Source organism: Salmo salar, chromosome 02 (assembly GCF_965601325.2).
Source record: "Salmo salar chromosome 02, fSalSal1, whole genome shotgun sequence".
Classification (NCBI taxonomy): domain Eukaryota; kingdom Metazoa; phylum Chordata; class Actinopteri; order Salmoniformes; family Salmonidae; genus Salmo; species Salmo salar.
The window spans coordinates 67441169-67585347 of NC_138292.1; the positions used below are offsets into that span (position 1 = coordinate 67441169).

At 45.8% G+C, this 144179-nt stretch overlaps 3 protein-coding genes across 7 annotated transcripts; all 3 read right to left on the reverse strand.

The window, feature by feature from the left end:
* Positions 1-4841: 4841 nt before the first annotated feature.
* On the reverse strand, positions 4842-13052 carry LOC106564525 (platelet-derived growth factor subunit A). 2 transcript variants are annotated; one of them, XM_045708160.2, is made up of 7 exons: positions 12270-13052; positions 11761-11857; positions 9953-10051; positions 9443-9630; positions 6195-6321; positions 5883-6035; positions 4842-5572 (listed from the first exon to the last, which is right to left on the reverse strand). In XM_045708160.2, exons 1-6 carry the CDS (start codon positions 12333-12335, stop codon positions 5893-5895), a joined length of 720 nt encoding a protein of 239 aa, XP_045564116.1. In that variant the 5' UTR covers positions 12336-13052; the 3' UTR covers positions 4842-5572; positions 5883-5892. The 2 variants fall into 2 exon arrangements, with proteins under 2 accessions (XP_045564116.1, XP_045564121.1); XM_045708165.2 differs by lacking the exon at positions 5883-6035 and having other exon boundaries at positions 12270-13048.
* A 13471-nt stretch (positions 13053-26523) lies between these two features.
* LOC106592053 (complement C3) lies at positions 26524-60258 on the reverse strand. Of its 4 annotated transcripts, none has more exons than XM_082966216.1 (45): positions 60104-60258; positions 59834-59863; positions 59602-59643; positions 59469-59507; positions 59031-59223; positions 58316-58490; positions 58090-58160; positions 57821-57912; positions 57480-57562; positions 57220-57307; positions 56627-56729; positions 56365-56479; positions 55984-56099; positions 55546-55689; positions 54893-55108; positions 53874-54074; positions 51143-51301; positions 47221-47350; positions 44547-44615; positions 44290-44419; positions 44029-44201; positions 41181-41388; positions 40292-40377; positions 39763-39902; positions 39156-39365; positions 38964-39030; positions 38771-38857; positions 38238-38517; positions 37624-37783; positions 37252-37368; positions 36866-37019; positions 36579-36742; positions 36136-36291; positions 35891-35950; positions 35664-35754; positions 35511-35562; positions 35235-35322; positions 34464-34553; positions 33961-34066; positions 32450-32539; positions 32151-32234; positions 27881-27961; positions 27484-27631; positions 27209-27356; positions 26524-27136 (listed from the first exon to the last, which is right to left on the reverse strand). In XM_082966216.1, the coding sequence occupies exons 1-44, from the start codon at positions 60190-60192 to the stop codon at positions 27209-27211; spliced, it is 5325 nt and encodes a 1774-aa protein (XP_082822342.1). In that variant the 5' UTR covers positions 60193-60258; the 3' UTR covers positions 26524-27136. The 4 variants fall into 4 exon arrangements, with proteins under 4 accessions (XP_082822342.1, XP_082822341.1, XP_082822336.1 ...); XM_082966215.1 differs by having other exon boundaries at positions 26524-27140; XM_082966210.1 differs by having other exon boundaries at positions 26524-27102; positions 27163-27356.
* Positions 60259-60601: 343 nt separating this feature from the next.
* LOC106590552 (putative splicing factor YJU2B) lies at positions 60602-66038 on the reverse strand. The gene is made up of 11 exons (XM_014181664.3): positions 65972-66038; positions 65641-65685; positions 65027-65080; positions 64757-64839; positions 64620-64675; positions 64444-64504; positions 64209-64351; positions 63674-63846; positions 62592-62730; positions 62190-62382; positions 60602-61836 (listed from the first exon to the last, which is right to left on the reverse strand). The coding sequence occupies exons 2-11, from the start codon at positions 65641-65643 to the stop codon at positions 61443-61445; spliced, it is 1299 nt and encodes a 432-aa protein (XP_014037139.1). The 5' UTR covers positions 65644-65685; positions 65972-66038; the 3' UTR covers positions 60602-61442.
* Between the last annotated feature and the right edge of the window lie 78141 nt (positions 66039-144179).

Below are 144179 nucleotides of genomic sequence, written 5' to 3' on the forward strand. Positions count from 1 at the left end.
ATCATGAGCCAGAACAGATTGTCTAGAACTCTATTGGAGGAATGTGACACCATTATTCCACAAGAAATTCCTTGATTTGGTGTTTTGTTGATGCCGGTGGAAAACACTGCACCAGAATCCCCCATAAGTGTTTAATTGGATGCATTTTCATGCTCATCAAACCATTCAGTGACCACTCACGCCCTGTGGATGGACTCATTGTCCTCCTATGGGGGCATAGGCATGGTAGCCAAAATAATGCCCAAAATAATGGCCTGCCCAGCATTTTTAAACCTGACCCTGAGCATAATGGTATGTTAATTGCGTCATTAACTCAGGATCCACATCTGTGTGGAAGCACCTGCTTTCAATATACTTTGTATAACTAATTTCCTCAAGTGTTTCCATTATTTAGGAAGTTACCTGTATATGTTCTGTGTTACACCTTCATTTCAGGTCATCACTGAAATAGAGCTGGGATTCAGGCTACAGAGTGTAGGATTACATGGGACAATCAAATCAAATCGGTAGCGTACACAGACTTGTTACAGCAGTTGACTAAGCAATCTAGCTTAGTCACTGATGAAACCCTAAAGTAAAGCCAGAACAGTAGCTACTCGGCTTATAATATGAGGTTGACGTTTTCTCCTAACCGTTGATCTGGAGTCAGATCTGTCCTCAGCCACTAATGGTTGCAGTTAGGATTGGGGCTAAGGGTAATCTGATCCTAGATCAGTTGTCTGGCAACAGAGACTTATAGCAGGTCATACATGGCCTGTAAAACACTGACCCTTTCAGATTTCAGCTAGAGACCCAGCGGAGAGTTAATCTGGCTTTGTCGAGCTACGGCTTTAGCTGGGGTTTCCCCGCTCTCCCTATTTTTCTCTCCATCCCTCTCTCCTCTTTTTCATTTCACCCCCTTCCTCTCACCTTTCAAACCTTCTTACACACAATCTTAAACCCCATCTGTCTCTCTCTCTTCTTTCTTTCTTTCTTTCTTCTTTCTTTCTTTCTTTCTTTCTTTCTTTCTTTCTTTCTTTCTTTCTTTCTTTCTTTCTTTCTTTCTTCTTTCTTTCTTTCTTTCTTTCTTTCTTTCAAGCCCTATCTCTCCCTCGCTCTCTCGCTGCGCCCTATGCGCTGACCAGCTGGTAAGTGTCTCCACTGACATTTCAACCTCTCCCTGACCCAGTCTGTAATACCTACGTGTTTCAAGCAGACCACCATAGTCCCTGTGCCCAAGAACGCCAAGGCAACTTGTCTCAAGGACCATCGCCCTGTAGCATTCACATCTGTAGGCTTGAAATGCTTTGAAAGGCTGGTCATGGCTCACATCAACACCATCATGCCAGACACCGTAGACCCACTCCAATTTGCATAACGCCCCACAGATCCACAGATGACGCAATCTCTATTGCACTCCACACTGCCCTTTTTCACTTGGACAAGAGGAACACATATGTGAGAATGCTGTTCATTGACTACAGCTTTAGCGTTCAACACCATAGTTCCCTCTAAGCTCATCACTAAGCTAAAGACCATGGGACTGAACACCTCCCTCTGCAACTGGATCCTGGACATCCTGACGGGCCGCCCCCAGGTGATAAGGGTAGGCAACAACACGTCCGCCATGCTGACCATCAACACTGGGGCCCCTCAGGGGTGCGTGCTCAGTCCCCTCCTTTACTCCCTGTTCACCCACGACCGCGTGGCCAAACACAACTCCAACACCATCATTAAGTTTGCTGACGACACAACAGTGGTAGGCCTGATCACCGACAACGATGAGACAGCCTATAGGGTGGTCAGAGACCTGGCAGTGTGGTACCAGGACAACAACCTCTCCCTCAATGTCAGCAAGACAGAGGAGCTGATGAGACAGCCTATAGGGAGGAGGTCAGAGACCTGGCAGTGTGGTACCAGGACAACAACCTCTCCCTCAATGTCAGCAAGACAGAGGAGCTGATGAGACAGCCTATAGGGAGGAGGTCAGAGACCTGGCAGTGTGGTACCAGGACAACAACCTCTCCCTCAATGTCAGCAAGACAGAGGAGCTGATGAGACAGCCTATAGGGAGGAGGTCAGAGACCTGGCAGTGTGGTACCAGGACAACAACCTCTCCCTCAATGTCAGCAAGACAGAGGAGCTGATGAGACAGCCTATAGGGAGGAGGTCAGAGACCTGGCAGTGTGGTACCAGGACAACAACCTCTCCCTCAATGTCAGCAAGACAGAGGACCTGATGGTGGACTATAGGATACAGAGATCCGAGCACGCCCCCATCCATATCGACGGGCCTGTAGTGGATCGGGTCGAGAGCTTCAAGTTCCTCGGTGTCTACATCACTAAGGACTTAACATGGTCCACACACACCAACACAGTCGTGAAGAGGGCACAACAACGCATCTGCCCCCTCAGGAGGCTAAAAAGATTTGCATCACCGCTTTCTATGGCAACTTCTTGGCATCCGACCGCAAGGCGCTTCAGAGGGAACATCACTGGGGCCGAGCTCCCTGTCATCCAGAACCTCTATACCAGGCGGTGTCAGAGGAAGGCCTTCAAAATTGTCAAAGACTCCAGCCACCCTAGTCATAGACTGTTCCCTCTCCTACCGCATGGAAAGCCATACGGATGCACCAAGTCTGGAACCAACAGATCCCTGAACAGCGTCTACCCCCAAGCCATAAGACTGCTAAATAGTTACTGTAATTAAATATACATTTTTTAAAGTTTTTTAATTTAACCTTTATTAACTAGGCAAGTCAGTTAAGAACAAATTCTTATTTACAATGATGGCCTACCCCAGCCAAACCCATATTTATCTGAATTACCTCGTAGCCCTGCACATGGACTCGGTACTGGTACCCTGTTAGCCAAGTTATCGTTACACAATGTGTCATGGTGTTATATTTCTGATATTCCTATATTTTTCACTCTGCGTTGTTGGGATGTGGCATTTCATTGTTAGTCTACACCTGTTGTTTACAAAGAATGTGACAAATACAATATGGAAGGAAAGAGAGAAGGACATTTTAAGGTTCGATTTGATCTCTCTGTCTGCCTATCCCTCTCCTCCCTATCCTACTCCATTGCTCTTTCTCGCTCTACCTCTGTCATTTTCTATCCATCTCTCTCCCTCTTTCTCTCCCTCTTTCTCTCTCTCTCATGGTAAAAGCTGGACAACCATAGCATGTGTACAGTATGTTAAAATCTCTCCCTCAGACTGACTGGTATAGAAGATTTGTAACATAATGTAGAATGAAAGCATAAGGGCTTTTCTCCTACACACCATACACACACCAGACACACACACACACACCAGACACAGTGTCCCCTTTGTCCTGCAGTACTGTATAACTCACTCAATTAGGAAGTGTATGTATTGCAGAGAGCGGGCACTCCAGTCCAAAAGCATGATGTGTGTGTGTGTGTGTGTGTGTGTGTGTGTGGTGTGTGTGTGTGTGTGTGTGTGTGTGTGTGTGTGTGTGTGTGTGTGTGTGTGTGTGCGTGCGTGCGTGCGTGCGTGCGTGCGTGCGTGCACGTCCAAAACCCAGTCAGTCTGTTTGGAATATTGGCAAACGTCTTCAGTAAGCGTTTATACCAACCGATCCAAGATAAGTACCCTGGCAACATCTGGTTATGTAACCCAACCTCAAACTAATATGAAGTCTGTCTGTGTTTGTGTCGCCTCCTTTTAAAACCACACCACAACCCGACAAACATTAGTTTTGTTCTTTGTTTGTTATGAATATAGTCCACTGTGACACTCAATAAATCGTAGCATTATTATGCTATGTCGTGATTATCTTTTGACATTAGGAAATGTGAAGGGGAGTTTGACTGGGAGTGAGTACCGTGTAACCGCCAACATAGACTGTAACGTCATAATAACACAGAGACAGAGCGAGAGAAAGGCTAGCTTCTGGCTCCGAGGGTTGCATTTTGGCCTGTAGTTTGGGTTTGGAAAAGGATTATGGTTTGGCAGAGAGGGTAAATATCATTTTGAGAAACCCCAAAGGCCACAATTCTTCCTCTATTTCACTGGTTTATTCACTAAATAAAAGTCTTGCTAAACCAATGGAGCCGGTACTGTCCGTCCATGGCGTCTTATAACACTGGTGGATTGTGGGAACTAAAGAGATGCCATATTACCATTTCAACTAAGGTATCACTGATTAAGATGTAAAACTGCACGTTTTACACGAATACTGTATTATCAAAGTAATTTCCTTTCTGTGAGAACTTTGAAGTGATTTATATGTTGAAACTAAGTCAGCTTCTGGGTTTCTTTGAAAGGTTACAGGATAATAATACCGGAATAGAATATCATTTTCAACAACATTGACTTTTTACTATTTTCCTGAACACAGTATCTTATCCCTTACTGAGACAGTACAATAATACCATTATCTTATTCATTTATTAAGTGTTCTTAGTAAAACCCTTACCTGGGCCTGTATTGACAAAGTGTCTCAGAAAAGATTGCTGATCTAGGATCAGTGTAGCCTGTTAGATCATAATGAATAAGATTACAATGGACAGGTGGAACCTGATCCTAGATCAGCACTCTTACTCTGAGAGGCTTTAGAATACAGGCCCTGCTCTATAACCTGAGAGTTGCTTTGGCATTAGCAGTGTGTCACATGTTCAAAGTGAATGAGTCATAAGAGGTGACCCGTTAAGGTGTACTAAGTTTTCTCCCTCTCTCTCAATAAAGTTCATGTTAATATCTGGGGTTATATACACACACACACACACTCTCTCTCTCTCTCTCTCTCTCTCTCTCTCTCTCTCTCTCTCTCTCTCTCTCTCTCTCTCTCTCTCTCTCTGGCAAAAACAGGCAAAAACTAAAGACATTGTAACATATTGACATTATAAATACTTTATTAGTAACTTGTAACTGATGTAGCAGTTGTTTTAAACCTTCCTTTATGTGAATAACATACCAGAAACGAATCAAGAAGTCAGTCAGTAATAGAAAACCAGGGTTATAAAAAATAAGAGGATATACATCATGTAGGTGACTTCCTTCCGTTCCAGAAGGAGAGTACAAAACATAATCCCAGTCACTGTCCTCGGAATCCGATGGAAAAATCCAGAAGCATCTGAAATGATTGGGAGGATTCCAAACCGCTTGTAATCCAAAATGATGGGAGTAGTCTTGTAGTCAGAAGTCCTTTATATAAAGACTATAACTCCCATAGTCCTCCAGTATCCAATCATCTACCTCTCTTCTTGTCCCAGTTGGCGTAGTCACATTATTTGACACCTGTCAATCATCAAATTGAAGCCACACCCACTCCTAATATCGAAGTTCTTATTTGCATCTTCCAGAAACATCATTCCCGATTCTGGCAATATTTTGACGTTATCAAAATTATTTATTTTTGAACGTTCGTCTTGTGGGAAGATATAGAATATAACATATATAGAATATGTTCTCTGTCCTCTGCCCACTTCTCTTGTTGCCATCACGCACAACATGGCTGTTCATATCTCAGTCTGAGAAACATGAAAGTTTCTGTTGAAAAGATGTTCTCGTCCCTCTTCCTCTCTTTCACTCTTCTCTCTTCCATCCATCTTTCTTCACCTTACACCTGATGGGAGAAGAGAAATAGGTACCAAACGTTAGCTTAGCCAATCAGACAATACAAGTCATCCCCCCAACAAAATAACGTAATGTCAAATGTTCACCACTTAAAACAATGAATCTTTAGCACCCCCATCTTTCACCACCAAATACAACCTCCATACCCAATGTAATCAGCCAAGGCACCAGTCACCAATTAAAACCACTTCCTAATTTCACCCCCTCTTCCTGTTCGATTGATACTGCTCTCTGATTGGCGATTCCCATGATTGGCGTTTAAACCCAGATCATTGATTGGCTGTAGTGCTAATGCCTACCGTAATGACACTAATAAACACTCATGTTTTTCCACATGCCCGACAAAAGTATGAGAAATTCTTTGAGGTTTTTGAGCTTTTTACGTTTCCTCCCTTTACCCTTGGTCCTACTGGGTCCTGTGAATGAAGGGGGAGGAGGGGGAAGAGGAGGATCTATAAAGAAAAAAGGGGAATGAAAAAAGGAGTGGAATACCCTGAGAGAGAACCATTTCAATTCCTCAACTGTTCTCAGTTTATATCCGTGTAGAGAGACACTCTCAGACAGGAGCTGAAGCACACGCTGTACGCAGTAGAGTATAGTAAGATATTTACCATTGTCTGTATCGTAGAGTTCCTTGATGTGTCGTTTGGAGGTGCATATACACTCAAGGTGCTCCTCCAGCCGCACCAGCACCTCCTTTAGTTTAGGACGCCTCCTCACATACTCCACCTTAGCCACCTGGAGAGGGATGGAGAAAGAGATCAGAATGAGTTCTGGAGAATCTCCTCTTTTCGAGGTAATGGAAGGATACAAAAACATGACACACACACACACCCCTCGTACACTAACACACACACACACACACACACACGTAAGCAAGCACACACACATTAGTGTTCTCTCAAAAAGTGAGCCAAGCCTGCTTGAGCTTCAGGACTGATTGTACAAGCCTCTCTTCTCTTTCAAGTCTGAACATACACAAAGACAACACACACGCACGCGCACACACACCCACACACCGAAAGGTGCTGCTATGTTACAACATGAACCAGAAGAGCACAGCCGAGACAGTAACACTGTTATTGGTACAGAGGTTCAGGTGAGGTAAGGCATCTCAATGGTATGGACTGGAGACGCTCCCTCTCCATGTTGTAATTAAGGCTTTTTCTCCTTGTGTAATTTCCTTCATCTGATTCTGCACTGATAGGAAACAACTGGACAGATGCCATGCTACTTACTTTCCCTTTTACAGGGCAGTGTACAGATGTAGGCTCTGAATTTGATCACTCTTTTGTTGCTGAGAATTTAAAAAGGCTTCTAAAGTTTGTAATTTCCACTTTAAAATGTCAGGCTTGATTTTTCCTTAGGAAAAATGTATCAACCCCTACATAAAATGTCCATGAACTATAATCCACATAATAATTCACATTTCCTGTTGCTGACTGATTATTTTCCTGCTGTAGCAAACTGGCTCAAATTAAGATGCTACATCTGTATGTGAAAGGGAGGAGACATGGAGAAGAACCCATTGTAGGCTATTGAGATGCAGCCTGAGGGAGTTTCTCAGTTTCCTTCCTGTCAAATGAAATACAGGGAATAAGACACGAGTCAACTCAAAGGTGTGTAACACGAGGTGTGTTTGGGCTCTCAGTAAACCACCAGGTCATATTAATATGATTATGACCTTCTAGCTGTTATTTCCCCAGAAAGTCATCATAAAGTCAGACATAACAATGGAACCTTTGTCTCTGTCCCACCAGTGGAAACTGGAATGGAGGGAAACAGACAGTGGACACAGAGAAACCATGGGAGATTAATACACAGAGTCAAGACCAGTATGAGCCATTGAAAAACAACGGTCCGCTGTTCTGGTACTGGTGAATGGTTTCTGGAAGAGCAGAGACGGGCAAGCTAGCATGCACGTGCACACACACATTCACACACCCTCGAAGGCGCGTGTACGTGTGTGCGCGTGCGTGTGTGTGTGTCTGTGCATACGCGTGTACGTGTGTGTGTTTCCTCTCCATAGTCCTGTCTCTGTAGTTGAATCTCAGGATATACGGGAGACTTATCTTTTGATTTCCTCTCTGTCAAAGACAAAGAGAAAGAAAGAAAGAATGAAAGAATGAAGAAAAGGAAAAAGAATGAAAGAGAGAGAGAGACCCTTTCATCTAATATTGAGTATCAAAAGGGGATCAAATCTGCACCCTCCCTTCGCTCCTCATCTGTCCATTCCTCTCATCCCTCTGCTCTATCTATCCCTCCCTTCTCTCCTCATCTGTCCATTCCTCTCATCCCTCTGCTCTCTCTATCCCTCCCTTCTCTCCTCATCTGTCCATTCCTCTCATCCCTCTGCTCTCTCTATCCCTCCCTTTTCTCCTCATCTGTCCATTCCTCTCATCCCTCTGCTCTATCTATCCCTCCCTTCTCTCCTCATCTGTCCATTCCTCTCATTCCTCTGCTCTCTCTATCAAACCATCCCTTACCCCTTCAAAAACACTGCTTCTCTCTTTCTCACTCTCTTTCTGTACATTTAAGCACAGTTAGATTTCCTCCAATAGTTATGGCTCTTATTTGCAGGGATGTCTCTATGACCTTTGACCCTCTATTTCTGCATATGATCTCTATCTGAGGTCTACAACAGATAGCGCTGCCTCAGCCAGATCAGTTCAGCTCAGATTGTATTCATTAGGAACTAAACATAATAGCATTTACCTAAACAAGGAGGGACTACCTCAGCACCCAGAAATCACAACTTCTTCCTCTGTGTGAACTGTCTGAGGAACAGCTAAGCCAGACAGACAGCATCTTTAGTCTTTTAATAGACAGAGGACTGAGAAGCCATTCACTCAGAGGAAAACAGGGAGTGGGGAAAACAAAATAACCCCCGTAGTGAATACACTGAAGCACTGAGATCATCAACACACCCACTATCCTCCTCGGCTCAGACCATGCTAAACTGGCTGGAAATCCTTAGCGCATGAACACACACACACACCGTCTCACTATTTTTCTTTCTCCATCCTCTCTCTCTCTCTCTCTCTCTCACACACACACACTGAGCAGAGCTTCCAGTTGGCAGTGTGTGTGGGTTTAAGATGGCAGGGTTTACTTGCTATTATGTGCCAGCCCTGGCAGAGTTTAAATACAAATGATTATGTTCCTGCGGTCGCGAGGGAGTCTCCTGGCCTGGCACACACACACGCATACACACACGCACACACACACACACACACACACACACACACACACACACACACACACACACACACACACACACACACACACACACACACACACACACACACACACACACACACACACACACACACACACACACACCACACACACACACACACAGTACCAGACAAAAGTTTGGACACACCTACTCATTCAAGTGTTTTTCTTTATTTTTATTATCTTCCAGGTGAAGCTGGTTGAGAGAATGCCAAGAGTGAGCAAAGCTGTCATCAAGGCAAAGGGTGGCAACTTGAAGAATCTCAAATATAAAATATATTTTGATTTGTTTAACACTTTGGTTACTACATGATTCCATATGTGTTATTTCACTATTATTCTACAATGACTGGTACTGTACACACACGCACACATGCACACAGGCACAGACCTAGCCAGGGAGACCTAGCTAAGGGGAGCTGGACTAGTAGAAAGGGGTTGAATGGTTGAGTTGCTGTGTTTGTGTGTGTGTGTGTGTGTGTGTGTGTGTGTGTGTGTGTGTGTGTGTGTGTGTGTGTGTGTGTGTGTGTGTGTGTGTGTGTGTGTGTGTGTGTGTGTGTGTGTGTGTGTGTGTGTGTGTGTGTGTGTGTGTGTGTTCAGAGAACGTGTAGCTCTCTCCTACCTTGACAGTGCGGTGGTGCTTGCGGGAGGGCAGGCAGTGCATGTTGCTGGTGTTGCAGCATCCGGTACATCTCTTCACCTCTACACAGGGAGGCCAGATGATGAAGTTAGCGGAGGTGGAATCCACCTGGCTCCGAGGGATCTCGTAGATCACCGTACGAGTCTTACACACCGCGGGTAACGCCTCCTCTGGGGTCAAAGGGGAGGGGGAGAGGTTAAAGGTGAAACATGACAGCATAGAGAGAAGGTAGTGTTGGTGTATACTTACACACACACAGAGACACACACACACACAGAGACATACACACGCAGAGACACAGAGACACACGCGCAGAGACACAGAGACACACACGTAGACGTAGATGGACAGTAGATGGGATATAGACAGAAAGAGGCAAATACTCAGACAGACACACACACTCTCTCTCTCTCTCTCTCTCTCTCACTCTCTCTCACACACACAAATTCCACAGGTATGCATGAACACAACTACAAAGACACACACACTTACCGATGCTCCTCTTGTGCCTGGAGTGTGTCTGAGAGCTCTCCAGCTGTGAGTAGGCCTTGTTGTGGTACCTCTGTTTGTTCTCCTCTATCACCTCATTCTCTGTTGACCACAACAACATCAATCTCATGTTATCCCTACACTAGCTGGGCCATTCAGAAGCAGAGCAACACTGAATGGAGAGAGAAGCTTGAACTCAGAAAAGCTCAAAATAACTGTGTCCCCTCTGTAAATGAACAATCCCTTATCGTCACCATGACAACCATACGCCTTCTGCTATCCAATCTAACAGCTCTGGTTGTTAGTCGGGTGTGTGTAAAGAACCTTTCACTTCAAAATGACCTTGTTTGATCTTTCAGCTCGATATTGACCTGTTTGGGGTCTCTCTCTTAAAGTATATATTTTTGCTACCCAAGTACTGACCCCACAGAGAGTGTAGACTGTAGAGGGTGTGTGTATGATTGTGTGTGTCTGTGTGTGTGTGTGTGTTCCTTGCAAGTGTGTGTGCGTGACTGCACTTACGTGCAGGAACTTAAGTGCTTGCTGTATGTCTTGACCAACACAAAGCCTCCTAGCTCCTTCCTCCTGACACTCAGGAATTTCACCATGAATTATACATACCAAAACAGCAGCCATTCAGCCCTCAGTGTGTGTGTGTGTGTGTGTGTGTGTGTGTGTGTGTGTGTGTGTGTGTGTGTGTGTGTGTGTGTGTGTGTGTGTGTGTGTGTGTGTGTGTGTGTGTGTGTGTGTGTGTGTGTGTGTGTGTGTGTGTGTGTTTCATTCAGCCTTACATTGCTGCTCCACAAATAATGGACAGTATGACAGCAGCATAAAGCCTACATCCACTTGACCCCCCAGCACCGAGGAGACAGCTGAGTAGCAGACAGGCCTATTTGCATCTCAATAATGCCAGAATGAATGGTGGGGTGTAGTCAAGACCAAATGAAAAATGATAAGAACTTGTAGGATGGAGAGCGGTTACTAAGTAGCCTAACAATGAATGGCTTGAAACGTTTCATTAGGGTATGTTTCAAGCCCTTGTCCACACCTTCCCCCTTATTCGACCAGACTCCAGTTACGTGTTCAGTTTTCCTAAAGTTCATTTCACGTGGAATAAAAAGTGTGAAACAGATCAAAAGTTTTGACACAAGCAGCAGTCACCAGGTTCATGGTGGCTGTCCGCCCTAGTGCCGCGGGCAGCGGGACAGAGACAACTCCCACTAACACCGAGCAGAAGCTGGTGAGACGCCTTTTAGTTCCCGCCCGAGAGGGGCGTGCTCATGGCCGGGGCAACATCCAATGGAGATTCATCCACTCTCTCCCTCTAAGCTGCAGGAAGTAATTTGTCTAATTCAACATCTCTTATGTGGCAGACAAACCTGTCCAAGTTGCCCACAGGCTAACAGCCTATCACAAACAAGACACAGCCATAGCACCTCTTTACACCTCTCTCCTCCTACCTTTAAAGGGTACACACTTAGAAAAAACGGTTCTGGATAGAACCAAAAAGTGTTCTATGCTTGCTTCATATATGGCACCCCTTAAGGTTCTATATAGAAAAAATGTTGGCTCAGTGAATAAGAACCCATGGGGTTCTGATCAACCAACCCTATAAGAGGGTTCTATATAGAACATTTAGGGGTGCCACATATAAAGCAAGCAATAGAACCCGTTTTGGTTCTATCCAAAACCTTGTAGGCTACTTCTGGCATGTTGTGTTGAGCTCAGTTCAGTGTCTTTACTGAAGCCTAGCCCTAGGCTGTGTAATAAAGCTATTGAATGAAGACTGATTTAAGAGGCTTTAGGCCTACCATCCAGGTCTAGCTCCAGGAGCCGCTGGAGGTCGCTGATGCTGCGGATCTCACTGCGGGACAGCCGCTCCAACAGCTCCCGGGGGAGTGGGGCCTCCTACAAGAAAAGGAAAACATTGAAATGAAAATAACAGCACTTCATTACCGACACAGACGTTATTGTACCGTAATGGATAGCGCGGCTATAGCAGTGGTATGAGCGTGACTATGTAGCGCTGAATAAGTGTTTTAAGCACAAATATGTGCACAATTAAGGAGATGGTATAATGCACACTTAGTTTGCGCTTGTTGCTGAGAAGCCATAGATTCCCCCTATTGTCATGACATTTTTGGACGGAGTTACTGCAACGCTACTCTGGAGTTTTGTGCATAATTATGCATAAGTGGAGCATGAACGAACGAACAATGCACCTGCCAACGAAGTAAGCGTTGCACTAAAAACGGCACAATTTGAACAGATTTGGCCCCTACAGAGCGTACAAACCAAAACTCGTATAAAAGTCCTTTACCTCAGCGGCGGTGCGTAACAGGCACAATAAGCAGGCGAGGAGGAAGCTCAGAAAAGCGGCTCTCATCTCCCTTCAGGTCCTTTGGGCTCCAGAACGAGAGAAAGTTCCAGTAGTTCCACCAACACCGTTCCAGAACCAGGAGCTGAGGCGTCGCTCCCAAACCACGGGAATCCAGTACCATCCCTCGGGTGGAACCGCTACCTCCACGACTCTACAGCCGGTAGTCCGAATTATTTAGCTATTATAGGCAACATGGCGAGGCTAACAGTGTGACTTTATTGGGTGTTCATTTAGGTTTACATTTATTAAGACTGACGTTTATTGAAGTCAGTTGGGTTTCCTACTCCGCTTTTGGCCACAGAAGCAACACAGGCGCAGGAGATGGGTCGGAGTTACGGCACCTGAGACAAGAGCTATCTATGCTTAGAAGAACTTCCAGAATTGAGAAATGTAATCATTTTATCGATTAGGCTATAATCCACTTGAAGTGAAGACGTCTCGTTGTGACACATTTTAGTGTTTTAATCCTTTATGCATGTTGATACAATTCTCTGAGAATATAATATTCCACTATCCATACATTTATGGGAGACTTCCAAAAATATAAACTTTATGTCCTGTTTATATCAGCAAATGGAGAATAGGTCAAAAATAATGTCAAGCCGTCCGCATGTCCTGGTTGTTGTTATCAAACGGTTTTTGTAGCCTATTAGATCCCTTCAAAGCGGGTCCGCTGTAGACTGTGATCTCCGTGGTGAATGAAGTCGGAACGCTTTGAGTCATATGATATAGTTACTGCGCTGCTGGGGGCTGGCGGGGCGCGGTCACGCTGCAACTCCGCTCCGCTCTCCGGGTGTGTGCTCTGTAACTACAGATGGATAGATCGGCCATAAAGAACACCATTGGCTTTTGACTGTCACATCAGTCCATTCAACGCACCAGACTTCTTTCATGCATCATTGGTCAAATTCAGGTGCGTTGCAGATCAATGCAATTATAGTGATGATGATGATGATGATGATGATGATGATGATGATGGTGGTGATGATGGTGGTGATGATGATGATGTTCTTGATGATGGTACCCCCAAGCCATAAGACTCCTGAACAGCTAATCAAATGGCTACCCAGACTATTTGCATCCCCCCTGTTATTATCTATGCATAGCCACTTTAATAACTCCACCTACATGTACATATTACCTCAATTACCTCGACACCGGTGACCCCGCACATTGGCACATTGACAGGTACCCTCTGTATAGAGCCCCACTATTGTAATTTACTGTTGCTCTTTAATTGTTTGTTATTCTTATCACTTACTTTTTGGGGGGATTTTCTTAAAACTGCATTGTTGGTTAGGGGCTTGTAAGTAAGCATTTCACTGTAAGGTCTACACCTGGTGTATTCGGCGCATGTGACAAACAACATTTGATTTGATTTTGATGGTGATAGTGGTGATGATGATAATGATGCTGATGATGACAGTGATGATGAAGGTGATGAGGATGTTGCTGTTCTCTATAAACATCATATCCTGTAACTGTCCCTAAATGCCCTGTTTTTTTTACCACACAATGGCAGGTTACTAGTTAACACATTGACATTTGATCCCTTCTAAAGCACTAGTCATTACATTTTAAGGGACTGAGCTAATTTATAACAAAGTACAAACCCATGGTTGAGTCGTTTAGGGTATTTATAACCTATAAAGTCCCTGGAGGCTTTCCACCTCTCTCTCTTCCCTCTCTTACACCCTTCCTTCAATTCCCTCCTTCTCCAGCCCCCTCGCACCTCCACCACCTCCAACCCTCCCTCCTTCCATCTGTTCACACCTCAAGTCCCTCACACCTCTTCCCCCCCCCCCCTCCATTCCTTCCTCCACCCCTCTCCCTCCCTTCCAGGTCAGCCACAGATGGCTGTCCGTTTTTAATTGGTGTTTAATTAACTTCATTAATAAGTGGCCAGACCGTAGACACAACTGACCTCCATGATAAAGGAGTGAGAGAGCGACAGGGATGGCAGGATCAGAGGTAGGGGGGACACGGTGTGCTGGAGCTAAAAACAACACTTCATACAAAACAGACGTGTTCACACGGACCTACACACACATTGACTATGTGCCTTGTGACCAGACACGGTGTCACAGCTGAGATAGTTAGGAACTTTGTGCCCACTGGACCCAGTCTCTCTCTCTCAACACTAGAGCAGCCACCATTCTAGCTACAAATGCAGACATTGACAGCCTATAGTAGTGGTGATGAGGAGGAGGGAGAGGTGAACATTGAGGAAAAGGAGGTGAAGGAGATGGGGAGAGGAGGAAGAAGAATGAAGGGGTAAAGGGGCCAAGGAGGAGGGACAAATTGAGGAGGGAAGGAGGAAGAGAAACAAGGTTTGTTGCCAATTAAGACCTATTTAGCCAGACACAGGCTCAGTGACTCTGTCTCTCCCTCCATCAACCCTGAAGGGCTTTGCTTTGGGCTGCTCTGGTCTGGTGTACTTAACTCCTGCAAGGCGCCAGACACACATGCAAGTGCACATGTGTACACACACACTGACTTACAGCACAGGGGTCCGAATTAGGGAAACAACTGGGTTAGAACCGAACCGATCCAGAACATTCCACTGTGACATCCTTGGACCCGGAGAGAGTGATGCCAAAAGGCAATAATCTGGACCCTTAACCTCTCTGTATCCCTCTCTCTCTCTCTCTTCTCTCTCACTTCCTCTGTGGGATAGAAGTGGGACATGCCTCCTGCTATGGTAGGGGCAGTAGCATGCATGTTGTCATGCCGACAGAGAGGCTAGAAGTTTCCCAAAAGTTTAGACCCAGACAACAGGATAGACACAGTAAAATAGAGAAACAGAGACAAATTGAGATATGGAGAGACACAGAGAGGGAATGTGCATGAGAGAGAAAAGAGAGGGAGAAATAGGTCTGGATTCAATCCGTATCGCAGAAGTATCGTGGAAAATCTGCGTTATAGCTCCATTTAAATTTACAGGCAATGTTCCAGTGTCTGCGGAGACTGCATTCACGGTAAACACTGCATATATCGGCTCAATTGTAAATTACTTTGAAAAATGTACGCAGATTTACAATGATACTTTCACGATACGGATTGAATCCAGTTGCTAGTTAAATTTTATCTGTGGAGGGATGAGAGTTTTACAAGCAGGGTGTGGATTAAAGTACCTAATACCTAATTCTATTCAAAACCCTATGCATAGTGCATAATGAAATAACCCTCCATATGTGTCAGACCTGGGATTGATTTCTATTTGAAATCTTTTCATATACTTTTAACATTTGCTCTACAGATATAGGATTTTAATTTGAGCCAGTTTGCTAAAATAATACTGCAGCAGCACGAAATGTGGATTATAATTAATGGACAGTTTTTGTAGGGTTTGATACTTTTTTGTTGGGGCAAACCCAAGTCTGACACTAAAGTGGAAATGACAAACTTTAGAAGCATTCTTAAACCTTGAATACACTACAAGTTTGCATTTCCTGCTGTGCAGGAAAATTCTCAGCAACACAAGAGTGATCAAATTAAGATCCTACATCTGTAGTTTGCCTGGAGTGCTGGATGGGCGACGATTGCATTTTTGTGACTATTCTATTAGTTTTGTAGTGACAGTCAAGCTCAATCAATCCCAGATAAAGTATTTTAAATTATTTTAGATAGTATTTTAATCCAGGTCTGATTTTAGTTTCCCCTCTACACATTCACATAACACATACCAAAAAAGTCAGTCAGAATGGATTTCACGATTTCAACCATTAAACCCGGGGTAATCCCATGGTTGGCCACCTCCCAAAAACTATTGTGTGACTGCATGAATGTTTGGGAAGCGGCCAACAGAAGACTTATCCTGGATAACATCTTGAATATGCTAGTGTTTGGTTTACCTGTATGGTTAGTTAATGCAGTGGCCCCATCTGTTTAAGCATAGGCTTGAGAGAGGTTTGGTGGATTCTCTTTGAATTTGGGAAACAGAGTCCCTCTGCTGCTACCAAAAAGTCACACACATGCATGGAAATATGCTCCCGCACCATACGCTTTTACCCACATCTAAAGCAGCATCCTAAGCAATAGGTCGGAACAAGATTATTGTCTTTTTCCTGTGGAGATGAGATTTCATGCATTACCTGTTTGAGTATCACATAAGCATCAAAACAGAAGAATGCACCAAAAGATGGAATGTCATATTCCTTATCAGTCCTGCTAAGACAAAACATTTCACATGTAAGTTAAACAGTAGAGCCACAGCTGTTGCTATATCATCTCATCATCATATCTGAGGAGAGCCTACTTCTCTTGTGTACGTGTTTCCTCTTCTTCTATAATCTGTTCTTTGTTTTCAGATGGTTAAGACAAAGATCCAATGTGCATCCAAAATGGAACCCCATTCCCTACTATAGTGAAATACTTTTGACCAGATCTCTCTGGGGCCTGGTCAAAACTAGTGCACTGTATTGGGAGCAGGGTGCCATTTGGGACATGACTAGAACACTCTACTTTATTTCTCTATGTGTAAACCTCCTCTGGCCACATCTAAGGGTCTATATACCAGCATGTCACTGAACCTGGTCGTGGTTGCTTCTGGATTCACAGATTATTCACAGATCTTTCTCAATCAACTGTTTCTCTCTGCCTTCATTTCACTCGGTCTCTCTTTCCCTGTCTCTATTGCTCTGTCTCTCTCTCTCTGCCTTCGTCTCACTCTCTCTTTCCCTGTCTCTATTGCTCTGTCTCTCTCTCTCTCTGCCTTCGTCTCACTCTCTCTTTCCCTGTCTCTATTGCTCTGTCTCTCTCTCTCTGCCTTCGTCTCACTCTTTCTCTTTCCCTGTCTCTATTGCTCTGTCTCTCTCTCTCTGCCTTCGTCTCACTCTCTCTTTCCCTGTCTCTATTGCTCTGTCTCTCTCTCTCGGCCTTCATCTCTCTCTCTCTTTCCCTGTCTCTATTGCTCTGTCTCTGTCTCTCTCTCTCGGCCTTCATCTCTCTCTCTCTTTCCCTGTCTCTATTGCTCTGTCTCTGTCTCTCTCTCTCGGCCTTCATCTCTCTCTCTCTTTCCCTGTCTCTATCGCTCTGTCTCTGTCTCTCTCTCTCGGCCTTCATCTCTCTCTCTCTTTCCCTGTCTCTATCGCTCTGTCTCTGTCTCTCTCTCTCTGCCTTTGTCTTACTCTGTCTCTCTTTCCCTGTCTATCTCTCTGTCTCTGTCTCGCTGTCCTTTTTTCACACCCTCACAATGCCTCTCAAATCAACCAGCTGCAGCACCAAGGCTGACATCCCTCTTTCAGTCCCTCTTCCTCTTCCTGTCCCCCTATTTTGATACTAACTAGTCACTCCCTTTTCCATTACTGACTTGTAGTCAGGTTGACGACTGACATTACTGTACACAGCTGGGGCTGAGGTTGAGTTTATGTAAAACACACACACACACACACACACACACACACACACACACACACACACACACACACACACACACACACACACACACACACACACACACACACACACACACACACACACACACACACACACACACGTTGTATGATGCAGTTGCTTACAGCTGGCAGCTGTTTTGGAATATGATTACAAAGTGTGAAAAACGTTGGAACATTTGGATTAAACAGTCATGTCGTCCTTTACATTGTTGGCTTCGATGAGAGTTGCTGTCTCTGTTTTTCCAGAGCCTTTCTTTTAGTCTAACTGAGAGGCTATGAGAGAGATCATTCTGTTTTGAATTGATTAATCGGTGTGTGTAAGTCAACCCCACCAACACACACAAATGCCTGCTTGCACTGATGCACACACACACACATCCACAAATCTATTGTCACCTAATTTGGCGATAATACGATGCTTCCTCCTTCAAGCCTCTGTATCTGGGCAGCAACTAGTGACAATGATGTCACCTCTCTACCAGTGTGTCCGGAACTTGACACAGGCTGCTTGCCAAATTGCACTCTATTCCCTATATAGTACACTACGTTTGATAGGGCCCTGACCAAAAGTACTGCACTATATAGGGAATAGGGTGCTATTTGAAACACAGACACAAAAGACCTTAGTCTGATACGCACGCACAGGCGCACACACTCACACACACAGGGAACAATACCTTCCACTTCCCCCCATTAACCAGACCCCCAAAATAAACTCCCTCTATACACTAGACCATTGTTACTAGGGCCAACATTAGCACATCAGATGAGACACTTAAAGCCTTCACTTCACAACTCAAGACCAGAGGAAATCCCTTCTTTTGGAAGAGGAGAGAGGGAGATTTCTGTCGTTCTTTCCCAGAGTGATACAAGTGGTTGTGAGTGGTTTGCTAATTGTCCTCTCTTAATCTTGTTAATGCAGCAGAAAGAGAGAGCAATAGAGAGAGAGAAAGGTGTGTGTGTGTGTGTGTGTGTGTGTGTGTGTGTGTGTGTGTGTGTGTGTGTGTGTGTGTGTGTGTGTGTGTGTGTCTGTGTGTGTGTGTGTGTGTGTATATGTGTGTGTGTTCCAGACAACAGGGTTACAAACAGAGGAGCTGGCTTTCACAGATTGTCATGACAATACAATGACCTTTCAACCAACCTTGCCAACGGTTTACCATACTACTCCAACACGCCTGTAGTGGAGTTACACAGCTGGTACTGTCCAATGGAAAGGTGAGGGATACCTATGGAACATGTGATGATTGGTCCATAAAGGAGAGGGGGCTGTCTGTCATAACCACACACACACACACACACACACACACACACACACACACACACACACACACACACACACACACACACACACACACACACACACACCACACACACACACACACACACACACACACACACACACCACACACTCTTACACCTTTAATGTAGGATCAAACAAGGCACTCGGGGTAGCAAACTTTGTCATGGCAGGTGTTTAAGGGTGTGCGTGTGTACATGCTTGTGTGTCTGTGTTACTGAAACAGTTATTATTGCTGTACACAGGCCAACTGTCTAGCAGGTGATGGTGGAAAACAGAGAACCAGAAACAGCCATGTGTTGGGACTTGAAACCTGGCAGCATCGTATTTCTCCAATGCCGCATTTATGCATAGTATCTCTTCTGAGAACTCATTCAAAGTTATAAGAGACACACACACACTGAATAACACACACACACACTACTGAGCCTACACAGACTGTACAAGTCTAAGCGAGACAGAAAGTGAACTTGAATGAGAGTGGATGATAATGATGACAGAAGAGAAAAGCACTAGATGCCAACAGAGTTCTCCTTCACTATGATGTTATGTTGAATCTGTTCATCTGCCTGGCACAGCTTGACCATCAAGTGTGTTTGTTTGGCATGATGTTACTTGGCTTTATCAAAGAAAAGGATAAATCAAGTGTGTTTAGAGGAAGTACACACTTAGACGGTGCAGTATGAGTGAAGTCAATTCATTTAAAATAACTTTATTTGTACCTTTAGGGCAATTACAAAATGATGTTGGCATGTGTTTTTCTCTAACTTGGATGCACGGGAGTTAGTTAGTCCTTTATGTGCAATATTAAAACATCTGATGTCGCTAACTAATGATTAAAGGTTTACCTTGAGATGTTGACTATAATTGATGAACTGCAGATAGGTAGTGTGTGTGGAATTAGTCATACAGAGAAGGCTGGTGGGATGAGCTTTAGGAGGACGGCTCATTGTAATGGTTGGAATGAAATTCATGGAACGGAGTCAAACATGTTGTGTTTGATGTGTTTGGTACCTTTCCAATTGATTTTATTCCAGCCACTACAATGAGCCCGTCCTCCTATAGTTCCTCCCACCAGCCTCCTATGAGTCAAAACACTCATACACTAAGATAAAACTCAAGACAAGTGTGTTATGGCCTTGACATTGGCAAAGTCAAGCTTATCTCGAGTCGAACACAAACAGCCACCTACCCAAATTGCACACACTGTATATAGACTTTCTTTTTTTTCTTCTATTGTGTTATTTACTGTACGCTTGTTTATTCCATGTGTAACTCTGTGTTGTTGTTTAAAAATCAGTAATATTTGCGTAATGTCTAAACAGTAGCAAGCTAAAAGGCTGTAGTAGTATAGTCTAAACGGTAGCAGGCTGAAAGTCTGCTGTAGGAGTGTAATATCTAAACAGTAGCAGGATGAAAGGCTGCAGTATTATAGTAATGCCTAAACAGTGCAGGATGAAAGGCTGCAGTATTATAGTAATGCCTAAACAGTGCAGGATGAAAGGCTTTAGTGGTATAGTCTAAATAGTAGCAGGATGAAAGGCTGCAGTAGCATAGTAATATCTAAACAGTAGCAGGATGAAAGGCAGTAATATTTGCGTAATGTCTAAACAGTAGCAGGCAGCAAGGCTGTGGTAGTATAGTCTAAACGGTAGCAGGCTGAAAGTCTGCTGTAGGAGTGTAATATCTAAACAGTAGCAGGATGAAAGGCAGTTTCAGTATACTATAGTCTAAACAGTAGCAGGATGAAAGGCAGTTTTAGTATAGTATAGTCTAAACAGTAGCAGGATGAAAGGCAGTAGTAGTATAGTATAGTCTAAACAGTAGCAGGATGAAAGGCTGTAGTAGTATAGTACTGTCTAAACAGTAGCAGGATGAAAGGCAGTAGTAGTATAGTATAGTCTAAACAGTAGCAGGATGAAAGGCTGTAGTAGTAGCGTAATGTCTAAACAGTAGCAGGATGAAAGGCTGTAGTAGTATAGTATAGTCTAAACAGTAGCAGGATGAAAGGCAGTAGTAGTAGCGTAATGTCTAAACAGTAGCAGGATGAAAGGCAGTAGTAGTAGTATAGTATAGTCTAAACAGTAGCAGGATGAAAGGCAGTTTTAGTATAGTATAGTCTAAACAGTAGCAGGATGAAAGGCAGTAGTAGTATAGTATAGTCTAAACAGTAGCAGGATGAAAGGCTGTAGTAGTAACGTAATGTCTAAACAGTAGCAGGATGAAAGGCAGTAGTAGTATAGTATAGTCTAAACAGTAGCAGGATGAAAGGCAGTAGTAGTATAGTATAGTCTAAACAGTAGCAGGATGAAAGGCAGTAGTAGTATAGTATAGTCTAAACAGTAGCAGGATGAAAGGCTGTAGTAATAGCGTAATGTCTAAACAGTAGCAGGCTTAACACAATAAAACATATACCATTCCAGCTGATATAACACTAATCTTCTTAAAAACTCTGCTCCAGTTCTATGCTTCCCATCTCTCTCTCACACACACATACTGTGGCCTTGGTTCTCCCTGTATGAGCTTGCATTACTGTTTCCTCACTGTGTTATTATGACTGGGGGCGTCACGCTCCCAGGGTTCTTTTCCCACAGTCCCCCTCCCTCAGTGTCAGCCCCAGTCGGTCCCAGACAACCCTCTCTCATACACACACACTGCACCTGCCATGGGCATCAGCGTTCATCTCACATCTTCTCTTTCAACATTAATCAACAGTCAGAAATGAAAACAAGAGGATCAAGTGGACTCTACGGTTGCTCCCCAAATGGCACTCTGTTCCCTATAGTGAACTACTTTTGCCCAGGGTCCACAGGGCTCTGGTCAAAAGTAGTGCACTATTTATGAAATAGGTATGCCATTTAATACGCAGCCTAGCTCTGACTAAGGCTCTTCCCTTGTCTTAATGTACAGTTGAAGTCGGAAGTTTACATACACACATTTTTCAACCACACAAGTAATTTTTCCAACAATTGTTTACAGACAGATTATTTCACATATAATTCACTGTATCACAATTCCAGAGGGTCAGAAGTTAACATACACTAAGTTGACTGTGCCTTTAAACAACTTGGAAAATTCCAGAAAATGATGTCATGGCATTACAAGCTTCTGATAGGCTAATGGACATCATTTGAGTCAATTGGAGGTGTACAATTGGATGCATTTCAAGGCCTACCTTCAAACTCAGTGCCTCTTTGCTTGACATCATGGGAAAATCCTAAGAAATCAGCCATGACCTCAGAAACAAATTGTAGACCTGCACAAGTCTGGTTCATCCTTGGGAGCAATTTCCAAATGCCTGAAGGTACCACGTTCATCTGTACAAACAATAGCACACAAGTATAAACACCATGGGACCACGCAGCGTCATACCTCTCAGGAAGGAGACGCGTTCTGTCTCCTAGAGATTAACGTACTTTGGGGTGAAATATGCAAATCATTCCCAGAACAACAGCAAAGGACCTTGTGAAGATACTGGAGGAAACAGGTACAAAAGTATCTATATTCACAGTAAAACTAGTCCTATATCGACATGACCTGAAAGGCCGCTCAGCAAGGAAGAAGCCACTGATCCAAAACCGCAGTAAAAAAGCCAGACTACGGGAAATGTCCTCTGGTCTGATGAAACAAAAATAGAACTGTTTGGCCATCATGACCATTGTTATGTTTGGAGGAAAAGGGAGAGGCTTGCAAGCCGAAGAACACCATCCCAATCGTGAAGCACGGGGGTGGCAGCATCATGTTGTGGGGGTGCTTTGCTGCAGGAGGGACTGGTGCACTTCACAAAATAGATCGCATCATGAGAAATGAAAATTGTGTATATATTGGAGCAACATCTCAAGACATCAGTCAGGAAGTTAACGCTTGGTCGCAAATGGGTCTTCCAAATGGACATTGACTGCAAGCATACTTCCAAAGTTGTGGCAAAATGGCTTAAGGACAACAAAGTCAAGGTATTGGAGTGGCCATCACAAAGCCCTGACCTCAATCCTATAGAAAATTTGTGGGTAGAACTGAAAAAGCGCGTGCAAGCAAGGAGGCCTACAAACCTGACTCAGTTACACCAGCTCTGTCAGGAGGAATGGGCCATAATTCACCCAACTTATTGTGGGAAGCTTGTGGAAGGCTACCCGAAACGTTTGACCCAAGTTAAATAATTTAAAGGCAATGCTACCAAATACTAATTGAGTGCATGTAAACTTCTGACCCACTGGGAATGTGATGAAAGAAATAAAAGCTGAAATAAATCACTCTCTACTATTATTCTGACATTTCACATTCTTAAAATAAAGTGGTGATCCTAACTGACCTAAGACAGGGAATTTTTATTAGGATTAAATGTCAGGAATTGTGAAAAACTGAGTTTAAATTTATTTGGCTAAGGTGTATGTAAACTTCTGACTTCAGCTGTAGTTTCCCACTGGAGACTGCGGACAGTGCTACCCAGATAACAGATCAAATCCTGTTTCTGGGCTCCATCATGCTTTCAACACACATACTGCGCCCCCTATAAGTGATGATATAGAAGCACGGACAGTATAGAGATTGGAAAAAAGGAGAGACTGTCTCAAGATTGTCATCTTGTGTATTTCATGTCACAACACAGGAAATTAAGTCAGGATGTTGTGTGTGACGTCTTGTGTGTGCGTCTTCAAGATTTACTAGAGAGAGTGAATGTTTGTGTGCGAATACCCATGATGCCGATCCTCTTCATTTCCTGGGCTACATCTGTTCCCCTGGGTGATGTCTCAAGGAGAAAGGAGCGCTGATTGGCTGGCTTATGTTCTAAGGCCTACATGGTCAGAATTCAGGCAGTGTTCCATGCTTTTTACTTTGGGCTTAAACGAGCAGCACACACACACACACACACACACACACACACACACACACACACACACACACACACACACACACACACACACACACACACACACACACACACACACACACACACACACACACACACACACACACACACACACACACACACACACACACACACACACACAGAGGCCAAAGCAGAGGTGAACTAGTTTGGCTCCAAAACAACTTGTTCCTTAACAATCCCTATCAGGATTCTGCTTAGTAAGGCTTTTCATTTGGAGGGTTTCGTCCTTCTCCTTTGTCATACACTTGAAGATCTCACTAACAGAATTTTAAATGTTATAAACACTGACATTTCAAACTCTTATCGAACATAAATGTTTCACTCTGAAATCATGTTGATTTACAAATATGTCTGTTTCACCACATGTATAATACTAAGATGAGGGTAATAACTCAAGACAAAGGAGAGAGTGTGACTTCTACCTCTTGTGTGTGAGAGAGATACGAAACAACTGCTGTCAGTAAGTCTCAAATTCCTCATGTTCCACTTTCCTCACATCAGTAGGAAAAATCAAGGATTGGAGAAGAAGGAACCTAGGGTATTGTCCTCCAACACTCTCCACGCTTTCCTGTGCCGTTTTGAGAAGGAGACGAGGAGAGAGGACACGAGGAATCTGCCATTGCACCCAGAAGCTGAGTTCTGATTCTCTACCCTTCACCCAGAGGTGTGCTTTCAATCCCTCCCCCTAATGCATTTAAAAGCATTGGAAAGGTGCAAGCATGACTAGTGTGAGTTTCCTTACACCAGTTAATTCTTTTTAAAATCATTACAGGGAGTATAAGCGCACACACTTCAGGAGAAGGGGCGAGGAAACCACTGTCCCACAGTAACCACTGTCCCACAGTAACCACTGTCCCACAGTAACCACTGTCCCACAGAAACCACTGTCCCACAGTAACCACTGTCCCACAGTAACCACTGTCCCACAGTAGCCACTGTCCCACAGTAACCACTGTCCCACAGTAACCACTGTCCCACAGTAGCCACTGTCCCACAGTAACCACTGTCCCACAGTAACCACTGTCCCACAGTAGCTGCTGTTCTGTGATCTCCAGTATCAGAGCAGATCAGGAAGTTAGCGTGCTAATGTAGCCTACAGTAACTAAGCAGTAACTAAACTCTGTTTGGCCCGAGGATTGAGACATATTTGCTTATCTTTATCTCATTGTATTTATCTCTCTCCATCTCTCTCTCCCTCATTAGTTTTCTCTCTCTCATTATCTATCTCATTGTATTTATCTCTCTCCATCTCTCTCTCATTGTATTTCTCTCTCCATCTCTCTCATTGTATTTATCTCTCATTATATTTATCTCTCTCATTGTATTTCTCTCCCATTATATTTATCTCTCTCATTGTATTTCTCTCCCATTATATTTCTCTCTCTCATTGTATTTATCTCTCACTGTATTTGTCTCATTATATTTATCTCTCTCATTGTATTTCTCTCTCTCTCATTGTATTTCTCTCTCCATCTCTCTCATTGTATTTCTCTCTCATTATATTTCTCTCTCTCATTGTGTTTATCTCTCACTGTATTTCTCTCATTATATTTATCTCTCTCATTGTATTTATCTCTCTCTCATTGTATTTCTCTCTCCATCTCTCTCATTGTATTTATCTCTCATTATATTTATCTCTCTCATTGTGTTTATCTCTCACTGTATTTCTCTCATTATATTTATCTCTCTCATTGTATTTATCTCTCTCTCATTGTATTTCTCTCTCCATCTCTCTCATTGTATTTATCTCTCATTATATTTATCTCTCTCATTGTATTTCTCTCATTATATTTATCTCTCATTGTATTTCTCTCTCCATCTCTCTCATTGTATTTCTCTCATTATATTTATCTCTCATTGTATTTATCTCTCCATCTCTCTCATTGTATTTCTCTCATTATATTTATCTCTCCCATTGTATTTCTCTCTCTCTTTGTATTTCTCTATCTCTTTGTATTTCTCTCCATCTCTCTCTCATTGTATGTATCTCTCTCTCATTGTATGTATCTCTCTCTCATTGTATGTATCTCTCTCTCATTGTATGTATCTCTCTCTCATTGTATGTATCTCTCTCTCATTGTATGTATCTCTCTCTCATTGTATGTATCTCTCTCTCATTGTATGTATCTCTCTCTCTTCAATTGTAGGCCTTTTTCTGTCCCTTTCTCAATGCAGGGCTACATCCCATTATCTGATACAGAAGCAGTGAAATATCCCCCTGAGCAAATGCTACTGTGTGTAAGTCACTCTGTGTGTACCCACTACGCACGCAAAGCCAGTGTGTGTGCGTATGTGTACACTACCCACACTATACCAACATTTGTGACCAGCTGTGTGACCAGCTGCCCATTACCAGGCCTTCCTATTTAGATTATGGAGGGCACACACACGTTAGGGGCAGCAGAAAATCCCATGGAAATCATGAGTCATTGCTATGGCGATAGCATTTCAAAAGTAGACTGATATTCTGTTAATTGAAGTTAGTTTACATACTGTTGGCCTACCTATGTGTGATTGATATCAGTACCTGACCTGTGTGGGTGAGAGTGCAAGAACTATAGCAGCATGATTTACAACATAATACCTCAAGAATACTTCAATCAACCCAACCACAACCATAAATCCATTTATTTTCTTAGAGCAGAATATGGGTTGATCATTATGTATGCAAATCTGTGTCAACGAGAGGAATAAAGTACTGCAATCTACAACATGGATAAGTAATCAAACTGCATGAGAAAGAGAAGGCTGTGAATAATTCAAAACTCAATACAGGGTTTGTACTGAGAATCTCCCTGGTGTTCTTTATTATGTTATTCCCTCTATGTGGAACATTCAGGAACACTAATGCATTCTACACAGTAGTGAGACAATATTCCACTGCACTGAGTGCCACCGGAGGGATTTCCCATCGTGTGAGTGTGTGTGTTGTGATTGTATGCCATCTCAAGTAGACCTGGCTGTGACGAATCGCTGAGCTCCCAGTAACACATTCCTAGACCCACCCAGGCTTAACACCAGTCTGTCATGTTTTTACGCTTTTTAGTTCTAATGTCTGTTTTCATCTAATGGTTACCATGGGGATTATACAACAGAGCAGGATATGTCAACTGCATGGCTCAAATGGTGACAGTTTCTGCTGAACCAGTGCATCCAGAGGTGTAAAGCTACATGGCAGCTGATAGACAAAGTGTGAGTGAGTGAGTGAGTGAGTGAGTGAGTGAGTGAGTGAGTGAGTGAGTGAGTGAGTGAGTGAGTGAGTGAGTGAGTGAGTGAGTGAGTGAGTGAGTGAGTGAGGCTATTTAAACCGACATCCCTTCTCTGAGAGGTCCTTGCTGAAGTTGTCCAGCTCTGTGCACCTGGCCTTGAGTTTGGCATCACTAGCACACTCTGTGGAGGTGGGCCAACGCTCTACCCAGGTATCCTTGCCCAGCATGTATGTGGCACTGAGAGAGAGAGAGAGGAGAGAAAATAACCCCTTTAGGCAGGTATTAACATGAACTTCATTGCTCTGACTTGCTTTGTCTTGCCAGTACTATAAGCCCATTATAACATGTCGCTGCCTCTCCTCACCTGTTGGTGGAGCTGTCCTTGTACCAGAGGTCAGTTTTTGGCCCCATGATGAGGTAGTCTGTACCCTCCTTCAGGTCCAGACCTCCTCTACAACCAGCATGGGACAGGAAGACCCTAGTATCACCCACACTGACCCCCTCCTCCACTCCTAGAGAGAGAGGGGAGGGAGGGAGGGAGGGAGGGAGGGAGGGAGGGAGGGAGGGAGGGAGGGAGGGAGGGAGGGAGGGAGGGAGGGAGGGAGGGAGGGAGGGAGGGAGGGAGGGAGAGAGAGAGAAACAGAGTTAACCATGTTTGAACTAACTCAGCATCACATTCTGAAACAACGAGGGTAAGGAGAGATGGGTAGAGGACAGAGAAGGACTAGATGACATAAGATAACATGACATGGGAGGCTTACCTATTTTTATAACCTGTGTGATCTTCATCTCATATCTGTCGTACTGACTCTGGCTGACACTCAGGACCTTGGCCTTGTACACTGGAGGACAGAAGCGTGAGAAGCGTCAGAGAACAGCAAAATACACTCTGCTCAATCAATGATATGATACATGACATGATAGTCAAATTGTTCCTTGGGGACAATTAAGTGTAAGACAATTAAAGAATGAAGAGCTAGATGATAATTTCACTGCTGACGGACAACATTCATTTATAGCTGTACCATATACTGTACATGGTATAGTATTGTCTCAGTGTGACAGATCTATAACATGTCACAATATAACAATACCTAACAATTGTCAAAGACTCCAACCAACCTAGTCATAATGTTCTCTCTGCTACCGCACGGCAAGCGGTACCGGAGCGCCAAGTCTAGGTCCAAGAGGCTTCTAAACAGCTTCTACCCCCAAGCCATAAGACTCCTGAACATCTAATCAAATGGCTATCCAGACTACTTGCAGTACCCCTCCCCCCTTTTACGCTGCTACTCTCTGTTATTATCTATGCATAAGTCACTTTAATAACTCTACCCACATGTATATATTACCTCAATTACCTTGACTAACCGGTGCGCCCACACATTGACTTTGCACCGGTACCCCCTGCATATACAGTTGAAGTCGGAAGTTTACATACACTTAGGTTGGAGTCATTAAAACTCGTTTTTCAACCACTCCACAAATTTCTTGTTAACAAACTACAGTTTTGGAAAGTCAGTTAGGACATCTACTTTGTGCATGACACAAGTCATTTTTCCAGCAATTGTTTACAGATTATTTCACTTACTCACAATTCCAGTGGGTCAGAAGTTTACATACACTAAGTTGACTGTGCCTTTAAACAGCTTGGAAAATTCCAGAAAATGATGTCATGGCTTTAGAAGCTTCTGATAGGCTAATTGACATCATTTGAGTCAATTGGAGGTGTACAATTGGATGCATTTCAAGGCCTACCTTGGGAGCAATTTCCAAACGCCTGAAGGTACCACGTTCATCTGTACAAACAATAGTACACAAGTATAAACACCATGGGACCACGCAGCCGTCATACCATCAGGAAGGAGACGCGTTCTGTCTCCTAGAGATTAACGTATTTTGGTGCGAAAAGTGCAAATCAATCCCAGAACAACAGCAGAGGACCTTGTGAAGATGCTGAAGGAAATAGGTACAAAAGTATCTATATCCACAGTAAAATGAGTCCTATATCGACATGACCTGAAAGGCCGCTCAGCAAGGAAGAAGCCACTGTTCCAAAACCGCCATAAAAAAAGCCAGATTATGGTTTGCAACTGCACATGGGGACAAAGATCGTACTTTTTGGAGAAATGTCCTCTGGTCTGATGAAACAAAAACAGAACTGTTTGGCCGTAACGACCATTGTTATGTTTGGAAGAAAAAGGGGGAGGCTTGCAAGCCGAAGAACACCATCCCAACCATGAAGCACGGGGGGCAGCATCATGTTGTGGGGGTGCTTTGCTGCAGGAGGGACTGGTGCACTTCACAAAATAGATGGCTGCATGATGAAGGAAAATTATATGGATATGTTGAAGCAACATCTCAAGACATCCGTCAGGAAGTTAAAGCTTGGTTGCAAATGGGTCTTCCAAATGGACAATGACCCCAAGCATACTTCCAAAGTTGTGGCAAAATGACTTAAGGACAACAAAGTCAAGGTATTGGAGTGGCCATCACAAAGCCCTGACCTCAATCCTATAGAACATTTGTGGGCAGAATTGAAAAAGCGTTTCCGAGCAAGGAGGCCTACAAACCTCACTCAGTTACACCAGCTCTGTCAGGAGGAATGGGCCAAAATTCACCCAATTTATTGTGGGAAGCTTGTGGAAGGCTACCTGAAACGTTTGACCCAAGTTAAACAATTTAAAGCCAATGCTACCAAATACTATTTGAGTGTATCTAAACTTCTGACCCAATGGGAATATGATGAAAGAAATAAATCTGAAATAAATCATTCTCTCTACTATTATTCTGACATTTCACATTCTTAAAATAAAGTGGTGATCCTAACTGACCTAAGACAGGGAATATATACTAGGATTAAATGTCAGGAATTGTGAAAAACTGAGTTTAAATGTATTTGGCTAAGGTGTATGTAAACTTCCAACTTCAACTGTAGCCTCGCTATTGTTATTTTACTGCTGCTCTTTAATTATTTGTTACATTATTAATTTTTTTAGGTATTTTTCTTAAAACTGCATTGTTGGTTAAGGGCTTGTAAGTAGGCATTTCAATGTTGTATTCGGCGCATGTGACAAATAACATTTTATTACATGTTTTTATGTCTATAATACCTATAACATGTCTATAACATGTCAATAACATGTTTATACTGTCTATAACATGTCTATAACATGCCTATAACATGTCTATAATGCCTATAGCATGTCTATAATGCCTATAACATGTCTATAACATGTCAATAACATGTTTATACTGTCTATAACATGTCTATAACATGCCTATAACATGTCTATAATGCCTATAACATGTCTATAACATGTCAATAACATGTTTATACTGTCTATAACATGTCTATAACATGCCTATAACATGTCTATAATGCCTATAGCATGTCTATAATGCCTATAACATGTAATTTGTAAGTCGCTCTGGATAAGAGCGTCTGCTAAATGACGTAAATGTAAATGTATAATGCCTATTACATGTCTACAACATACCTATAACGTGTCTATAATGTATATAACATGTATATAGCTTCTATAATATGTCTATGTCTATAACATGCCTATAACGTGTCTATAATGTATATAACATGTATATAGCTTCTATAATATGTCTATGTCTATAACATGCCTATAACGTGTCTATAATGTATATAACATGTATATAGCTTCTATAACATGTCTATAATGTATATAACATGTATGTAGCTTCTATAACATGTCTATAATGTATATAACATGTATATAGCTTCTATAACGTGTCTATAATGTATATAACATGTATGTAGCTTCTATAACATGTCTATAATGTATATAACATGTATATAGCTTCTATAACATGTCTATAATGTATATAACATGTATATAGCTTCTATAACGTGTCTATAATGTATATAACATGTATGTAGCTTCTATAACGTGTCTATAATGTATATAACATGTATATAGCTTCTATAACATGTCTATAATGTATATAACATGTATGTAGCTTCTATAACGTGTCTATAATGTATATAACATGTATGTAGCTTCTATAACGTGTCTATAATGTATATAACATGTATATAGCTTCTATAACATGTCTATAATGTATATAACATGTATATAGCTTCTATAACATGTCTATAATGTATATAACGTGTCTATGTATATAACATTATATAGTTTATATAACATGTCTATAATGTATATACCATGTCTATAATGTATATAACGTGTCTATAATGTATATAATATCTATATAGTTTCTATAACATGTCTACAATTTTCAGAACATATCTATAATGCCTATAACATGTCTATGTCTATAACATGTATATAATGCCTATAACATGTCTATAATGCCTATAACATGTCTATAATGTCTATAACATGTATATAATGCCTATAACATGTCTATAATGTCTATAAAATGTCTATGACGTCTATAACATGTCTAGTGTCTAACATGTCTATAACATGCCTATAACATGTCTATAACATGCCTATAACATGTCTAGTGTCTAACAAGTCTATAACATGCCTATAACATGTCTAGTGTCTAACATGTCTATAACATGCCTATAACATGTCTAGTGTCTAACATGTCTATAACATGCCTATAACATGTCTAGTGTCTAACATGTCTATAACATGCCTATAACATGTCTAGTGTCTAACATGTCTATAACATGCCTATAACATGTCTAGTGTCTAACATGTCTATAACATGCCTATAACATGTCTAGTGTCTAACATGTCTATAACATGCCTATAACATGTCTAGTGTCTAACATGTCTATAACATGCCTATAACATGTCTAGTGTCTAACATGTCTATAACATGCCTATAACATGTCTAGTGTCTAACATGTCTATAACATGCCTATAACATGCCTATGTCTATAACATGTATATAACATGCCTATAACATGTCTATGTCTATAACATGTCTATAACATGCCTATAATGCCTATGTCTATAACGTGTCTATAATATGTCTATAACATGTGTATGATATTCTACAGTGAAAACAGATTTAGCATACCGTGGTATAATCCTTTGCAGGCATGGTCCTCTCGTGCTCCATAGGGGACTGGATCGGTTAGGGACTTAGACACAGAGCAGTCACCTAGGAGAGAGACACATCATTATCATCATAGGGGACTGGATCGGTTAGGGACTTAGACACAGAGCAGTCACCTAATAGGAGAGAGACACATCATTATCACATACACATGTATGGCACGCACACACACACACACACACACACAAACACAGATACATACAAACACACACAGACACAGACACAGACACAGACACACACACACACACACACACACTCACCCTGTGTACAGCGACATATATTGTTCCTGCAGATCTGTGTGAGTTCCTCCTTGTCCTCTTTGGGGCTGTAGAAGCGACTGCAGCGGTGATCTGACAGAGAGACACGCTATGTTAACATTTCTCCACCAGACAGAGACGCTATGTTAACATTTCTCCACCAGACAGAGAGACGCTATGTTAACATTTCTCCACCAGACAGAGACGCTATGTTAACATTTCTCCACCAGACAGAGAGACGCTATGTTAACATTTCTCCACCAGACAGAGACACGCTATGTTAACATTTCTCCACCAGACAGAGACACGCTATGTTAACATTTCTCCACCAGACAGAGACACGCTATGTTAACATTTCTCCACCAGACAGAGAGACACGCTATGTTAACATTTCTCCACCAGACAGAGACACGCTATGTTAACATTTCTCCACCAGACAGAGACACGCTATGTTAACATTTCTCCACCAGAGAGACGCTATGTTAACATTTCTCCACCAGACAGAGAGACACTATGTTAACATTTATCCACCAGACAGAGACACACGCTATGTTAACATTTATCCACCAGACAGAGAGACACGCTATGTTAACATTTCTCCACCAGACAGAGAGACACGCTATGTTAACATTTCTCCACCAGACAGAGACACACGCTATGTTAACATTTCTCCACCAGACAGAGAGACACGCTATGTTAACATTTCTCCCCCCGACAGAGAGACACGCTATGTTAACATTTCTCCACCAGACAGAGACACGCTATGTTAACATTTCTCCACCAGACAGAGACACGCTATGTTAACATTTCTCCACCAGACAGAGAGAAATGATCAACTCCAATGTTTTAGATAGCTTCTCTTGTTCGAGGGCATATGTAATCTAGTCAAAACAAACCTTGTCTGAGTCCATAGTCCTACCTGGGTTGTAGTACTCATAGACAGTATCTACCTGGGTTGTAGTACTCATAGACAGTGACAGTATCTACCTGGTTGTAGTACTCATAGACAGGAACAGTATCTACCTGGGTTGTAGTACTCGTAGACAGTGACAGTATCTACCTGGCTGTAGTACTCATAGACAGGAACAGTATCTACCTGGGTTGTAGTACTCGTAGACAGTGACAGTATCTACCTGGCTGTAGTACTCATAGACAGGAACAGTATCTACCTGGGTTGTAGTACTCATAGACAGTATCTACCTGGGTTGTAGTACTCGTAGACAGTGACAGTATCTACCTGGCTGTAGTACTCATAGACAGTATCTACTTGGGTTGTAGTACTCGTAGACAGTGACAGTATCTACCTGGCTGTAGTACTCATAGACAGGAACAGTATCTACCTGGGTTGTAGTACTCATAGACAGTATCTACTGGGTTGTAGTACTCGTAGACAGTGACAGTATCTACCTGGCTGTAGTACTCAGACAGGAACAGTATCTACCTGGGTTGTAGTACTCATAGACAGTGACAGTATCTACCTGGTTGTAGTACTCATAGACAGGAACAGTATCTACCTGGGTTGTAGTACTCGTAGACAGTAACAGATGAAGGCTGGAGGAGTCCCACTTTAAATGTCTGCTGCAGTCGGAAGATGATGGTCTCAGTCTCCTTGTTGGACACCTGGTAGCACAGGTAGACCACAGGAGAGCACAATGAAGCTACCTCTGTACACTGATCTAAGGCCAGTTTTGAGTTAATAGTTTGCCTTTCACCTTTAAAATTTGGTGAGGGAAAGCTGATTCTAGATCTGTGCCTACAGGCCACAGACAACCTCTACCCAGACAGAGTGAAAAAATGCTGACCAGTCAACTACGGTTGACATGGCAACGCTTGTCTCTCTACGTTCAGGTCATATAAATAGAATGAGATTCTATTGAGATTCTATTTCTATGGTTCCAGTACCTTGAACAGGTGAATGATGAAAAGGAAGGAAGTTACCCCTTCACACTGACCTAAGATCCCACCTAAAAAGTTAGGATTTAGTGGAGGAAAGCTGATCCTAGATCTGTTCTGGTACCTTGAAGAGGTGGATGATGAGGGAGCCTCTGTCACTCAGGTTGTCCACTATCTGGAAGTTGTTGATGTAACGGTCCACTGAGTTGGTCAGCTGGAGGCAAACAAACAAACAAACATTTTCAATATGCACATGGTCACAATAAGCTACACTTAACACACACAGTTTAAATCAAGTTGGACATTGAGTCAAAGACCAGACATGCAGTTAGAGAGCCATCTAGCGGAGACACATGAGCATTACAAGTGGATTAAAGGGATAGTTCACCTAAATGACACAATTGGTTTCCTTACCCTGTAAGCAGTCTATGGACAAGGTATGACAGCAATCCATGCTTAGGTTTAGTTTCCCTGACACTGTTTCCAAATGCATATGTAGCACAAATCCCCTTTAACATTTAGCATTTGTGGCGCAAATCTCATTAAAGTAATGGGTCCGATATTAGCATTTTTGGGCATCATGTTCAAATCATCTGTAAGTGACCTTGTTGAGCTTCACAATAAATGTTAGATACTTTCCGATGATTTGGACACGATGTGCGAAAAAAATAAAAACATATCGGTCCCATGACTTGAATTGGATTTGTGCTACACATGCTAAAACGTTAACATTTGGAAACAGTGCCAGGGAAATAAAACCAAAGCATGGAGTGCTGTCATACCATGTCCATAGACGGCTTACAGGGTAAGGAAACCAAGGTGTAACTTAGTAATTGGGGTGAACTATCCCTTTAACTTGGGTTCCAGTATGACAGTAGTTGTACTGTAACAATACCATCTCCAGGTCTTCATTCTCTGGGACGAACCCAGTAGGGAGACTGATGTCCAGAACAACCATCCTGACCTCCCTTGGTCCCAGTGCCCTGGAGGTTGGAAAGAGAGAGAGAGAATAGTAGAATGAAGAGGAAGATAGAATCAAAAAGTAGAGACTCAAGTGTTATCCAATAACAGTAAGTCCCCTAGTGTGTTTCAGAGAGGGGACCAAAGGAGAGTATGAAAAGACAGACTGCCAGGTAGCCTAGATATTCAACATTGTACAGTATAATCTCACCTGATGTTAATAGTGATCCTGTAGGACTTCTCTGCATCTGGTGGAGGCTTTTCTGTCAGCGGGGTTACAAAAAAAATGTCAGAAAAACATTGAGTTTAATATTTGAGACTGGGATTAAGATAAAAATGGAGATTGAGAGCTGGATTAACCTACCACTAGATTCTGCGATGGTCACGTCCAAATCAAAGTTCTTGCAGCTGCTCTTCTCATGCACCTCAGGGAGCTCGTTGTAGTAGGTCACCACCTAGGTCAAAGGTCATTAGACCAGGAAGTGACAACACAAACAAATATGCATCATACATCAATATGACAAAATGATCATAGACAAGCTCTGCTATCATGCATTGACTAATGGCCATAGACATGTGTTGTGGTCATACCTCTAGTATACCTTGCCCCTTCCCTTTGGCCTCCACTCTGAATCCCTGGTCTATAGGAGCCTGGGTGAAAACCCCACAGAAGAGAAGAGATGATGAAAGAGGAACATGATACATCATGGTTACTAAACCTAGGCCACATATTTTACATAAGATACAGGTAGGTTGGGAGAGAAGAAATGGTGAAAGAGAGAGAGAATGAGAGAGAGAGAGAGAGAGAGGGAGAGAGAGAACAGCATCCCTCCTACCCTGGAGGAGCGTGCCACGTAGGCGGTCCTGGGGTCGAAGTGGAAGCGCTGGTCTCTGCGGCCCTGGATGCTCAGGTCCACCTGGAGACTCAGGTCATTGGGAGGAGGTTTCTTTATCAGGTACTCAGACAGACCTTGCAGAACAACCATGGTGGGCTGGGGGAGAGAGACAGAGAGCCAAAGAGGGGGGAGGGAGAGAGGAGAGGGGAAGGGCGAGAGGGGAGGAAGAGAGAGGGGAGAGAGAGACGGGGAGGAGAGGAGAGGGAAGAGAGAGAGGAAGCAGAGAGATTATTATAAAATATATACTGGATTGTGTGGAGATCCAAATGGCGGAGGGCAACTGGCTAGTGGACTGGCTAGTGACAACCTGCAATAACACTGTTGACATAAACTCAGCTCACTGACATCATGCAATACTTGTTTCCGGTGATGTCGCTCAGTACCTGTGTGGAGCCGTAGCCCCCGCCCCTGCGGCGCTGTTCGTTGAGCCACTCGAAAGGTGCAGCGGCTTCAGTCATGTGACTACTCTTCACCAGGGCTAGCAGGGCGTAGCCCGTCGCCTCCAGAGTGAAGAGGCGGTTCTCACTGTCTGGCCAATGGGTCCCGTCTGGAGGAGGGGAGAGAGGGAGGAAGGAGGGAGGGGAGGGGAGAGGGGGAGAGAATAACAGTGAAGCACAGCAGAGAATAGAGGGGGTGAGAGAGAGAGAAACAGAGACAGACATTTCCCTACCTGGAGATGCAGCTTTGAGTAGCAGGGTTTTTAAGAACAGTGAAGGTGCCTCGTCAACCAGAGACAGAGCGTAGGCAGAGATGGCCAGAGAGTAGGGCCTCTTCAGACTACTATACGCGCTCCTCAGATAGTTGGCAGCATTCTGGATCCCATTCTAATACAATAGAATACAACTTCACTGTCTATCCATTGGCTGCTTATTAATTCCATTCTTATATGAGCAGAGAGATAAAGAATGAACCTGAAATTTAATACAAAAGAGTCGGCACGACTCGAATTTGTTCTTAACTGACTTGCCTAGTTAAATAAAGGTTAAATAAAAATAAATAACTTACTTATCTCCCGTCCCAATATAACAGTTTCTGCCGGTTATGTGACCGGCTTACCTTGATGGTTTGGCCAGCTCCATTGCAGTTGAGTTCCTTATCCTTGGTGGCTTCAGTCATGGCTATCAGGACAAAGGCTGTCAGAGTGGACTGAGACTCTGCACCTTGCACCCCACCCTGGAGGAGAGAGAAGCTGTTATAAGAGTTCAGTCCCAGATCTCTCTCTGTCAGAGTGGACTGAGACTCTGCACCTTGCACCCCACCCTGGAGAAGAGAGAAGCTGTTATAAGAGTTCAGTCCCAGATCTCTCTCTGTCTGTTAGAGTGTGAATGTGTGCACACATCAGTCTATGTGTGTATTTGTGCGCGCGTGCTTCTGAATCCACTCGGGTGTGTGTGTGTGTGTGTGTGTGTGTGTGTGTCTCTTTCTTACTGTCATAGTAGTAGTGTAGACAGGGTTGTCCTCTCTGAAAGATCCAGTGATCTGCTGTTTGTTGTTGAGCAGGTAGAGGAGAGGACCACACACATCCTGTTCACTCACTCCTACCAGCGGACGAGCCATAGAGAACACCTTCACTACATACGCTGTGATCCTATGGGGGAGGGTGGGGGGATAGGGGAGAGAGGGGGAGAAAGAGAGGGTAGGGGAGAGGGGGAGAAAGAGATGGTGGGCAGGGAGAGGGAGAGAAAGAGGGTGGTGGGGAGGGGAGAGAGGTGGAGGGAGAGGGGGAGAAAGAGAGGGTGCAGGGGAAGGGAGAGAGGTGGAGGGAGAGGAGGAGACGGGAGAGAGGTGGAGGGGGAGGGAGGAGAGGGTGGAGGAAGGGGGAGAGGTTGAGGTCGAGGGGGGAAAGAGAAGGTGGAGGGGAAGGGAAGGGAGAGAGGTGGAGGGGGAGGGAGAGGGAGACAGAAAAAGAGAGAGAAAAGGGAGGAAGTAGAGAGAGAGGGTGTGAGGGTTACAAATACAATCCATTGTATTATTTAGATTACTCTGTGATTGAATACATGATATGATACACATTCTTCTTCTTCTATGTATTTGAACAATACCATGTGCTTGTGCCTTCATTCCTGTAGGGGGGGTAAGAGTCATCTTTCTTCTTATACACCAGCTGCTTCTGGTAGCCTTTCTGTATGTAGTTGATGGCCTCCAGCCTGCGTTGCACCCCTACAGTCTCCCAGTCGTTGGAACGGTCCAGGTAGACAGTGGCTATAAGAGGCAGGGTGATGCTGGCTAGGTTCTGTTCCACACAGCCACCAGGCATACGGATCAAAGAGGCCAGAGAGTCACTGCTGATACTGTTGTCTATGGTGTCAGCCAACAGGTTACCTGGTGGGAGGAGCAGAGCAGAGCAGAGCAGAGCAGAGCAGAGCAGAGTAGAGTAGAGCAGAGCAGAGCAGAGTAGAGTAGAGTAGAGTAGAGAGCGGAGAGAGCAGAATGGAAGGAATGGAATAGAATAGGTTATATGTCCACACAGTTGCTTTGGCTTCACAATGCCCATAACCAACCCAAAGGTTTAGAGGCACCAGCCAGCCACCACTTCTGTGTAATAACTTAAACCTTGTTTCTCAGTTAGGCCTACCCCTGATGTTGATAAATGTCTCTGGTTGAGAGTTTGGAACCAGGGAGCCCAGCACCACTTTGTCCACCTCCACTACCTGCCTCCCATCTGGGGGGAAACATAGTAAGAAGACTTAGTAAAGATTGTTTCTAAAGGGGACATGGTAATGGTAAGCATTAGGGTTAGAGATGATGAATGTCTTAGTTCTACTCACCGTTCCCTCCCTTGGCAGAAGGATTCAATACAAAACTCTGCACTTTAGTCTTCTGCACTCCTTCCACCTGTTAGAGGGTTTTGAAAACAGGTTAGAGATACTGGTCCTCATATCTTAGGTAAGGACACTGATTCACAGTCGCTATATATAGAGAGAGATGTTTTTTAACTAACATCTGAAATAGTCACTCACCACCACGCGTAGCTTCTTCTTGACCCCGTCGCTACCCATAAACCCTTTGGCCATGGCAAGGACCTCCAGTAGCATCTCTCCGGCCTTCAACGGTATGATGGTGTAGGGAACCACCAGGGATGAGCTGCCCTTCAATGTCACCTCCTGGGTGTGTTTCTCATTGAACGCCACACTGCACATGTCCTCCGTCTTCAGTAGCACCACCTTAACCTGGGTTGAGTAGAGGAGGAAATGGAGATGGTCAAGACACAAAATGGCTGAGAGGAAGTGAGCAGAACTGGGTGGATTTCTCATTGAATGCCAGACAGCACATGTCCTCCGTCTTCAGTAGCACCATTGTTTCTAGGTAAGCTGAAAAGAGGAGGAAACTGGAACGGTCAAGACACAAAATGGCTGACAGTAATGGGAGGGTTAGGAGGGTTGAGACAGAAAATGGCTGACAGGAAGGGATCAGAGGGGTGCTAGCGGGTGGGAGTAGTCGGAGTAGTAGGTAGATAGAGGTTGCCTCTTATCTACAGGCTCAGATATGAATTCATCAACCTGATGGTTAAGGTAAGGCTTGAGGATTAGATAGAAGTCATGGGTGAGAGGTCAGAGGTGAGCTTGCCTCCATGTCCTCATCGCCATAGTTATGGAGCACAGCTTTGATCTCCACGTGTTCATTCCTCGCCACTGAGTACGGCAGCTTCAGGTCCACGAAGAAACGCTTCCACGCACGCACGTTCCACGGCTCAGCTACACAGAAACCTGGAATAAAAACAAAATGATTGAACTAAACAAACAACAGCAGCCTTAGTTAGAATGCTAGAATTGTACAGCAATATTTTGTATTCCTTATATCGTACCAGTATCCCCACTAGCATACTACTTGGAATCCTCCTGGGAAATGACTGAATATGGGCACAGTGAGAGGAAGCCATTTTAGACCACTGAGAATTAGGTCCAATCCCAAATAGACCCCTTAAATCCTAAGCCCTATGCACATGTGGTGATCTGATTGGATTTGACAGGTGTCAGTGATATGGTAACAGTTCCACCTTGCCCTCTGATTGGTGTTTCACCTTGCCAACAAGTGCATAGAGCGTAGCACTTAGGGACTGGGACCATGGCTACCCCAGGGGAAGGGAAGGGTCTACCTGTGACAGGTGAGGAGCTGATGGCTAGTACCCCCCACTGGGTGATAGTGTCTGGGAAGATGGTCTCCACATGCAGCGTTGCCAACCTGTAAGGAACAGACCCAAACTAATGAAGCCCATTGAGTTGACCTCTTGTAAGCTCAGCTTGTGACATGAGCACAGTAAATCATTAGCTTGAAGATAAATATTGAGAGAGACTGGTGGATTGTGATCGATTGATGCCGTTGCCTAATACAATTCTAACAGTGTCACGCACGCGTGCGCAAAGACACAAACACACACACACAAATATCCCTGGGACAGTACACGATGGTGCAACAGTGTTTATTTGTTTGGGGGGGAATGAAAAAAGGCCAGGCTGTTTCTGATCTGTTAACTCAGCCAGTCTCAATGTGACCTCCAGTCCACTGTGGTGCAACTCTGGGGATTTACAGAGTAGGTAGTTTAATTTCAAAGGGATACTACGAGGGATACATCCAGAGTCAGATGAACTTGTGGATACCATTTTTGTGTCTCTACGTGAGGTATGAAGGAAGTTATAGGTAGTTTAGCAAGCTAATGCTAACTAGCGTTACCACAATGACTGTAAGTCTACAGGCACACTAGCTTAATTGCTAGTACCTTGCAGTATCCCCTTTTGACTGGGATCACAAAAATGATCAACCTCTCACAGAAAGAGTTTTCCATGGACAGGTCATGTGGTTAGGAAAAACTCCTGGCCCTACTCATAGGAAGTAGCCTGTAGTACGTACAGTTCAGCACTTTGACACAGTTTCAAACCAAGTCTTAGCCTATGAGCAGGGAAACTGCTGGCCCTTTCTATAAGGGGGTGAGAGGACCAGACCAGACCAGACCCAGCCCGCCCACACACCCACACAGAGGTACTCACCCATCTCTGCTGTCCTCAGGCACGCTGGGCAGCGTCAGGTCTCTCCACAGCCATGACTCATAGAACTTAGACCTTACTGTCACCTCACTCTCCTCCATAAAGTCATCCTCCTCTTCCTCCTCCTCTTCCTCAGCAAAAGACCCTCTCTGTCCTTCCATAGCTTGACCGTATGCCACTCTCGGTATAGACGCCATCATAATTCCTTCACCTGATGCCAAAAAATAAATAAGTTTCAACTTTTTTGATGGATTTGATGGATAAATGGATGGGTGGATAAATCGATTGATTGATGGATTAATTGAGCTATCAATAATTTTGAGCTCAGTTCTCTGCTGTAACATACACTTGGACGGAAATGATATCTGGTTAGAATTAAATTAGACTCAACAGTCTCAACTCAAATTAATTAACAAGACATCATACAGTGTTGTGTTCAAGACCACCTAAAGCAAGACCGATTCAAGACCAAGACCACCTAAAGCAAGACCGATTCAAGACCAAGACCACCTAAAGCAAGACCAAGACCACCTAAAGCAAGACCAAGACCACCTAAAGCAAGACCAATTCAAGACCAAGACCACCTAAAGCAAGACCAAGACCACCTAAAGCAAGACCAATTCAAGACCAAGTCCACCCAAAGCAAGACCGATTCAAGACCAAGACCACCTATAGCAAGACCGATTCAAGACCAAGTCCACCTAAAGCAAGACCAATTCAAGACCAAGACCACCTAAAGCAAGACCAATTCAAGACCAAGACCACCTAAAGCAAGACCAAGACCACCTAAAGCAAGACCGATTCAAGACCAAGACCACCTAAAGCAAGACCAATTCAAGACCAAGTCTACCTAAAGCAAGACCGATTCAGGACCAAGTCCACCTAAAGCAAGACCGATTCAAGACCAAGACTGGAGCAAATCCAGTCCGAGTCAAGACCAAGACCGGGAGGGGGACAAGGGGTCCAAGACCGAGTCAAGACCGAGACCAGAAAAATGAAAATCCACCATAATAATAGTTCAAAATGTCCAGTATTTCTATGTTCAGATTTCAGAAGAACATGTGGATTCTTAAGACATTCAGAATGGTGATAAATGCTGAGGTCAAAAGTTATCACTAACCCAAACAGGTCCATAAAAAGACAAGCTTCCCCCAGTCTTCCCTAACGAATAGTTAGCATACAATTTTCAAGCAATTTCCCACACTATTTCCTACCAGCGAATCAAGGAAATCCTGCTGAGCACTACAAAGTTAGAGGATATATTTCAATGAAAGTAATGGACAGTAATTTTACGAGTAAAGTAGGAACCCCAGGTTTCAATAGGGGATCAGATATTCATGTGTCATGAAAGGAGTGTGGATATTTGGCCTGGTGAAGCTGTTTTACGTGCTGACTAGTGATGTGCAGTTTGCGAACAATTCATTATTTTTGAACGACTCTTTTGACTGACTCGAGAGTCATGATTCGTTCATTTAAGTCGTTTGTTTGACCTGCTAATGCTGGCCGCAATGAACCCTACAGCAGGGATAATACACACTCTTCAGGCTCGGCGACGCCAGAGAAGTGCTTTGACCACCAACTGTCTGTCAAATGCTTGCAGGAAAATAGATCATGAGCATAGAGAAGAAAAATACATGAATAGAACTGATAATGAATCACATGGTGCAAGAATAACTGCAATTCATTGATTATTGAATGTTATGATGGACACAGCTTTGTAGAATCAAAACACACACAGCCTCTGCTCAACAAACTCACACTCGAGAACAAATCTTTTGGGTGCTGCAGTTTGCAAACGACTGCGCTTATCAACCTCATGGTAATCAAGCAATGCATTCCTCCAAGAGTCGTTCACAATCTAGTCCGGGACGGCCACAACTAGACCTCGTCTCAAATGTATCAAGAAATAATCTAATTTGTATGCCTAGCAATCAACAAATATACATTGCTTAAAGCACACGTTTACAAGTCTGTCACAAATGTCAGCTCCAATAAGCCCCCTTTGGTGAACGAAATGGGGCAGCAAGTAGCCTCGCAGTTAAGAACATTGGGCCAGTAACCAAAAGGTCACCTGTTTGAATCCCCAAGCCGACTAGGTGAAACTAACGTGGCTATCATAAAGAACTACAAATGCCATGATGATCTGGACAAGACTGACGAATCGAGGCAAAGGTAAGAATCTCTGGATTAGCTAAATGTAGTAATTAATAAATTGATAATGTTAGCAAAGGTATCAGCTAGAGATGACTTGCAGGGATTTGTAGTTTTGCATGATATGTCTACTTTGATGCTAATTACCTGTTTCGAATCTGAGAGTAAATAGAGACTAATATATTGATAAAAGCCACCTTGACCCAGAGAGATTTATATGGTTATCAAAACGTCATGCCAGGGTAAGCCTACACAAAACACAGCCCTTATTTTAAGTGTTTCTAAAATCCTTTAAGGGAAAAATGAATGGTGGAAAAACGATTGGAAGCATTTCCCTGTTTGACAGCTAGGTTTTACGGGTATTATGACACCTCCACTGTGAGGCTCTAACAGTGACGCAAATGAATGAAATTAGTAGAAAGACTGAATGAGTGGGAAAGATCAGAGTCAGTAAAAAGAGTCCAACTTCCCACCACTAGCGCTAACTGCTAACTATTATTTGTTTTTTACTCCGCTGGTTTCAGCTGGTCTCGGGAAGAAACGATGAGTCCTCATTGTTTCTGAGTAAAAATGTACCTGACACTGAGACAAGACTGACACACTCACTATGTATCTCGAGACCGGATTCCAGTACTACAACACTGCTGCCACAAACACCTAACAATTCATTTACCAGATAGTCCATCATCATCAATGTTACCTCTTGAAATCCCATAATCACCAAAGTAGTGTTTGCTATGTAGCATGTGTCTGTCCAGGGTCAGCCTGAGTTGAGCTGTGGTGGTAGGGGGTATGGTGGTGGTAGGGGGTATGGTGGTGGTAGGGGGTAGTCTGGTGTCGAACTCCTCTCCCCTGTACTTGGAGCAGCAGTACCTGAAAGTGCCAAACAGTTCAGTGCACTTCACTTCAGCTCAACAACTCAATTCAACTCAACTCAGCTCAATTGAACTCAACTCAGTACCTGAAGGCCTTGATGCATTCCCATCCCTCAGTGATGTAGAGGGAGCGTCGGGTGCAGGAGTAAGGCATGGGGATCTCTCTCAGGCCATCCTTACAACACTGACGCAGCAGCTTATCTCTGTAGTGGTTCTCTGTAGGGAGAGGGGAAGGGAGAGAGCTCAGAACCATCAATCTATCAATCAATCCATCCACCTATCTGTCAATAAATCATTCCATACATCAACTAAAAGTGAACATAGCACTTTTTCTGTCACTGACCCAGTTGAGTTCTGCGTTGCAACATCTCAGCAGAGCGCCTCCTTCTGGACCTCCCTGGGCACTGCATGCCTGCAGAAGAGATGGAAGGGAGGGGAGGGAAACACAGGAATGGCAAACAACGAAATTAAACTGTTCTACAAACCAAGAAACACAGATGTCTGTACAAGCCCACTGGTCTGTCTTACTCAAACTTATGATTGGGCCACTCTGGAATGTTTTACTTTTACTAATCTTCCCTGCAACAGTAAACAAACAGAACATTGCAAACATGGCCTTTGGATTTCTGCAAAGGCCACGTAACCTTAATTTAACTGGGCAAGTCAGTTAAGAACAAATTCTTATTTACAATGACAGCCTACCAAAAGGCTGTCATTGTCCTATAAAAATATAGGACAAAACACACATCACAACAAGAGAGACAACATAACACTACATAAAGAGAGACCTAAGACAACAACCATTAGGGGACTGATGTTACCCTCTTTCCTCATATTAACCATTAGAGGACTGATGTTACCCTCTTTCCTCATATTAACCATTAGGGGACTGATGTTACCCTCTTTCCTCATATTAACCATTAGAGGACTGATGTTACCCTCTTTCCTCATATTAACCATTAGGGGACTGATGTTACCCTCTTTCCTCATATTAACCATTAGAGGACTGATGTTACCCTCTTTCCTCATATTAAGCATTAGAGGACTGATGTTACCCTCTTTCCTCATATTAACCATTAGAGGACTGATGTTACCCTCTTTCCTCATATTAACCATTAGAGGACTGATGTTACCCTCTTTCCTCATATTAACCATTAGGGGACTGATGTTACCCTCTTTCCTCATATTAACCATTAGGGGACTGATGTTACCCTCTTTCCTCATATTAACCATTAGAGGACTGATGTTACCCTCTTTCCTCATATTAACCATTAGGGGACTGATGTTACCCTCTTTCCTCATATTAACCATTAGAGGACTGATGTTACCCTCTTTCCTCATATTAACCATTAGGGGACTGATGTTACCCTCTTTCCTCATATTAACCATTAGAGGACTGATGTTACCCTCTTTCCTCATATTAACCATTAGGGGACTGATGTTACCCTCTTTCCTCATATTAACCATTAGAGGACTGATGTTACCCTCTTTCCTCATATTAACCATTAGAGGACTGATGTTACCCTCTTTCCTCATATTAACCATTAGAGGACTGATGTTACCCTCTTTCCTCATATTAACCATTAGGGGACTGATGTTACCCTCTTTCCTCATATTAACCATTAGAGGACTGATGTTACCCTCTTTCCTCATATTAACCATTAGAGGACTGATGTTACCCTCTTTCCTCATATTAACCATTAGAGGACTGATGTTACCCTCTTTCCTCATATTAACCATTAGAGGACTGATGTTACCCTCTTTCCTCATATTAACCATTAGAGGACTGATGTTACCCTCTTTCCTCATATTAACCATTAGGGGACTGATGTTACCCTCTTTCCTCATATTAACCATTAGAGGACTGATGTTACCCTCTTTCCTCATATTAACCATTAGAGGACTGATGTTACCCTCTTTCCTCATATTAACCATTAGGGGACTGATGTTACCCTCTTTCCTCATATTAACCATTAGAGGACTGATGTTACCCTCTTTCCTCATATTAACCATTAGAGGACTGATGTTACCCTCTTTCCTCATATTAACCATTAGGGGACTGATGTTACCCTCTTTCCTCATATTAACCATTAGAGGACTGATGTCACCCTCTTTCCTCATATTAACCATTAGAGGACTGATGTTACCCTCTTTCCTCATATTAACCATTAGAGGGCTGATGTTACCCTCTTTCCTCATATTAACCATTAGGGGACTGATGTTACCCTCTTTCCTCATATTAACCATTAGAGGACTGATGTTACCCTCTTTCCTCATATTAACCATTAGGGGACTGATGTTACCCTCTTTCCTCATATTAACCATTAGAGGACTGATGTTACCCTCTTTCCTCATATTAACCATTAGAGGACTGATGTTACCCTCTTTCCTCATATTAACCATTAGAGGACTGATGTCACCCTCTTTCCTCATATTAACCATTAGAGGACTGATGTTACCCTCTTTCCTCATATTAACCATTAGAGGACTGATGTTACCCTCTTTCCTCATATTAACCATTAGAGGGCTGATGTTACCCTCTTTCCTCACATTAACCATTAGAGGACTGATGTTACCCTCTTTCCTCATATTAACCATTAGAGGACTGATGTCACCCTCTTTCCTCATATTAACCATTAGGGGACTGATGTTACCCTCTTTCCTCATATTAACCATTAGAGGACTGATGTTACCCTCTTTCCTCATATTAACCATTAGAGGACTGATGTTACCCTCTTTCCTCATATTAACCATTAGGGGACTGATGTTACCCTCTTTCCTCATATTAACCATTAGAGGACTGATGTCACCCTCTTTCCTCATATTAACCATTAGAGGACTGATGTTACCCTCTTTCCTCATATTAACCATTAGAGGGCTGATGTTACCCTCTTTCCTCATATTAACCATTAGAGGACTGATGTTACCCTCTTTCCTCATATTAACCAGAAGAAGGTGGCTCTTCCTGTGTATGTCTGTCTGTCTGTCTGTGTATGTGCGCCTGCGTTGTGTGCTACCTTGTCTAGAAGAGGTGGCTCCACCAGTGTTGGAGTAAAACAGTAGTCCAGCGTCAGTGAAGACACCCATGCTGTTGCTGCCCCCACCGTGGGTACAGCCTATGTCCCCCCCCTCCACCACCTGCCAGATCTGACGGGGGCACAGAGAAGTCGGAGGAGAGGAGTCAGAGGAGAGGGGTCAGAGGAGTCAGAGGAGAGGGGTCAGAGGAAAAGGGTCAGAGAAGAGGGGTCAGAGGAGTCAGAGGAGAGGGGTCAGAGGAGAGGGGTCAGAGGAGAGGGGTCAGAGGAGAGGGGTCAGAGGAGAGGAGTCAGAGGAGTCAGAGGAGAGGGGTCAGAGAGGAAGAGTCAGAGGAGAGGAGTCAGAGGAGAGGAGTCAGAGGAGTCAGAGGAGAGGGGTCAGAGGAGTGGAGTCAGAGGGGTCAGAGGAGAGGGGTCAGAGGAGAGGAGTCAGAGGAGAGGAGTCAGAGGAGAGGGGTCAGAGGAGAGGAGTCAGAGGAGTCAGAGGAGAGGAGTCAGAGGAGAGGAGTCAGAGGAGTCAGAGGAGAGGGGTCAGAGGAGAGGAGTCAGAGGAGAGGAGTCAGAGGAGAGGAGTCAGAGGAGTCAGAAGAGAGGAGTCAAAGGAGTCAGAGGAGAGGGGTCAGAGGAGTCAGAGGAGTCAGAGGAGAGGGGTCAGAGGAGTCAGAGGAGAGGAGTCAGAGGAGTCAGAGGAGAGGAGTCAGAGGAGAGGGGTCAGAGGAGAGGAGTCAGAGGAGAGGGGTCAGAGGAGTCAGAGGAGAGGCGTCAGAGGAGAGGAGTCAGAGGAGAGGAGTCAGAGGAGTCAGAGGAGAGGGGTCAGAGGAGAGGAGTCAGAGGAGAGGAGTCAGAGGAGTCAGAAGAGAGGAGTCAGAGGAGTCAGAGGAGAGGGGTCAGAGAAGTCAGAGGAGAAGGGTCAGAGGAGTCAGAGGAGAGGAGTCAGAGAAAAGGAGTCAGAGAAGAGGGGTCAGAGGAGAGGAGTCAGAGGAGAGGAGTCAGAGGAGAGGAGTCAGAGAAAAGGAGTCAGCGGCGAGGAGTCAGAGGAGAGGGGTCAGAGTATGGGGTCACAGGATAGGGGTCAGAGGAGTCAGAGGAGAGGGGTCAGAGGAGAAGGGTCAGAGAAGAGGGGTCAGAGGAGAGGGGTCAGGGGAGAAGAGTCAGAGGAGAGGGGTCAGAGGAGAGGAGTCAGAGAAGAGGAGTCAGAGGAGAGGAGTCAGAGGAGAGGGGTCAGAGGAGAGGGGTCAGAGGATGGGGTCACAGGATAGGAGTCAGAGGAGAAGGGTCAGAGAAGAGGGGTCAGAGAGTCAGAGGAGGGGGTCAGAGGAGAGGAGTCAGAGGAGTGGGGTCAGAGGAGAGGAGTCAGAGGAGTGGGGTCAGAGGAGAGGAGTCAGAGGAGGAGTCAGAGGACAGGAGTCAGAGGAGTCAGAGGAGAGAGTCGAGGAGAGGGGTCAGAGGAGAAGAGTCAGAGGAGAGGAGTCAGAGGAGAGGGGTCAGAGGATTCAGAGGAGTCAGAGGAGAGGGGTCAGAGGAGCAGAGGAGTCAGAGGGGTCAGAGGAGAGGGGTCAGAGGAGAGGAGTCAGAGGAGAGGAGTCAGAGGAGTCAGAGGAGAGGGGTCAGAGGAGAGGAGTCAGAGGAGAGGAGTCAGAGGAGAGGGGTTAGAGGAGAGGAGTCAGAGGAGTGGGGTCAGAGGAGAGGAGTCAGAGGAGGAGTCAGAGGACAGGAGTCAGAGGAGTCAGAGGAGAAGAGTCAGAGGAGAGGGGTCAGAGGAGAAGAGTCAGAGGAGAGGAGTCAGAGGAGAGGGGTCAGAGGATTCAGAGGAGTCAGAGGAGAGGGGTCAGAGGAGTCAGAGGAGTCAGAGGGGTCAGAGGAGAGGGGTCAGAGGAGAGGAGTCAGAGGAGAGGAGTCAGAGGAGAGGAGTCAGAGGAGAGGAGTCAGAGGAGTCAGAGGAGAGGGGTCAGAGGAGAGGGGTCAGAGGAGAGGGGTCAGAGGAGAGGAGTCAGAGGAGAGGAGTCAGAGGAGAGGAGTCAGAGGAGTCAGAAGAGAGGAGTCAGAGGAGTCAGAGGAGAGGGGTCAGAGGGAGGGGTCAGAGGAGAGGGGGTCAGAGGAGAGGGGTCAGAGGAGAGGGGTCAGAGGAGAGGGGTCAGAGAGGTCAGAGGAGAGGGGTCAGAGGAGAGGGGTCAGAGGAGTCAGAGGATGGGGTCACAGGATAGGGGTCAGAGGAGTCAGAGGAGAGGGGTCAGAGGAGAGGAGTCAGAGGAGAGGGGTCAGAAGAGTCAGAGGAGAGGGGTCAGAGGAGAGGGGTCAGAGGAGAGGGGACAGAGGAGAAGAGTCAGAGGAGAGGGGTCAGAGAAGAGGAGTCAGAGGATGGGGTCACAGGATAGGGGTCAGAGGAGTCAGAGGAGAGGGGTCAGAGAAGAGGAGTCAGAGGAGAGGAGTCAGAGAAGAGGGGTCAGAGGAGAGGGGTCAGAGGAGTCAGAGGAGAGGGGTCAGAGGAGAGGGGTCAGAAGAGTCAGAGGAGAGGGGTCAGAGGAGGAGTCAGAGGAGAAGAGTCAGAGGAGTCAGAGGAGAGGAGTCAGAGGAGTCAGAGGAGAGGAGTCAGAGGAGAGGAGTCAGAGGAGAGGAGTCAGAGGAGTCAGAAGAGAGGAGTCAGAGGAGTCAGAGGAGAGGGGTCAGAGGAGAGGGGTCAGAGGAGTGGGGTCAGAGGAGTCAGAGGAGAGGGGTCAGAGGAGAGGGGTCAGAGGAGTCAGAGGAGAGGGGTCAGAGGAGAGGAGTCAGAGGAGAGGAGTCAGAGGAGAGGGGTCAGAGGAGAGGAGTCAGAGGAGAGGGGTCAGAAGAGTCAGAGGAGAGGGGTCGAGGAGGGAGTCAGAGGAGAGGAGTCAGAGGAGTCAGGGAAAAGGAGTCAGAGGAGAGGGGTCAGAGGAGAGGGGTCAGAGGAGAAGAGTCAGAGGAGAGGGGTCAGAGAAGAGGAGTCAGAGGATGGGGTCACAGGATAGGGGTCAGAGGAGTCAGAGGAGAGGGGTCAGAGAAGAGGAGTCAGAGGAGAGGAGTCAGAGGAGTCAGAGAAGAGGGGTCAGAGGAGAGGGGTCAGAGGAGTCAGAGGAGAGGGGTCAGAGGAGAGGGGTCAGAAGAGTCAGAGGAGAGGGGTCAGAGGAGAGGAGTCAGAGGAGTCAGAGGAGAGGGGTCAGAGGAGTCAGAGGAGAGGGGTCAGAGGAGAGGAGTCAGAGGAGAGGGGTCAGAGGAGAGGGGTCAGAGGAGTCAGAGGAGAGGGGTCAGAGGAGAGGGGTCAGAGGAGTCAGAGGAGAGGGGGTCAGAGGAGAGGAGTCAGAGGAGACATGGTGTTTGCAACGCCAGGGTTGTGGGTTCGATTCCCACGGGGGGCCAGTACAGAAAAAAAAATGTATGAAATGTATGAACTTGTATGAAATGTATGCATTCACTACTGTAAGTCGTTCTCGATAAGAGCGTCTGCTAAATGACGTAAATGTTTAAAAAAAATGTTAAAAAAGAGTCAGAGGAGAGGGGTCAGAGAGGAGGAGTCAGAGGAGAGGAGTCAGAGGAGAGGAGTCAGAGAAGAGGGGTCAGAGGAGAAGAGTCTTCCCTGTAGCTCAGTTGGTAGAGCATGGTGTTTGCAACGCCAGGGTTGTGGGTTCGATTCCCACGGGGGGCCAGTACGAATTTTTCTTTTTTTTATGTATGAAATGAAAATGAAATGAAATGTATGCATTCACTACTGTAAGTCGCTCTGGATAAGAGCGTCTGCTAAATGACTAAAATGTAAATGTAAAAATTTGTCAGAGAAAAGGGGTCAGAGGTATTATCCAGATGGTAACTTCAGATGATCGACTGACCCCATTACTCTCCTCTCTGTGTCTGTCTATTGATTTCCACAGACCCACACAGTCTCCCTCACCTTCCTCTGTGTGAGCCTCTGTCTGTTGAGCAGGAACACAGCATTGTCCACCACGACCAGACTGACCATGGCTCCTGGGTCTCCTCTCACCTGGAAGTTGAACCCTCTCCCTGGGTGGTAGTACTCTAAGGGCCTGGAGCCAGCTGGACCAACACTCAACTGCGGGGGGTGAGTGAGTGAGTGAGTGAGTGAGTGAGTGAGTGAGTGAGTGAGTGAGTGAGTGAGTGAGTGAGTGAGTGAGAGAGAGAGAGAGAGAGAGAGAGAGAAACTCACTAGTGCAAAATTTCAATTGGCTATATTAAAACTGTTTAATTTGATCCTGAGTGTAGGTTACTTCCCTACCATCTGGAATCAAGGACTCATAACCCCAAAACATCGCACAACTGATCATATTTACACCCTACACACCCTGATAGATAAACATGTCCACCAAAATATACGCTTGCTTTATCGACTTCCAAAAAACATTTGATTATATTTGGCATACAAGACTGTTCTACAAAGTTATTGAAAGTGGTGTAGGGGGTAAAACATATGACATAATTAAATCAATGTATACTGGCAATACGTGCAGCATTAAAATTGGTAAGAAAAGAACTGAATTTTTCAACCAGGAGCGGGGCCTTCGCCAGGGTTGCAATCTGAGCCCTGCACTCTTCAATATTTACATTAACGAATTGGCCACTGTTCTAGAAAAATCCTCAACCACTGGTGTTAGTCTCCACAATTCAGAAGTTAAATGCCTACTCTTCACAGATGACCTATGCCTGCTGTCACCCACAGCACATGGCCTACAGCAGAGCCTGGACCTGCTAGAGCAGTACTGCCAGACCTGGGCCCTGGCAGTAAACCCCAAAAAGACTAAAATAATGATTTTCCAGAGAAGATCCAGATCTCAGGGAATTAGACCAAAGTTCTCAATTGGTACAAAATATATAGAGTACTGTACACAATACAATTACTGAGGTTTAAAAATAAGGTCAACTGGACACCTTAATAATGCAGTGAATGAACTGAGAGAGAAAGCACACAGGGCATTCTACGCCATTAAAAAGCAAATTCAAATTGAAATACCTATTAAAATTTAGCTAAAACTAATTGAATATGTCATTGAACCAATTGCACTCTATGGCAGCGAGGTGTGGGGTCCATTTGCAAAACAAGATTTCATCAAATGGGACAAACACCCCACTGAAACCCTGCATGCAGAGTTCTGTAAGATTCTCCTACATGTCCAGAGAAAAACTACAAACAATGCATGCAGGGCAGAATTAGGCCAATATCCACTAAAAATAAAAACTCAAAAAAGCTATTAAGTTTTGAAAACATCTAAAATACAGTGACCCCCTCTCATATCATTACCAAGCCCTGCAATGCCAAGATCTGAGCAAAGAAAAGAGTCCCCTCATCCAGGTGGTCCTGGGGCTGAGTTCAGTGTGTTAGTAGAACAGGTTTGTGAAGCCTCAGGACCAGAACATCCAATCAATCAAAATAAACCAAATTACAACACAGTCAAAACAAAACTACATTGCTTATTGGGAAACACAAGCACAAACACAAAGCAAAATGCAGTGCTATCTGGCCCTAAATCGACAGTACACCATGGCTAACTATTTGACCATGGTTACTGATCAAAACCTTAGAAAAACCTTGACAGGGTACAGGCTCAGTGAGCACAGCCTTGCCATTGAGAAGGGTCGACACAGGAAAACCTGTCTCCCTGTAGAGGAAAGGCTGTGCAACCACTGCACCACAGCAGAACCTGAGACGGAGCTGCATTTCCTGACAAAATGTCAAAAATATAAAACAATTAGAGAGTGTCATGTTCCCAAATTTGAAACCCTTATTAAAGGTTTCAAAGACCTCTCTGACGAGAGTAGGCTACCCGTCCTGTTGGGGGAGGTAAGCAGAGAGCTGTGGGTTGGCAGCGCACTACATTGCTGCCTGGCATAAGTTGAGGGACAGTGTCTGACAGACCAATCAACCTGCACATGTCCTCTACTGTATGCTTATTGTTATTGTTCAATGTATGGTTATTTTGACCCTTGGTTATTGTTGTTACTGTTGTCCTGTTGACAATTTTGATTCTCATTTGTATTTATATTGTAAATATCCAAAATAAGCTTTGGCAATATGTACATTGTTATGTCATGCCAATAAAGCGAATTGAAATTGAAGAGAGAGAGAGTGAGAGCGAGAATGATATTTGAAATGTCTTTTTTCCATTTGGATCTTCTGTGAGTGTAATGTTTACTGTTAATTTGTATTGTTAATTTCACTTTTGTTTGTTATCTACTTCACTTGCTTTGGCAATGTTAACATATGTTTCCCATGCCAATAAAGCCCTTAAATGGAATTGAAATGAGAGGAAAGATAGTGGAACATGAGAAGCTGGTAGTTGAACCCTTTCCCTGGGTGGTAGTACTGTACTCTGGGGGCCTGGAGCCAGCTGGGGGGAGAAGGGTGAGTTGTTTTGGATTAGTTCATCTAACACGCCATAGGTCTGTCATCACCATGACGTAACCAATCAGGTCCTTCCAAACCAACTGTACTGAAGGATATAGGAGAGAGGACAAAGAAAATATGACTTTGTCCAAACATGACAGTTTGCTTTCGTCTGTACAATCAACACTAATCAGTGATTATGTCAAAGCAGGAGGGAAGGTATCAAGGAAGAAATTAAGGTTGTATTTGAACATTAAACATATCCTGGGTTGTCCAGTCCACTCACCGACCCAACACAGGCATCCTCCACATCCACCCACACAGAATCAGCCACCACCTCTGAAATCCCCGCCCACGGCAGCATGTAGAATGCCACAACGCGAAATGAGGGCATCATCTCCGTGCTAACGGTCAACAGAACGTTGGTCACGTCCTGACCTCCGACCTCTAGTCTCTTGGCAACGATGATTTTGCCCTTGTTCAACACCTGTAGGAGTTTCAGACACACTTCATTTTTTTCACAAAATATTTATTTTGGTGACAGACAAAGGTACATTATGAAGACAGAGCTACAACTGTGTAAATGTGTAAGCTATATACTGTACCACCAAATGGTAGAAAATATAAATATAAATATACAGGGGTATCTCGAAAACACTTGATTTTGGATTGTAAAAAATCTGGACCATTTCAGTTTGCACTCATCAGCTGTTCAATTCAATTGTATGCTACTCCATTCTACTATATCCACTCATCAGCTGTTCAATTCAGTTGTATGCTACTCCATTCTACTATATCCACTCACCAGCTGTTCAATTCAGTTGTATGCTACTCCATTCTACTATATCCACTCACCAGCTGTTCAATTCAGTTGTATGCTACTCCATTCTACAATATCCACTCACCAGCTGTTCAATTCAGTTGTATGCTACTCCATTCTACTATATCCACTCACCAGCTGTTCAATTCAATTGTATGCTACTCCATTCTACTATATCCACTCACCAGCTGTTCAATTCAGTTGTATGCTACTCCATTCTACTATATCCACTCACCAGCTGTTCAATTCAGTTGTATGCTACTCCATTCTACTATATCCACTCACCAGCTGTTCAATTCAGTTGTATGCTACTCCATTCTACTTTATCCACTCACCAGCTGTTCAATTCTGTTGTATGCTACTCCATTCTACTATATCCACTCACCAGCTGTTCAATTCAGTTGTATGCTACTCCATTCTACTTTATCCACTCACCAGCTGTTCAATTCTGTTGTATGCTACTCCATTCTACTATATCCACTCACCAGGTATGTCAGGTGAGTGACAAGTTTTCTGTGGGCCTTGTCGGCAGTGTTGATGTGTAGACTGAGGCCAAGGCTCTGCCCCAGAGAGACTGTGGTGGTCCCAGTGGAGATATACAGGTAGTTCTGTCTCTGCCGGTCAAAGGGTGTGTAGGGGTGAAGGGTCATCTGCTGTTTGGCCTGCTGCTCTGGCTGTAGGCCCGTCTGTTTGGTCTCAGCCTGTGTGTTTAGGATTTACAGACACACACATGAAAACAAAGACACACACACATGCTCGCACAGCCATACACAGATACACACACGTACACACATATATGGCCACACACACAGGTACACAGAAACAGACACTAAGAACTGATAGTTGTTATAACTGCTTAGGGCATTACTGAGGGTGGATATAGCTGGTTATACTTGATTATAAGCACCATTAGCTCTACTGAGTGTGATTATAGAAGGTTATAGCGGGTTATAGCTGGTTATAAGCCCTGTTAGGGGTACTTACAGTGATGGTCTGCGGGTGTATCTCAGTAAGCATGTTATTATAACTGGTTATAAGCACTTATAGCTGGTTATAAGCACCATTAGCTCTAGTGAGGGTGGTTATAGCAGGTTATAACAGGTTATAGCTGGTTATAAGCCCTGTTAGCGGTACTCACAGTGATGATCTGAGGGCCTAGCTCAGCAGGCATGTTGATGGCGGCCCTGATGGTGCCACGGTGGCTGGTGATTGGGTTGGCCAGGAGGCTCACCTGGACCGGGACGTTATGAGCCGGGGAACCATCCTGGAAACCCACCTGGATCTGAAGAACAGCGTTAGAACCCGTTAGAAGGTAACCTGATCCACCATCCTGACCACTGCGCTCTCGTTTCTTTTAACAGAATGTAAGCTTGTGAGATGAGGATGGTAGAACGAGGCTAGTTAGAGGAACCTGTTAGAGATATAAACACTTTATCCCTGGATCTGAACCAGATTCTCTTATCTCAGAATGATATTATTATATTGCATCTCTATGGCTCTTATCTCCAACGACTTATAATTCATTCAAATAAGGTTGATCCTTTCTGTCTATCAGGCATTGATGTTGTGAGATTACCATGATGTCGAAGGGCAAACCAGGCTTGTAGTACTTTGGTGTGTCTATGAAGGAGAGGACGTAAGGGGACTCCACTATCTTAATACCAGACTTCTCTGCCTCCACCAGGTCACTGCCTGTAGAGGAGTAGAAAGATACAAGACTGTGTTAGCCCGCTGAGTCAAAGTTTAGGCATTAGCTTGGGGAGCTACCACAAGTCTTTACGTCTCAAGCAAGGTTTTAAATCAATCCTACCATAGTTTGATCGACTGGGTTCTAACCTAGGCATTAGCTTGGGAAGCTAACGTGAGTCATCAGGTTTTGGATAGCCTGCATCTGACCTTTTTCATTTGAAGGTCCATTGTAATTTAATTCAACTCAATAAAACTTTATTGACCTTACCTGATTTGGTCAGCACTGAGGCCTTGACGTAAATAGAGCTTCCAACTAGGGATCTGAGGTCGGGGTAGGCCTTCCTGATCTCCGCCATGGTCAATGTAGCGGTGCCTTGCTGCAGCTGAAATGAAGGAAGGAAAATGGCAGTTGTTGTTGTATGTTTACACTTTACGCTGAATTGATCTTCCTTTGATGTGTGAGGTGTGTATGACTTTAAGTTGTGGAAAGGGTCTAGCACTTCATAATGTAGTGCACTACCAGTACTCACATTGGTGACCTGCTTGACCGACGGTAACCTCCTCTTCTCCTTGTTCACCTCCACCCCAAACATCACGTAGGCCGTTCCCTGGACATCTTCACCATACAGGTATCTGTGACCACAGAAATACAATTACTAGAACGGCCTCACCACACAGGTAGCTGTGACCATGGAAATACAATTACTAGAACGGCCTTCACCATACAGGTAGGTGTGACCATAGAGCTAGAATTACTGGAACGGACATTTCCATTCAAGTCAACAGTCGTTCTATGATGGGTGAGCTATTTTTACAATTATCCATTATCACAACTATTATTACAGTGTTAATGCCGCTTTCACATCCTGTCGGGAAATTGACATTTCCGACTTGCTTACTCGTTGTAGAACGATGATACCCGAGTTTCCCACTCAGAATCAACCAATAGGAAGCTCTCCGCAAATAACTTAGGTTCATTTTAACTCTGAGGTGCCGAGTATCCGAAATGTCATGAACGCGGCATTAGTAACACTTTGTCTGAAGGGTACCTACATAAGGGTTTCATAAGCCATACATAACACATTAATAAGCAATACAGTAGGTTTACATTAGTGTTACTAACCTGGCTGTGATCTCCACCACCAGCTCAGTATCATCCAGACTGAGGAAGGGTTTCTTGGGAGTCAGTGTGACATTGAAAGCAGGCAGCACTGCAACAGAGCATCGTGTTAGCTCCCCAAGCTTCTGCCCAGGTTTTAGCTCAACGATTAATAATATGGATAATAATATGGAGAGGGAACCACGTTGAATGACATACAGGCACGTGCACACACACACACACACACACACACATATATATATTTACAAAGCTCTTCCACTTACCGTATTTCTTCACCTCAAACTCACTACTGAATTTGTTCTGTTGCCAGTTGTCAAATTTTGCAATGATCTTCCACGTTCCCTCACTATGACATACACACACAAACACACGTATTAGCATTAGTAAATGGCAGTAGGATAGTGGTAACACTTTGTATGAACATCCTCTTCATACAGTATTCCAAGCACATTTATAATGGCTTATGAGTTATAACTACTCATAATGACTACATTCATAGAGCATTATGACCAGGCGGCATAATGATTTATAAAGCAAAGTGTTACATATTTGAAAACCAGAATCCTCATACCAGTCTAGAAACTTCATGATGTTCTTGACTTACTTGACTATGTCAGGTAGAACGTGAGTATCAGCAATGATTCCATTATTGGCTCTGGTCCTGGAGATCTGTTGCACTACGACACCGTCTGAATTCTGACACACACACACACACACACACACACACACACACACACACACACACACACACACACACACACACACACACACCTTAAATCGTATGCAATACTTTATTTCTAAAACATAATGAAGTGTTACTTTATATAATTTAAGACATGTAGGCTAACGGGCATGTGATGAACTTTTAGCTACCTGGAATTCAATGATGATGGAGCCGTTGAAGGCCTGGAAAGTAGGTGTAGACACAAAGGCCCTGCATAGTACTGCAGAGAGAGAGAGAGAGAGAGAGAGAGCAGGGGAGAGATCAGACAGACAAATAAAGAGAGAGACGCCTGTCATCATTCACATGAACCTAACATGTCATTGAGAACACTTTATTTTTCTCTCTCCCTCCCTCTCTCTCCCTCATCCCCCTCACCAGTGTCTCCAGGTTTGTAGAGGGGCTTGTCTGTCTGGATGAAGATGTATCCAGAGTGGAAGGAGACCATGACCACCTGTTCAGCTACGTGGTAGCCCCCAAACTCTGCTTTCACATGCACATACTGGTTCCTGGAGGACTCCTCATTCCCCTTGTCCAGATGCTCTGAAGGGAGCTGGGAGGGGAAGGATTTTATAAGCAGATATTAGCCTTTATAATGTCTTGGAGGTTCAGTCAAAATGGCAGTTATTTATTCTGGATCATTAAGACAGTATAATAAGGCATTATAAGGGGGACATACATACTCATGACAAGTCTTAATCACCTGTATGGTCTACTCTTGAGGGTGTGGTGAATTGAACTGAATCTAATGGAATCACCTGTATGGTCTTGAGGGTGTGGTGAATTGAACTGAATCTAAAGGAATCACCTGTATGGTCTTGAGGGTGTGGTGAATTGAACTGAATCTAAAGGAATCACCTGTATGGTCTTGAGGGTGTGGTGAATTGAACTGAATCTAAAGGAATCACCTGTATGGTCTTGAGGGTGTGCTGAATTGAACTGAATCTAAAGGAATCACCTGTATGGTCTTGAGGGTGTAGTGAATTGAACTGAATCTAAAGGAATCACCTGTATGGTCTTGAGGGTGTAGTGAATTGAACTGAATCTAAAGGAATCACCTGTATGGTCTTGAGGGTGTGCTGAATTGAATCACCTTTATGCTCTTGAGGGTGTGGTAGCTGTTCGCCGGGCCGAGTGTGACAGTGTCCTGCAGGAGCTGGTACCTCTTCTCCGGGTAGTTATGGACTGTTATAGTGACGGTGACAGGGCTGTCGAGGCCATGGGACTCTAAATAGATAGACTCCTCACTCTCTATTCTCAGAATGTTAGGGGCTAGGAGGATGAACCTGGGGCGAGGGATGGGAGGGGGGGAAGAGAGGAGGCGAGGGAGGGGGGACAAGAGAGAGGAGAAGGGATGAGAGGGAGAACAGGGAGAGGATTAAGGAGGGAGAGGAAGAGAGTGAGAAGATAACTTTTTTATTTTTTAAATCTTACCCATTTGGCAAACTTTGACATGCATACAGTAGAGTAGTATTTTAGTAACCGAAAGGGGTGCCTTGTGTGTTTATCTGGATACATTTGGGAACACTACCTTGGTTCCAGACTGGTGTGGTGCTTTGGATTTCTTTCACTGTAAATAAATGAAGCATTGTTTTTTCCTTTAATGCCAACATTTGGTAGTGCGACATGGAGGTTCAACAAGGTAGAGAAGATTCTGTACTTACTCATGAAGACCAAAATACATGTCTTGGTCCATATATTGAAATCTGAGTGGGCACATTGAGTGTTGTATACATTTCAGAGAATTGCAATTGTTCTTACTGATATTACTAATAATACATTATTGATCATTATGATAACATATTGCAGTTACGTGTGAATTAGGAATATAGTGAATATTTAGATTTGGGCTGAATTAGAATGAATAATTCGAATTTTACAGATCATAGACCCTACCGGCGGTGACTCCATGAACCCAGTCGCGTCCTAAAAAGTTGAGAAATACATCTGTTAAAAATGTATAAGTCAGGGAGTAGTTTAAAACAGCCCAGAAGCAAGTAAAAAATAACTATATTTTAGTATTTTGATTAGCCCACTGTGTAATATAGAACCCCAAGAAATCGTGTCTGTCAGCAGTCAAGTTTAAGAAATAGCGCTTTTAGTAGAGAGCAAAAACTTAGTACGCTCTACGGCAGCAAAATGAAAAGATGAGAAAGGAAAACTTACCGGTCTCGGTGTGGGTTGTTGAATATTTGGGCGCAACAACTACAGAAAACGCAAAGCAACAAAACGTGGAGCAGTGTTCCCGCCGCCATTCTGAGAGTGTATGGAACTAAACTCTCATGACACTGGGGACATAACTCTTTCACACAGAGACAAACCCCCCCCCCCAGAGCCCAGCCCCCAAAGAGTGTACCATTTTGGCAGACTATATTCAAGCAATACCCATTAATTAAAAAAAAAAAAAAAAATTAATTGGTGAATACAGTTGCTAACCAAATGCAGCTAACCTTCACATATGCTAAGAGGTCAGTTGCTTTTGTAATCCTGTAACATAACCCAAAAAGTATGCCTCCTCTGTGTGTGTGTGTGTGTAGCAAAGACAGAGAACATTTGATATTTACAATATGAATCATACATTACTGGGATCCATGGCTGCACATTATTGTCTAAGTAATCTTGATCATGGCTTATAGTTTCTATAAAGAAAATACAAAAGCGACATTGATTTACAGCGAGACCCGCAAAGGACCGGATATTTATCAGATTAAATTAAATGTACATGTATTTCCAAGAGCAGTGTGGACATACACTGCATATCAGAGGACAACGGTATTCAATGACATTCGCATAATCACTCCAATCTGTATAATACACGACTTCTACACAAATCAATAAAACTGGAAAATAACTTCTCGTCCATGGTTATGTATGGTGAAAAAATTCCGTTGTCACACACTTTGTGTTGATAATACATACTGTACCTTCAGTCTCAGTCACACACACACACACATTTTGGCCATAGAGCAAACTGACTTGTAGCCTGTTTACACCAGACTGAATGCAGGGCTCACCATTGTTTAAATACACATAGAAAGTGGGTACACATGGATGCGCATCACAATGGGAAAATATAAGCCAAACTGGAGACAACCTAGTCATTTTGAATACATTCTATTGAAACAGAAGCGCTACTGTACCTAGCAGAATAGTGTAGCAGCGATTGCTAACTAAACAATTTTAGCAGGCTAGCTTATCATTTTAGCTGACTATGGGGCAAAACAATTCACAAATGTACTGTTAATTAGCCACCGCAAAATCTCTTTTGCTAGCAAACACTGCAAGGGGTTCTATGACATCTCCACTTTCCAAGCATATTGAGCTCAGCATTCAGTCTGTTTCAACCAGGCTAAAGGTCTTGTTTCTCTAACACAAAGTCAACAGTCCATCCTCATACTCCTAGGTCTGGCTTCAGGGTGATGTTTACCGTAGGTACAGATCTAGGATCAGATTCCCCTCCCCCAACCTTAACCATTAGTGGAGGAAAGTCAAAACTGAGTCAAGATCAGCGTCTAGGGGAAACTTCAACCAACACCCCGGGGTCTGAGTCGGAGTCACTGTAGTCTGCAACCAGTGACGTCCTCAACACCGCAGAGCGACTACTGTCATGGTCCTCCAGCACTGTCCCACAATCCTCTCCTTTCGATCGTCCTCTGTCTTCTGTGGTGGTGTTAAGAATCTGCATCTCCAGAGATCTCATGTGAGTTTCAACCATTTCCTGTCCCTGCTCAGGCTGTGCAACTCCCAAATCTGTCCCCCCAGTCCTTTGTGTTTGTGCAACGTGTAACTCCTTCCCCTCCGGCGAGAGACTGTTTCCTAGATCATTGGTTCCTGGGTCTGATTTCCTGCGTGTGACTGTAGCGCAGGCCTCTGGTTTGTTCCCAGAGCCCTCGGTCCTCCTGTGAATAACCACACACACACTATCAATCAACTGTGTAGCAAATATGGTGAACCCACTGCAACAGGTTAGCACAACAAAAAGGTGGCTTAGGTTACATAAACATTACTGGGCCTGTTTTCACAAAGCATTTCAGAGTAGTACTGATCTTGGGTCAGGTCCCTCCTGTCCATGTAATCTTATTCATTATGATCTAGAAGGGAAAACTGATTCATACTTTATGATGTTGATAGATCCACTAACATTCATGTAAACTGAAGTCTATTTAGTTGTCTGTTGGGCCCAAAGAAGATTATCTGTCGTCGTTGGCGTCAGCTAATGGGGAAATTCTAATTTACCCATTCCCTGACCTACCTCCTTATGAGACTGTGTGGGTTAGGGGAGGAGGCTTGGGGACCCAGGGCTTTGGCCACAGCAGCACCTTTCCCCTGTAGGCCCAGCTTGTGGAGTAGGCTGCCTGCAGCGCTACCTGGTGGCAGAGTGGGGGAACTGAACCAGGAGCGGCTAGAGATCTCCTTTCGCTTGTAGTTCTGCCTGTCATCGTAGGCTAGAGGAAGGGGATGAGGACAGGAGGAGGGATGGTGTTCTTTAATGAAAAAGTAGTGTGTGTGTGTGTGTGTGTAGTTTGTGTGTGTGCTTGCCTGTGTTATAGTGTGTATGAACAGTGTGTGATTGAGAGAGTCTGGTTTAGAGCGCATTATTATTCTCTCTGTGTGTGTGTGTGTGTGTGTGTGTGTGGTGTACATGCCCACTTACAGTCAGGAGCTGTGTAGGTGAGCAGTGCTGCTAGTTTCTTGTCCTCCTCTTTCTCAGGCAGCAGAGGGATGGACAGATTTGTTCTCTTTCTCACGGCGTTGTCTTTCTCCTCCTCCTCCTCCATCACTTTCTTCTCAGTCTGTGTATTAGATCAGTGGAGATGAACAGTTAGGCAGTAGCCCTAAAGACAGACCTACACCTATCCACACAACGTACATGCTATCCATTTACACCAGTCCCATTGAGCTACATCTCTTTTACAAGGGGCTTCTCACATCCTCGCCGCCTTTTAATCCATACTGGAGGAAAAACCTCCAAGGTCCCTCCACACTGACCTACTACTCCAATGCGTTTTAAGGAGGCAAGGACATAGGATACGAGGAATCAAGGAAAGACTATTTGACAAAGAGTCCGAGTAATTCCATGGGCGAATCCTAATCCTCTCCCTTTCCTCCTGAAGTGTGCACTCGTTCACTACTCCACACAAATGTGGCTCAGTTGGTAGAGCATGGTGTTTGCAACGCCAGCATGGTGTGTGCAACACCAGGGTTGTGGGTTCGATTCCCACTGGGGGCCAGTACAAAAAAATAATAATAATAATAAATAAATAAATAAATAAATATGCATGAAATGAAATGTATGCATTCACTACTGTAAGTCGCTCTGGATAAGAGCGTCTGCTAAATGACTAAAATGTAAATGTAAAAGCATTGGATTGGTGTAGGCATGGGGTGAACTAGAGGGAGGTGAACAAGTGTACACTTCAGGAGAAGGGTAGAGAATCAAAATGTGGCCTCTTGAGTGCATTGTAAATTGTAATTACTTCGCTACTATGGCCCATTTATTGCCTTACCTCCTCACGCCATTTGCACACACTGTATATAGACTTTCTTTTTTTTTCTATTGTGTTATTGACTGTACAGTTGTTTATTCCATGTGTAACTCTGTGTTGTTTATGTCGCACTGCTTTGCTTTATCTTGGCCAGGTCGCAGTTGTAAATGAGAACTTGTTCTCAACTAGCCTACCTGGTTAAATAAAATAAATAAACAGTTATGATCTGAATACAGTGCAGTGCATTTACCCTGAACTTCCTGCGGAGCTTGCTGTTGAGTATGAAGTCGTCCTTCCATCCAGCCTGGTGATCCTGTAGCTCAGACAGAGAGGGAAGAGCCTTCCTCAGTTTCTCCTTGTCCTTACCACCGTGGTCCAGCTTATACATGGGGTCTGTCTCTAACTTCTCCTTCTCACTACGCTCTGGGGAGACAACCAGAGGGAGCAGGGATGGGAAAGGGGGGGGGGAAATACGTGGGGTAGGTGAGAAAAGAAGAGAGCACATGAGAGAGATAAAGGGAAGACAATGAGGCCTAAGAAAGACAAGACACAGGAATGGAGGAATAAATGAACTGATATCAATAGTGCCATTGTTGGAAGAGAATTGGAGTCCATTCTGTTTTGGGGTTTGACGTATTAAAGAATAAGAGGTCACTAAAATGTCGCTGAGAGGTCAAATGTCATTAGTTGACAGGGATGAGGATGTTCGTTGACGGCCATATCCCATCCTTCCTCTCACACACACACCTAACAGAATGTAAGGTCAACGAGGAGAAATGAGTTACCTGTAGTGAGGATCTGTTCATTGTCAGCCATGTCCCATCTCTCCTCCTTCCGCTGCGCACCGCACACGATGACGTAATCACAGGTGGCCGGGTCTGTCTGCATCTCAATGTAGTTCACACACAGGTGACACTTCATCCGGAACCTGAAGAGGAGCACACAGGTAAACACACACAGATGTATGTATTGGCCTTCAGTGTGTGTGTGTGTGTGTGTGTGTGATGTGTCTGGTCTTACCTGTAGATTGGCGTGGTGTAGTAGTTCCCCACTTTCTTCTTCTCAGCGTTATAACGTACACCTGAGTGACACAAAGGTATGATAAGAAATGGTTGGAATTAATTATGTTTCTGAAAAAGGAAAACGTATAGCAACTTGTTGGAAAACTGAGAATGGAAGAGAGAGAGCGAGCTTACCCATGCCGATGTGATTCTTGCAGCCATCACACCAGATATTATAGGGCATCTCAAACCTGTGTAAATACATAGACAAGAGTCAGTTTCCTATAACCCATCAAACTATTGAATTTGATGTGTGCGTTTGTGTTACTGACCGGATGATGAGGATACCCTGGGACAGTTTCCTGGCCCTCTCTCGTAGAGCATGGGTTCCATGGTAACCATTGAGGGAGCCATGCTAGAGAGAGGGAGGGGGGAGAAATGGAAGTGGGGGAGAAATGGAAGTGGGGGAGGGGAAAGAAAGTGAGAAAAGAGTCAGAGTGAGAACAGGTTAAAAGAGGGTCACGTGTAGAATGATTTCTTAACTCCATTAACCTATCGCGCATCTATTATTATATGTGATGATAGTCAGTAGTCATATTTACCTTCTGTGGGTCGAAGTCCGGAGGGTAGTAATGGTTTTGTCCTTTCCTCTCACCCTGAGAAAGGAGACATGGAAAAAGAGGAAAGTGTGAACATTGTTATGTTATAGTAACATATTCGGTTTTCTTACATGGATAAGGGAAAGCCAGTATTCAACACACTAGTAGCTAACAGTGTCTTTGGAAAATGTGCTCTTTTGTCCACCACTGGTGGCACCAGCTTTTCTCTACATAGATAAGGGGAAGGGGGAATAACTAGTCATTGTACAACTCCCGCATTTAACCCAACCTTTCTGAATCAGATAGGTGCTGCCTTTAAATCGACATCCTGGTCACGGCGCCTGGTGAGCAGTTGTTGTTGGGGGTTAACTGCCTTACTCAAGGGCAGAACGGCAGATATTTCCACCTTGCCGGCTCGGGGATTTGAAACAGCGACCTTTCGGTTGCTGGCCCAACGCTCTTAACCGCAAGGCTACCTGCCGCTCCAGTGGGGCTTCCTCACTGAGGAAACCTGGTGCCACCAGTGGTGGACAAATACTAACAGAGCTAATTTTACAAGGACACTAATGTTAGCTACTAGTGTGTTGAACACATTTTGATGTAGCCTGGCGACTTACCATGTTGTTAGCTTGTACAGCGCACTAGAAGATAGCCTTTGTCACCTAGGGGAGAAAACACAGGGTCATATCTTCGTTTTTGGGTTTACAAATGTTTGCACACCTTGAAGTTAGCCATCTAACTTAGACGTTCGAAATAAGATAGCTTATTTGCAAGCACAACTGCTAGCATAGCTAACTAGCTCACGCTACCATCTTGAATAATAAGCCAAACAAACGTTTTAGGAATGTAACAGGACATGTGTGCCCATAATTAACACGAATTGTAACCGAAACATAACTGTTTTCGAACAAAAACAATTGAGATATCACAAAGTAGCGTGTTCCTTACTGTTTTCCAAAGCGTTAGCTAGCAGAACAAAATCGACAACAGTGCATACACAAAAACGTCACTTCCGTTTTGTGAGAAACGTCACACATTGGGGTCTGCTTTTTTATCGTCTCTGATTAATTGCGCTTGTACAAAGACCTCTACTTTTTGTGAAGAGATTTTCGTATACTTATTTTTGTACCCCAAGACCCATTGGAAAAGTCCACAACTATGACAATTCACCTTTTTACCTCCGTCCTCTGTTGTAAGTTGTTATGATCAAACCAGAGCGTCTATCAAAGTGAAGGGACATGGGCAGTCAGCAGACAGGCCAAAACTCCTGGATAATATCAACATAACTCAGTTAGCATAGGCCTACTCACACATGGCACTGGACTCTGGAGAAACCTCAGACTGTGTGTGTCTGCCAGGGGGGTTATAACTAGAGTTTCGACCTGATGGATGTGCCAGAGACGTGAGGGATACCCACTACAGGTGTCTCCTTTAACAGAGAGAAGAAACAGTCTGGCAGGTAATGACTGAGAGTGGGAAAATACATTCTCTCCATAATCATTCTATTCTGGATCTTGGTCTGACCTGGGTCAATACAGTATGTCAAATAGGCCTAGGCCCTACTTACATGACCATGATTGAACCAGACTGTCTCTCCAGCTTTGAAAGGATTTCTTTTGAGTTGCACATATCTCTGAATAATGAAATGTTTCCCCCACCAAAAAAGATTACAAAAGTAGCTTTTTAGGCTACTGACTTCTGTGTCAATTTGCATCTGCCCCTCACTCTCAGTGTTTTCCTTTTTAGTAAAAGCAATGACTACATTGGAAGAAAAGAGGCATGGCCAGAGAAGAGGTCTGGGAAAATGATGGGCTACTGTCTATTAAGGATCAGGTGATTAGGACTGGAGGGAGGGATGCAGGGTAAGGAATGGAAGGGAGAGATCAGGGATACAGCAAGAAGGATGGAGGGAGGGAGGGAGGGATGGATGGAGATGTTGTGGGTGGAAGGAGGGAGGGATCAGGGATAGAGCGAGACTCAAAAAGGATGGATGGAGAAATAGATGCTCAGGGTGGATGGAGGGGGGAATGGAGACAGATGGATGGATAGAGAGAAAGAGATTCTCGGGGCAGGTGTCTATCTGATCCAGATTTACGTTGTAAACAGCATTCCGAAGTTTGATATTCTGTGGCATTGAGTTTGACATTCCATGGATAAATCCCCTTAGAATGCTTCCCATTACAGGAACGCTGCTCCCATCTAACATTCCTGCCCGGCACAGACAGACAAGCCCTATATGGGCTGACCCAGAGAGACCAGCCCTCTCCGCGGTCCAACCACCGCCAGGAATACACAAGCCAGCAATGCTCAGGAAGAGACATCGATCTGACCTGTCTGTCTATCAGTCTGTTAGTACCATGGATCCATCCCTTCATCCCTTCATCAGTACATGTCTCTATCACTCTATCAGTCTGTCCAGTGGATCCCTCCGCAATCTAGGCCTAGATTACTCTATCATTCTATCAGTCTGATAGAAAGGATCCCTCCTCCTCTAGGCCTAGATTACTCTATCATTCTATCAGTCTGATAGAACGGATCGCTCCTCCTCTAGGCCTAGATTACTCTATCATTCTATCAGTCTGATAGAAAGGATCCCTCCTCCTCTAGGCCTAGATTACTCTATCATTCTATCAGTCTGATAGAAAGGATCCCTCCTCCTCTAGGCCTAGATTACTCTATCATTCTATCAGTCTGATAGAAAGGATCGCTCCTCCTCTAGGCCTAGATTACTCTATCATTCTATCAGTCTGATAGAAAGGATCCCTCCTCCTCTAGGCCTAGATTACTCTATCATTCTATCAGTCTGATAGAACGGATCGCTCCTCCTCTAGGCCTAGATTACTCTATCATTCTATCAGTCTGATAGAACGGATCCCTCCTCCTCTAGGCCTAGATTACTCTATCATTCTATCAGTCTGATAGAACGGATCCCTCCTCCTCTAGGCCTAAATGGGTCTATCAGCCTGTCAATGGGACATCTCAGAGAGTGATATGTCTATTGCCAGGAATTTACAGACAGCAACCTCAGGAATAGCTCTCTCCTAAACCAATAGAAGCCCTTACAGAGTAGGATAAGTTCCCTCTAGTCATGGTCAGTTTTGCATCTTTCTCCCTTAATGGTTCCAATCAGCAGGCCATGTTGGGGGGACTTTAGCTCAGTCGGTCCTAGAACTGTGCTTAGAGAGCCTGTGGCACCATCGAACAACACTGTAAGCCCATCAGACAGAGACAGGCAGACTCTGAACCCTTCCAAGAGAGTTTATCTTTATTTACTGCTCTACACCAAACGTTAGGAGAAGAGATTTGAAACAAATGTGTTTCCACTGATCCCTACAGGGCCTGATCCAGTTGTGTTTTGAACCTGGGCCAAGCAGTCTGGTAGAGTTGCAGGATGAAAGACTGCTCTAAGATCAGTTGATGTATGTTTCTCTGAGGTTAATGGTTAAGATTTGGCAGAGTGAGACTGATCCAGAGTGGCATTATCTGATATTGAAAGGTCTGTAGATCCCCTATAAACAAGTCACCTTCACAGTAGATAAGCTGCGTAAGGTAGAGGCTGGACACAAGGTAGCCAATGAGCAATGCTCAACATTGTTATCAGACATTACTACAGTGCACAATTAGTAACACCATCAACCATTGGCTAGGTGTAAGGAAGAAAGATATGACACTGCGGTGACTGGCCATCCTAGATGCTTTTGTGATGAAGGCATCATGTCCAATCAGGATGACCGCCGTTTAACTCAGAGCGTTCTCTCCAGGTGAGACATCAGCACTCCGGGTAAGAGACGGAATACAGAAAGAAGCTCGCAATACACATTCATCTTCGGGTTAATCCTCTCGGAAAACATGGCGCGTGAGAGGGCAAAGGGCCTGACACATTCCTTCCACCTCCCGCCCGGAGAAAAGGATGAAGATGGAGACAGAAAGAGGGAGGAGAAGGAGGAGGAGGGATACAGTGATAGAACAATCCCCTTGGTATTTCTCTTGAAGATAAGGTCTGGAATTTAAAGATGTCTCAGGTAGAGAGGAATGAGAAGAATCTGACAACAGTATCATGTATGGAAAAAATAACTCATATAGGGCTATACAGACAATGGTGTATCATGCATATAATATGAAACAAATGTATATTACACTTGGTCTTTCGCATAGGGTATTTGGAAATGATCACTTTTAGCCCAGCAAGGCCATAGCGTCAGCTCGGTTTGATTGACAAGTGTCTCAGCTGCTTGTTTGAATACCAGAAGGCAAAAAGACACCAGCCAGCTGACGACAATGTCTGTGAGTGTTGTCTGTGTCTGGGCTCCTTCTCAGTATAGAAAATTGGACACATGGTTTTCTGTAACCATGCTTACTCACATCATTTTCCCCTCTTGAGTTGTAGGCTAAGTCACTGCCTATACCATGTACCATTCAGTAGCTGAGGGCATCTACACATTCCTGCACAGTCAACATGTTCAATCACAAAGCCTCTCAAGTCTTCCTAATTCTGTCATCACTGATTCCAGACAGTAACATAAATACATCAGATTGTATCTGATCGTACTTCTGATTTTCTGCCTTACTTTAGTTGTTACTGAGGTATTCTCCCTCTCCTGGCCTAGTGCTTCACTACATACAGTAGACCAACCATCACACCTTAGTTGTTACTGAGGTATTCTCCCTCTCCTGGCCTAGTGCTACACTACATACAGTAGACCTACCATCACACCTTAGTTGTTACTGAGGTATTCTCCCTCCCCTGGCCTAGTGCTTCACTACATACAGTAGACCTACCATCACACCTTAGTTGTTACTGAGGTATTCTCCCTCTCCTGGCCTAGTGCTTCACTACATACAGTAGACCAACCATCACACTTTAGTTGTTACTGAGGTATTCTCCCTCCCCTGGCCTAGTGCTTCACTACATACAGTAGACCAACCATCACACTTTAGTTGTTACTGAGGTATTCTCCCTCTCCTGGCCTAGTGCTACACTACATACAGTAGACCTACCATCACACCTTAGTTGTTACTGAGGTATTCTCCCTCTCCTGGCCTAGTGCTTCACTACATACAGTAGACCTACCATCACACCTTAGTTGTTACTGAGGTATTCTCCCTCTCCTGGCCTAGTGCTACACTACATACAGTAGACCAACCATCACACCTTAGTTGTTACTGAGGTATTCTCCCTCTCCTGGCCTAGTGCTAAACTACATACAGTAGACCTACCATCACACCTTAGCTGTTACTGAGGTATTCTCCCTCTCCTGGCCTAGTGCTTCACTACATACAGTATACCTACCATCACACCTTAGTTGTTACTGAGGTATTCTCCCTCCCCTGGCCTAGTGCTACACTACATACAGTAGACCTACCATCACACCTTAGTTGTTACTGAGGTATTATCCCTCTCCTGGCCTAGTGCTTCACTACATACAGTAGACCTACCATCACACCATAGTTGTTACTGAGGTATTCTCCCTCTCCTGGCCTAGTGCTTCACTACATACAGTAGACCTACCATCACACCTTAGTGGTTGCTGAATATTCTCCCTCCCCTAACCTAGTGCTACACTACATACAGTAGACCTACCATCACACCTTAGTTGTTACTGAGGTATTCTCCCTCCCCTGGCATAGTGCTACACTGCATACAGTAGACCTACCATCACACCTTAGTTGTTACTGAGGTATTCTCCCTCTCCTGGCCTGGTGCTTCACTACATACAGTAGACCTACCATCACACCTTAGTTGTTACTGAGGTATTCACCCTCCCCTGGCCTAGTGCTACACTACATACAGTATACCTACCATCACACCTTAGTTGTTACTGAGGTATTCTCCCTCTCCTGTTCTAGTGCTACACTACATACAGTATACCTACCATCACACCTTAGTTGTTACTGAGGTATTCTCCCTCTCCTGTTCTAGTGCTACACTACATACAGTATACCTACCATCACACCTTAGTTGTTACTGAGGTATTCTCCCTCCCCTGGCCTAGTGCTTCACTACATAGACCTACCATCACACCTTAGCTGTTACTGAGGTATTCTCCCTGTCCTGGCCTAGTGCTACACTACATACAGTAGACCTACCATCACACCTTAGCTGTTACTGAGGTATTCTCCCTCCCCAGGCCTAGTGCTTCACTACATAGACCTACCATCACACCTTAGTTGTTACTGAGGTATTCTCCCTCCCATGGCCTAGTGCTTCACTAGATAGACCTACCATCACACCTTAGTTGTTACTGAGGTATTCTCCCTCCCCTGGCCTAGTGCTTCACTACATACAGTAGACCTACCATCACACCTTAGTTGTTACTGAGGTATTCTCCCTCCCCTGGCCTAGTGCTTCACTACATACAGTATACCTACCATCACACCTTAGTTGTTACTGAGGTATTCTCCCTCTCCTGGCCTAGTGCTACACTACATACAGTAGACCACCATCACACCTTAGTTGTTACTGAGGTATTCTCCCTCTCCTGGCCTAGTGCTTCACTACATACAGTAGACCTACCATCACACCTTAGCTGTTACTGAGGTATTCTCCCTCTCCTGGCCTAGTGCTTCACTACATACAGTAGACCTACCATCACACCTTAGCTGTTACTGAGGTATTCTCCCTCTCCTGGCCTAGTGCTCACTACATACAGTAGACCTACCATCACACCTTAGCTGTTACTGAGGTATTCTCCCTCCCCTGGCCTAGTGCTACACTACATACAGTAGACCTACCATCACACCTTAGTTGTTACTGAGGTATTCTCCCTCCCCTGGCCTAGTGCTTCACTACATACAGTAGACCTACCATCACACCTTAGTTGTTACTGAGGTATTCTCCCTCTCCTGGCCTAGTGCTTCACTACATACAGTAGACCTACCATCACACCTTAGTTGTTACTGAGGTATTCTCCCTCCCCTGGCCTAGTGCTACACTACATACAGTATACCCACCATCACACCTTAGTTGTTACTGAGGTATTCTCCCTCCCCTGGCCTAGTGCTACACTACATACAGTATACCCACCATCACACCTTAGTTGTTACTGAGGTATTCTCCCTCTCCTGGCCTAGTGCTTCACTAGATAGACCTACCATCACACCTTAGTTGTTACTGAGGTATTCTCCCTCTCCTGGCCTAGTGCTTCACTACATACAGTATACCTACCATCACACCTTAGCTGTTACTGAGGTATTATCCCTCTCCTGGCCTAGTGCTACACTACATAGACCTACCATCACACCTTAGTTGTTACTGAGGTATTCTCCCTCTCCTGGCCTAGTGCTTCACTACATAGACCTACCATCAGACCTTAGCTGTTACTGAGGTATTCTCCCTCTCCTGGCCAAGTGCTACACTACATAGACCTACCATCACACCTTAGTTGTTACTGAGGTATTCTCCCTCTCCTGGCCTAGTGCTTCACTACATACAGTATACCTACCATCACACCTTAGCTGTTACTGAGGTATTATCCCTCTCCTGGCCTAGTGCTACACTATATACAGTAGACCTACCATCACACCTTAGCTGTTACTGAGGTATTCTCCCTCTCCTGGCCTAGTGCTTCACTACATACAGTATACCTACCATCACACCTTAGTTGTTACTGAGGTATTCTCCCTCTCCTGGCCTAGTGCTACACTACATACAGTAGAGCTACCATCACACCTTAGCTGTTATGGAGGTATTCTCCCTCTCCTGGCCTAGTGCTTCACTACATACAGTAGACCTACCATCACACCTTAGCTGTTAGGGAGGTATTCTCCCTCTCCTGGCCTAGTGCTTCACTACATACAGTATACCTACCATCACACCTTAGCTGTTACTGAGGTATTCTCCCTCCCCTGGCCTAGTGCTTCACTAGATAGACCTACCATCACACCTTAGTTGTTACTGAGGTATTCTCCCTCCCCTGGCCTAGTGCTACACTACATACAGTAGACCTACCATCACACCTTAGCTGTTACTGAGGTATTCTCCCTCCCCTGGCCTAGTGCTTCACTATATACAGTATACCTACCATCACACCTTAGTTGTTACTGAGGTATTCTCCCTCCCCTGGCCTAGTGCTTCACTACATACAGTAGACCTACCATCACACCTTAGCTGTTACTGAGGTATTCTCCCTCTCCTGGCCTAGTGCTCCACTACATACAGTAGAGCTACCATCACACCTTAGCTGTTACTGAGGTATTCTCCCTCTCCTGGCCTAGTGCTACACTACATAGACCTACCATCACACCTTAGCTGTTACTGAGGTATTCTCCCTCCCCTAACCTAGTGCTACACTACATACAGTAGACCTACCATCACACCTTAGTTGTTACTGAGGTATTCTCCCTCCCCTAACCTAGTGCTTCACTACATACAGTAGACCTACCATCACACCTTAGTTGTTACTGAGGTATTCTCCCTCCCCTGGCCTAGTGCTTCACTACATACAGTATACCTACCATCACACCTTAGTTGTTACTGAGGTATTCTCCCTCTCCTGGCCTAGTGCTACACTACATACAGTAGACCACCATCACACCTTAGTTGTTACTGAGGTATTCTCCCTCTCCTGGCCTAGTGCTTCACTACATACAGTAGACCTACCATCACACCTTAGCTGTTACTGAGGTATTCTCCCTCTCCTGGCCTAGTGCTCCACTACATACAGTAGAGCTACCATCACACCTTAGCTGTTACTGAGGTATTCTCCCTCTCCTGGCCTAGTGCTACACTACATAGACCTACCATCACACCTTAGCTGTTACTGAGGTATTCTCCCTCCCCTAACCTAGTGCTACACTACATACAGTAGACCTACCATCACACCTTAGTTGTTACTGAGGTATTCTCCCTCCCCTAACCTAGTGCTTCGCTACATACAGTAGACCTACCATCACACCTTGGTTGTTACTGAGGTATTCTCCCTCCCCTGGCCTAGTGCTACACTACATACAGTAGACCTACCATCACACCTTAGTTGTTACTGAGGTATTCTCCCTCTCCTGGCCTGGTGCTTCACTACATACAGTAGACCTACCATCACACCTTAGTTGTTACTGAGGTATTCTGCCTCCCCTGGCCTAGTGCTACACTACATACAGTATACCCACCATCACACCTTAGTTGTTACTGAGGTATTCTCCCTCTCCTGGTGCTTCACTACATAGACCTACCATCACACCTTAGTTGTTACTGAGGTATTCTCCCTCTCCTGGCCTAGTGCTTCACTAGATAGACCTACCATCACACCTTAGTTGTTACTGAGGTATTCTCCCTCTCCTGGCCTAGTGCTTCACTACATACAGTATACCTACCATCACACCTTAGCTGTTACTGAGGTATTATCCCTCTCCTGGCCTAGTGCTACACTACATAGACCTACCATCACACCTTAGTTGTTACTGAGGTATTCTCCCTCTCCTGGCCTAGTGCTTCACTACATAGACCTACCATCAGACCTTAGCTGTTACTGAGGTATTCTCCCTCTCCTGGCCAAGTGCTACACTACATAGACCTACCATCACACCTTAGTTGTTACTGAGGTATTCTCCCTCTCCTGGCCTAGTGCTTCACTACATACAGTATACCTACCATCACACCTTAGCTGTTACTGAGGTATTATCCCTCTCCTGGCCTAGTGCTACACTATATACAGTAGACCTACCATCACACCTTAGCTGTTACTGAGGTATTCTCCCTCTCCTGGCCTAGTGCTTCACTACATACAGTATACCTACCATCACACCTTAGTTGTTACTGAGGTATTCTCCCTCTCCTGGCCTAGTGCTACACTACATACAGTAGAGCTACCATCACACCTTAGCTGTTATGAAGGTATTCTCCCTCTCCTGGCCTAGTGCTTCACTACATACAGTAGACCTACCATCACACCTTAGCTGTTAGGGAGGTATTCTCCCTCTCCTGGCCTAGTGCTTCACTACATACAGTATACCTACCATCACACCTTAGCTGTTACTGAGGTATTCTCCCTCCCCTGGCCTAGTGCTTCACTAGATAGACCTACCATCACACCTTAGTTGTTACTGAGGTATTCTCCCTCCCCTGGCCTAGTGCTACACTACATACAGTAGACCTACCATCACACCTTAGCTGTTACTGAGGTATTCTCCCTCCCCTGGCCTAGTGCTTCACTATATACAGTATACCTACCATCACACCTTAGTTGTTACTGAGGTATTCTCCCTCCCCTGGCCTAGTGCTTCACTACATACAGTAGACCTACCATCACACCTTAGCTGTTACTGAGGTATTCTCCCTCTCCTGGCCTAGTGCTCCACTACATACAGTAGAGCTACCATCACACCTTAGCTGTTACTGAGGTATTCTCCCTCTCCTGGCCTAGTGCTACACTACATAGACCTACCATCACACCTTAGCTGTTACTGAGGTATTCTCCCTCCCCTAACCTAGTGCTACACTACATACAGTAGACCTACCATCACACCTTAGTTGTTACTGAGGTATTCTCCCTCCCCTAACCTAGTGCTTCACTACATACAGTAGACCTACCATCACACCTTGGTTGTTACTGAGGTATTCTCCCTCCCCTGGCCTAGTGCTACACTACATACAGTAGACCTACCATCACACCTTAGTTGTTACTGAGGTATTCTCCCTCTCCTGGCCTGGTGCTTCACTACATACAGTAGACCTACCATCACACCTTAGTTGTTACTGAGGTATTCTGCCTCCCCTGGCCTAGTGCTACACTACATACAGTATACCCACCATCACACCTTAGTTGTTACTGAGGTATTCTCCCTCTCCTGGCCTAGTGCTTCACTAGATAGACCTACCATCACACCTTAGTTGTTACTGAGGTATTCTCCCTCTCCTGGCCTAGTGCTTCACTACATACAGTATACCTACCATCACACCTTAGCTGTTACTGAGGTATTATCCCTCTCCTGGCCTAGTGCTACACTACATAGACCTACCATCACACCTTAGTTGTTACTGAGGTATTCTCCCTCTCCTGGCCTAGTGCTTCACTACATAGACCTACCATCACACCTTAGCTGTTACTGAGGTATTCTCCCTCTCCTGGCCAAGTGCTCACTACATACAGTAGACCTACCATCACACCTTAGTTGTTACTGAGGTATTCTCCCTCTCCTGGCCTAGTGCTTCACTACATACAGTATACCTACCATCACACCTTAGCTGTTACTGAGGTATTCTCCCTCCCCTGGCCTAGTGCTACACTACATACAGTAGACCTACCATCACACCTTAGCTGTTACTGAGGTATTCTCCCTCTCCTGGCCTAGTGCTACACTACATACAGCAGACCTACCATCACACCTTAGTTGTTACTGAGGTATTCTCCCTCCCCTGGCCTAGTGCTACACTACATACAGTAGGCCTACCATCACACCTTAGCTGTTACTGAGGTATTCTCCCTCTCCTGGCCTAGTGCTACACTACATACAGTAGACCTACCATCACACCTTAGCTGTTACTGAGGTATTCTCCCTCCCCTGGCCTAGTGCTTCACTACATACAGTAGACCTACCATCACACCTTAGTTGTTACTGAGGTATTCTGCCTCCCCTGGCCTAGTGCTACACTACATACAGTAGACCAACCATCACACCTTAGTTGTTACTGAGGTATTCTCCCTCCCCTGGCCTAGTGCTTCACTACATACAGTAGACCTACCATCACACCTTAGTTGTTACTGAGGTATTCTCCCTCCCCTGGCCTAGTGCTACACTACATACAGTATACCTACCATCACACCTTAGTTGTTACTGAGGTATTCTCCCTCCCCTGGCCTAGTGCTTCACTACATACAGTAGACCTACCATCACACCTTAGCTGTTACTGAGGTATTCTCCCTCTCCTGGCCTAGTGCTACACTACATACATTAGACCTACCATCACACCTTAGCTGTTACTGAGGTATTCCCCCTCCCCTGGCATAGTGCTTCACTACATACAGTAGACCAACCATCACACCTTAGTTGTTACTGAGGTATTCTCCCTCTCCTGGCCTAGTGCTTCACTACATACAGTAGACCTACCATCACACCTTAGCTGTTACTGAGGTATTCTCCCTCTCCTGGCCTAGTGCTACACTACATACAGTAGACCTACCATCACACCTTAGCTCCTACTGAGGTATTCTCCCTCTCCTGGCCTAGTGCTTCACTACATACAGTAGACCTACCATCACACCTTAGCTGTTACTTAGTTATTCTCCCTCCCCTGGCCTAGTGCTTCACTAGATAGACCTACCATCACACCTTAGTTGTTACTGAGGTATTCTCCCTCCCCTGGCCTAGTGCTACACTACATACAGTAGACCTACCATCACACCTTAGTTGTTACTGAGGTATTCTCCCTCCCCTGGCCTAGTGCTTCACTACATACAGTATACCTACCATCACACCTTAGTTGTTACTGAGGTATTCTCCCTCCCCTGGCCTAGTGCTACACTACATACAGTAGACCTACCATCACACCTTAGTTGTTACTGAGGTATTCTCCCTCTCCTGGCCTAGTGCTACACTACATACAGTAGACCTACCATCACACCTTAGTTGTTACTGAGGTATTCTCCCTCCCCTGGCCTAGTGCTACACTACATACAGTAGGCCTACCATCACACCTTAGCTGTTACTGAGGTATTCTCCCTCTCCTGGCCTAGTGCTACACTACATACAGCAGACCTACCATCACACCTTAGCTGTTACTGAGGTATTCTCCCTCTCCTGGCCTAGTGCTTCACTACATACAGTATACCTACCATCACACCTTAGTTGTTACTGAGGTATTCTCCCTCTCCTGGCCTAGTGCTTCACTACATACAGTAGACCTACCATCACACCTTAGTTGTTACTGAGGTATTCTGCCTCCCCTGGCCTAGTGCTACACTACATACAGTAGACCAACCATCACACCTTAGTTGTTACTGAGGTATTCTCCCTCCCCTGGCCTAGTGCTTCACTACATACATTAGACCTACCATCACACCTTAGCTGTTACTGAGGTATTCTCCCTCTCCTGGCCTAGTGCTACACTACATACAGTAGACCTACCATCACACCTTAGTTGTTACTGAGGTATTCTGCCTCCCCTGGCCTAGTGCTACACTACATACAGTAGACCAACCATCACACCTTAGTTGTTACTGAGGTATTCTCCCTCTCCTGGCCTAGTGCTTCACTACATACAGTAGACCTACCATCACACCTTAGTTGTTACTGAGGTATTCTCCCTCTCCTGGCCAAGTGCTTCACTACCTACAGTATACCTACCATCACACCTTAGTTGTTACTGAGGTATTCTCCCTCTCCTGGCCTAGTGCTTCACTACATACAGTAGACCTACCATCACACCTTAGTTGTTACTGAGGTATTCTCCCTCTCCTGGCCTAGTGCTACACTACAAACAGTATACCTACCATCAGACCTTAGCTGTTACTGAGGTATTCTCCCTCCCCTGGCCTAGTGCTTCACTAGATAGATCTACCATCACACCTTAGTTGTTACTGAGATATTCTCCCTCTCCTGGCCTAGTGCTACACTACAAACAGTATACCTACCATCAGACCTTAGTTGTTACTGAGGTATTCTCCCTCTCCTGGCCTAGTGCTTCACTACATACAGTAGACCTACCATCACACCTTAGTTGTTACTGAGGTATTCTCCCTCCCCTGGCCTAGTGCTTCACTACATACAGTATACCTACCATCACACCTTAGTTGTTACTGAGGTATTCTCCCTCCCCTGGCCTAGTGCTTCACTACATACAGTAGACCTACCATCACACCTTAGTTGTTACTGAGGTATTCTCCCTCTCCTGGCCTAGTGCTACACTACATACAGTAGACCTACCATCACACCTTAGCTGTTACTGAGGTATTCTCCCTCCCCTGGCCTAGTGCTTCACTACATACAGTAGACCTACCATCACACCTTAGTTGTTACTGAGGTATTCTCCCTCTCCTGGCCTAGTGCTTCACTACATACAGTAGACCTACCATCACACCTTAGCTGTTACTGAGGTATTCTCCCTCTCCTGGCCTAGTGCTACACTACATACAGTAGACCTACCATCACACCTTAGCTGCTACTGAGGTATTCTCCCTCTCCTGGCCTAGTGCTACACTACATACAGTAGACCTACCATCACACCTTAGCTGTTACTGAGGTATTCTCCCTCCCCTGGCCTAGTGCTTCACTAGATAGACCTACCATCACACCTTAGTTGTTACTGAGGTATTCTCCCTCCCCTGGCCTAGTGCTACACTACATACAGTAGACCAACCATCACACCTTAGTTGTTACTGAGGTATTCTCCCTCCCCTGGCCTAGTGCTTCACTACATACAGTATACCTACCATCACACCTTAGTTGTTACTGAGGTATTCTCCCTCCCCTGGCCTAGTGCTACACTACATACAGTAGGCCTACCATCACACCTTAGTTGTTACTGAGATATTCTCCCTCTCCTGGCCTAGTGCTACACTACATACAGCAGACCTACCATCACACCTTAGTTGTTACTGAGATATTCTCCCTCCCCTGGCCTAGTGCTACACTACATACAGTAGGCCTACCATCACACCTTAGCTGTTACTGAGGTATTCTCCCTCTCCTGGCCTAGTGCTACACTACATACAGCAGACCTACCATCACACCTTAGCTGTTACTGAGGTATTCTCCCTCTCCTGGCCTAGTGCTTCACTACATACAGTATACCTACCATCACACCTTAGTTGTTACTGAGGTATTCTCCCTCTCCTGGCCTAGTGCTTCACTACATACAGTAGACCTACCATCACACCTTAGTTGTTACTGAGGTATTCTGCCTCCCCTGGCCTAGTGCTACACTACATACAGTAGACCAACCATCACACCTTAATTGTTACTGAGGTATTCTCCCTCCCCTGGCTTAGTGCTTCACTACATACATTAGACCTACCATCACACCTTAGCTGTTACTGAGGTATTCTCCCTCTCCTGGCCTAGTGCTACACTACATACAGTAGACCTACCATCACACCTTAGTTGTTACTGAGGTATTCTGCCGCCCCTGGCCTAGTGCTACACTACATACAGTAGACCAACCATCACACCTTAATTGTTACTGAGGTATTCTCCCTCTCCTGGCCTAGTGCTTCACTACATACAGTAGACCTACCATCACACCTTAGTTGTTACTGAGGTATTCTCCCTCTCCTGGCCAAGTGCTTCACTACCTACAGTATACCTACCATCACACCTTAGTTGTTACTGAGGTATTCTCCCTCTCCTGGCCTAGTGCTTCACTACATACAGTAGACCTACCATCACACCTTAGTTGTTACTGAGGTATTCTCCCTCTCCTGGCCTAGTGCTACACTACAAACAGTATACCTACCATCAGACCTTAGCTGTTACTGAGGTATTCTCCCTCCCCTGGCCTAGTGCTTCACTAGATAGATCTACCATCACACCTTAGTTGTTACTGAGATATTCTCCCTCTCCTGGCCTAGTGCTACACTACAAACAGTATACCTACCATCAGACCTTAGTTGTTACTGAGGTATTCTCCCTCTCCTGGCCTAGTGCTTCACTACATACAGTAGACCTACCATCACACCTTAGTTGTTACTGAGGTATTCTCCCTCCCCTGGCCTAGTGCTTCACTACATACAGTAGACCTACCATCACACCTTAGCTGTTACTGAGGTATTCTCCCTCTCCTGGCCTAGTGCTACACTACATACAGTAGACCTACCATCACACCTTAGCTGTTACTGAGGTATTCTCCCTCTCCTGGCCTAGTGCTTCACTACATACAGTATACCTACCATCACACCTTAGTTGTTACTGAGGTATTCTCCCTCTCCTGGCCTAGTGCTTCACTACATACAGTAGACCTACCATCACACCTTAGTTGTTACTGAGGTATTCTGCCTCCCCTGGCCTAGTGCTACACTACATACAGTAGACCAACCATCACACCTTAATTGTTACTGAGGTATTCTCCCTCCCCTGGCTTAGTGCTTCACTACATACATTAGACCTACCATCACACCTTAGCTGTTACTGAGGTATTCTCCCTCTCCTGGCCTAGTGCTACACTACATACAGTAGACCTACCATCACACCTTAGCTGTTACTGAGGTATTCTCCCTCCCCTAACCTAGTGCTTCACTACATACAGTAGACCTACCATCACACCTTAGTTGTTACTGAGATATTCTCCCTCTCCTGGCCTAGTGCTACACTACATACAGCAGACCTACCATCACACCTTAGTTGTTACTGAGATATTCTCCCTCCCCTGGCCTAGTGCTACACTACATACAGTAGGCCTACCATCACACCTTAGCTGTTACTGAGGTATTCTCCCTCTCCTGGCCTAGTGCTACACTACATACAGCAGACCTACCATCACACCTTAGCTGTTACTGAGGTATTCTCCCTCCCCTAACCTAGTGCTTCACTACATACAGTAGACCTACCATCACACCTTAGTTGTTACTGAGGTATTCTGCCTCCCCTGGCCTAGTGCTACACTACATACAGTAGACCAACCATCACACCTTAGTTGTTACTGAGGTATTCTCCCTCCCCTGGCCTAGTGCTTCACTACATACAGTAGACCTACCATCACACCTTAGTTGTTACTGGGGTATTCTCCCTCCCCTGGCCTAGTGCTACACTACATACAGTAGACCTACCATCACACCTTAGTTGTTACTGGGGTATTCTCCCTCCCCTGGCCTAGTGCTACACTACATACAGTATACCTACCATCACACCTTAGCTGTTACTGAGGTATTCTCCCTCTCCTGGCCTTGTGCTACACTACATACAGTAGACCTACCATCACACCTTAGCTGTTACTGAGGTATTCTCCCTCTCCTGGCCTAGTGCTTCACTACATACAGTATTCCTTCCATCACACCTTAGTTGTTACTGAGGTATTCTCCCTCCCCTGGCCTAGTGCTACACTACATACATTAGACCTACCATCACACCTTCGCTGTTACTGAGGTATTCCCCCTCCCCTGGCATAGTGCTTCACTACATACAGTAGACCAACCATCACACCTTAGTTGTTACTGAGGTATTCTCCCTCTCCTGGCCTAGTGCTTCACTACATACAGTAGACCTACCATCACACCTTAGTTGTTACTGAGGTATTCTCCCTCCCCTGGCCTAGTGCTTCACTACATACAGTATACCTACCATCACACCTTAGTTGTTACTGAGGTATTCTCCCTCCCCTGGCCTAGTGCTACACTACATACAGTAGGCCTACCATCACACCTTAGTTGTTACTGAGATATTCTCCCTCTCCTGGCCTAGTGCTACACTACATACAGCAGACCTACCATCACACCTTAGTTGTTACTGAGATATTCTCCCTCCCCTGGCCTAGTGCTACACTACATACAGTAGACCTACCATCACACCTTAGCTGTTACTGAGGTATTCTCCCTCCCCTGGCCTAGTGCTTCACTACATACAGTAGACCTACCATCACACCTTAGTTGTTACTGAGGTATTCTCCCTCTCCTGGCCTAGTGCTACACTACATACAGTAGGCCTACCATCACACCTTAGCTGTTACTGAGGTATTCTCCCTCTCCTGGCCTAGTGCTACACTACATACAGCAGACCTACCATCACACCTTAGCTGTTACTGAGGTATTCTCCCTCCCCTGGCCTAGTGCTTCACTACATACAGTAGACCTACCATCACACCTTAGTTGTTACTGGGGTATTCTCCCTCCCCTGGCCTAGTGCTACACTACATACAGTAGACCTACCATCACACCTTAGCTGTTACTGAGGTATTCTCCCTCTCCTGGCCTTGTGCTACACTACATACAGTAGACCTACCATCACACCTTAGCTGTTACTGAGGTATTCTCCCTCTCCTCGCCTAGTGCTTCACTACATACAGTAGACCTACCATCACACCTTAGTTGTTACTGAGGTATTCTCCCTCTCCTGGCCTAGTGCTTCACTACATACAGTAGACCTACCATCACACCTTAGTTGTTACTGAGGTATTCTGCCTCCCCTGGCCTAGTGCTACACTACATACAGTAGACCAACCATCACACCTTAGTTGTTACGGAGGTATTCTCCCTCCCCTGGCTTAGTGCTTCACTACATACATTAGACCTACCATCACACCTTAGCTGTTACTGAGGTATTCTCCCTCTCCTGGCCTAGTGCTACACTACATACAGTAGACCTACCATCACACCTTAGTTGTTACTGAGGTATTCTCCCTCCCCTAACCTAGTGCTTCACTACATACAGTAGACCTACCATCACACCTTAGTTGTTACTGAGGTATTCTCCCTCCCCTGGCCTAGTGCTTCACTACATACAGTAGACCAACCATCACACCTTAGTTGTTACTGAGGTATTCTCCCTCCCCTGGCCTAGTGCTTCACTACATACAGTATACCTACCATCACACCTTAGTTGTTACTGAGGTATTCTCCCTCCCCTGGCCTAGTGCTACACTACATACAGTAGGCCTACCATCACACCTTAGTTGTTACTGAGATATTCTCCCTCTCCTGGCCTAGTGCTACACTACATACAGCAGACCTACCATCACACCTTAGTTGTTACTGAGATATTCTCCCTCCCCTGGCCTAGTGCTACACTACATACAGTAGGCCTACCATCACACCTTAGCTGTTACTGAGGTATTCTCCCTCTCCTGGCCTAGTGCTACACTACATACAGCAGACCTACCATCACACCTTAGCTGTTACTGAGGTATTCTCCCTCCCCTAACCTAGTGCTTCACTACATACAGTAGACCTACCATCACACCTTAGTTGTTACTGAGGTATTCTGCCTCCCCTGGCCTAGTGCTACACTACATACAGTAGACCAACCATCACACCTTAGTTGTTACTGAGGTATTCTCCCTCCCCTGGCCTAGTGCTTCACTACATACAGTAGACCTACCATCACACCTTAGTTGTTACTGGGGTATTCTCCCTCCCCTGGCCTAGTGCTACACTACATACATTAGACCTACCATCACACCTTAGCTGTTACTGAGGTATTCCCCCTCCCCTGGCATAGTGCTTCACTACATACAGTAGACCAACCATCACACCTTAGTTGTTACTGAGGTATTCTCCCTCTCCTGGCCTAGTGCTTCACTACATACAGTAGACCTACCATCACACCTTAGCTGTTACTGAGGTATTCTCCCTCTCCTGGCCTAGTGCTACACTACATACAGTAGACCTACCATCACACCTTAGCTCTTACTGAGGTATTCTCCCTCTCCTGGCCTAGTGCTTCACTACATACAGTAGACCTACCATCACACCTTAGCTGTTACTTAGTTATTCTCCCTCTCCTGGCCTAGTGCTACACTACATACAGTAGGCCTACCATCACACCTTAGCTGTTACTGAGGTATTCTCCCTCTCCTGGCCTAGTGCTACACTACATACAGTAGACCTACCATCACACCTTAGCTGTTACTGAGGTATTCTCCCTCCCCTGGCCTAGTGCTTCACTAGATAGACCTACCATCACACCTTAGTTGTTACTGAGGTATTCTCCCTCCCCTGGCCTAGTGCTACACTACATACAGTAGACCAACCATCACACCTTAGTTGTTACTGAGGTATTCTCCCTCCCCTGGCCTAGTGCTTCACTACATACAGTATACCTACCATCACACCTTAGTTGTTACTGAGGTATTCTCCCTCCCCTGGCCTAGTGCTACACTACATACAGTAGGCCTACCATCACACCTTAGTTGTTACTGAGATATTCTCCCTCTCCTGGCCTAGTGCTACACTACATACAGCAGACCTACCATCACACCTTAGTTGTTACTGAGATATTCTCCCTCCCCTGGCCTAGTGCTACACTACATACAGTAGGCCTACCATCACACCTTAGCTGTTACTGAGGTATTCTCCCTCTCCTGGCCTAGTGCTACACTACATACAGCAGACCTACCATCACACCTTAGCTGTTACTGAGGTATTCTCCCTCCCCTGGCCTAGTGCTTCACTACATACAGTAGACCTACCATCACACCTTAGTTGTTACTGGGGTATTCTCCCTCCCCTGGCCTAGTGCTACACTACATACAGTAGACCTACCATCACACCTTAGCTGTTACTGAGGTATTCTCCCTCTCCTGGCCTAGTGCTACACTACATACAGTAGACCTACCATCACACCTTAGCTGTTACTGAGGTATTCTCCCTCTCCTGGCCTAGTGCTTCACTACATACAGTAGACCTACCATCACACCTTAGTTGTTACTGAGGTATTCTCCCTCTCCTGGCCTAGTGCTTCACTACATACAGTAGACCTACCATCACACCTTAGTTGTTACTGAGGTATTCTCCCTCTCCTGGCCTAGTGCTACACTACATACAGTAGACCTACCATCACACCTTAGCTGTTACTGAGGTATTCTCCCTCCCCTGGCCTAGTGCTTCACTACATACAGTAGACCTACCATCACACCTTAGTTGTTACTGAGGTATTCTCCCTCCCCTGGCCTAGTGCTACACTACATACAGTAGACCTACCATCACACCTTAGTTGTTACTGAGGTATTCTCCCTCCCCTGGCCTAGTGCTTCACTACATACAGTAGACCTACCATCACACCTTAGTTGTTACTGAGGTATTCTCCCTCCCCTGGCCTAGTGCTACACTACATACAGTAGACCTACCATCACACCTTAGCTGTTACTGAGGTATTCTCCCTCTCCTGGCCTAGTGCTTCACTACATACAGTAGACCTACCATCACACCTTAGCTGTTACTGAGGTATTCTCCCTCCCCTGGCCTAGTGCTTCACTACATACAGTATACCTACCATCACACCTTAGTTGTTACTGAGGTATTCTCCCTCCCCTGGCCTAGTGCTACACTACATACAGTAGACCTACCATCACACCTTAGCTGTTACTGAGGTATTCTCCCTCCCCTGGCCTAGTGCTTCACTACATACAGTAGACCTACCATCACACCTTAGTTGTTACTGAGGTATTCTCCCTCTCCTGGCCTAGTGCTACACTACATACAGTAGACCTACCATCACACCTTAGTTGTTACTGAGGTATTCTCCCTCCCCTGGCCTAGTGCTTCACTACATACAGTAGACCTACCATCACACCTTAGTTGTTACTGAGGTATTCTCCCTCTCCTGGCCTAGTGCTTCACTACATACAGTAGACCTACCATCACACCTTAGCTGTTACTGAGGTATTCTCCCTCTCCTGGCCTAGTGCTACACTACATACAGTAGACCTACCATCACACCTTAGCTGTTACTGAGGTATTCTCCCTCTCCTGGCCTAGTGCTTCACTACATACAGTAGACCTACCATCACACCTTAGTTGTTACTGAGGTATTCTCCCTCCCCTGGCCTAGTGCTACACTACATACAGTAGACCTACCATCACACCTTAGTTGTTACTGAGGTATTCTCCCTCTCCTGGCCTAGTGCTTCACTACATACAGTAGACCTACCATCACACCTTAGTTGTTACTGAGGTATTCTCCCTCCCCTGGCCTAGTGCTACACTACATACAGCAGACCTACCATCACACCTTAGTTGTTACTGAGGTATTCTCCCTCCCCTGGCCTAGTGCTACACTACATACAGTAGGCCTACCATCACACCTTAGCTGTTACTGAGGTATTCTCCCTCTCCTGGCCTAGTGCTACACTACATACAGCAGACCTACCATCACACCTTAGCTGTTACATACAGTAAACCTACCATCACACCTTAGCTGTTAGGAGGTATTCTCCCTCTCCTGGCCTAGTGCTTCACTACATACAGTAGACCTACCATCACACCTTAGCTGTTACTGAGGTATTCTCCCTCCCCTGGCCTAGTGCTTCACTACATACAGTAGACCTACCATCACACCTTAGTTGTTACTGAGGTATTCTCCCTCCCCTGGCCTAGTGCTACACTACATACAGTAGACCAACCATCACACCTTAGCTGTTACTGAGGTATTCTCCCTCCCCTGGCCATAGTGCTACACTACATACATTAGACCATACCATCACACCTTAGCTGTTACTGAGGTATTCTCCCTCTCCTGGCCTAGTGCTACACTACATACAGTAGACCTACCATCACACCTTAGCTGTTACTGAGGTATTCTCCCTCCCCTAACCTAGTGCTTCACTACATACAGTAGACCTACCATCACACCTTAGTTGTTACTGAGGTATTCTGCCTCCCCTGGCCTAGTGCTACACTACATACAGTAGACCAACCATCACACCTTAGTTGTTACTGAGGTATTCTCCCTCCCCTGGCCTAGTGCTTCACTACATACAGTAGACCTACCATCACACCTTAGTTGTTACTGGGGTATTCTCCCTCCCCTGGCCTAGTGCTACACTACATACAGTAGACCTACCATCACACCTTAGCTGTTACTGAGGTATTCTCCCTCTCCTGGCCTTGTGCTACACTACATACAGTAGACCTACCATCACACCTTAGCTGTTACTGAGGTATTCTCCCTCTCCTGGCCTAGTGCTTCACTACATACAGTATTCCTTCCATCACACCTTAGTTGTTACTGAGGTATTCTCCCTCCCCTGGCCTAGTGCTACACTACATACATTAGACCTACCATCACACCTTCGCTGTTACTGAGGTATTCCCCCTCCCCTGGCATAGTGCTTCACTACATACAGTAGACCAACCATCACACCTTAGTTGTTACTGAGGTATTCTCCCTCTCCTGGCCTAGTGCTTCACTACATACAGTAGACCTACCATCACACCTTAGCTGTTACTGAGGTATTCTCCCTCTCCTGGCCTAGTGCTACACTACATACAGTAGACCTACCATCACACCTTAGCTGTTACTGAGGTATTCTCCCTCTCCTGGCCTAGTGCTTCACTACATACAGTAGACCTACCATCACACCTTAGTTGTTACTGAGGTATTCTCCCTCCCCTGGCCTAGTGCTACACTACATACAGTAGACCAACCATCACACCTTAGTTGTTACTGAGGTATTCTCCCTCCCCTGGCCTAGTGCTTCACTACATACAGTATACCTACCATCACACCTTAGTTGTTACTGAGGTATTCTCCCTCCCCTGGCCTAGTGCTACACTACATACAGTAGGCCTACCATCACACCTTAGTTGTTACTGAGATATTCTCCCTCTCCTGGCCTAGTGCTACACTACATACAGCAGACCTACCATCACACCTTAGTTGTTACTGAGATATTCTCCCTCCCCTGGCCTAGTGCTACACTACATACAGTAGGCCTACCATCACACCTTAGCTGTTACTGAGGTATTCTCCCTCTCCTGGCCTAGTGCTACACTACATACAGCAGACCTACCATCACACCTTAGCTGTTACTGAGGTATTCTCCCTCCCCTGGCCTAGTGCTTCACTACATACAGTAGACCTACCATCACACCTTAGTTGTTACTGGGGTATTCTCCCTCCCCTGGCCTAGTGCTACACTACATACAGTAGACTTACCATCACACCTTAGCTGTTACTGAGGTATTCTCCCTCTCCTGGCCTTGTGCTACACTACATACAGTAGACCTACCATCACACCTTAGCTGTTACTGAGGTATTCTCCCTCTCCTGGCCTAGTGCTTCACTACATACAGTAGACCTACCATCACACCTTAGTTGTTACTGAGGTATTCTGCCTCCCCTGGCCTAGTGCTACACTACATACAGTAGACCAACCATCACACCTTAGTTGTTACTGAGGTATTCTCCCTCCCCTGGCCTAGTGCTTCACTACATACAGTAGACCTACCATCACACCTTAGTTGTTACTGAGGTATTCTCCCTCCCCTGGCCTAGTGCTTCACTACATACAGTAGACATACCATCACACCTTAGTTGTTACTGGGGTATTCTCCCTCCCCTGGCCTAGTGCTACACTACATACAGTAGACCTACCATCACACCTTAGCTGTTACTGAGGTATTCTCCCTCTCCTGGCCTTGTGCTACACTACATACAGTAGACCTACCATCACACCTTAGCTGTTACTGAGGTATTCTCCCTCTCCTGGCCTAGTGCTTCACTACATACAGTAGACCTACCATCACACCTTAGTTGTTACTGAGGTATTCTCCCTCTCCTGGCCTAGTGCTTCACTACATACAGTAGACCTACCATCACACCTTAGTTGTTACTGAGGTATTCTGCCTCCCCTGGCCTAGTGCTACACTACATACAGTAGACCAACCATCACACCTTAGTTGTTACTGAGGTATTCTCCCTCCCCTGGCTTAGTGCTTCACTACATACATTAGACCTACCATCACACCTTAGCTGTTACTGAGGTATTCTCCCTCTCCTGGCCTAGTGCTACACTACATACAGTAGACCTACCATCACACCTTAGCTGTTACTGAGGTATTCTCCCTCCCCTAACCTAGTGCTTCACTACATACAGTAGACCTACCATCACACCTTAGTTGTTACTGAGGTATTCTCCCTCCCCTGGCCTAGTGCTACACTACATACAGTAGACCAACCATCACACCTTAGTTGTTACTGAGGTATTCTCCCTCCCCTGGCCTAGTGCTTCACTACATACAGTATACCTACCATCACACCTTAGTTGTTACTGAGGTATTCTCCCTCCCCTGGCCTAGTGCTACACTACATACAGTAGGCCTACCATCACACCTTAGTTGTTACTGAGATATTCTCCCTCTCCTGGCCTAGTGCTACACTACATACAGCAGACCTACCATCACACCTTAGTTGTTACTGAGATATTCTCCCTCCCCTGGCCTAGTGCTACACTACATACAGTAGGCCTACCATCACACCTTAGCTGTTACTGAGGTATTCTCCCTCCCCTAACCTAGTGCTTCACTACATACAGTAGACCTACCATCACACCTTAGTTGTTACTGAGGTATTCTGCCTCCCCTGGCCTAGTGCTACACTACATACAGTAGACCAACCATCACACCTTAGTTGTTACTGAGGTATTCTCCCTCCCCTGGCCTAGTGCTTCACTACATACAGTAGACCTACCATCACACCTTAGTTGTTACTGGGGTATTCTCCCTCCCCTGGCCTAGTGCTACACTACATACAGTAGACCTACCATCACACCTTAGCTGTTACTGAGGTATTCTCCCTCTCCTGGCCTTGTGCTACACTACATACAGTAGACCTACCATCACACCTTAGCTGTTACTGAGGTATTCTCCCTCTCCTGGCCTAGTGCTTCACTACATACAGTATTCCTTCCATCACACCTTAGTTGTTACTGAGGTATTCTCCCTCCCCTGGCCTAGTGCTACACTACATACATTAGACCTACCATCACACCTTCGCTGTTACTGAGGTATTCCCCCTCCCCTGGCATAGTGCTTCACTACATACAGTAGACCAACCATCACACCTTAGTTGTTACTGAGGTATTCTCCCTCTCCTGGCCTAGTGCTTCACTACATACAGTAGACCTACCATCACACCTTAGCTGTTACTGAGGTATTCTCCCTCTCCTGGCCTAGTGCTACACTACATACAGTAGACCTACCATCACACCTTAGCTGTTACTGAGGTATTCTCCCTCTCCTGGCCTAGTGCTTCACTACATACAGTAGACCTACCATCACACCTTAGTTGTTACTGAGGTATTCTCCCTCCCCTGGCCTAGTGCTACACTACATACAGTAGACCAACCATCACACCTTAGTTGTTACTGAGGTATTCTCCCTCCCCTGGCCTAGTGCTTCACTACATACAGTATACCTACCATCACACCTTAGTTGTTACTGAGGTATTCTCCCTCCCCTGGCCTAGTGCTACACTACATACAGTAGGCCTACCATCACACCTTAGTTGTTACTGAGATATTCTCCCTCTCCTGGCCTAGTGCTACACTACATACAGCAGACCTACCATCACACCTTAGTTGTTACTGAGATATTCTCCCTCCCCTGGCCTAGTGCTACACTACATACAGTAGGCCTACCATCACACCTTAGCTGTTACTGAGGTATTCTCCCTCTCCTGGCCTAGTGCTACACTACATACAGCAGACCTACCATCACACCTTAGTTGTTACTGAGATATTCTCCCTCCCCTGGCCTAGTGCTACACTACATACAGTAGGCCTACCATCACACCTTAGCTGTTACTGAGGTATTCTCCCTCCCCTAACCTAGTGCTTCACTACATACAGTCGACCTACCATCACACCTTAGTTGTTACTGAGGTATTCTGCCTCCCCTGGCCTAGTGCTACACTACATACAGTAGACCAACCATCACACCTTAGTTGTTACTGAGGTATTCTCCCTCCCCTGGCCTAGTGCTTCACTACATACAGTAGACCTACCATCACACCTTAGTTGTTACTGGGGTATTCTCCCTCCCCTGGCCTAGTGCTACACTACATACAGTAGACCTACCATCACACCTTAGCTGTTACTGAGGTATTCTCCCTCTCCTGGCCTTGTGCTACACTACATACAGTAGACCTACCATCACACCTTAGCTGTTACTGAGGTATTCTCCCTCTCCTGGCCTAGTGCTTCACTACATACAGTATTCCTTCCATCACACCTTAGTTGTTACTGAGGTATTCTCCCTCCCCTGGCCTAGTGCTACACTACATACATTAGACCTACCATCACACCTTCGCTGTTACTGAGGTATTCCCCCTCCCCTGGCATAGTGCTTCACTACATACAGTAGACCAACCATCACACCTTAGTTGTTACTGAGGTATTCTCCCTCTCCTGGCCTAGTGCTTCACTACATACAGTAGACCTACCATCACACCTTAGCTGTTACTGAGGTATTCTCCCTCTCCTGGCCTAGTGCTACACTACATACAGTAGACCTACCATCACACCTTAGCTGTTACTGAGGTATTCTCCCTCTCCTGGCCTAGTGCTTCACTACATACAGTAGACCTACCATCACACCTTAGTTGTTACTGAGGTATTCTCCCTCCCCTGGCCTAGTGCTACACTACATACAGTAGACCAACCATCACACCTTAGTTGTTACTGAGGTATTCTCCCTCCCCTGGCCTAGTGCTTCACTACATACAGTATACCTACCATCACACCTTAGTTGTTACTGAGGTATTCTCCCTCCCCTGGCCTAGTGCTACACTACATACAGTAGGCCTACCATCACACCTTAGTTGTTACTGAGATATTCTCCCTCTCCTGGCCTAGTGCTACACTACATACAGCAGACCTACCATCACACCTTAGTTGTTACTGAGATATTCTCCCTCCCCTGGCCTAGTGCTACACTACATACAGTAGGCCTACCATCACACCTTAGCTGTTACTGAGGTATTCTCCCTCTCCTGGACTAGTGCTACACTACATACAGCAGACCTACCATCACACCTTAGCTGTTACTGAGGTATTCTCCCTCCCCTGGCCTAGTGCTTCACTACATACAGTAGACCTACCATCACACCTTAGTTGTTACTGAGGTATTCTCCCTCTCCTGGCCTTGTGCTACACTACATACAGTAGACCTACCATCACACCTTAGCTGTTACTGAGGTATTCTCCCTCTCCTGGCCTAGTGCTTCACTACATACAGTAGACCTACCATCACACCTTAGTTGTTACTGAGGTATTCTGCCTCCCCTGGCCTAGTGCTACACTACATACAGTAGACCAACCATCACACCTTAGTTGTTACTGAGGTATTCTCCCTCCCCTGGCCTAGTGCTTCACTACATACAGTAGACCTACCATCACACCTTAGTTGTTACTGAGGTATTCTCCCTCCCCTGGCCTAGTGCTTCACTACATACAGTAGGCCTACCATCACACCTTAGTTGTTACTGGGGTATTCTCCCTCCCCTGGCCTAGTGCTACACTACATACAGTAGACCTACCATCACACCTTAGCTGTTACTGAGGTATTCTCCCTCTCCTGGCCTTGTGCTACACTACATACAGTAGACCTACCATCACACCTTAGCTGTTACTGAGGAATTCTCCCTCTCCTGGCCTAGTGCTTCACTACATACAGTAGACCTACCATCACACCTTAGTTGTTACTGAGGTATTCTCCCTCTCCTGGCCTAGTGCTACACTACATACAGTAGACCTACCATCACACCTTAGCTGTTACTGAGGTATTCTCCCTCCCCTAACCTAGTGCTTCACTACATACAGTAGACCTACCATCACACCTTAGTTGTTACTGAGGTATTCTCCCTCCCCTGGCCTAGTGCTACACTACATACAGTAGACCAACCATCACACCTTAGTTGTTACTGAGGTATTCTCCCTCCCCTGGCCTAGTGCTTCACTACATACAGTATACCTACCATCACACCTTAGTTGTTACTGAGGTATTCTCCCTCCCCTGGCCTAGTGCTACACTACATACAGTAGGCCTACCATCACACCTTAGTTGTTACTGAGGTATTCTCCCTCCCCTGGCCTAGTGCTACACTACATACAGTAGGCCTACCATCACACCTTAGTTGTTACTGAGATATTCTCCCTCTCCTGGCCTAGTGCTACACTCCATACAGCAGACCTACCATCACACCTTAGTTGTTACTGAGATATTCTCCCTCCCCTGGCCTAGTGCTACACTACATACAGTAGGCCTACCATCACACCTTAGCTGTTACTGAGGTATTCTCCCTCCCCTAACCTAGTGCTTCACTACATACAGTAGACCTACCATCACACCTTAGTTGTTACTGAGGTATTCTGCCTCCCCTGGCCTAGTGCTACACTACATACAGTAGACCAACCATCACACCTTAGTTGTTACTGAGGTATTCTCCCTCCCCTGGCCTAGTGCTTCACTACATACAGTAGACCTACCATCACACCTTAGTTGTTACTGGGGTATTCTCCCTCCCCTGGCCTAGTGCTACACTACATACAGTAGACCTACCATCACACCTTAGCTGTTACTGAGGTATTCTCCCTCTCCTGGCCTTGTGCTACACTACATACAGTAGACCTACCATCACACCTTAGCTGTTACTGAGGTATTCTCCCTCTCCTGGCCTAGTGCTTCACTACATACAGTATTCCTTCCATCACACCTTAGTTGTTACTGAGGTATTCTCCCTCCCCTGGCCTAGTGCTACACTACATACATTAGACCTACCATCACACCTTCGCTGTTACTGAGGTATTCCCCCTCCCCTGGCATAGTGCTTCACTACATACAGTAGACCAACCATCACACCTTAGTTGTTACTGAGGTATTCTCCCTCTCCTGGCCTAGTGCTTCACTACATACAGTAGACCTACCATCACACCTTAGCTGTTACTGAGGTATTCTCCCTCTCCTGGCCTAGTGCTACACTACATACAGTAGACCTACCATCACACCTTAGCTGTTACTGAGGTATTCTCCCTCTCCTGGCCTAGTGCTTCACTACATACAGTAGACCTACCATCACACCTTAGTTGTTACTGAGGTATTCTCCCTCCCCTGGCCTAGTGCTACACTACATACAGTAGACCAACCATCACACCTTAGTTGTTACTGAGGTATTCTCCCTCCCCTGGCCTAGTGCTTCACTACATACAGTATACCTACCATCACACCTTAGTTGTTACTGAGGTATTCTCCCTCCCCTGGCCTAGTGCTACACTACATACAGTAGGCCTACCATCACACCTTAGCTGTTACTGAGGTATTCTCCCTCTCCTGGCCTAGTGCTACACTACATACAGTAGACCTACCATCACACCTTAGCTGTTACTGAGGTATTCTCCCTCCCCTGGCCTAGTGCTTCACTACATACAGTAGACCTACCATCACACCTTAGTTGTTACTGGGGTATTCTCCCTCCCCTGGCCTAGTGCTACACTACATACAGTAGACCTACCATCACACCTTAGCTGTTACTGAGGTATTCTCCCTCTCCTGGCCTTGTGCTACACTACATACAGTAGACCTACCATCACACCTTAGCTGTTACTGAGGTATTCTCCCTCTCCTGGCCTAGTGCTTCACTACATACAGTAGACCTACCATCACACCTTAGTTGTTACTGAGGTATTCTGCCTCCCCTGGCCTAGTGCTACACTACATACAGTAGACCAACCATCACACCTTAGTTGTTACTGAGGTATTCTCCCTCCCCTGGCCTAGTGCTTCACTACATACAGTAGACCTACCATCACACCTTAGTTGTTACTGAGGTATTCTCCCTCCCCTGGCCTAGTGCTTCACTACATACAGTAGACCTACCATCACACCTTAGTTGTTACTGAGGTATTCTCCCTCCCCTGGCCTAGTGCTACACTACATACAGTAGACCTACCATCACACCTTAGCTGTTACTGAGGTATTCTCCCTCTCCTGGCCTAGTGCTACACTACATACAGTAGACCTACCATCACACCTTAGCTGTTACTGAGGTATTCTCCCTCTCCTGGCCTAGTGCTTCACTACATACAGTAGACCTACCATCACACCTTAGTTGTTACTGAGGTATTCTCCCTCTCCTGGCCTAGTGCTTCACTACATACAGTAGACCTACCATCACACCTTAGTTGTTACTGAGGTATTCTGCCTCCCCTGGCCTAGTGCTACACTACATACAGTAGACCAACCATCACACCTTAGTTGTTACTGAGGTATTCTCCCTCCCCTGGCTTAGTGCTTCACTACATACATTAGACCTACCATCACACCTTAGCTGTTACTGAGGTATTCTCCCTCCCCTGGCCTAGTGCTTCACTACATACAGTATACCTACCATCACACCTTAGTTGTTACTGAGGTATTCTCCCTCCCCTGGCCTAGTGCTACACTACATACAGTAGGCCTACCATCACACCTTAGTTGTTACTGAGATATTCTCCCTCTCCTGGCCTAGTGCTACACTACATACAGCAGACCTACCATCACACCTTAGTTGTTACTGAGATATTCTCCCTCCCCTGGCCTAGTGCTACACTACATACAGTAGGCCTACCATCACACCTTAGCTGTTACTGAGGTATTCTCCCTCCCCTAACCTAGTGCTTCACTACATACAGTAGACCTACCATCACACCTTAGTTGTTACTGAGGTATTCTGCCTCCCCTGGCCTAGTGCTACACTACATACAGTAGACCAACCATCACACCTTAGTTGTTACTGAGGTATTCTCCCTCCCCTGGCCTAGTGCTTCACTACATACAGTAGACCTACCATCACACCTTAGTTGTTACTGGGGTATTCTCCCTCCCCTGGCCTAGTGCTACACTACATACAGTAGACCTACCATCACACCTTAGCTGTTACTGAGGTATTCTCCCTCTCCTGGCCTTGTGCTACACTACATACAGTAGACCTACCATCACACCTTAGCTGTTACTGAGGTATTCTCCCTCTCCTGGCCTAGTGCTTCACTACATACAGTATTCCTTCCATCACACCTTAGTTGTTACTGAGGTATTCTCCCTCCCCTGGCCTAGTGCTACACTACATACATTAGACCTACCATCACACCTTCGCTGTTACTGAGGTATTCCCCCTCCCCTGGCATAGTGCTTCACTACATACAGTAGACCAACCATCACACCTTAGTTGTTACTGAGGTATTCTCCCTCTCCTGGCCTAGTGCTTCACTACATACAGTAGACCTACCATCACACCTTAGCTGTTACTGAGGTATTCTCCCTCTCCTGGCCTAGTGCTACACTACATACAGTAGACCTACCATCACACCTTAGCTGTTACTGAGGTATTCTCCCTCTCCTGGCCTAGTGCTTCACTACATACAGTAGACCTACCATCACACCTTAGTTGTTACTGAGGTATTCTCCCTCCCCTGGCCTAGTGCTACACTACATACAGTAGACCAACCATCACACCTTAGTTGTTACTGAGGTATTCTCCCTCCCCTGGCCTAGTGCTTCACTACATACAGTATACCTACCATCACACCTTAGTTGTTACTGAGGTATTCTCCCTCCCCTGGCCTAGTGCTACACTACATACAGTAGGCCTACCATCACACCTTAGTTGTTACTGAGATATTCTCCCTCTCCTGGCCTAGTGCTACACTACATACAGCAGACCTACCATCACACCTTAGTTGTTACTGAGATATTCTCCCTCCCCTGGCCTAGTGCTACACTACATACAGTAGGCCTACCATCACACCTTAGCTGTTACTGAGGTATTCTCCCTCTCCTGGCCTAGTGCTACACTACATACAGCAGACCTACCATCACACCTTAGTTGTTACTGAGATATTCTCCCTCCCCTGGCCTAGTGCTACACTACATACAGTAGGCCTACCATCACACCTTAGCTGTTACTGAGGTATTCTCCCTCCCCTAACCTAGTGCTTCACTACATACAGTCGACCTACCATCACACCTTAGTTGTTACTGAGGTATTCTGCCTCCCCTGGCCTAGTGCTACACTACATACAGTAGACCAACCATCACACCTTAGTTGTTACTGAGGTATTCTCCCTCCCCTGGCCTAGTGCTTCACTACATACAGTAGACCTACCATCACACCTTAGTTGTTACTGGGGTATTCTCCCTCCCCTGGCCTAGTGCTACACTACATACAGTAGACCTACCATCACACCTTAGCTGTTACTGAGGTATTCTCCCTCTCCTGGCCTTGTGCTACACTACATACAGTAGACCTACCATCACACCTTAGCTGTTACTGAGGTATTCTCCCTCTCCTGGCCTAGTGCTTCACTACATACAGTATTCCTTCCATCACACCTTAGTTGTTACTGAGGTATTCTCCCTCCCCTGGCCTAGTGCTACACTACATACATTAGACCTACCATCACACCTTCGCTGTTACTGAGGTATTCCCCCTCCCCTGGCATAGTGCTTCACTACATACAGTAGACCAACCATCACACCTTAGTTGTTACTGAGGTATTCTCCCTCTCCTGGCCTAGTGCTTCACTACATACAGTAGACCTACCATCACACCTTAGCTGTTACTGAGGTATTCTCCCTCTCCTGGCCTAGTGCTACACTACATACAGTAGACCTACCATCACACCTTAGCTGTTACTGAGGTATTCTCCCTCTCCTGGCCTAGTGCTTCACTACATACAGTAGACCTACCATCACACCTTAGTTGTTACTGAGGTATTCTCCCTCCCCTGGCCTAGTGCTACACTACATACAGTAGACCAACCATCACACCTTAGTTGTTACTGAGGTATTCTCCCTCCCCTGGCCTAGTGCTTCACTACATACAGTATACCTACCATCACACCTTAGTTGTTACTGAGGTATTCTCCCTCCCCTGGCCTAGTGCTACACTACATACAGTAGGCCTACCATCACACCTTAGTTGTTACTGAGATATTCTCCCTCTCCTGGCCTAGTGCTACACTACATACAGCAGACCTACCATCACACCTTAGTTGTTACTGAGATATTCTCCCTCCCCTGGCCTAGTGCTACACTACATACAGTAGATCTACCATCACACCTTAGCTGTTACTGAGGTATTCTCCCTCTCCTGGCCTAATGCTACACTACATACAGCAGACCTACCATCACACCTTAGCTGTTACTGAGGTATTCTCCCTCCCCTAACCTAGTGCTTCACTACATACAGTAGACCTACCATCACACCTTAGTTGTTACTGAGGTATTCTCCCTCCCCTGGCCTAGTGCTACACTACATACAGTAGACCAACCATCACACCTTAGTTGTTACTGAGGTATTCTCCCTCTCCTGGCCAAGTGCTTAGCTGTTACTGAGGTATTCTCCCTCCCCTCCTAGTGCTTCACTACATACAGTAGACCTACCATCACACCTTAGTTGTTACTGAGGTATTCTCCCTCCCCTGGCCTAGTGCTACACTACATACAGTAGACCTACCATCACACCTTAGTTGTTACTGAGGTATTCTCCCTCCCCTGGCCTAGTGCTTCACTACATACAGTATACCTACCATCACACCTTAGTTGTTACTGAGGTATTCTCCCTCCCCTGGCCTAGTGCTTCACTACATACAGTAGACCTACCATCACACCTTAGTTGTTACTGAGGTATTCTCCCTCCCCTGGCCTAGTGCTACACTACATACAGTAGGCCTACCATCACACCTTAGTTGTTACTGAGATATTCTCCCTCTCCTGGCCTAGTGCTACACTCCATACAGCAGACCTACCATCACACCTTAGTTGTTACTGAGATATTCTCCCTCCCCTGGCCTAGTGCTACACTACATACAGTAGGCCTACCATCACACCTTAGCTGTTACTGAGGTATTCTCCCTCCCCTAACCTAGTGCTTCACTACATACAGTAGACCTACCATCACACCTTAGTTGTTACTGAGGTATTCTGCCTCCCCTGGCCTAGTGCTACACTACATACAGTAGACCAACCATCACACCTTAGTTGTTACTGAGGTATTCTCCCTCCCCTGGCCTAGTGCTTCACTACATACAGTAGACCTACCATCACACCTTAGTTGTTACTGGGGTATTCTCCCTCCCCTGGCCTAGTGCTACACTACATACAGTAGACCTACCATCACACCTTAGCTGTTACTGAGGTATTCTCCCTCTCCTGGCCTTGTGCTACACTACATACAGTAGACCTACCATCACACCTTAGCTGTTACTGAGGTATTCTCCCTCTCCTGGCCTAGTGCTACACTACATACAGTAGACCTACCATCACACCTTAGCTGTTACTGAGGTATTCTCCCTCTCCTGGCCTAGTGCTTCACTACATACAGTATACCTACCATCACACCTTAGTTGTTACTGAGGTATTCTCCCTCCCCTGGCCTAGTGCTACACTACATACAGTAGACCTACCATCACACCTTAGCTGTTACTGAGGTATTCTCCCTCTCCTGGCCTAGTGCTACACTACATACAGTAGACCTACCATCACACCTTAGCTGTTACTGAGGTATTCTCCCTCTCCTGGCCTAGTGCTTCACTACATACAGTAGACCTACCATCACACCTTAGTTGTTACTGAGGTATTCTCCCTCCCCTGGCCTAGTGCTACACTACATACATTAGACCTACCATCACACCTTCGCTGTTACTGAGGTATTCCCCCTCCCCTGGCATAGTGCTTCACTACATACAGTAGACCAACCATCACACCTTAGTTGTTACTGAGGTATTCTCCCTCTCCTGGCCTAGTGCTTCACTACATACAGTAGACCTACCATCACACCTTAGCTGTTACTGAGGTATTCTCCCTCTCCTGGCCTAGTGCTACACTACATACAGTAGACCTACCATCACACCTTAGCTGTTACTGAGGTATTCTCCCTCCCCTGGCCTAGTGCTTCACTACATACAGTAGACCTACCATCACACCTTAGTTGTTACTGAGGTATTCTTCCTCCCCTGGCCTAGTGCTACACTACATACAGTAGACCAACCATCACACCTTAGTTGTTACTGAGGTATTCTCCCTCCCCTGGCCTAGTGCTTCACTACATACAGTATACCTACCATCACACCTTAGTTGTTACTGAGGTATTCTCCCTCCCCTGGCCTAGTGCTACACTACATACAGTAGGCCTACCATCACACCTTAGTTGTTACTGAGATATTCTCCCTCTCCTGGCCTAGTGCTACACTACATACAGCAGACCTACCATCACACCTTATTTGTTACTGAGATATTCTCCCTCCCCTGGCCTAGTGCTACACTACATACAGTAGGCCTACCATCACACCTTAGCTGTTACTGAGGTATTCTCCCTCTCCTGGCCTAGTGCTACACTACATACAGCAGACCTACCATCACACCTTAGCTGTTACTGAGGTATTCTCCCTCCCCTGGCCTAGTGCTTCACTACATACAGTAGACCTACCATCACACCTTAGTTGTTACTGGGGTATTCTCCCTCCCCTGGCCTAGTGCTACACTACATACAGTAGAGCTACCATCACACCTTAGCTGTTACTGAGGTATTCTCCCTCTCCTGGCCTTGTGCTACACTACATACAGTAGACCTACCATCACACCTTAGCTGTTACTGAGGTATTCTCCCTCTCCTGGCCTAGTGCCTCACTACATACAGTAGACCTACCATCACACCTTAGTTGTTACTGAGGTATTCTCCCTCTCCTGGCCTAGTGCTTCACTACATACAGTAGACCTACCATCACACCTTAGTTGTTACTGAGGTATTCTGCCTCCCCTGGCCTAGTGCTACACTACATACACTAGACCAACCATCACACCTTAGTTGTTACTGAGGTATTCTCCCTCCCCTGGCTTAGTGCTTCACTACATACATTAGACCTACCATCACACCTTAGCTGTTACTGAGGTATTCTCCCTCTCCTGGCCTAGTGCTACACTACATACAGTAGACCTACCATCACACCTTAGCTGTTACTGAGGTATTCTCCCTCCCCTAACCTAGTGCTTCACTACATACAGTAGACCTACCATCACACCTTAGTTGTTACTGAGGTATTCTCCCTCCCCTGGCCTAGTGCTACACTACATACAGTAGACCAACCATCACACCTTAGTTGTTACTGAGGTATTCTCCCTCCCCTGGCCTAGTGTTTCACTACATACAGTATACCTACCATCACACCTTAGTTGTTACTGAGGTATTCTCCCTCCCCTGGCCTAGTGCTACACTACATACAGTAGGCCTACCATCACACCTTAGTTGTTACTGAGATATTCTCCCTCTCCTGGCCTAGTGCTACACTACATACAGCAGACCTACCATCACACCTTAGTTGTTACTGAGATATTCTCCCTCCCCTGGCCTAGTGCTACACTACATACAGTAGGCCTACCATCACACCTTAGCTGTTACTGAGGTATTCTCCCTCTCCTGGCCTAGTGCTACACTACATACAGCAGACCTACCATCACACCTTAGCTGTTACTGAGGTATTCTCCCTCCCCTAACCTAGTGCTTCACTACATACAGTAGACCTACCATCACACCTTAGTTGTTACTGAGGTATTCTGCCTCCCCTGGCCTAGTGCTACACTACATACAGTAGACCAACCATCACACCTTAGTTGTTACTGAGGTATTCTCCCTCCCCTGGCCTAGTGCTTCACTACATACAGTAGACCTACCATCACACCTTAGTTGTTACTGGGGTATTCTCCCTCCCCTGGCCTAGTGCTACACTACATACAGTATTCCTTCCATCACACCTTAGTTGTTACTGAGGTATTCTCCCTCCCCTGGCCTAGTGCTACACTACATACATTAGACCTACCATCACACCTTAGCTGTTACTGAGGTATTCCCCCTCCCCTGGCATAGTGCTTCACTACATACAGTAGACCAACCATCACACCTTAGTTGTTACTGAGGTATTCTCCCTCTCCTGGCCTAGTGCTTCACTACATACAGTAGACCTACCATCACACCTTAGCTGTTACTGAGGTATTCTCCCTCTCCTGGCCTAGTGCTACACTACATACAGTAGACCAACCATCACACCTTAGTTGTTACTGAGGTATTCTCCCTCCCCTGGCCTAGTGCTTCACTACATACAGTATACCTACCATCACACCTTAGTTGTTACTGAGGTATTCTCCCTCCCCTGGCCTAGTGCTACACTACATACAGTAGGCCTACCATCACACCTTAGTTGTTACTGAGATATTCTCCCTCTCCTGGCCTAGTGCTACACTACATACAGCAGACCTACCATCACACCTTAGTTGTTACTGAGATATTCTCCCTCCCCTGGCCTAGTGCTACACTACATACAGTAGGCCTACCATCACACCTTAGCTGTTACTGAGGTATTCTCCCTCTCCTGGCCTAGTGCTACACTACATACAGCAGACCTACCATCACACCTTAGCTGTTACTGAGGTATTCTCCCTCCCCTGGCCTAGTGCTTCACTACATACAGTAGGCCTACCATCACACCTTAGTTGTTACTGGGGTATTCTCCCTCCCCTGGCCTAGTGCTACACTACATACAGTAGACCTACCATCACACCTTAGCTGTTACTGAGGTATTCTCCCTCTCCTGGCCTTGTGCTACACTACATACAGTAGACCTACCATCACACCTTAGCTGTTACTGAGGTATTCTCCCTCTCCTGGCCTAGTGCTTCACTACATACAGTAGACCTACCATCACACCTTAGTTGTTACTGAGGTATTCTCCCTCTCCTGGCCTAGTGCTTCACTACATACAGTAGACCTACCATCACACCTTAGTTGTTACTGAGGTATTCTCCCTCTCCTGGCCATTTGCTTCACTACCTACAGTACACCTACCATCACACCTTAGTTGTTACTGAGGTATTCTCCCTCTCCTGGCCTAGTGCTTCACTACATACAGTAGACCTACCATCACACCTTAGTTGTTACTGAGGTATTCTCCCGCTCCTGGCCTAGTGCTACACTACAAACAGTATACCTACCATCAGACCTTAGCTGTTACTGAGGTATTCTCCCTCCCCTGGCCTAGTGCTTCACTAGATAGATCTACCATCACACCTTAGTTGTTACTGAGATATTCTCCCTCTCCTGGCCTAGTGCTACACTACAAACAGTATACCTACCATCAGACCTTAGTTGTTACTGAGGTATTCTCCCTCTCCTGGCCTAGTGCTTCACTACATACAATAGACCTACCATCACACCTTAGTTGTTACTGAGGTATTCTCCCTCCCCTGGCCTAGTGCTTCACTACATACAGTAGACCTACCATCACACCTTAGTTGTTACTGGGGTATTCTCCCTCCCCTGGCCTAGTGCTACACTACATACAGTAGACCTACCATCACACCTTAGCTGTTACTGAGGTATTCTCCCTCTCCTGGCCTAGTGCTACACTACATACAGTAGACCTACCATCACACCTTAGCTGTTACTGAGGTATTCTCCCTCTCCTGGCCTAGTGCTTCACTACATACAGTATACCTACCATCACACCTTAGTTGTTACTGAGGTATTCTCCCTCTCCTTGCCTAGTGCTTCACTACATACAGTAGACCTACCATCACACCTTAGTTGTTACTGAGGTATTCTGCCTCCCCTGGCCTAGTGCTACACTACATACAGTAGACCAACCATCACACCTTAGTTGTTACTGAGGTATTCTCCCTCCCCTGGCTTAGTGCTTCACTACATACATTAGACCTACCATCACACCTTAGCTGTTACTGAGGTATTCTCCCTCCCCTGGCCTAGTGCTTCACTACATACAGTAGACCTACCATCACACCTTAGTTGTTACTGAGGTATTCTCCCTCCCCTGGCCTAGTGCTTCACTACATACAGTAGACCAACCATCACACCTTAGTTCTTACTGAGGTATTCTCCCTCTCCTGGCCAAGTGCTACACTTCATAGACCTACCATCACACCTTAGCTGTTATGGAGGTATTCTCCCTCCCCTAACCTAGTGCTTCACTACATACAGTAGACCTACCATCACACCTTAGTTGTTACTGAGGTATTCTGCCTCCCCTGGCCTAGTGCTACACTACATACAGTAGACCAACCATCACACCTTAGTTGTTACTGAGGTATTCTCCCTCTCCTGGCCTAGTGCTACACTACATACAGTAGACCTACCATCACACCTTAGCTGTTACTGAGGTATTCTCCCTCCCCTAACCTAGTGCTTCACTACATACAGTAGACCTACCATCACACCTTAGTTGTTACTGAGGTATTCTCCCTCCCCTGGCCTAGTGCTACACTACATACAGTAGACCTACCATCACACCTTAGCTGTTACTGAGGTATTCTCCCTCTCCTGGCCTAGTGCTACACTACATACAGTAGACCTACCATCACACCTTAGTTGTTACTGAGGTATTCTCCCTCCCCTGGCCTAGTGTTTCACTACATACAGTATACCTACCATCACACCTTAGTTGTTACTGAGGTATTCTCCCTCCCCTGGCCTAGTGCTACACTACATACAGTAGGCCTACCATCACACCTTAGTTGTTACTGAGATATTCTCCCTCTCCTGGCCTAGTGCTACACTACATACAGCAGACCTACCATCACACCTTAGTTGTTACTGAGATATTCTCCCTCCCCTGGCCTAGTGCTACACTACATACAGTAGGCCTACCATCACACCTTAGCTGTTACTGAGGTATTCTCCCTCTCCTGGCCTAGTGCTACACTACATACAGCAGACCTACCATCACACCTTAGCTGTTACTGAGGTATTCTCCCTCCCCTAACCTAGTGCTTCACTACATACAGTAGACCTACCATCACACCTTAGTTGTTACTGAGGTATTCTGCCTCCCCTGGCCTAGTGCTACACTACATACAGTAGACCAACCATCACACCTTAGTTGTTACTGAGGTATTCTCCCTCCCCTGGCCTAGTGCTTCACTACATACAGTAGACCTACCATCACACCTTAGTTGTTACTGGGGTATTCTCCCTCCCCTGGCCTAGTGCTACACTACATACAGTATTCCTTCCATCACACCTTAGTTGTTACTGAGGTATTCTCCCTCCCCTGGCCTAGTGCTACACTACATACATTAGACCTACCATCACACCTTAGCTGTTACTGAGGTATTCCCCCTCCCCTGGCATAGTGCTTCACTACATACAGTAGACCAACCATCACACCTTAGTTGTTACTGAGGTATTCTCCCTCTCCTGGCCTAGTGCTTCACTACATACAGTAGACCTACCATCACACCTTAGCTGTTATGGAGGTATTCTCCCTCCCCTAACCTAGTGCTTCACTACATACAGTAGACCTACCATCACACCTTAGTTGTTACTGAGGTATTCTGCCTCCCCTGGCCTAGTGCTACACTACATACAGTAGACCAACCATCACACCTTAGTTGTTACTGAGGTATTCTCCCTCTCCTGGCCTAGTGCTACACTACATACAGTAGACCTACCATCACACCTTAGCTGTTACTGAGGTATTCTCCCTCCCCTAACCTAGTGCTTCACTACATACAGTAGACCTACCATCACACCTTAGTTGTTACTGAGGTATTCTCCCTCCCCTGGCCTAGTGCTACACTACATACAGTAGACCAACCATCACACCTTAGTTGTTACTGAGGTATTCTCCCTCCCCTGGCCTAGTGCTACACTACATACAGTAGACCAACCATCACACCTTAGTTGTTACTGAGGTATTCTCCCTCCCCTGGCCTAGTGCTTCACTAGATATACCTACCATCACACCTTAGTTGTTACTGAGGTATTCTCCCTCCCCTGGCCTAGTGCTACACTACATACAGTAGGCCTACCATCACACCTTAGTTGTTACTGAGATATTCTCCCTCTCCTGGCCTAGTGCTACACTACATACAGCAGACCTACCATCACACCTTAGTTGTTACTGAGATATTCTCCCTCGCCTGGCCTAGTGCTACACTACATACAGTAGGCCTACCATCACACCTTAGCTGTTACTGAGGTATTCTCCCTCTCCTGGCCTAGTGCTACACTACATACAGCAGACCTACCATCACACCTTAGCTGTTACTGAGGTATTCTCCCTCCCCTAACCTAGTGCTTCACTACATACAGTAGACCTACCATCACACCTTAGTTGTTACTGAGGTATTCTGCCTCCCCTGGCCTAGTGCTACACTACATACAGTAGACCAACCATCACACCTTAGTTGTTACTGAGGTATTCTCCCTCCCCTGGCCTAGTGCTTCACTACATACAGTAGACCTACCATCACACCTTAGTTGTTACTGGGGTATTCTCCCTCCCCTGGCCTAGTGCTACACTACATACAGTATTCCTTCCATCACACCTTAGTTGTTACTGAGGTATTCTCCCTCCCCTGGCCTAGTGCTACACTACATACATTAGACCTACCATCACACCTTAGCTGTTACTGAGGTATTCCCCCTCCCCTGGCATAGTGCTTCACTACATACAGTAGACCAACCATCACACCTTAGTTGTTACTGAGGTATTCTCCCTCTCCTGGCCTAGTGCTTCACTACATACAGTAGACCTACCATCACACCTTAGTTGTTACTGAGGTATTCTCCCTCCCCTGGCCTAGTGCTACACTACATACAGTAGGCCTACCATCACACCTTAGTTGTTACTGAGATATTCTCCCTCTCCTGGCCTAGTGCTACACTACATACAGCAGACCTACCATCACACCTTAGTTGTTACTGAGATATTCTCCCTCGCCTGGCCTAGTGCTACACTACATACAGTAGGCCTACCATCACACCTTAGCTGTTACTGAGGTATTCTCCCTCTCCTGGCCTAGTGCTACACTACATACAGCAGACCTACCATCACACCTTAGCTGTTACTGAGGTATTCTCCCTCCCCTAACCTAGTGCTTCACTACATACAGTAGACCTACCATCACACCTTAGTTGTTACTGAGGTATTCTGCCTCCCCTGGCCTAGTGCTACACTACATACAGTAGACCAACCATCACACCTTAGTTGTTACTGAGGTATTCTCCCTCCCCTGGCCTAGTGCTTCACTACATACAGTAGACCTACCATCACACCTTAGTTGTTACTGGGGTATTCTCCCTCCCCTGGCCTAGTGCTACACTACATACAGTAGACCTACCATCACACCTTAGTTGTTACTGAGGTATTCTCCCTCCCCTGGCCTAGTGCTACACTACATACATTAGGCCTACCATCACACCTTAGCTGTTACTGAGGTATTCCCCCTCCCCTGGCATAGTGCTTCACTACATACAGTAGACCAACCATCACACCTTAGTTGTTACTGAGGTATTCTCCCTCTCCTGGCCTAGTGCTTCACTACATACAGTAGACCTACCATCACACCTTAGCTGTTACTGAGGTATTCTCCCTCTCCTGGCCTAGTGCTACACTACATACAGTAGACCAACCATCACACCTTAGTTGTTACTGAGGTATTCTCCCTCCCCTGGCCTAGTGCTTCACTACATACAGTATACCTACCATCACACCTTAGCTGTTACTGAGGTATTCTCCCTCCCCTGGCCTAGTGCTTCACTACATACAGTAGACCTACCATCACACCTTAGTTGTTACTGGGGTATTCTCCCTCCCCTGGCCTAGTGCTACACTACATACAGTAGACCTACCATCACACCTTAGCTGTTACTGAGGTATTCTCCCTCTCCTGGCCTTGTGCTACACTACATACAGTAGACCTACCATCACACCTTAGCTGTTACTGAGGTATTCTCCCTCTCCTGGCCTAGTGCTTCACTACATACAGTAGACCAACCATCACACCTTAGTTGTTACTGAGGTATTCTCCCTCCCCTGACTTAGTGCTTCACTACATACATTAGACCTACCATCACACCTTTGCTGTTACTGAGGTATTCTCCCTCCCCTGGCCTAGTGCTTCACTACATACAGTAGACCTACCATCACACCTTAGTTGTTACTGAGGTATTCTCCCTCCCCTGGCCTAGTGCTACACTACATACAGTAGACCTACCATCACACCTTAGTTCTTACTGAGGTATTCTCCCTCTCCTGGCCAAGTGCTACACTTCATAGACCTACCATCACACCTTAGCTGTTATGGAGGTATTCTCCCTCCCCTAACCTAGTGCTTCACTACATACAGTAGACCTACCATCACACCTTAGTTGTTACTGAGGTATTCTGCCTCCCCTGGCCTAGTGCTACACTACATACAGTATACCCACCATCACACCTTAGTTGTTACTGAGGTATTCTCCCTCTCCTGGCCTGGTGCTTCACTACATACAGTAGACCAACCATCACACCTTAGTTGTTACTGAGGTATTCTCCCTCCCCTGGCCTAGTGCTTCACTACATACAGTAGACCTACCATCACACCTTAGTTGTTACTGGGGTATTCTCCCTCCCCTGGCCTAGTGCTACACTACATACAGTAGACCTACCATCACACCTTAGTTGTTACTGAGGTATTCTCCCTCCCCTGGCCTAGTGCTTCACTACATACAGTAGACCTACCATCACACCTTAGTTGTTACTGAGGTATTCTCCCTCTCCTGGCCTAGTGTTTCACTACATACAGTAGACCTACCATCACACCTTAGTTGTTACTGAGGTATTCTGCCTCCCCTGGCCTAGTGCTTCACTACATACAGTAGACCTACCATCACACCTTAGTTGTTACTGAGGTATTCTCCCTCCCCTGGCCTAGTGCTTCACTACATACAGTAGACCTACCATCACACCTTAGTTGTTACTGAGGTATTCTCCCTCTCCTGGCCTAGTGCTTCACTACATACAGTAGACCTACCATCACACCTTAGTTGTTGCTGGGGTATTCTCCCTCCCCTGGCCTAGTGCTACACTACCTACAGTATACCTACCATCACACCTTAGTTGTTACTGAGGTATTCTCCCTCCCCTGGCCTAGTGCTTCACTACATACAGATACCCACCATCACACCTTAGTTGTTACTGAGGTATTCTCCCTCTCCTGGCCTAGTGCTTCACTACATACAGTAGACCTACCATCACACCTTAGTTGTTACTGAGGTATTCTCCCTCTCCTGGCCATGTGCTACACTACATAGACCTACCATCACACCTTAGTTGTTACTGAGGTATTCTCCCTCTCCTGGCCTAGTGCTACACTACATACAGTAGACCTACGATAACACCTTAGTTGTTACTGAGGTATTCTCCCTCTCCTGGCCTAGTGCTTCACTACATACAGTAGACCTACCATCACACCTTAGCTGTTAGGGAGGTATTCTCCCTCTCCTGGCCTAGTGCTTCACTACATACAGTATACCTACCATCACAACGTAGCTGTTACTGAGGTATTCTCCCTCCCCTGGCCTAGTGCTTCACTAGATAGACCTACCATCACACCTTAGTTGTTACTGAGGTATTCTCTCTCACCTGGCCTAGTGCTACACTACATACAGTAGACCTACCATCACACCTTAGTTGTTACTGAGGTATTCTCCCTCTCCTGGCCAAGTGCTACACTACATACAGTAGACCTACCATCACACCTTAGTTGTTACTGAGGTATTCTCCCTCTCCTGGCCTAGTACTTCACTAGATTGATCTACCATCACACCTTAGTTGTTACTGAGATATTCTCCCTCCCCTGGCCTAGTGCTTCACTAGATAGACCTACCATCACACCTTTGCTGTTATGGAGGTATTCTCCCTCCCCTAACCTAGTGCTTCACTACATACAGTAGACCTACCATCACACCTTAGTTGTTACTGAGGTATTCTCCCTCCCCTGGCCTAGTGCTTCACTACATACAGTAGTACCTACCATCACACCTTAGTTGTTACTGAGGTATTCTCCCTCCCCTGGCCTAGTGCTTCACTACATACAGTATACCTACCATCACACCTTAGTTGTTACTGAGGTATTCTCCCTCTCCTGGCCTAGTGCTACACTACATACAGTAGACCTACCATCACACCTTAGTTGTTACTGAGGTATTCTCCCTCTCCTGGCCTAGTGCTTCACTACATACAGTAGACCTACCATCACACCTTAGTTGTTACTGAGGTATTCTCCCTCTCCTGGCCTAGTGCTTCACTACATACAGTAGACCTACCATCACACCTTAGTTGTTACTGAGGTATTCTCCCTCTCCTGGCCTAGTGCTTCACTACATACAGTAGACCTACCATCACACCTTAGTTGTTACTGAGGTATTCTCCCTCTCCTGGCCTAGTGCTTCACTACATACAGTAGACCTACCATCACACCTTAGTTGTTACTGAGGTATTCTCCCTCTCCTGGCCTAGTGCTTCACTACATACAGTAGACCTACCATCACACCTTAGTTGTTACTGAGGTATTCTCCCTCTCCTGGCCTAGTGCTTCACTACATACAGTAGACCTACCATCAGACCTTAGCTGTTACTGAGGTATTATCCCTCCCCTGGCCTAGTGTTACACTACATACAGTAGACCCACCATCACACCTTAGTTGTTACTGAGGTATTCTCCCTCCCCTGGCCTAGTGCTTCACTACATACAGTAGACCTACCATCAGACCTTAGCTGTTACTGAGGTATTCTCCCTCCCCTGGCCTAGTGCTTACACTACATACAGTAGACCCACCATCACACCTTAGTTGTTACTGAGGTATTCTCCCTCCCCTGGCCTAGTGCTACACTACATACAGTATACCTACCATCAGACCTTAGCTGTTACTGAGGTATTCTCCCTCCCCTGGCCTAGTGCTTCACTAGATAGATCTACCATCACACCTTAGTTGTTACTGAGATATTCTCCCTCTCCTGGCCTAGTGCTACACTACAAACAGTATACCTACCATCAGACCTTAGTTGTTACTGAGGTATTCTCCCTCTCCTGGCCTAGTGCTTCACTACAGACAGTAGACCTACCATCAGACCTTAGCTGTTACTGAGGTATTCTCCCTCCCCTGGCCTAGTGCTTCACTAGATAGATCTACCATCACACCTTAGTTGTTACTGAGGTATTCTCCCTCTCCTGGCCTAGTGCTTCACTACATACAGTAGACCTACCATCACACCTTAGTTGTTACTGAGGTATTCTGCCTCCCCTGGCCTAGTGCTTCACTACATACAGTAGACCTACCATCACACCTTAGTTGTTACTGAGGTATTCTGCCTCCCCTGGCCTAGTGCTTCACTACATACAGTAGACCTACCATCACACCTTAGTTGTTACTGAGGTATTCTCCCTCCCCTGGCCTAGTGCTTCACTACATACAGTATACCTACCATCACACCTTAGTTGTTACTGGGGTGTTTTCCCTCCCCTGGCCTAGTGCTTCACTACATACAGTATACCTACCATCACACCATAGTTGTTACTGAGGTATTCTCCCTCTCCTGGCCTAGTGCTTCACTACATACAGTAGACCTACCATCACACCTTAGCTGTTACTGAGGTGTTTTCCCTCCCCTGGCCTAGTGCTTCACTACATACAGTAGACCTACCATCACACCTTAGTTGTTACTGAGGTATTCTCCCTCTCCTGGCCTAGTGCTTCACTACATACAGTAGACCTACCATCACACCTTAGCTGTTACTGAGGTATTCTCCCTCTCCTGGCCTAGTGCTTCACTACATACAGTAGACCTACCATCACACCTTAGTTGTTACTGAGGTGTTTTCCCTCCCCTGGCCTAGTGCTACACTACATAAACCTACCATCACACCTTAGTTGTTACTGAGGTATTCTCCCTCTCCTGGCCTAGTGCTTCACTACATACAGTAGACCTACCATCACACCTTAGCTGTTACTGAGGTATTCTCCCTCTCCTGGCCTTGTGCTTCACTACATACAGTAGACCTACCATCACACCTTAGTTGTTACTGAGGTATTCTCCCTCCCCTGGCCTTTTGCTACACTACATACAGTAGACCCACCATCACACCTTAGCTGTTACTGAGGTTTTCTCCCTCCCCTGGCCTAGTGCTACACTACATACAGTAGACCTACCATCACACCTTAGCTGTTACTGAGGTATTCTCCCTCCCCTAACCTAGTGCTTCACTACATACAGTAGACCTACCATCACACCTTAGATGTTACTGAGGTATTCTCCCTCTCCTGGCCTAGTGCTTCACTACATACAGTAGACCTACCATCACACCTTAGTTGTTACTGAGGTATTCTCCCTCTCCTGTCCTAGTGCTACACTACATAGACCTACAATCACACCTTAGTTGTTACTGAGGTATTCTCCCTCCCCTGGCCTAGTGCTTCACTAGATATACCTACCATCACACCTTAGTTGTTACTGAGGTATTCTCCCTCTCCTGGCCTAGTGCTACACTACATACATTAGACCTACCATCACACCTTAGTTGTTACTGAGGTATTCTCCCTCCCCTAACCTAGTGCTTCACTACATACAGTAGACCTACCATCACACCTTAGCTGTTACTGAGGTATTCTCACTCCCCTGGCATAGTGCTTCACTACATACAGTAGACCTACCATCACACCTTAGTTGTTACTGAGGTATTCTCCCTCTCCTGGCCTAGTGCTACACTACATACAGTAGACCTACCATCACACCTTAGCTGTTAGTGAGGTATTCTCCCTCTCCTGGCCTAGTGCTTCACTACATACAGTAGACCTACCATCACACCTTAGTTGTTACTGAGGTATTCTCCCTGCCCTGGCCTAGTGCTTCACTACATATAACTACCATCACACCTTAGCTGTTACTGAGGTATGCTCCCTCCCCTGGCCTAGTGCTACACTACATACAGTAGACCTACCATCACACCTTAGCTGTTACTGAGGTATTCTCCCTCCCCTGGCCTAGTGCTTCACTACATAGACCTACCATCACACCTTAGTTGTTACTGATGTATTCTCCCTCTCCTGGCCTAGTGCATCACTACATACAGTATACCTACCTCACACCTTAGCTGTTTCTGAGGTATTCTCCCTGCCATGGCCTAGTGCTTCACTACATACAGTAGACCTACCATCACACCTTAGCTGTTACTGAGGTATTCTCCCTCTCCTGGCCTAGTGCTTCACTACATAGAACTACCATCACACCTTAGCTGTTACTGAGGTATTCTCCCTCCCCTGGCCTAGTGCTTCACTACATACAGTAGGCCTACCATCACACCTTAGTTGTTACTGAGGTATTCTCCCTCCCCTGGCCTAGTGCTTCACTACATACAGTAGACCTACCATCACACCTTAGTTGTTACTGAGGTATTCTCCCTCTCCTGGCCTAGTGCTACACTACATACAGTAGACCTACCATCACACCTTAGTTGTTACTGAGGTATTCTCCCTCTCCTGGCCTAGTGCTTCACTACATACAGTAGACCTACCATCACACCTTAGTTGTTACTGAGGTATTCTCCCTCTCCTGGCCTAGTGCTTCACTACATACAGTATACCTACCATCACACCTTAGTTGTTACTGAGGTATTCTCCCTCTCCTGGCCTAGTGCTTCACTACATACAGTAGACCTACCATCACACCTTAGTTGTTACTGAGGTATTCTCCCTCTCCTGGCATGGTGCTACACTACAAACAGTATACCTACCATCAGACCTTAGCTGTTTCTGAGGTATTCTCCCTCCCCTGGCCTAGTGCTTCACTAGATAGACCTACCATCACACCTTAGTTGTTACTGAGGTATTCTCCCTCTCCTGGCCTAGTGCTTCACTACATACAGTAGACCTACCATCACACCTTAGTTGTTACTGAGGTATTCTGCCTCCCCTGGCCTAGTGCTTCACTACATACAGTAGACCTACCATAACACCTTAGATGTTACTGAGGTATTCTCCCTCTCCTGGCCTAGTGCTTCACTACATACAGTAGACCTACCATCACACCTTAGTTGTTATTGAGGTATTCACCCTCCCCTGGCCTAGTGCTACACTACATACAGTAGACCTACCATCACACCTTAGTTGTTACTGAGGTATTCTCCCTCTCCTGGCCTAGTGCTACACTACATACAGTAGACCAACCATCACACCTTAGTTGTTACTGAGGTATTCTCCCTCTCCTGGCCTAGTGCTTCACTACCCTACCATCACACCTTAGCTGTTACTGAGGTATTCTCCCTCCCCTGGCCTAGTGCTACACTACATACAGTAGACCTACCATCACACCTTAGCTGTTACTGAGGTATTCTCCCTCTCCTGGCCTAGTGCTTCACTACATACAGTAGACCTACCATCACACCTTAGCTGTTACTGAGGTATTCTCCCTCTCCTGTCCTAGTGCTACACTACATAGACCTACAATCACACCTTAGTTGTTACTGAGGTATTCTCCCTCCCCTGGCCTAGTGCTTCACTAGATATACCTACCATCACACCTTAGTTGTTACTGAGGTATTCTCACTCTCCTGGCCTAGTGCTACACTACATACAGTAGACCTACCATCACACCTTAGCTGTTACTGAGGTATTCTCCCTCCCCTGGCATAGTGCTTCACTACATACAGTAGACCTACCATCACACCTTAGTTGTTACTGAGGTATTCTCCCTCTCCTGGCCTAGTGCTACACTACATACAGTAGACCTACCATCACACCTTAGCTGTTAGGGAGGTATTCTCCCTCCCCTGGCCTAGTGCTTCACTACATACAGTAGACCTACCATCACACCTTAGCTGTTACTGAGGTATTCTCCCTCCCCTGGCCTAGTGCTTCACTACATAGAACTACCATCACACCTTAGTTGTTACTGAGGTATTCTCCCTCCCCTGCCCTAGTGCTTCACTACATAGACCTACCATCACACCTTAGTTGTTACTGAGGTATTCTCCCTCTCCTTGCCTAGTGCATCACTACATACAGTATACCTACCATCTCAACTTAGCTGTTACAGAGGTATTCTCCCTCTCCTGGCCAAGTGCCACACTACATACAGTATACCTACCATCACACCTTAGCTGTTACTGAGGTATTCTCCCTCTCCTGGCCTAGTGCTACACTACATACAGTAGACCTACCATCACACCTTAGCTGTTACTGAGGTATTCTCCCTCCCCTGGCATAGTGCTTCACTACATACAGTAGACCTACCATCACACCTTAGTTGTTACTGAGGTATTCACCCTCCCCTGGCCTAGTGCTACACTACATACAGTAGACCTACCATCACACCTTAGTTGTTACTGAGGTATTCTCCCTCTCCTGGCCTAGTGCTACACTAGATAGATCTACCATCACACCTTAGTTGTTACTGAGATATTCTCCCTCTCCTGGCCTAGTGCTACACTACAAACAGTATACCTACCATCAGACCTTAGTTGTTACTGAGGTATTCTCCCTCTCCTGGCCTAGTGCTTCACTACAGACAGTAGACCTACCATCAGACCTTAGCTGTTACTGAGGTATTCTCCCTCCCCTGGCCTAGTGCTTCACTAGATAGATCTACCATCACACCTTAGTTGTTACTGAGTTATTCTCCCTCTCCTGGCCTAGTGCTTCACTACATACAGTAGACCTACCATCACACCTTAGTTGTTACTGAGGTATTCTGCCTCCCCTGGCCTAGTGCTTCACTACATACAGTAGACCTACCATCACACCTTAGTTGTTACTGAGGTATTCTGCCTCCCCTGGCCTAGTGCTTCACTACATACAGTAGACCTACCATCACACCTTAGTTGTTACTGAGGTATTCTCCCTCCCCTGGCCTAGTGCTTCACTACATACAGTATACCTACCATCACACCTTAGTTGTTACTGGGGTGTTTTCCCTCCCCTGGCCTAGTGCTTCACTACATACAGTATACCTACCATCACACCATAGTTGTTACTGAGGTATTCTCCCTCTCCTGGCCTAGTGCTTCACTACATACAGTAGACCTACCATCACACCTTAGCTGTTACTGAGGTGTTTTCCCTCCCCTGGCCTAGTGCTTCACTACATACAGTAGACCTACCATCACACCTTAGTTGTTACTGAGGTATTCTCCCTCTCCTGGCCTAGTGCTTCACTACATACAGTAGACCTACCATCACACCTTAGCTGTTACTGAGGTATTCTCCCTCTCCTGGCCTAGTGCTTCACTACATACAGTAGACCTACCATCACACCTTAGTTGTTACTGAGGTGTTTTCCCTCCCCTGGCCTAGTGCTACACTACATAAACCTACCATCACACCTTAGTTGTTACTGAGGTATTCTCCCTCTCCTGGCCTAGTGCTTCACTACATACAGTAGACCTACCATCACACCTTAGCTGTTACTGAGGTATTCTCCCTCTCCTGGCCTTGTGCTTCACTACATACAGTAGACCTACCATCACACCTTAGTTGTTACTGAGGTATTCTCCCTCCCCTGGCCTTTTGCTACACTACATACAGTAGACCCACCATCACACCTTAGCTGTTACTGAGGTTTTCTCCCTCCCCTGGCCTAGTGCTACACTACATACAGTAGACCTACCATCACACCTTAGCTGTTACTGAGGTATTCTCCCTCCCCTAACCTAGTGCTTCACTACATACAGTAGACCTACCATCACACCTTAGATGTTACTGAGGTATTCTCCCTCTCCTGGCCTAGTGCTTCACTACATACAGTAGACCTACCATCACACCTTAGTTGTTACTGAGGTATTCTCCCTCTCCTGTCCTAGTGCTACACTACATAGACCTACAATCACACCTTAGTTGTTACTGAGGTATTCTCCCTCCCCTGGCCTAGTGCTTCACTAGATATACCTACCATCACACCTTAGTTGTTACTGAGGTATTCTCCCTCTCCTGGCCTAGTGCTACACTACATACATTAGACCTACCATCACACCTTAGTTGTTACTGAGGTATTCTCCCTCCCCTAACCTAGTGCTTCACTACATACAGTAGACCTACCATCACACCTTAGCTGTTACTGAGGTATTCTCACTCCCCTGGCATAGTGCTTCACTACATACAGTAGACCTACCATCACACCTTAGTTGTTACTGAGGTATTCTCCCTCTCCTGGCCTAGTGCTACACTACATACAGTAGACCTACCATCACACCTTAGCTGTTAGTGAGGTATTCTCCCTCTCCTGGCCTAGTGCTTCACTACATACAGTAGACCTACCATCACACCTTAGTTGTTACTGAGGTATTCTCCCTGCCCTGGCCTAGTGCTTCACTACATATAACTACCATCACACCTTAGCTGTTACTGAGGTATGCTCCCTCCCCTGGCCTAGTGCTACACTACATACAGTAGACCTACCATCACACCTTAGCTGTTACTGAGGTATTCTCCCTCCCCTGGCCTAGTGCTTCACTACATAGACCTACCATCACACCTTAGTTGTTACTGATGTATTCTCCCTCTCCTGGCCTAGTGCATCACTACATACAGTATACCTACCTCACACCTTAGCTGTTTCTGAGGTATTCTCCCTGCCATGGCCTAGTGCTTCACTACATACAGTAGACCTACCATCACACCTTAGCTGTTACTGAGGTATTCTCCCTCTCCTGGCCTAGTGCTTCACTACATAGAACTACCATCACACCTTAGCTGTTACTGAGGTATTCTCCCTCCCCTGGCCTAGTGCTTCACTACATACAGTAGGCCTACCATCACACCTTAGTTGTTACTGAGGTATTCTCCCTCCCCTGGCCTAGTGCTTCACTACATACAGTAGACCTACCATCACACCTTAGTTGTTACTGAGGTATTCTCCCTCTCCTGGCCTAGTGCTACACTACATACAGTAGACCTACCATCACACCTTAGTTGTTACTGAGGTATTCTCCCTCTCCTGGCCTAGTGCTTCACTACATACAGTAGACCTACCATCACACCTTAGTTGTTACTGAGGTATTCTCCCTCTCCTGGCCTAGTGCTTCACTACATACAGTATACCTACCATCACACCTTAGTTGTTACTGAGGTATTCTCCCTCTCCTGGCCTAGTGCTTCACTACATACAGTAGACCTACCATCACACCTTAGTTGTTACTGAGGTATTCTCCCTCTCCTGGCATGGTGCTACACTACAAACAGTATACCTACCATCAGACCTTAGCTGTTTCTGAGGTATTCTCCCTCCCCTGGCCTAGTGCTTCACTAGATAGACCTACCATCACACCTTAGTTGTTACTGAGGTATTCTCCCTCTCCTGGCCTAGTGCTTCACTACATACAGTAGACCTACCATCACACCTTAGTTGTTACTGAGGTATTCTGCCTCCCCTGGCCTAGTGCTTCACTACATACAGTAGACCTACCATAACACCTTAGATGTTACTGAGGTATTCTCCCTCTCCTGGCCTAGTGCTTCACTACATACAGTAGACCTACCATCACACCTTAGTTGTTATTGAGGTATTCACCCTCCCCTGGCCTAGTGCTACACTACATACAGTAGACCTACCATCACACCTTAGTTGTTACTGAGGTATTCTCCCTCTCCTGGCCTAGTGCTACACTACATACAGTAGACCAACCATCACACCTTAGTTGTTACTGAGGTATTCTCCCTCTCCTGGCCTAGTGCTTCACTACCCTACCATCACACCTTAGCTGTTACTGAGGTATTCTCCCTCCCCTGGCCTAGTGCTACACTACATACAGTAGACCTACCATCACACCTTAGCTGTTACTGAGGTATTCTCCCTCTCCTGGCCTAGTGCTTCACTACATACAGTAGACCTACCATCACACCTTAGCTGTTACTGAGGTATTCTCCCTCTCCTGTCCTAGTGCTACACTACATAGACCTACAATCACACCTTAGTTGTTACTGAGGTATTCTCCCTCCCCTGGCCTAGTGCTTCACTAGATATACCTACCATCACACCTTAGTTGTTACTGAGGTATTCTCACTCTCCTGGCCTAGTGCTACACTACATACAGTAGACCTACCATCACACCTTAGCTGTTACTGAGGTATTCTCCCTCCCCTGGCATAGTGCTTCACTACATACAGTAGACCTACCATCACACCTTAGTTGTTACTGAGGTATTCTCCCTCTCCTGGCCTAGTGCTACACTACATACAGTAGACCTACCATCACACCTTAGCTGTTAGGGAGGTATTCTCCCTCCCCTGGCCTAGTGCTTCACTACATACAGTAGACCTACCATCACACCTTAGCTGTTACTGAGGTATTCTCCCTCCCCTGGCCTAGTGCTTCACTACATAGAACTACCATCACACCTTAGTTGTTACTGAGGTATTCTCCCTCCCCTGCCCTAGTGCTTCACTACATAGACCTACCATCACACCTTAGTTGTTACTGAGGTATTCTCCCTCTCCTTGCCTAGTGCATCACTACATACAGTATACCTACCATCTCAACTTAGCTGTTACAGAGGTATTCTCCCTCTCCTGGCCAAGTGCCACACTACATACAGTATACCTACCATCACACCTTAGCTGTTACTGAGGTATTCTCCCTCTCCTGGCCTAGTGCTACACTACATACAGTAGACCTACCATCACACCTTAGCTGTTACTGAGGTATTCTCCCTCCCCTGGCATAGTGCTTCACTACATACAGTAGACCTACCATCACACCTTAGTTGTTACTGAGGTATTCACCCTCCCCTGGCCTAGTGCTACACTACATACAGTAGACCTACCATCACACCTTAGTTGTTACTGAGGTATTCTCCCTCTCCTGGCCTAGTGCTACACTACATACAGTAGACCAACCATCACACCTTAGTTGTTACTGAGGTATTCTCCCTCTCCTGGCCTAGTGCTTCACTACCCTACCATCACACCTTAGCTGTTACTGAGGTATTCTCCCTCTCCTGGCCTAGTGCTACACTACATACAGTAGACCTACCATCACACCTTAGCTGTTACTGAGGTATTCTCCCTCTCCTGGCCTAGTGCTTCACTACATACAGTATACCTACCATCACACCTTAGTTGTTACTGAGGTATTCTCCCTCTCCTGGCCTAGTGCTTCACTACATACAGTAGGCCTACCATCACACCTTAGTTGTTACTGAGGTATTCTCCCTCTCCTGGCCTAGTGCTTCACTACATAGACCTACCATCACACCTTAGTTGTTACTGAGGTATTCTCCCTCTCCTGGCCTAGTGCTACACTACATACAGTAGACCTACCATCACACCTTAGTTGTTACTGAGGTATTCTCCCTCTCCTGGCCTAGTGCTACACTACATACAGTAGACCTACCATCACACCTTAGTTGTTACTGAGGTATTCTCCCTCCCCTGGCCTAGTGCTACACTATATACAGTAGACCTACCATCACACCTTAGTTGTTACTGAGGTATTCTCCCTCTCCTGGCCTAGTGCTTCACTACATACAGTATACCTACCATCACACCTTAGTTGTTACTGAGGTATTCTCCCTCCCCTGGCCTAGTGCTACACTACATACAGTAGACCTACCATCACACCTTAGTTGTTACTGAGGTATTCTCCCTCTCCTGGCCTAGTGCTACACTACATACAGTAGACCTACCATCACACCTTAGTTGTTACTGAGGTATTCTCCCTCCCCTGGCCTAGTGCTTCACTAGATAGACCTACCATCACACCTTAGTTGTTACTGAGGTATTCTCCCTCTCCTGGCCTAGTGCTTCAGTACATACATTAGACCTACCATCACACCTTAGTTGTTACTGAGGTATTCTCCCTCTCCTGGCCTAGTGCTTCACTACATAGACCTACCATCACACCTTAGTTGTTACTGAGGTATTCTCCCTCTCCTGGCCTAGTGCTACACTACATACAGTAGACCTACCATCACACCTTAGTTGTTACTGAGGTATTCTCCCTCTCCTGGCCTAGTGCTACACTACATAGACCTACCATCACAACTTAGTTGTTACTGAGGTATTCTCCCTCCCCTGGCCTCGTGCTACACTACATACAGTAGACCTACCATCACACCTTAGTTGTTACTGAGGTATTCTCCCTCTCCTGGCCTAGTGCTACACTACATAGACCTACCATCACAACTTAGTTGTTACTGAGGTATTCTCCCTCTCCTGGCCTAGTGCTACACTACATACAGTAGACCCACCATCACACCTTAGCTGTTACTGAGGTATTCTCCCTCCACTGGCCTAGTGCTACACTACATACAGTAGACATACCATCACACCTTAGTTGTTACTGAGGTATTCTCCCTCTCCTGGCCTAGTGCTACACTACATAGACCTACCATCACAACTTAGCTGTTACTGAGGTATTCTCCCTCCCCTAACCTAGTGCTACACTACATACAGTAGACCTACCATCACACCTTAGCTGTTACTGAGGTATTCTCCCTCCCCTGGCCTAGTGCTTCACTACATACAGTAGACCTACCATCACACCTTAGTTGTTACTGAGGTATTCTCCCTCCCATGGCCTAGTGCTTCACTACATAGAACTACCATCACACCTTAGCTGTTACTGAGGTATTCTCCCTCCCCTGGCCTAGTGCTTCACTACATACAGTAGGCCTACCATCACACCTTAGTTGTTACTGAGGTATTCTCCCTCCCCTGGCCTAGTGCTTCACTACATACAGTAGACCTACCATCACACCTTAGTTGTTACTGAGGTATTCTCCCTCTCCTGGCCTAGTGCTACACTACATACAGTAGACCTACCATCACACCTTAGTTGTTACTGAGGTATTCTCCCTCTCCTGGCCTAGTGCTTCACTACATACAGTAGACCTACCATCACACCTTAGTTGTTACTGAGGTATTCTCCCTCTCCTGGCCTAGTGCTTCACTACATACAGTATACCTACCATCACACCTTAGTTGTTACTGAGGTATTCTCCCTCTCCTGGCCTAGTGCTTCACTACATACAGTAGACCTACCATCACACCTTAGTTGTTACTGAGGTATTCTCCCTCTCCTGGCATGGTGCTACACTACAAACAGTATACCTACCATCAGACCTTAGCTGTTTCTGAGGTATTCTCCCTCCCCTGGCCTAGTGCTTCACTAGATAGACCTACCATCACACCTTAGTTGTTACTGAGGTTTTCTCACTCTCCTGGCCTAGTGCTACACTACATACAGTAGACCTACCATCACACCTTAGCTGTTACTGAGGTATTCTCCCTCCCCTGGCATAGTGCTTCACTACATACAGTAGACCTACCATCACACCTTAGTTGTTACTGAGGTATTCTCCCTCTCCTGGCCTAGTGCTACACTACATACAGTAGACCTACCATCACACCTTAGCTGTTAGGGAGGTATTCTCCCTCCCCTGGCCTAGTGCTTCACTACATACAGTAGACCTACCATCACACCTTAGCTGTTACTGAGGTATTCTCCCTCCCCTGGCCTAGTGCTTCACTACATAGAACTACCATCACACCTTAGTTGTTACTGAGCTATTCTCCCTCCCCTGGCCTAGTGCTTCACTACATAGACCTACCATCACACCTTAGTTGTTACTGAGGTATTCTCCCTCTCCTGGCCTAGTGCATCACTACATACAGTATACCTACCATCACACCTTAGCTGTTACAGAGGTATTCTCCCTCTCCTGGCCAAGTGCCACACTACATACAGTATACCTACCATCACACCTTAGCTGTTACTGAGGTATTCTCCCTCCCCTGGCCTAGTGCTTCACTACATACAGTAGACCTACCATCACACCTTAGTTGTTACTGAGGTATTCTCCCTCTCCTGGCCTAGTGCTACACTACATACAGTAGACCTACCATCACACCTTAGCTGTTACTGAGGTATTCTCCCTCCCCTGGCATAGTGCTTCACTACATACAGTAGACCTACCATCACACCTTAGTTGTTACTGAGGTATTCACCCTCCCCTGGCCTAGTGCTACACTACATACAGTAGACCTACCATCACACCTTAGTTGTTACTGAGGTATTCTCCCTCTCCTGGCCTAGTGCTACACTACATACAGTAGACCAACCATCACACCTTAGTTGTTACTGAGGTATTCTCCCTCTCCTGGCCTAGTGCTTCACTACCCTACCATCACACCTTAGCTGTTACTGAGGTATTCTCCCTCTCCTGGCCTAGTGCTACACTACATACAGTAGACCTACCATCACACCTTAGCTGTTACTGAGGTATTCTCCCTCTCCTGGCCTAGTGCTTCACTACATACAGTAGACCTACCATCACACCTTAGCTGTTACTGAGGTATTCTCCCTCTCCTGTCCTAGTGCTACACTACATAGACCTACAATCACACCTTAGTTGTTACTGAGGTATTCTCCCTCCCCTGGCCTAGTGCTTCACTAGATATACCTACCATCACACCTTAGTTGTTACTGAGGTATTCTCACTCTCCTGGCCTAGTGCTACACTACATACAGTAGACCTACCATCACACCTTAGCTGTTACTGAGGTATTCTCCCTCCCCTGGCATAGTGCTTCACTACATACAGTAGACCTACCATCACACCTTAGTTGTTACTGAGGTATTCTCCCTCTCCTGGCCTAGTGCTACACTACATACAGTAGACTTACCATCACACCTTAGCTGTTAGGGAGGTATTCTCCCTCCCCTGGCCTAGTGCTTCACTACATACAGTAGACCTACCATCACACCTTAGCTGTTACTGAGGTATTCTCCCTCCCCTGGCCTAGTGCTTCACTACATAGAACTACCATCACACCTTAGTTGTTACTGAGGTATTCTCCCTCCCCTGGCCTAGTGCTTCACTACATAGACCTACCATCACACCTTAGTTGTTACTGAGGTATTCTCCCTCTCCTGGCCTAGTGCATCACTACATACAGTATACCTACCATCACACCTTAGCTGTTACAGAGGTATTCTCCCTCTCCTGGCCAAGTGCCACACTACATACAGTATACCTACCATCACACCTTAGCTGTTACTGAGGTATTCTCCCTCCCCTGGCCTAGTGCTTCACTACATACAGTAGACCTACCATCACACCTTAGTTGTTACTGAGGTATTCTCCCTCTCCTGGCCTAGTGCTACACTATATACAGTAGACCTACCATCACACCTTAGCTGTTACTGAGGTATTCTCCCTCCCCTGGCATAGTGCTTCACTACATACAGTAGACCTACCATCACACCTTAGTTGTTACTGAGGTATTCACCCTCCCCTGGCCTAGTGCTACACTACATACAGTAGACCTACCATCACACCTTAGTTGTTACTGAGGTATTCTCCCTCTCCTGGCCTAGTGCTACACTACATACAGTAGACCAACCATCACACCTTAGTTGTTACTGAGGTATTCTCCCTCTCCTGGCCTAGTGCTTCACTACCCTACCATCACACCTTAGCTGTTACTGAGGTAGTCTCCCTCTCCTGGCCTAGTGCTACACTACATACAGTAGACCTACCATCACACCTTAGCTGTTACTGAGGTATTCTCCCTCTCCTGGCCTAGTGCTTCACTACATACTGTATACCTACCATCACACCTTAGTTGTTACTGAGGTATTCTCCCTCTCCTGGCCTAGTGCTTCACTACATACAGTAGGCCTACCATCACACCTTAGTTGTTACTGAGGTATTCTCCCTCTCCTGGCCTAGTGCTTCACTACATAGACCTACCATCACACCTTAGTTGTTACTGAGGTATTCTCCCTCTCCTGGCCTAGTGCTACACTACATACAGTAGACCTACCATCACACCTTAGTTGTTACTGAGGTATTCTCCCTCTCCTGGCCTAGTGCTACACTACATACAGTAGACCTACCATCACACCTTAGTTGTTACTGAGGTATTCTCCCTCCCCTGGCCTAGTGCTACACTACATACAGTAGACCTACCATCACACCTTAGTTGTTACTGAGGTATTCTCCCTCTCCTGGCCTAGTGCTACACTACATACAGTAGACCTACCATCACACCTTAGTTGTTACTGAGGTATTCTCCCTCTCCTGTCCTAGTGCTACACTACATAGACCTACAATCACACCTTAGTTGTTACTGAGGTATTCTCCCTCCCCTGGCCTAGTGCTTCACTACATAGAACTACCATCACACCTTAGTTGTTACTGAGGTTTTCTCCCTCCCCTGGCCTAGTGCTTCACTACATAGACCTACCATCACACCTTAGTTGTTACTGAGGTATTCTCCCTCTCCTGGCCTAGTGCATCACTACATACAGTATACCTACCATCACGCCTTAGCTGTTACAGAGGTATTCTCCCTCTCCTGGCCAAGTGCCACACTACATACAGTATACCTACCATCACACCTTAGCTGTTACTGAGGTATTCTCCCTCCCCTGGCCTAGTGCTTCACTACATACAGTAGACCTACCATCACACCTTAGTTGTTACTGAGGTATTCTCCCTCTCCTGGCCTAGTGCTACACTACATACAGTAGACCTACCATCACACCTTAGCTGTTACTGAGGTATTCTCCCTCCCCTGGCATAGTGCTTCACTACATACAGTAGACCTACCATCACACCTTAGTTGTTACTGAGGTATTCACCCTCCCCTGGCCTAGTGCTACACTACATACAGTAGACCTACCATCACACCTTAGTTGTTACTGAGGTATTCTCCCTCTCCTGGCCTAGTGCTACACTACATACAGTAGACCAACCATCACACCTTAGTTGTTACTGAGGTATTCTCCCTCTCCTGGCCTAGTGCTTCACTACCCTACCATCACACCTTAGCTGTTACTGAGGTATTCTCCCTCTCCTGGCCTAGTGCTACACTACATACAGTAGACCTACCATCACACCTTAGCTGTTACTGAGGTATTCTCCCTCTCCTGGCCTAGTGCTTCACTACATACAGTAGACCTACCATCACACCTTAGCTGTTACTGAGGTATTCTCCCTCTCCTGGCCTAGTGCATCACTACATACAGTATACCTACCATCACACCTTAGCTGTTACAGAGGTATTCTCCCTCTCCTGGCCAAGTGCCACACTACATACAGTATACCTACCATCACACCTTAGCTGTTACTGAGGTATTCTCCCTCCCCTGGCCTAGTGCTTCACTACATACAGTAGACCTACCATCACACCTTAGTTGTTACTGAGGTATTCTCCCTCTCCCTGCCTAGTGCTACACTATATACAGTAGACCTACCATCACACCTTAGCTGTTACTGAGGTATTCTCCCTCCCCTGGCATAGTGCTTCACTACATACAGTAGACCTACCATCACACCTTAGTTGTTACTGAGGTATTCACCCTCCCCTGGCCTAGTGCTACACTACATACAGTAGACCTACCATCACACCTTAGTTGTTACTGAGGTATTCTCCCTCTCCTGGCCTAGTGCTACACTACATACAGTAGACCAACCATCACACCTTAGTTGTTACTGAGGTATTCTCCCTCTCCTGGCCTAGTGCTTCACTACCCTACCATCACACCTTAGCTGTTACTGAGGTAGTCTCCCTCTCCTGGCCTAGTGCTACACTACATACAGTAGACCTACCATCACACCTTAGCTGTTACTGAGGTATTCTCCCTCTCCTGGCCTAGTGCTTCACTACATACAGTATACCTACCATCACACCTTAGTTGTTACTGAGGTATTCTCCCTCTCCTGGCCTAGTGCTTCACTACATACAGTAGGCCTACCATCACACCTTAGTTGTTACTGAGGTATTCTCCCTCTCCTGGCCTAGTGCTTCACTACATAGACCTACCATCACACCTTAGTTGTTACTGAGGTATTCTCCCTCTCCTGGCCTAGTGCTACACTACATACAGTAGACCTACCATCACACCTTAGTTGTTACTGAGGTATTCTCCCTCTCCTGTCCTAGTGCTACACTACATAGACCTACAATCACACCTTAGTTGTTACTGAGGTATTCTCCCTCCCCTGGCCTAGTGCTTCACTAGATATACCTACCATCACACCTTAGTTGTTACTGAGGTTTTCTCACTCTCCTGGCCTAGTGCTACACTACATACAGTAGACCTACCATCACACCTTAGCTGTTACTGAGGTATTCTCCCTCCCCTGGCATAGTGCTTCACTACATACAGTAGACCTACCATCACACCTTAGTTGTTACTGAGGTATTCTCCCTCTCCTGGCCTAGTGCTACACTACATACAGTAGACCTACCATCACACCTTAGCTGTTAGGGAGGTATTCTCCCTCCCCTGGCCTAGTGCTTCACTACATACAGTAGACCTACCATCACACCTTAGCTGTTACTGAGGTATTCTCCCTCCCCTGGCCTAGTGCTTCACTACATACAGTAGACCTACCATCACACCTTAGTTGTTACTGAGGTATTCTCCCTCCCCTGGCCTAGTGCTTCACTACATAGACCTACCATCACACCTTAGTTGTTACTGAGGTATTCTCCCTCTCCTGGCCTAGTGCATCACTACATACAGTATACCTACCATCACACCTTAGCTGTTACAGAGGTATTCTCCCTTTCCTGGCCAAGTGCCACACTACATACAGTATACCTACCATCACACCTTAGCTGTTACTGAGGTATTCTCCCTCCCCTGGCCTAGTGCTTCACTACATACAGTAGACCTACCATCACACCTTAGTTGTTACTGAGGTATTCACCCTCCCCTGGCCTAGTGCTTCACTACATACAGTAGACCTACCATCACACCTTAGTTGTTACTGAGGTATTCACCCTCCCCTGGCCTAGTGCTTCACTACATACAGTAGACCTACCATCACACCTTAGTTGTTACTGAGGTATTCTCCCTCCCCTGGCCTAGTTCTTCACTACATACAGTAGACCTACCATCACACCTTAGCTGTTACTGAGGTATTCTCCCTCCCCTGGCATAGTGCTTCACTACATACAGTAGACCTACCATCACACCTTAGTTGTTACTGAGGTATTCACCCTCCCCTGGCCTAGTGCTACACTACATACAGTAGACCTACCATCACACCTTAGTTGTTACTGAGGTATTCTCCCTCTCCTGGCCTAGTGCTACACTACATACAGTAGACCTACCATCACACCTTAGTTGTTACTGAGGTATTCTCCCTCTCCTGGCCTAGTGCTACACTACATACAGTAGACCAACCATCACACCTTAGTTGTTACTGAGGTATTCTCCCTCTCCTGGCCTAGTGCTTCACTACCCTACCATCACACCTTAGCTGTTACTGAGGTATTCTCCCTCTCCTGGCCTAGTGCTACACTACATACAGTAGACCTACCATCACACCTTAGCTGTTACTGAGGTATTCTCCCTCTCCTGGCCTAGTGCTTCACTACATACAGTAGACCTACCATCACACCTTAGCTGTTACTGAGGTATTCTCCCTCTCCTGTCCTAGTGCTACACTACATAGACCTACAATCACACCTTAGTTGTTACTGAGGTATTCTCCCTCCCCTGGCCTAGTGCTTCACTAGATATACCTACCATCACACCTTAGTTGTTACTGAGGTATTCTCACTCTCCTGGCCTAGTGCTACACTACATACAGTAGACCTACCATCCCACCTTAGTTGTTACTGAGGTATTCTCCCTCTCCTGGCCTAGTGCTTCACTACATACAGTAGACCTACCATCACACCTTAGTTGTTACTGAGGTATTCTCCCTCTCCTGGCCTAGTGCTTCACTACATACAGTATACCTACCATCACACCTTAGTTGTTACTGAGGTATTCTCCCTCTCCTGGCCTAGTGCTTCACTACATACAGTAGACCTACCATCACACCTTAGTTGTTACTGAGGTATTCTCCCTCTCCTGGCATGGTGCTACACTACAAACAGTATACCTACCATCAGACCTTAGCTGTTTCTGAGGTATTCTCCCTCCCCTGGCCTAGTGCTTCACTAGATAGACCTACCATCACACCTTAGTTGTTACTGAGGTTTTCTCACTCTCCTGGCCTAGTGCTACACTACATACAGTAGACCTACCATCACACCTTAGCTGTTACTGAGGTATTCTCCCTCCCCTGGCATAGTGCTTCACTACATACAGTAGACCTACCATCACACCTTAGTTGTTACTGAGGTATTCTCCCTCTCCTGGCCTAGTGCTACACTACATACAGTAGACCTACCATCACACCTTAGCTGTTAGGGAGGTATTCTCCCTCCCCTGGCCTAGTGCTTCACTACATACAGTAGACCTACCATCACACCTTAGTTGTTACTGAGGTATTCTCCCTCCCCTGGCCTAGTGCTTCACTACATAGAACTACCATCACACCTTAGTTGTTACTGAGCTATTCTCCCTCCCCTGGCCTAGTGCTTCACTACATAGACCTACCATCACACCTTAGTTGTTACTGAGGTATTCTCCCTCTCCTGGCCTAGTGCATCACTACATACAGTATACCTACCATCACACCTTAGCTGTTACAGAGGTATTCTCCCTCTCCTGGCCAAGTGCCACACTACATACAGTATACCTACCATCACACCTTAGCTGTTACTGAGGTATTCTCCCTCCCCTGGCCTAGTGCTTCACTACATACAGTAGACCTACCATCACACCTTAGTTGTTACTGAGGTATTCTCCCTCTCCTGGCCTAGTGCTACACTACATACAGTAGACCTACCATCACACCTTAGCTGTTACTGAGGTATTCTCCCTCCCCTGGCATAGTGCTTCACTACATACAGTAGACCTACCATCACACCTTAGTTGTTACTGAGGTATTCACCCTCCCCTGGCCTAGTGCTACACTACATACAGTAGACCTACCATCACACCTTAGTTGTTACTGAGGTATTCTCCCTCTCCTGGCCTAGTGCTACACTACATACAGTAGACCAACCATCACACCTTAGTTGTTACTGAGGTATTCTCCCTCTCCTGGCCTAGTGCTTCACTACCCTACCATCACACCTTAGCTGTTACTGAGGTATTCTCCCTCTCCTGGCCTAGTGCTACACTACATACAGTAGACCTACCATCACACCTTAGCTGTTACTGAGGTATTCTCCCTCTCCTGGCCTAGTGCTTCACTACATACAGTAGACCTACCATCACACCTTAGCTGTTACTGAGGTATTCTCCCTCTCCTGTCCTAGTGCTACACTACATAGACCTACAATCACACCTTAGTTGTTACTGAGGTATTCTCCCTCCCCTGGCCTAGTGCTTCACTAGATATACCTACCATCACACCTTAGTTGTTACTGAGGTATTCTCACTCTCCTGGCCTAGTGCTACACTACATACAGTAGACCTACCATCACACCTTAGCTGTTACTGAGGTATTCTCCCTCCCCTGGCATAGTGCTTCACTACATACAGTAGACCTACCATCACACCTTAGTTGTTACTGAGGTATTCTCCCTCTCCTGGCCTAGTGCTACACTACATACAGTAGACTTACCATCACACCTTAGCTGTTAGGGAGGTATTCTCCCTCCCCTGGCCTAGTGCTTCACTACATACAGTAGACCTACCATCACACCTTAGCTGTTACTGAGGTATTCTCCCTCCCCTGGCCTAGTGCTTCACTACATAGAACTACCATCACACCTTAGTTGTTACTGAGGTATTCTCCCTCCCCTGGCCTAGTGCTTCACTACATAGACCTACCATCACACCTTAGTTGTTACTGAGGTATTCTCCCTCTCCTGGCCTAGTGCATCACTACATACAGTATACCTACCATCACACCTTAGCTGTTACAGAGGTATTCTCCCTCTCCTGGCCAAGTGCCACACTACATACAGTATACCTACCATCACACCTTAGCTGTTACTGAGGTATTCTCCCTCCCCTGGCCTAGTGCTTCACTACATACAGTAGACCTACCATCACACCTTAGTTGTTACTGAGGTATTCTCCCTCTCCTGGCCTAGTGCTACACTATATACAGTAGACCTACCATCACACCTTAGCTGTTACTGAGGTATTCTCCCTCCCCTGGCATAGTGCTTCACTACATACAGTAGACCTACCATCACACCTTAGTTGTTACTGAGGTATTCACCCTCCCCTGGCCTAGTGCTACACTACATACAGTAGACCTACCATCACACCTTAGTTGTTACTGAGGTATTCTCCCTCTCCTGGCCTAGTGCTACACTACATACAGTAGACCAACCATCACACCTTAGTTGTTACTGAGGTATTCTCCCTCTCCTGGCCTAGTGCTTCACTACCCTACCATCACACCTTAGCTGTTACTGAGGTAGTCTCCCTCTCCTGGCCTAGTGCTACACTACATACAGTAGACCTACCATCACACCTTAGCTGTTACTGAGGTATTCTCCCTCTCCTGGCCTAGTGCTTCACTACATACTGTATACCTACCATCACACCTTAGTTGTTACTGAGGTATTCTCCCTCTCCTGGCCTAGTGCTTCACTACATACAGTAGGCCTACCATCACACCTTAGTTGTTACTGAGGTATTCTCCCTCTCCTGGCCTAGTGCTTCACTACATAGACCTACCATCACACCTTAGTTGTTACTGAGGTATTCTCCCTCTCCTGGCCTAGTGCTACACTACATACAGTAGACCTACCATCACACCTTAGTTGTTACTGAGGTATTCTCCCTCTCCTGGCCTAGTGCTACACTATATACAGTAGACCTACCATCACACCTTAGCTGTTACTGAGGTATTCTCCCTCCCCTGGCATAGTGCTTCACTACATACAGTAGACCTACCATCACACCTTAGTTGTTACTGAGGTATTCACCCTCCCCTGGCCTAGTGCTACACTACATACAGTAGACCTACCATCACACCTTAGTTGTTACTGAGGTATTCTCCCTCTCCTGGCCTAGTGCTACACTACATACAGTAGACCAACCATCACACCTTAGTTGTTACTGAGGTATTCTCCCTCTCCTGGCCTAGTGCTTCACTACCCTACCATCACACCTTAGCTGTTACTGAGGTAGTCTCCCTCTCCTGGCCTAGTGCTACACTACATACAGTAGACCTACCATCACACCTTAGCTGTTACTGAGGTATTCTCCCTCTCCTGGCCTAGTGCTTCACTACATACTGTATACCTACCATCACACCTTAGTTGTTACTGAGGTATTCTCCCTCTCCTGGCCTAGTGCTTCACTACATACAGTAGGCCTACCATCACACCTTAGTTGTTACTGAGGTATTCTCCCTCTCCTGGCCTAGTGCTTCACTACATAGACCTACCATCACACCTTAGTTGTTACTGAGGTATTCTCCCTCTCCTGGCCTAGTGCTACACTACATACAGTAGACCTACCATCACACCTTAGTTGTTACTGAGGTATTCTCCCTCTCCTGGCCTAGTGCTACACTACATACAGTAGACCTACCATCACACCTTAGTTGTTACTGAGGTATTCTCCCTCCCCTGGCCTAGTGCTACACTACATACAGTAGACCTACCATCACACCTTAGTTGTTACTGAGGTATTCTCCCTCTCCTGGCCTAGTGCTACACTACATACAGTAGACCTACCATCACACCTTAGTTGTTACTGAGGTATTCTCCCTCTCCTGTCCTAGTGCTACACTACATAGACCTACAATCACACCTTAGTTGTTACTGAGGTATTCTCCCTCCCCTGGCCTAGTGCTTCACTTGATATACCTACCATCACACCTTAGTTGTTACTGAGGTTTTCTCACTCTCCTGGCCTAGTGCTTCACTACATACAGTAGACCTACCATCACACCTTAGCTGTTACTGAGGTATTCTCCCTCCCCTGGCATAGTGCTTCACTACATACAGTAGACCTACCATCACACCTTAGTTGTTACTGAGGTATTCTCCCTCTCCTGGCCTAGTGCTACACTACATACAGTAGACCTACCATCACACCTTAGCTGTTAGGGAGGTATTCTCCCTCCCCTGGCCTAGTGCTTCACTACATACAGTAGACCTACCATCACACCTTAGCTGTTACTGAGGTATTCTCCCTCCCCTGGCCTAGTGCTTCACTACATAGAACTACCATCACACCTTAGTTGTTACTGAGGTTTTCTCCCTCTCCTGGCCTAGTGCTTCACTACATAGACCTACCATCACACCTTAGTTGTTACTGAGGTATTCTCCCTCTCCTGGCCTAGTGCATCACTACATACAGTATACCTACCATCACACCTTAGCTGTTACAGAGGTATTCTCCCTCTCCTGGCCAAGTGCCACACTACATACAGTATACCTACCATCACACCTTAGCTGTTACTGAGGTATTCTCCCTCCCCTGGCCTAGTGCTTCACTACATACAGTAGACCTACCATCACACCTTAGTTGTTACTGAGGTATTCTCCCTCTCCTGGCCTAGTGCTACACTACATACAGTAGACCTACCATCACACCTTAGCTGTTACTGAGGTATTCTCCCTCCCCTGGCATAGTGCTTCACTACATACAGTAGACCTACCATCACACCTTAGTTGTTACTGAGGTATTCACCCTCCCCTGGCCTAGTGCTACACTACATACAGTAGACCTACCATCACACCTTAGTTGTTACTGAGGTATTCTCCCTCTCCTGGCCTAGTGCTACACTACATACAGTAGACCAACCATCACACCTTAGTTGTTACTGAGGTATTCTCCCTCTCCTGGCCTAGTGCTTCACTACCCTACCATCACACCTTAGCTGTTACTGAGGTATTCTCCCTCTCCTGGCCTAGTGCTACACTACATACAGTAGACCTACCATCACACCTTAGCTGTTACTGAGGTATTCTCCCTCTCCTGGCCTAGTGCTTCACTACATACAGTAGACCTACCATCACACCTTAGCTGTTACTGAGGTATTCTCCCTCTCCTGGCCTAGTGCATCACTACATACAGTATACCTACCATCACACCTTAGCTGTTACAGAGGTATTCTCCCTCTCCTGGCCAAGTGCCACACTACATACAGTATACCTACCATCACACCTTAGCTGTTACTGAGGTATTCTCCCTCCCCTGGCCTAGTGCTTCACTACATACAGTAGACCTACCATCACACCTTAGTTGTTACTGAGGTATTCTCCCTCTCCCTGCCTAGTGCTACACTATATACAGTAGACCTACCATCACACCTTAGCTGTTACTGAGGTATTCTCCCTCCCCTGGCATAGTGCTTCACTACATACAGTAGACCTACCATCACACCTTAGTTGTTACTGAGGTATTCACCCTCCCCTGGCCTAGTGCTACACTACATACAGTAGACCTACCATCACACCTTAGTTGTTACTGAGGTATTCTCCCTCTCCTGGCCTAGTGCTACACTACATACAGTAGACCAACCATCACACCTTAGTTGTTACTGAGGTATTCTCCCTCTCCTGGCCTAGTGCTTCACTACCCTACCATCACACCTTAGCTGTTACTGAGGTAGTCTCCCTCTCCTGGCCTAGTGCTACACTACATACAGTAGACCTACCATCACACCTTAGCTGTTACTGAGGTATTCTCCCTCTCCTGGCCTAGTGCTTCACTACATACAGTATACCTACCATCACACCTTAGTTGTTACTGAGGTATTCTCCCTCTCCTGGCCTAGTGCTTCACTACATACAGTAGGCCTACCATCACACCTTAGTTGTTACTGAGGTATTCTCCCTCTCCTGGCCTAGTGCTTCACTACATAGACCTACCATCACACCTTAGTTGTTACTGAGGTATTCTCCCTCTCCTGGCCTAGTGCTACACTACATACAGTAGACCTACCATCACACCTTAGTTGTTACTGAGGTATTCTCCCTCTCCTGTCCTAGTGCTACACTACATAGACCTACAATCACACCTTAGTTGTTACTGAGGTATTCTCCCTCCCCTGGCCTAGTGCTTCACTAGATATACCTACCATCACACCTTAGTTGTTACTGAGGTTTTCTCACTCTCCTGGCCTAGTGCTACACTACATACAGTAGACCTACCATCACACCTTAGCTGTTACTGAGGTATTCTCCCTCCCCTGGCATAGTGCTTCACTACATACAGTAGACCTACCATCACACCTTAGTTGTTACTGAGGTATTCTCCCTCTCCTGGCCTAGTGCTACACTACATACAGTAGACCTACCATCACACCTTAGCTGTTAGGGAGGTATTCTCCCTCCCCTGGCCTAGTGCTTCACTACATACAGTAGACCTACCATCACACCTTAGCTGTTACTGAGGTATTCTCCCTCCCCTGGCCTAGTGCTTCACTACATAGAACTACCATCACACCTTAGTTGTTACTGAGGTATTCTCCCTCCCCTGGCCTAGTGCTTCACTACATAGACCTACCATCACACCTTAGTTGTTACTGAGGTATTCTCCCTCTCCTGGCCTAGTGCATCACTACATACAGTATACCTACCATCACACCTTAGCTGTTACAGAGGTATTCTCCCTTTCCTGGCCAAGTGCCACACTACATACAGTATACCTACCATCACACCTTAGCTGTTACTGAGGTATTCTCCCTCCCCTGGCCTAGTGCTTCACTACATACAGTAGACCTACCATCACACCTTAGTTGTTACTGAGGTATTCTCCCTCTCCTGGCCTAGTGCTACACTACATACAGTAGACCTACCATCACACCTTAGCTGTTACTGAGGTATTCTCCCTCCCCTGGCATAGTGCTTCACTACATACAGTAGACCTACCATCACACCTTAGTTGTTACTGAGGTATTCACCCTCCCCTGGCCTAGTGCTTCACTACATACAGTAGACCTACCATCACACCTTAGTTGTTACTGAGGTATTCACCCTCCCCTGGCCTAGTGCTTCACTACATACAGTAGACCTACCATCACACCTTAGTTGTTACTGAGGTATTCTCCCTCCCCTGGCCTAGTTCTTCACTACATACAGTAGACCTACCATCACACCTTAGCTGTTACTGAGGTATTCTCCCTCCCCTGGCATAGTGCTTCACTACATACAGTAGACCTACCATCACACCTTAGTTGTTACTGAGGTATTCACCCTCCCCTGGCCTAGTGCTACACTACATACAGTAGACCTACCATCACACCTTAGTTGTTACTGAGGTATTCTCCCTCTCCTGGCCTAGTGCTACACTACATACAGTAGACCTACCATCACACCTTAGTTGTTACTGAGGTATTCTCCCTCTCCTGGCCTAGTGCTACACTACATACAGTAGACCAACCATCACACCTTAGTTGTTACTGAGGTATTCTCCCTCTCCTGGCCTAGTGCTTCACTACCCTACCATCACACCTTAGCTGTTACTGAGGTATTCTCCCTCTCCTGGCCTAGTGCTACACTACATACAGTAGACCTACCATCACACCTTAGCTGTTACTGAGGTATTCTCCCTCTCCTGGCCTAGTGCTTCACTACATACAGTAGACCTACCATCACACCTTAGCTGTTACTGAGGTATTCTCCCTCTCCTGTCCTAGTGCTACACTACATAGACCTACAATCACACCTTAGTTGTTACTGAGGTATTCTCCCTCCCCTGGCCTAGTGCTTCACTAGATATACCTACCATCACACCTTAGTTGTTACTGAGGTATTCTCACTCTCCTGGCCTAGTGCTACACTACATACAGTAGACCTACCATCACACCTTAGCTGTTACTGAGGTATTCTCCCTCCCCTGGCATACTGCTTCACTACATACAGTAGACCTACCATCACACCTTAGTTGTTACTGAGGTATTCTCCCTCTCCTGGCCTAGTGCTACACTACATACAGTAGACCTACCATCACACCTTAGTTGTTACTGAGGTATTCTCCCTCTCCTGGCCTAGTGCTACACTACATACAGTAGACCTACCATCACACCTTAGCTGTTAGGGAGGTATTCTCCCTCCCCTGGCCTAGTGCTTCACTACATACAGTAGACCTACCATCACACCTTAGCTGTTACTGAGGTATTCTCCCTCCCCTGGCCTAGTGCTTCACTACATACAGTAGGCCTACCATCACACCTTAGTTGTTACTGAGGTATTCTCCCTCCCCTGGCCTAGTGCTTCACTACATAGACCTACCATCACACCTTAGTTGTTACTGAGGTATTCTCCCTCTCCTGGCCTAGTGCATCACTACATACAGTATACCTACCATCACACCTTAGCTGTTACAGAGGTATTCTCCCTCTCCTGGCCAAGTGCCACACTACATACAGTATACCTACCATCACACCTTAGCTGTTACTGAGGTATTCTCCCTCCCCTGGCCTAGTGCTTCACTACATACAGTAGACCTACCATCACACCTTAGTTGTTACTGAGGTATTCTCCCTCTCCTGGCCTAGTGCTACACTATATACAGTAGACCTACCATCACACCTTAGCTGTTACTGAGGTATTCTCCCTCCCCTGGCATAGTGCTTCACTACATACAGTAGACCTACCATCACACCTTAGTTGTTACTGAGGTATTCACCCTCCCCTGGCCTAGTGCTACACTACATACAGTAGACCTACCATCACACCTTAGTTGTTACTGAGGTATTCTCCCTCTCCTGGCCTTGTGCTACACTACATACAGTAGACCAACCATCACACCTTAGTTGTTACTGAGGTATTCTCCCTCTCCTGGCCTAGTGCTTCACTACCCTACCATCACACCTTAGCTGTTACTGAGGTAGTCTCCCTCTCCTGGCCTAGTGCTACACTCCCTACAGTAGACCTACCATCACACCTTAGCTGTTACTGAGGTATTCTCCCTCTCCTGGCCTAGTGCTTCACTACATACAGTATACCTACCATCACACCTTAGTTGTTACTGAGGTATTCTCCCTCTCCTGGCCTAGTGCTTCACTACATACAGTAGGCCTACCATCACACCTTAGTTGTTACTGAGGTATTCTCCCTCTCCTGGCCTAGTGCTTCACTACATAGACCTACCATCACACCTTAGTTGTTACTGAGGTATTCTCCCTCTCCTGGCCTAGTGCTACACTACATACAGTAGACCTACCATCACACCTTAGTTGTTACTGAGGTATTCTCCCTCTCCTGGCCTAGTGCTACACTACATACAGTAGACCTACCATCACACCTTAGTTGTTACTGAGGTATTCTCCCTCCCCTGGCCTAGTGCTACACTACATACAGTAGACCTACCATCACACCTTAGTTGTTACTGAGGTATTCTCCCTCTCCTGGCCTAGTGCTTCACTACATACAGTATACCTACCATCACACCTTAGTTGTTACTGAGGTATTCTCCCTCCCCTGGCCTAGTGCTACACTACATACAGTAGACCTACCATCACACCTTAGTTGTTACTGAGGTATTCTCCCTCTCCTGGCCTAGTGCTACACTACATAGACCTACCATCACAACTTAGTTGTTACTGAGGTATTCTCCCTCCCCTGGCCTCGTGCTACACTACATACAGTAGACCTACCATCACACCTTAGTTGTTACTGAGGTATTCTCCCTCTCCTGGCCTAGTGCTACACTACATAGACCTACCATCACAACTTAGTTGTTACTGAGGTATTCTCCCTCTCCTGGCCTAGTGCTACACTACATACAGTAGACCCACCATCACACCTTAGCTGTTACTGAGGTATTCTCCCTCCACTGGCCTAGTGCTACACTACATACAGTAGACATACCATCACACCTTAGTTGTTACTGAGGTATTCTCCCTCTCCTGGCCTAGTGCTACACTACATAGACCTACCATCACAACTTAGCTGTTACTGAGGTATTCTCCCTCCCCTAACCTAGTGCTACACTACATACAGTAGACCTACCATCACACCTTAGCTGTTATTGAGGTATTCTCCCTCCCCTGGCCTAGTGCTTCACTACATACAGTAGACCTACCATCACACCTTAGTTGTTACTGAGGTATTCTCCCTCCCCTGGCCTAGTGCTTCACTACATAGACCTACCATCACACCTTAGCTGTTACTGAGGTATTCTCCCTCCCCTGGCCTAGTGCTTCACTACATAGACCTACCATCACACCTTAGCTGTTACTGAGGTATTCTCCCTCCCCTGGCCTCGTGCTTTACTACATACAGTAGACCTACCATAACACCTTAGCTGTTACGGAGGTATTCTCCCTCTCCTGGCCTAGTGCTATACTACATACAGTAGACCTACCATCACACCTTAGCTGTTATGGAGGTATTCTCCCTCTCCTGGCCTAGTGCTACACTACATACAGTAGACCTACCATCACACCTTAGTTGTTACTGAGGTATTCTCCCTCCCCTGGCCTAGTGCTTCACTACATACAGTAGACCTACCATCACACCTTAGTTGTTACTGAGGTATTCTCCCTCCTTTGGCCTAGTGCTACACTACATATAGTAGACCAACCATCACACCTTAGTTGTTACTGAGGTATTCTCCCTCCCCTGGCCTAGTGCTTCACTACATTCAGTAGACCTACCATCACACCTTAGCTGTTTCTGAGGTATTCTCCCTCTCCTGGCCTGGTGCTTCACTACATAGACCTACCATCACACCTTAGCTGTAGTCATAGCAGATAATATTCTAATTCTTGGTGACTTTAACATTCACATGGAAAAGTCCACAGACCCACTCCAAAAGGCTTTCGGAGCCATCATCGACTCAGTGGGTTTTGTCCAACATGTCTCTGGACCTACTCACTGCCACAGTCATACTCTGGACCTAGTTTTGTCCCATGGAATAAATGTTGTGGATCTAAATGTTTTTCCTCATAATCCTGGACTATCGGACCACCATTTTATTACGTTTGCAATTGCAACAAATAATCTGCTCAGACCCCAACCAAGGAGCATTAAAAGTCGTGCTATAAATTCTCAGACAACCCAAAGATTCCTTGATGCCCTTCCAGACTGCCTCTGCCTACCCAAGGACGTCAGAGGACAAAAATCAGTTAACCACCTAACCGAGGAACTCAATTTAACCTTGCGCAATACCCTAGATGCAGTTGCACCCCTAAAAACTAAAAACATCTGTCATAAGAAACTAGCTCCCTGGTATACAGAAAATACACGAGCTCTGAAGCAAGCTTCCAGAAAATTGGAACGGAAATGGCGCCACACCAAACTGGAAGTCTTCCGACTAGCTTGGAAAGACAGTACCGTGCAGTATCGAAGAGCCCTTACTGCTGCTCGATCATCCTATTTTTCCAACTTAATTGAGGAAAATAAGAACAATCCGAAATTTCTTTTTGATACTGTCGCAAAGCTAACTAAAAAGCAGCCTTCGCAAATGGAGGATGGCTTTCACTTCAGCAGTAATAAATTTATGAACTTCTTTGAGGAAAAGATCATGATCATTAGAAAGCAAATTACAGACTCCTCTTTAAATCTGGGTATTCCTCCAAAGCTCCATTGTCCTGAGTCTGCACAACTCTGCCAGGACCTAGGATCAAGGGAGATACTAAAGTGTTTTAGTACTATATCTCTTGACGCAATGATGAAAATAATCATGGCCTCCAAACCCTCAAGTTGCATACTGGACCCTATTCCAACTAAACTACTGAAAGAGCTGCTTCCTGTGCTTGGCCCTCCTATGTTGAACATAATAAACGGCTCTCTATCCACCGGATGTGTACCAAGCTCACTAAAAGTGGCAGTAATAAAGCCTCTCTTGAAAAAGCCGAATCTTGATCCAGAAATTATAAAAAACTATCGGCCTATATCGAATCTTCCATTCCTCTCCAAAATTTTAGAAAAAGCTGTTGCACAGCAACTGACTGCCTTCCTGAAGACAAACAATGTATACGAAACGCTTCAGTCTGGTTTTAGACCCCATCATAGCACTGAGACTGCACTTGTGAAGGTGGTAAATGACCTTTTAATGACGTCAGACCGAGGCTCTGCATCTGTCCTCGTGCTCCTAGATCTTAGTGCCGCTTTTGATACCATCGATCACCACATTCTTTTGGAGAGATTGGAAACCCAAATTGGTCTACATGGACAAGTTCTGGCCTGGTTTAGATCTTATCTGTCGGAAAGATATCAGTTTGTCTCTGTGAATGGTTTGTCCTCTGACAAATCAATTGTAAATTTCGGTGTTCCTCAAGGTTCCGTTTTAGGACCACTATTGTTTTCACTATATATTTTACCTCTTGGGGATGTCATTCGAAAACATAATGTTAAATTTCACTGCTATGCAGACGACACACAGCTGTACATTTCAATGAAACATGGTGAAGCCCCAAAATTGCCCTCGCTAGAAGCCTGTGTTTCAGACATAAAGAAGTGGATGGCTGCAAACTTTCTACTTTTAAACTCGGACAAAACAGAGATGCTTGTTCTAGGTCCCAAGAAACAAAGAGATCTTCTGTTGAATCTGACAATTAATCTGGATGGTTGTACAGTCGTCTCAAATAAAACTGTGAAGGACCTCGGCGTTACTCTGGACCCTGATCTCTCTTTTGAAGAACATATCAAGACTGTTTCAAGGACAGCTTTTTTCCATCTACGTAACATTGCAAAAATCAGAAATTTTCTGTCCAAAAATGACGCAGAAAAATTAATCCATGCTTTTGTTACTTCTAGGCTGGACTACTGCAATGCTCTACTTTCCGGCTACCCGGATAAAGCACTAAATAAACTTCAGTTAGTGCTAAATACGGCTGCTAGAATCCTGACTAGAACCAAAAAATTTGATCATATTACTCCAGTGTTAGCCTCCCTACACTGGCTTCCTGTTAAGGCAAGGGCTGATTTCAAGGTTTTACTGCTAACCTACAAAGCATTACATGGGCTTGCTCCTACCTATCTTTCCGATTTGGTCCTGCCGTACATACCTACACGTACGCTACGGTCACAAGACGCAGGCCTCCTAATTGTCCCTAGAATTTCTAAGCAAACGGCTGGAGGTAGGGCTTTCTCCTATAGAGCTCCATTTTTATGGAATGGTCTGCCTACCAATGTGAGAGACGCAGACTCAGTCTCAACCTTTAAGTCTTTACTGAAGACTTATCTCTTCAGTAGGTCCTATGATTAAGTATAGTCTGGCCCAGGAGTGTGAAGGTGAACGGAAAGGCTGGAGCAACGAACCGCCCTTGCTGTCTCTGCCTTGCCGGTTCCCCTCTTTCCACTGGGATTCTCTGCCTCTAACCCTTTTACAGAGGCTGAGTCACTGGCCTACTGGTGTTCTTCCATGCCGTCCATGGGAGGGGTGCGTCACTTGAGTGGGTTGAGTCACTGACGTGGTCTTCCTGTCTGGGTTGGCGCCCCCCCCCCCCCCTTGGGTTGTGCCATGGCGGAGATCGTTGTGGGCTATACTCGGCCTTGTCTTAGGACGGTAAGTTGGTGGTTGGAGACATCCCTCTAGTGGTGTGGGGGCTGTGCTTTGGCAAAGTGGGTGGGGTTATATCCTGCCTGTTTGGCCCTGTCCGGGGGTATCATCGGATGGGGCCACAGTGTCTTCTGATCCCTCCTGTCTCAGCCTCCAGTATTTATGCTGCAGTAGTTTATGTGTCGGGGGGCTAGGGTCAGTCTGTTACATCTGGAGTATTTCTCTTGTCTTATCCGGTGTCCTGTGTGTATTTAAATATGCTCTCTCTAATTCTCTCTTTCTCTCTTTCTGTCTTTCTCTCGGAGGACCTGAGCCCTAGGACCATGCCTCAGGACTACCTGGTATGATGACTCCTTGCTGTCCCCAGTCCACCTGGCCGTGCTGCTGCTCCAGTTTCAACTGTTCTGCCTGCGGCTATGGAACCCTGACCTGTTCACCGGACGTGCTTGTTGCACCCTCGACAACTACTATGATTATTATTATTTGACCATGCTGGTCATTTATGAACATTTTAACATTTTAACATTTTGACCATGTTCTGTTATAATATCCACCCTGCACAGCCAGAAGAGGACTGGCCACCCCTCATAGCCTGGTTCCTCTCTAGGTTTCTTCCTAGGTTTTTGGCCTTTCTAGGGAGTTTTTCCTAGGGAGTTTTTCCTAGCCACCGTGCTTCTTTCACATGCTTTGCTTGCTGTTTGGGGTTTTAGGCTGGGTTTCTGTACAGCACTTTGAGAATATCAGCTGATGTACGAAGGGCTATATAAAAATAAATTTGATTTGATTTGACTGAGGTATTCTCCCTCCCCTGACCTAGTGCTTCACTACATACAGTAGACCTACCATCACACCTTAGTTGTTACTGAGGTATTCTCTCTCCCCTGGCCTAGTGCTTCACTACATACAGTAGACCTACCATCACACCTTAGTTGTTACTGAGGTATTCTCTCTCCCCTGGCCTAGTGCTTCACTACATACAGTAGACCTATCATCACACCTTAGTTGTTACTGAGGTATTCTCCCTCCCCTGGCCTAGTGCTTCACTACATACAGTAGACCTACCATCACACCTTAGTTGTTACTGAGGTATTCTCCCTCTCCTGGCCTAGTGCTTCACTACATACAGTAGACCTACCATCACACCTTAGTTGTTACTGGGGTATTCTCCCTCCCCTGGCCTAGTGCTTCACTACATACAGTAGACCTACCATCACACCTTAGTTGTTACTGAGGTATTCTCCCTCCCCTGGCCTAGTGCTTCACTACATACAGTAGACCTACCATCACACCTTAGCTGTTACTGAGGTATTCTCCCTCTCCTGGCCTAGTGCTTCACTACATAGACCTACCATCACACCTTAGCTGTTACTGAGGTATTCTCCCTCCCCTGGCCTCGTGCTTTACTACATACAGTAGACCTACCATAACACCTTAGCTGTTACGGAGGTATTCTCCCTCTCCTGGCCAAGTGCCACACTACATACAGTATACCTACCTCACACCTTAGCTGTTTCTGAGGTATTCTCCCTGCCATGGCCTAGTGCTTCACTACATAGAACTACCATCACACCTTAGTTGTTACTGAGGTATTCTCCCTCCCCTGGCCTAGTGCTTCACTACATACAGTAGGCCTACCATCACACCTTAGTTGTTACTGAGGTATTCTCCCTCCCCTGGCCTAGTGCTTCACTACATACAGTAGACCTACCATCACACCTT

Excerpts from the sequence above, each read along its gene's own strand:
- LOC106590552 (XM_014181664.3), bottom strand. Across the intron at positions 64,676-64,756 it reads CAGGGTATCCTCATCATCCG|GTTTGAGATGCCCTATAATA; the intron begins GTCAGTAACACA and ends GTATTTACACAG. Across the intron at positions 63,847-64,208 it reads TGAACAGATCCTCACTACAG|AGCGTAGTGAGAAGGAGAAG; the intron begins GTAACTCATTTC and ends TTGTCTCCCCAG.
- LOC106592053 (XM_082966216.1), bottom strand. The coding sequence starts at position 60,192 with ATGGCGGCGGGAACACTGCTCCACGTTTTGTTGCTTTGCGTTTTCTGT. Across the intron at positions 59,508-59,601 it reads ATGTATTTTGGTCTTCATGA|TGAAAGAAATCCAAAGCACC; the intron begins GTAAGTACAGAA and ends ATTTATTTACAG. Across the intron at positions 56,100-56,364 it reads CTCAGTGCTGACCAAATCAG|GCAGTGACCTGGTGGAGGCA; the intron begins GTAAGGTCAATA and ends ACTCCTCTACAG.
- LOC106564525 (XM_045708160.2), bottom strand. The coding sequence starts at position 12,335 with ATGAGAGCCGCTTTTCTGAGCTTCCTCCTCGCCTGCTTATTGTGCCTG. Across the intron at positions 10,052-11,760 it reads CCTGGAGCTAGACCTGGATG|AGAATGAGGTGATAGAGGAG; the intron begins GTAGGCCTAAAG and ends TGTGGTCAACAG. Across the intron at positions 6,036-6,194 it reads ACTCTACGATACAGACAATG|ATCCTCCTCTTCCCCCTCCT; the intron begins GTAAATATCTTA and ends TTTTCTTTATAG.